General features: G+C 39.2%; 3 protein-coding genes and 1 pseudogene across 21 annotated transcripts in view; 1 reads left to right on the top strand and 3 right to left on the bottom strand.

Annotated features, from left to right (window-relative positions):
- Positions 1–901: 901 nt before the first annotated feature.
- Positions 902–22,231, bottom strand: IKBIP (IKBKB interacting protein). Of its 2 annotated transcripts, none has more exons than XM_032416657.1 (3): positions 21,712–22,231; positions 15,328–15,445; positions 902–2,198 (listed from the first exon to the last, which is right to left on the bottom strand). In XM_032416657.1, the coding sequence occupies exons 1-3, from the start codon at positions 21,885–21,887 to the stop codon at positions 1,443–1,445; spliced, it is 1,050 nt and encodes a 349-aa protein (XP_032272548.1). In that variant the 5' UTR covers positions 21,888–22,231; the 3' UTR covers positions 902–1,442. The 2 variants fall into 2 exon arrangements, with proteins under 2 accessions (XP_032272548.1, XP_032272547.1); XM_032416656.1 differs by lacking the exon at positions 902–2,198 and adding an exon at positions 8,878–11,425.
- Positions 22,232–22,334: 103 nt separating this feature from the next.
- APAF1 (apoptotic peptidase activating factor 1) lies at positions 22,335–114,155 on the top strand. 4 transcript variants are annotated; one of them, XM_032416326.1, is made up of 29 exons: positions 22,335–22,527; positions 25,089–25,223; positions 25,506–25,684; positions 25,879–26,071; positions 26,724–26,921; positions 40,037–40,220; positions 42,865–42,977; positions 43,079–43,210; positions 45,376–45,614; positions 46,042–46,209; positions 46,918–47,049; positions 50,676–50,789; positions 51,256–51,440; positions 55,301–55,427; positions 56,402–56,527; positions 59,180–59,311; positions 62,724–62,849; positions 72,951–73,112; positions 84,959–85,087; positions 87,558–87,683; positions 89,686–89,805; positions 91,726–91,842; positions 94,352–94,477; positions 101,781–101,900; positions 102,213–102,338; positions 104,240–104,365; positions 106,097–106,243; positions 111,548–111,711; positions 114,014–114,155. In XM_032416326.1, exons 3-28 carry the CDS (start codon positions 25,547–25,549, stop codon positions 111,692–111,694), a joined length of 3,753 nt encoding a protein of 1,250 aa, XP_032272217.1. In that variant the 5' UTR covers positions 22,335–22,527; positions 25,089–25,223; positions 25,506–25,546; the 3' UTR covers positions 111,695–111,711; positions 114,014–114,155. The 4 variants fall into 4 exon arrangements, with proteins under 4 accessions (XP_032272217.1, XP_032272216.1, XP_032272215.1 ...); XM_032416325.1 differs by lacking the exon at positions 114,014–114,155 and having other exon boundaries at positions 25,086–25,223; positions 111,548–113,760; XM_032416324.1 differs by lacking the exon at positions 114,014–114,155 and having other exon boundaries at positions 111,548–113,760.
- Positions 74,492–75,223, bottom strand: LOC116639753 (annotated as a pseudogene).
- Positions 114,156–125,579: 11,424 nt separating the features above from the next.
- Positions 125,580–144,179, bottom strand: part of ANKS1B (ankyrin repeat and sterile alpha motif domain containing 1B) — a 1,095,895-nt gene continuing 1,077,295 nt past the window's right edge. For 6 of the 15 annotated variants that reach the window (XM_032416343.1, XM_032416338.1, XM_032416334.1 and 3 more), the window contains 2 exons: positions 137,308–137,475; positions 125,580–126,728 (listed from right to left, as the gene is read on the bottom strand). In XM_032416343.1, the coding sequence (XP_032272234.1) occupies positions 126,618–126,728; positions 137,308–137,475 (279 nt within the window). In that variant the 3' untranslated portion in view covers positions 125,580–126,617. Of the gene's footprint in view, positions 126,745–127,480; positions 127,588–130,501; positions 130,506–137,307; positions 137,476–144,179 lie in introns of those variants that run through there. The other 9 variants (XM_032416344.1, XM_032416340.1, XM_032416336.1 and 6 more) reach the window with 6 other exon arrangements.

The raw sequence follows: 144,179 nt of genomic DNA on the forward strand, positions 1-144,179 counted from the left end.
ACCACTGATCTATTTTCTGCCTTTATAGTTTGCATTTTCTAGAATTTCATATACGTAGAATTATATAATGCTGTTTTAAATGTTAGAACTTCCGGGGTACCTGGGTGGCTCAGTCGTTAAGCGTCTGCCTTCGGCTCAGGTCATGATCCCAGAGTCCTGGGATTGAGCCCCACGTCGGGCTCTCTGCTCAGCGGAAAGCCTGCTTCTCCCTCTCCCACTCCCCCTGCTTGTGTTCCCTCTCTCGCTGTGTCTCTCTCTGTCAAATAAATAAATAAAATCTTAAAATAAATAAATAAATAAATAAATGTTAGAACTTCCTTCCCTGCTTAGGCTGCTCTGGTCACATCATCACCACACATGAGCTGTGTTGCTTTAGGGCAGTCTCCATCTGAGGCTTGGCAAGCCCCCTGCAATTTATGATGCCTCTCCCTCAAACCTTGCTCTGGCTACCACTTCCCTACTCTATTTTAGGTTATCTTTACCTGTTTCCTAAGGCCATGAAAGACCCAGGAAGTCTTATATTATTCTTTTCCTGCAGCTCCCTGGCTGTGACCTTTCTAGTTTCCCTTTCTCTAAATGAACGCTACAGCCCTGATCCTGATGGGCAGTTCTCTAATTTGGGCTCCAACCATATGTACTATGCTCCCTGGCAGTCCACAAGGGCAAGTGGGGTTCAGATCCTGCCCCATAGAGGTTTCCCAGTGGTAGACTGGCGGATCCTGCTTTTCCCCACTTGTCTGAATGTGTGCGTGTGTGTGTGTGTAAGAGAGTGTGTATCGGGAATGCATAGGGTTCTTGCTATATAAAATTGCAAGTATATGTTTGAGCATATTTTTTTGAAAAATCAACTGCTCAACCCTTTAAAATACTTTGTTTTTACTGTTCAGAGTAGAATCTGTTAACCTTAAAAATAAAACAGCCAGTTATTTCACCAGCAAAATGGGTTTATTCAGGAATAACAGAGAATCGCAATTCAGGACATGCAAGCTACAGCAAAACCGTAGGCAAGCCCAGAGAACAAAGGAGAGGAATGCTTTTTCGTAGAGGAAAGGGAGCAGTTGGGAGGGGCTGTTATAAACAAAAAGTCCATTGGAGTGAACTGGGAGTTTGCAGTGTGGTGGCTTCTCATTGATTGAGTTGTGACAGTGTCTCACTGGCTGGGCTGCTGTGTCTAGGAGAAAATCTTCCCCCTGCTCCGGTAGTAAAGCATAGGCTTCCTCCTATTTGGCCAAGGGCTGCAAAGAGTGGTATGGCATGAGAACTCCCCCTTCTGGCCTTGCAACTCCATTTAAATGAGGTTTCCTTAATTCAGTTTCACAAACCAAATACAAAATGATATTTGCTCCAAAATTTCATTATTTCTGAGTTGTCAGTCTTTTTATAACATGACAGGGGTCATGTTATTAAAAAAGTTATTTCAGTCTCATCTAAATAATTTCAAACTAATTCATATCTGAAATGTGTGTTATTTCATCTTTCATATCCTTAATCTCAGCTCGGACTATTGTTAAATTAGATATTTTTTCATTTAAGAAAGCAATTTCTTTCTCTCTTTGTAATAAGTCAGCAACCAATCTCCCAATGCGTAGTGTTAAATCATTTACCAATGGTTCCAAACGGGAGAAGTCCTTCTTTAGATTATACACCTTTGGTTTTAGATCATTTGCAAAAGTCACTGTCTTCATAACTTTAGCTCTGTCACTTTCTAAGCTTAAAAACCTATCTGTGTGCTTGTTGAAATCATTCTTTAGCTCTGAAAGTATCTTCTTAACAGAGTTAATTCTTTGTGAATTTTCAGACGCTGTCTTTCGGAGCACTGCTGTTCGGTCAATGCTACTTGAGAGAAGATCACCTATGTTTTTTACTGTATCTTTTTCTACTTTTTCTATTTTATTTTCTAATTCTTGCGCAGAATCTGTCAATGATGTTACATCAGTTACTAAACCTGAAATACGTCGTATATCTGTTTTTACAGTTGTAATCTTGAGACCAACATCTTTTGCCATAGAAGTTGTACTTTGATCTACTTTTGTCACATCTTGAGAAAGAGTTGTCAAATTGTTGTTCAATATATTCTGTTTTTCAATTATCCTGTTGGACCAAGTTTTCACCTCATAAATTTCCTCCTGTAGACGCTTTAGATGAGCAATTATTTGAAAAGACTTCCACTGTTCCATGATAGCTTCAGACTTCTGACACTATAAGAAAATATAACACCATAATAATTAAATTGATTAAGAGCTTAATATATAAAATTCAAGTTGAATTTTGAACTATAACTTTACCATTCTGGAAAACATGGTAGAAGATGTATCAAGTGACTAATGATTAAGAAGGAAAACATGAAGGACATTTCATAAAATGTCACTGGAAAGAGCATTTTTCAGCTATTTTTATATTATCAGTACTCTGTACAGGGGCAAAATGAGCTAAATGAGAGACAGTGAGGTATTTTTTCTTGCTGGAGAAGAGAGGAGGGAGCCTCCTCTAGATGAACTTTGGTAGATTTGTGGGGGTCAAACAAGGCAACATAATTTTTGAAACACAAGTTTGTTTGTAGCTATTTCTAGTGCTAGAATGAAGGGACCAATGTTCAAGACTCCATGTGTATATGCTTTATTGTCCTATTACTTTTAAAGATTTTATCTTTAAGTAACCTCCACACCTAATGTGGGATTTGAATTTATAACCCAGAGATCAAGAGTCGCATGCTCTACCGACTGAGCCAGCCAGGTGCCCCTGTGTATTTCTCCATGAGACCCTGAATAATTCAATTAACTGATTCTTAAGTTCCTACTATGTTAGGCATACCAAGTGTGAGGGATATAAAGAGGAGTACAGCTTGGGTTGTGACCTCAAATCAGTTTAGTAGTTTAGTAGAGAAGACAGATATGTAAAAAACAAAGCAATCAACAAAAACAACCTATCTTCAAAATTCTAAAATCTTATGATTCCAAATACAAGTGGTTCTCAACTTTTGTATATTTCCATGCCATCCTCCTTCCTTACCATCCACCTGTAAATTGTCATTTTGGTTTAACCTGGATACATTAGTTGATGAACATTTTTTTTCCTCTTCCCATCCAACCCCTAGTTGATGAACATTTTGAGCCACACAACTACCTGACAGTATTTCAAGTTATTTTCATTGTTTGTGGTAATGTTTGTGTGCACATGTGAGTGTGTGTGTGTGTTTAAATAGCAGTGTCAGAGAAGTTGAATATTTTGTTGTTTTTGAATATTTAAAATTTTTTGCAAGTTTTTATTTAAATTCTAGTTAGTTAACCTTTCACAACGTGGCCATTTTCCTCCCTCTAGATGTGCAGTTTGTTCTCTCAGCGTTCAGAATGATTTGATATTTATCTGGCTGTGTTCCAGGGATGAGGTAAGCATAGGGTCCCCCTACTACTCCGCTATCTTAATTCCTCCTCCCGAATATTTGAACTTTTATTGCATTGTGTCATCAGTTAATAAAATTAAGAGGGAAAGGAAAAAAATTAAAGTGTGGATTATAGTGATAATAGTATATATATATGAGATATAATCTCATAATACAAAACTGAAAATTATAACAGGAATTGTCAGGTAAAACTAGTAAACTTCAATCAGAAGATTAACTGAAGACTGTGGATTGTGTGCTCAGCTACGGAGAAAAAAAAATTAAAGGACATATGTAAAATATATTGTCAAAGCCTATGTCGAAAGACAGATATACATAGTGATGACACCGAAAGAGGGGGTCTGCTTCATAATGTGTAAGTCAGTCATATGACTTTCACACATTTAACTTTCAACTCATTTTTCAGGAAAGCATTGTTTTATTATTTATTTATTTATTTATTTTAAAGATTTTATTTATTTATTTTTTCCTTTAAGATTTTATTTATTCATTTGAGACACAGATACAGAGAGAGAGCATGAGCAGGGGGAGAGACAGAGAGAGAGGGAGAAGCAGGCTACCCGCTGAGCCAGAAGCCAGATGCGGGGCTCGATCCCAGGACCCTGGGATCAGGACCTGAGCCGAAGGCAGATGCTTAACCATCTGAGCCACCCAGGTGCCCCTATTTATTTATTTTAGAGGGGGGAGGAGGGCAGAGGGAGAGGAAGAAAAAGTCTTTTTTTAAAAATTTTTTTATTGTTATGTTAATCACCATACATTACATCATTAGTTTTTGATGTAGTGTTCCATGATTCATTGTTTGTGTATAACACCCAGTGCTCCATGCAGAATGTGCCCTCTTTAATACCCATCATCAGGCTAACCCGTCCTCCCACCCCCCTCCCCTCTAGAACCCTCAGTTTGTTTTTCAGAGTCCATGTCTCTCATGGTTCGTCTCCCCCTCCGATTTCCCCCCCTTCATAGAAAGAAAGAGTCTTAAGCAGACTCCACTGAGTGCAGAGCGGGAAGCAGGGCTTGATCCCACACCCCTGAGATCACGACCTGAGCTGAAAACCAAGAGTCAGATGCTTAACCAACTATGTCACCCAGGAACCCTGGAAAGCATTGTTTTAAAGTGGAGATTGTCTATAACTGTGTACTAATAATCAAAACTAGTTGGATCCTCCGTTTATAAGGATATATCAAGAGGATATAAAACTAAGTGAAATAAGTCAGAGAAAGACAAATACCATATGATTTCACTCATATGTGGAATTTAAGAAACAAGACAAAGAGAAAAAAAGAGAGACAAAGAACCAAACTCTTAAATATAGAGAACAAACTGGTGGTTGCCAGAGGGGAGGTGGGTGGGTGGGGATGGGTGAAACAGGTGAAGGGGATTAATCATGATGAGCACTGAGTAATGCATAGAACTGTTGAATCATTATATTGTACACCTGAAACTAATACAACACAGTGTGTTAATTATATATGAATTAAAACAACCAAAATTTTGTTTTTAGAAAACCCTAAGCAACTAATTGGATCCAACAATGTTTACTGGGCCTGTATGTGCTAGTATGATCAAGAACAGTCTCTGCTTTTAAGGAGTTTGTAGTTTAGTTTGGGAATAAATACATTATTTGAAATAAGAAAACAAATGGGCGCCTGGGTGGCTCAGTCAGTTAAGCGTCTGACTCTTGATTTTGGCTCAGGTCATGATCTCTGGGTCCTGGGATTGAGCCCCAGAGTTGGGCTCTGTGCTCAGTGGGGAGTCTGCTTGAGGATACTTTCTTCTTTTCCCTTTGCCCCTCCCCCCACTCATACCCTCTCTCAAATAAATAAATCTTAAAAAATAAATAAATAAAATCAGAAAACAAGGAATTAATATGCAGGCTGAAAACCAGTTTTACAAAATAAGATCTACAATTTCATCTAAAGACATCAAGTTTTATTTCCAAAATAATTGTGTATTTCAATGTTTTTTATGAATTACCATTATAAAATTGCATTTGCCTGGTTTATTGAGCTAATCTTTTGAGATTATTTTGATAACATTAACATGGTTTTATATAATGCAAATAAAAATTTAATGTGTTCAAAATATTATTTTAATGACAGCTTAAAAAAGGAGTAACAATATAGCTGCAAAAAAATGACAAGCTGAAATGAAGCAGAACAGTTATCTCGAAGTAGTAATTCCTTCTCTTTCCCCATTATGTATGTTTGATTCCAAAATATATTTTAGGATTTTTCTTCTCAGGTTTATGCTACATTAATTATTGGTGGGGGGAGGTGGCCCCAAATGTTTTTTGGTAGAGAAGTTAGACTGTTAAAATGTTATTATGGGTATGACATTAAAGAGTAACCACAGGGGTGCGTGGTGGCTCACTTGGTTAAGTTTCTGACTTTGGATCAGGTCAGGTCATGGGTCCTGGGATCAAGCCCTACAGTGGGGCTACCCGCTCAGCTGGAAGTCTGCTTATCCCTCTTTCTCTACCCCTCCCCCACTAGCGTGCATGCAATAATAAATAGAAAAAAAAGAGTAACCACAAACAGGAAGGAAATCAAGTAGTGATTTCAAAAGCATGTTTTATTTTTAAGGGAAAGGTTTTGCAAGTGTATTTGTTGAAACAGAGACTCCAAAGGGTGAAGGAAGTAGATGGCTTATTTCATCTAATTCACTATTAGGTTATTGTTTATTAATGTATCTACTCTGGTAGAGTAAATGTAGCCTAACAGTATTACACAGTTAAGACTCCTCAGAAAGAACTTACTTTATTCTTAGAAGGATCAGATCATTAAGAAACAGCTAGTAAGGCTCTCTGTTTCACTTGGTAGCTTAAAAGCAATTTATCATGAACTTGTATTGATATTTACTAAAATATTTATGAATATAGTGTAGGAATAGTCTTGAAATTGTTTCACGGAAATACTATTTTTTAAAAAAGATTTTATTTTATTTTTTAAAATTTTATTTATTTATTTGAGAGAGAGAGTGAGAGCAGGAACACAAGCAGGGGGAGTGGGAGAGGGAGAAGCAAGCTTCCCACCGAGCAGGGAGCCCGATGTGGGGTTCGCATGACACAACCCGAAGGCAGATGCTTAACGACTGAGCCACCCAGGCACCCCTAAAAAAGATTTTATTTATTTGACACAGAGAGAGCACAAGCAGGGGGAGCAGCAGAGGGAGAGGGAGAAGCAAGCAAGCTCCCTGCTGAGCAGGGAGCCCAAAGTGGGGCTCAATCTCAGGACCCTGGGATCATGACCTGAGCCGAAGGCAGATGTTTAACTGACTGAGCCACCCAGGCGCCCCTCACGGAATTATTTTTAAAAATTACTTAGGGCTTGTTTAAACTATTTGCCTAGAATGGACAGAAGTGTTGGTGAGTCCACCAATAGCTCAAAAGATTTTTACTAAATTCCTATCATATATACAAGGTACTAAGCTAGATGCTGTCCTATAATATTAAATATTGCTGGGTCTACAAGTAGAACAACATGGTTCAAGGGAATGATTTCTGGATCCAACTGGCTTTCCAAAAACTTTGCTAAAGGTTCTTTGATCTTTGTAACTAAAGGACCTGGAAATTTTATTAATCTCTGAAATTAAAAACCATATAAAGCCAGAAGGGGTCTTAGAGAGTTTTTGATACCATTTCCTCATTTTACAAATTAAAAAACTGAGCCCCAAGATAACATGCCCAAGAACACACAGTGGCAAAGCCTAGATTAGAAGATTCTGGTCTAAGGCTCTTTCTCCACCACTGCTTTCCTACCATTCCCTAAACATTTATTGGTTCCTTCTTATGCTCAAGCCCCAAATAATTTTAGGTCATAGTTAGAACTTTTGGGTGACTTACAGTCTCGTTTAATGGTAACATGGTAGTGGACACATTTGGCTGAATTACAGTTTTTTTAATTCTCAAGATGGTTCTATTGATGGTGGATTTCTTGTGATTTTCTCCCCCTAGTTGAATAGTAGCAGATTGCATTGTATAGGGGGAGGTCAGTGGCCTCTGGAGTTGGACAGACATAGCAGTGTGATTGCAAGTTTCCTAACCTTGCTAAGCCTCAATTTCCTCATTTTTTTTTAAGGGGGAGGGGCGGGGGTCAGGCTTTAAGTTCTTTTTTTTTTTTTTAATTTTATTTATTTATTTTGACAGAGGGAACACAAGCAGGGGGAGTGGGAGAGGGAGAAGCAGGCTTCCCGCTGAGCAGGGAGCCCGATGCGGGGCTCGATCCCAGGATCCTGGGATCATGACCTGAGCTGAAGGCAGATGCTTAACGACTGAGCCATCCAGGCGTCCCTCAATTTCCTCATTTTTAAAATGGGTGTCATGGCTAGCAAAGTTGTAGTGCGAAGCAGGGATACTACAGGTCATTGTAGGTACTCAGTACACAGAGCTGTTACTGTGATGATGATGAATGTAGACTTCCTAGCAATGTTTCACACATAATAGGCTCCAATGCTAATTCTCTCCTCCCTTGCTGTGAAAGCTGGGATGGAGCATTTCGATTTGTATTAAATTAATAGTTCATAGCTGAACTGAAAAAAACAGATGCTGGGTAAATTTGCAGAGCTTTTGCCAACTGTGCACATAAGTATATAGAGAAATGAATCTTTTTTCATGTGCTTGGTGAATTTGCAGCATCATTTTTTGAAATTTTTTTTATAATCATCATTAATGACATATTAAGCTTTGATCAAGATTATAGATTCATAGAAAGGTCTGTAATCAGGTTGAGATTAAAAATAATGCCATTAACTTTGTATCTTACTAGTTTTCTATGAAACCATAAGGCTAATAAATCAACATTTTTTATTATAAAATATAAAAATAAGTCAACAGCTTCTAATCATTAGGCAAAATTTAAGGAAATATTACTATAAATATGTTTTTAAACTTTGCATCCAAAAGTTAAAAAAATTAGGTGTTTATTTTGTAAAAGTGATTTATTTATACTAAATTTAAAATATGGAGCCAGTAGTACTCTATCAGAAAATAATTGATATATTATCAATTACAAAGATACAAAAATGTGTCTTAGAATACGGTAATCTTCCTTAAAGGAAAGACTAACAATGTAATTTAATATTTGATACACAGGGAAGTTTTTGAAATTTCAAGTATCTGTGTTATATAAATGAATGTAAGAAAGAGAGGAAGACAAATTAGGTACATCTAAATCTGTCTACTGACAATTTTTCATAGGAAAACCTCTGAGTAAAGGAAAATATACGCATGTACATAATATGTATATACATATACACAATAGTTTTCTCATGAAATACTTGTAGAAGGGTAGTTTTTGTTTCCCTTGTAACTGTCACTATAGAACACAGTGGTCACCTGGTTTCCATTTATTTTCTGTAGCGACTACTATGGTATATACAAGTTAATAATAATGTTGTATCAAATCTGGTGATAGGCCAAACAAACTACGAGATCACATCTGCCATGACGGGATGGAGGTTGAAACAACAAAGTTCTAGCGAACTTTAGAATCTATTTTATTAGCATTAAAACAAAGACAAACAAATACAATTTTGTCAGTGCACACAGACAAGAACTTAGACATTCAGACGTCAAGGAATTTAATGTTAAGATTCCAGAAATGAATGATATGCTCTTTAATAGTAGCATTCTTTCAGGCTTATTTTTATTACCCATGGCTGTCTACCAGAGGCCCTCCTAACCCAAAAGTAGAACTTGTTTGGGATTTTTCAAAAAATGTGCAAATTTACATAATAAAACTACCTGACTACAATTGACTGCTTTCAAGTTCTTTGTGTTTAATTCCACTGATATTACATTATAAAACTGGGACTACAGTTGGTTATTGGCAAGAAGACACAAGTAGGAACAGTACTTCCATATGCGGTTGACTCAGTTTTCAACACCAAGTTTGGACACTCTTGATACATCAGTTACCAATAAAAGTCTTATGTGTTTCCCGACCCTGCACATTTCCAATTATCATTATTGGAAAAATCTGACTAGATCTCCCCTTAATCACATCTCAGTATGTTCAAATCTTATTCCTTATGACTCCATTACATGATTTAGAGTAAAATCAAATCATCATGTAAAACAAATTTGGCTGGGTAATTAGTTTGGGAACTCTTTAAAACAATGACATACGTTTAATTACCACAGTTATCATAATTTTTCAATATGCTGCTTTTCCCTCTTTGAAATAGGCCACAGGTGTATTGGTATTTTTTTACTGTAGATAGAATAATTTATCTAGGGATCATGTATCTAGCAAACTCAAGAGTTTGTAACACAGTTAGAACCTTAAAAAAAAAGCCCAGGTATACAAAGATATTCCAAAAGTCCATACTTCATACACAATTCATAGGTAAAACTTTCAATAAGAACATATTTAATCCTTCTTTTTAATTAAAAAAATGTTTAAAGTAATCTCTATGCTCAACATGGGGCTCAAACTCATGACTGCGAAATCAAGAGTCAGGCACACCCATATTTACTCATATTTAAAAATTCTTACAAGTATCTGTAATACACTTTAGAACCTTAATAAAAAGTAAAAATGTTTCCCAGGCTCCAGAGTTTTCAAAAAGTACGTATTGATTCACAGCAAAGCACCTCATGCTTTCCTTTGGTAATGTTATTTTTCATTTTAGACAAAATTCCTGTGAACTTGGTGGTCTGGATCTTAGCCTGCAGTAAATTACAAAGGAAGTGCAGAACTGGTTAGGCAGGCACAGTACCTACCAACCAACCTGACAGTGACGGGCCAATAGGTCACATCTTTAGGTGACAGAAAACGTCTAAGAAATAGACATAAGGTTTGAAAAAATAGCAAACTAGGGTCGTTTTGTGAGAAGGGAAACCCTCCTCAATAGCTTCTAGAGGTGTTAACATATTTGGGTCCAATATAATAGGTGAAATTCATAATAATGTCCATTACTTATTAGAAAAAACATTTAAAATATTAAGTATATTGCTTTAAAAAGGTGGGGATATATTTTGGAGATATTTCTATTTAAAATGCCTAAAATGAAATAAATTTTATTGCTTAAACAGATAAGCTTTCATTATCTGGATAATCCACGTGTGTGGATATGTCACTTACTTGCCAGTAATGTAGGATAAAGTGAGGCATATCAAAATAACACAAAAACATGGAACTAATAAGTTTATATATAACAATATGGTCATCAGAATAAATGTGGTGCATTTAAAAGTCACTATCAATTCCTTTACTTTCTAGATTATATTCTTCTAAAGTGCCCTTTTCTCTTGTACTTGAATATACCATAAAATCATGAACTTTTCCTTTCAGAACATCCAGTTCATTTTGCATCTTTAATATGCTATTATCATACTGAATTCCTTCAAGGGTTTTCTGCATCTCCATTATTTCAGATACTGCTTTCAGCATATCATCTTCCATATTAAACATCTGAGTAGTTAAGTCTTCCATTTTTTTTTCTGTCCCTATCAGATCCTGAGAGACTCTGAGAACAGAGCGAATAGCACTCTCAATTGTTGGCAAATGTGTCTTGCATTCTTCAACTTTGGGTTCATAGTTGGAAAGTTTATTAGCCAGGTCTTCATCTCTGGCAAAGAGAGCATGCTGTTCTTCTTCCAGCTTTTCCACCGCTTTTGTATCAGCGCCAAGCTGCTCCTCTACTCGTAGAAGATCCTCTTCTTCTTGTCTTTTTACTGTTCTAATATTTCTTAGTGTGCTTTCTTCCAAATCTTTTAGCCTTTCAGTGAGCAATTTTATTTCTTGTTCAGCTGAGTTAATTTGGACAGTAACTTGAGAATGTATGTGTTTTGATTCTGATTTGAAAATGTCTGTATTAACATTCATTTCTTCTAGGCTTCTTTTCCAGAAATCTGAAACATTCTGGAATTTCTCATTAAGACTTTGCATCTTTTGGGTGAGCAACTCTTCACTATTTTGGATGTCACGCATGATACTTTGGAGGCTGGATACTTCTTGCTCAAACTGGGTCACCAAAGACATGGAGGATGTAGCTTCCTGCAGGATACTTTCAGTAGACTCAAGCTGCATTTGTAACACAAAACAATTCCCAAGGCTACTTAATAAGTTTTTTTTTTTTTAAGAGAGAGAGAGAGCATGAGCGAGCAAGGGGAGAGGGGCAAAGGGAGAGGGAGAGAGAGAGTCCATACTGGGCGTGGAGCCTGACATGGGGCTTGATCTCATGACCTGAGCCAAAATCAAGAGTCGGACACTTAACCAACTGAGCCACCCTTAATAACTTTTATATTAGGGAAATACACTTTAATAAGCACAGGCCCAGTTCAAATTCTGAAGATGTCTAAAATATCCAAGTATATCAGAACCACAACGACAAAAACATTCATGACTTTAGTAGTTGTTTTAACAGATTTTAAAACAAATATAATAGATTAGCACTATGGGAGAAAAACACACACCTGAATTTATAAACCTAAATATTTGTACATTTTCATGGAGGGACATTCAAGAGAGAAATGTTAAAGAAGTCTGAAGTATATCACATTTCCTTCTTTTCTTACTCCAATGGAAAGCAACTTAGTTGTCATTCTTATAGTTACTTGGCTTTTTTAGAAACTATAACTGAGTTAATAAAATTTGTTACGTTTCCTAAATTATCTGATTCTGGAAGAGTTTCTGCCTGAAAATTTCTTGACTGACCTTTTACAGATAAGGTACCAGAATCAGATCTTACAGATATAACAAAGGCAGAAATGAATAAAAGTCCAGTTTAGTGAGGCAACTCACATCAAATAGTAACATGTGCTAAGTATCTGTAAATTGTGGTAAGCTCCTGACATTTCCTCATATATGTCCAGAATACAGGAGGCTGTGGACCTCTTTTAGCTTATACTCACACACAGATAACAGCCTCAGAGACTACAGGAAGCCCTAGAATGATCGTTAACTTATTAAATGTTTGCAGCATTGTGTTGAAGGCATAATACTGTACAAGACATGGTTCTGCCCTTAAGCAGCTTAGTTTAACTGGGGAGAAAGCCAACTCTACATGTGTTATGATGGGGAAGAGCTATGGAAGCACTTACATGGGGCACCCAAACCAGACTTCAAGGATCAAGGAAAATATTCTAGAAGTATTATCTAATATCTGCTTCTAGTTAACTTCTTTTCTAAATCATCCTACCACACTACAGCCAGATGAAGCTTTTAAAAACTGCTATGCACATCATGGTACGACATTAAAAAACCCATGATGTTTCCTAATACTTCTAGGATAAAGTCCCAAATTTATCTCTTTATATGCTATTTTTTCCTTGTTGCTTAGCTCAGTTCTGTCTTTCCTTCAAGGCTCAGAGCAGATCTCAGCTCCTCAGTGCAGCATTCTTCCATAGCCCAAACTCCTGGAGCACCTATTGTGTTGTGTATTTGACACCTATTTGGCACTCAGCACACAAAATTAGAGAAGTTTTGACCTTGTGCTAGCCACTAGATATGAAAACAGAGACATAACATAGTTCCTGGCTTCATAATTTGACAAAGGAGACAGCATTTTGGATCTTTTACATTACATATTCTGGAGTCCCACTAAGATTTATTGATTATCCTCTGTTCCATTATTAGGCACTAAGGATATAGAGATAAAGACAGAATGTTTGCTTAAAGAGCAGAAAAGGAGGCAAATTAATAACAACAAAAACTCACAAATTTACTATTTGTGTCATGATAGAATTAGTATGCAGAGAATGGATGCTCTGAGGAGAGATCAGTAGTCTGGAGCAGAATGAGGAAAGGCTTAGAAGTGACTCTGAAATCTGACTCTTGAACAGACTGATGTTACTAGTCAGGTGAGGATATGACAGATTCTAAATTCCTTAGGGGAAGAGACCATGTCTTATGCCTTTTTGTAGCTCCCATATCTTAGGGTATAAAAAACATGTTTGTTGACATTTAGGAAGAAGAATGGCCTTAATCTTCTGGGCCCACCCCAACCAAGACCTGAAGCAATCCCAGGTGATAGAAACAATGTGTAACAGTACTGACTAATATAATAAGCCACTGTGAAACCTTATTTAAAAATTATTTTTAGGGGTGCCTGGCTGGCTCAGTCGATAGAGCATGCAACTCTTGATCTTTGGGGCTGTAAGTTTAAGCCCCATATTGGGTGTAGAGATTACTTAAAAATAAAATCTTTAAAAAAATTATCTTTAATGTACACATGTAGCTATTATACAAGATCCTTTAGAAATCAATTCTGAGAAATATTTGGACATCAGTAATACTGTTAAGTTTAATTGTCTTATTATCAGCTTTTTGAAGAGGTAAGCTTATCTTCGTCTAAGGTAATTTCCTGTTTAGGCTGTTCACCAGAGCATCACTGTAATCTGGAGGCAGTATACCCCAGGAGACCCCAAATATAAGATCAGATCAACTTTTCAAAATAGTAAAGGTCTCAAGATTGAATCTGAAAATATATAGTGACTAGTATGCTACAATAATTTGCATTTAAGGGCTGTCAATATATCCTAAGTTTTTTCATTTTTTTTAAAAAGAGCTTAATACCATAAATTTATTTCTGTTTAAAGTTTTCAAAAAGTTTGCATATATATTGTATCACATCTGAGCCTTATAAAAATCTTGTTATTCTCACTTAATAAATGATGAAATAGAAGCTAAGAGAAGTTAAAGTGATTTTTTCAAGTTCACACAGGTGTGATGAGAGCCCACATCTAGTTGTTTTCCCCTCCTACTGATTATGCTGGCCTTTAGGACCAGCTTTGCGAAAGGGCAGCTATTGTTGAATTAGTCCGAGGGAAGACTGGGAGAGAAAGAGCTTTGCAAAGACTAAATATTTCTTGGATAATGATGATATTTTAAAAATCTGCCTCAAAAAACATTTTAATTGCCACCAAATTTTTCATTTAAAAAGGACGTCTTTCTTCAAAATTTGTTTTCAATAGCTTTTAAGTACGTGGAGTTTCTATTTCCTGGGATTTATTTTTCTTCAACTCTGTTCCCTCTGATTAGAGGAGCCCCTAACAAGTATAACCAGATTCCAACTTGAGCCCTATGTCAAAATACCATTATGCAGCATTATGTAGCTTCTTCCCAAGGCCCCTGGGCTCACCCTCTGTGGAATTCCCTGGCACGTGTGAGGGATGCATAATTTTCATCTATGGTTTTTCTCTTCTGGGGGATTGATTATATACTAATTCTCTGCATGAGGCCACAGGAACTCAGACCCTCTATTTAATTTTCCTGTTTTTGAAAATCCCTGCTCACCTTGGTGCCGAGCACAAATCCTTGTCTACCTTATGACATGAGTAAATGTTTAGTGAATGAATAAATGAACAAAGGAGGCATGTTTCCCAATGATAGCTTGGTTCCTGGTAGCCAGACAATTCCTGCATGATGCCTTATTGATTGCAGAAGCATGGTAGTTAAAAATTTGTTATGTCTCACATTTCTAAGAATTCCAGTAATAATGCATCTGCATTTGCAGCTTGAAGAAACACAACATACACATGGATTTTAATTTTCATTTGGCTACAAAACCAATATTTATTTTTAGGTTAGTCATTCTTATATGCAGAAGTATACAAATTTACCAACTAGAAAGTAAAGAAAAAAAAAACCTGATAGTCTTTGCCCAGCAAGTGCTGTTCCTATTCTAATTTTATACGTAAAGACCAATCATATTTTCAGTGCTCTAGACATTTGATATTTAAATAGAAAATTGGGGTCATATCATTATAAACAGTAACACTTGCTATATTAAAACAACCCTGTCGTTTCAAAATAATCTGAGTCTAAATTGGATTGAAGGGAGAAATGTACAAAAACTAGTGAGAGTTAAAACAGTAATCGTCTAACAGGCAGGAAAAAGGAAGTTATAAACTGGGGTAGAAGGGTGGTAGAAGGGAAGAAAAATGGGAAAATCTACCCAAATAAGCCAATTAATAATTAATTACCTTTTCTGAAATTAAACTGATTTTACTTTGAAGTCCTTGGAACTTGTTCGTTTCTATTTTCAGTAACTGGTATTGGCTTTCCACCTTTGCAAACTTTTCCGACTGCTGAAATACAAACCTGGAAAGAAAAAAAAAATCACTACCTCCTAATTCATATCCATTTAAGTTTGAATTGTAAAGGAACATTTTATAATTTTGATAAGGACAACATAAATTCTGGTATGAGTAGTGACAGCTTTTAGTAGTTTATTTCAACAAATTAATAGAAAGTGAAACTCTATCCTGTTCAAGTCCCAGTCCAGTGAGTGAGATGGTATGATAGTTGTATGCACAAGAAATATTTTGGAGGAAGAAATGACGAGTTATCTAGAATAAGATATGGGATCTCTACTATTTTTCTCAAGGCCATATTTGGGCAATATCTAGAAAATAAGTGTTTTCATACTGAAATGTAGAAAGCAAGAGTTACCCATATAAAAAAGTATTTTTAAATTAAAATGTAGGAGAGAAATAAAGCAGTGGAATGGAAGAGAGAGATGAGGACTAGAAGTTGAAAAATAAGTCAAAACTACGAAAACAGGAGTCATTGTCAAAGTGGCAACAGAACACACATGCAATGCTGGCTGTATAATCTCTACAATTGGTTATACTCAATATACGAGTCATATGGGTGTACTTTATTTTTTTCATATAGGTGTACTTTAGATGCCACTCTAAAATTGGAGTATATTCTTCATCTGATAAGTAGTAAAGGTTGTAGAAGCATAAAAAAGTTATCCCAATCTTAAAAACAATAAATAGACTTTCGTTTGTATAGGACATGAGATAAGCAAATGCAAAAGAAATGCTTTGGATCTAATACCATTTTGGTTCATCTACTTTTTAAAAATATTTATTTATTTGGGAGAGAGACAGAGAGAGCATGAGCAGGGGAGAGAGGCAGAGGCAGAGGCAGAGGCAGAGGGAGAAGCAGAGGCAGAGGCAGAGGGAGAAGCAGACTCCCTGCTGAGCCAGGAGCCTGACATGGGGCTCCATCCCAGGACCCTGGGATCATGACCCGAGCTGAAGGCAGACGCTTAACTGACCCACCCAGGTGCCCCTTGGTTCATCTACTTTTTTTTTTTTTTAAGATTTTATTTATTTATTTGACACACAGAGAGAGAGCACAAGCAGGGGGAGCGGCAGGCAGAGGGAGAAGCAGACTCCCCGCCAAGCAGGAGCTCGATGTGGGGCTCGACCCCAGGACCCTGGGATCATGACCCGAGCTGAAGGCAGATGCCCAACTGTCTGAACCACCCAGGCGCCTCGGATAAAATAAGTTTTTTAAAAAAATATTTTATGTATTTATTTTAGAGATAGAGAGCCTGCGTGGGGGGAAGGATCAGAGAGACAGGGAGAAGCAGACTCCTAGCTGAGCGCGAAGCCCAACATGGGGCTTGATCCCATGACCCTAAGATCATGACCTGAGCCGAAATCAAGAATCAGACGCCTAAATGACTGAGCCACCCAGGCGCCCCATAAAATAAGTTTCTTTTGATGATGGTTAGTGTCTGTCCTATGAGATAACGGTGAATTAAGTAAGCCCAGGTTACATAACTAGCATAGATTGACTTTTCTCCTATGTGCTAATAAAACTTTTAAATAACATTTCTGGTTATTAGAAAATGCCATTATTCTAATTTTCAAAGATGAATGTGTAGACTTAATTCTTTTTTATACTGGCTGTTTCACTCTTGGATTTTAAGAGATTCTTTTCAGAGTATAGGCTTATCTGAGATCATCAGACAGAAACCAAGGATGTCGAACACCCTAAAGAAAGAAGTCTAATTTCAGAGATTAGTTTTATCACTCATTACTCCAGTGTTACCTCTGGGATTTATCCTGTAGATCAGAATGTTTATTCAGAACAAAACTGTTATTATAAGAGTCTTTTTGTAAAGGTTGATCCACTACTATAACACATTATAGCACTTTCCATTTTATTAAATATTTTAATGTCTATTTCTGGACTTCTCTTCAAAATTCAAATAGTAAGCAAAACCTTGACCTTGAAGAAAACTACGTCATGCTAGTGCAAATATCATCTCTGATGATAATTTGTAGGTTTTTTTCATGGTTAGCTTCTCAACAAATAAAAAAAAAGATTCACCATTACTACATATGAATAATAAGAAAAATATATAAGAAAAAACAAGCACAGAGGTGCCCGGGTGGCTTAGTTGGTTAAGCGTCTGCCTTCGGCTCAGGTCATGATCCCAGGGTCCTGAGATAGAGCCCTACGTGGTCAGGCTCTCTGCTCAGTGGGGAGCCTGCTTCTCCCCTTCCCTCTCCTTCTCTCTCTGCCTGCTTGTGCTCACTCTCTCTGTCAAATAAATAAATAAAATCTTAAAAAAAAAAAAGAAAAAACAAGCATAAAGTTGACTCTGTGCTAGTAATGAAAAAAATGAAAAGCAGTTTGTATGTGCTGAATTAAAACACATTCATTTTATTTTTCACATAGATGTGCCAGGCACCATTCTAAAATGATTTGTAAATATTAACTCTGTTAACATTAAGGAAGAGGATGATTTTCTAGAAGTCAATGTTGACAGAAGGTAACTTCATTCCTGAAAAACTAAATTTTTTGAAACTGGCATCCAGGTTAGTGTCCAAAGTGCTTTGTTCCCTTTTTATGAGTCAGAAGTATATATATATATATATATACACATTTTTTTTTAAGTAGGTTCCACACCCAGCATGGAGCCCAACATGGGGCCTAAACTCACAACTCTGAGATTGAGACCGGAGCTGAGATTAAAAGTCAGATGTGGGGTGCCCCGGTGGCTCAGTCGGTTAAGCATCTGCCTTCGGCTCAGGTCATGATCCCAGCGTCCTGGGATCAAGTCCCACATCGGGCTCCTTGCTCAGCGGGGAGCCTGCTTCTCTCTCTGCCTGCTGTTCCCCCTGCTTGTGTTCCCTCTGACAAATAAGTAAATAAAATCTAAAAATAAAAAAGTTAGATGTTTAACCAATCAGAGGCATATTCTAACAGAAGTTAAAGGCCCCCTTATTCCCTGTCTTCCTCAGTTTAGATGAGACAGGGTCTGCTAAGGGCTATAGCTTCTAGTTAGAAAAGGACTATATTGTTCTGGACTAGGGATTTTTATTTCTAGGGTTTTGGCCTCTTAGATTAGTATCAAATGGAGGTAGCATATCATACTGGGTAAGAGTACGGAACTGAGCAACTTTGGCTTTGCCATTTACTAGCTGTATAATCATCTTGGGCAAGTTATTTATCTTTGCTATAGTTTCCTCATCTGTAAAGTGGGAATAATAATACTTCATAGGGTTGTCGTAGAGATTAAATAGGTTCAAATTTATGCAGTTAGGGTACCACACATCAGTTACTCTTTTTAAGTACCTTGGCCATTTCTTTCAGGCTGCTTTGTGCAGCTGCTTTTCCATCCCTCTATAGTTAGTTCCAAACCTATAGTGGTATAAAGGATCAGGTTTTCCTCCTGCTTACACCTGATGGAAGCCCCAGGCCTGTCCACCTTTGAAACCAGTGTTGAGTTTATAGCAAATCAAGGATGGAATGGACAGATTAGACCACTTACAGGAAGAGAAGAACTCTCTTACATGTAGCCTTTGGCTAGGTCATGATCTCAGGGTCCTGGGATTTAGCCCCGCATCGGTCTCCCTGCTTCTCCCTCTCCCTCTTGTGTGCTCACGCTCTCTCTCTCTCTCGCTCATTCTCAAATAAATAACCTTTAAAAAAAGGTCAGGGCATTTAAAGCATAACCCTGTTTTTCAGATAAAGCTTCACTTACAAAAAAACAATAGCAAAAAAGGATTTAAAAAGAGGTTAGTGAAGATTTTCAATGTAACTTGTGTCTTTACTATTAGCACTAACAGTAAATTCCTGCACTAAAGTGTCTACTTTTCAGGTTTTCCTTTATAGATTTCTTTTTTTAGAGAGACAGAAGAGGGGAGAGGGGCAGAAGGAGGGAGACAGAAAGAATCTTAAGCAGACTCCATGCCCCGTTCAGAGCCCAACTTGGGGCTTGATCCCACAACCCTGAGATCATGACATAAGCTGAAATCAAGAGTTGGACGCTTAACTGACAACCACCCAGGCGCCCCTATAGATTTGTATTAGTGTTTTCCTAGAACAGTAACTAAATTATTGAAAAGCTGAACATTCTGTGATGTAATTTATCTCTTATGAATATGAATCTTTGGATAATTGAGAATTAGTAAATTTAATAACTAAAACCAGTTTACTAGGTTCCAGAGAGAAGCAACATATACAGACGATCTCCAACTTATAATGGTTTGACTTAGATTTTTGACTTTATGATGGTATGTACGTGATAGGAGCTCAGTAGAAACTGTACTTTGAATTTTGACCTTTTCCTAGAGTAGCAGTGAGATCCTGATCCTCTTCGTGGTCGGATCCTCTCCCCTGACACCGGGCAGTGCCTGCAGCAGCCGCTCCCTGTGATTAAGTGACCATGATTCACTTACAACCAATCTGTACCTATACAAGCATTCTGTTTTTTTACTTTCAGTACAGTATTCGGTAAATTACGTAAGATATTCAATACTTTCTTGTAAAATAGGCTTGTTAGATGACTTCGCTCAACTGTCTGCTAATGTTAAGTGTTCTGAACACATTTAAGATAGGTTAGGCTAAGCTATGATGTTTGGTAGATGAGGTGTATTAAATGCATTTTTGACTTATGATATTTTCAGCTTACAATGGGTTTACTGGGAAGTAACCCCATCCTAAGTCAAGGAAGATCTGTATCTTTTAGCCTACTAGTTCTATTACTGAGTAACTTTCTCAGTATAAAAGGGTTTTTATTTCCCTAACGAAGGTCATGCATTTTAAGACATAAGAGCAGTTTATTTACAAGAGTAAATTTATTAAAAAGGGTAAATTCATTCTTTTAAGATCAAAATCAAAATATTACATAAACAAAATGCCATATTACTAACATGAACATCCTTTTTTTGAATAGAACATTTATTTATTTTTTAAAGATTTTTATTTATTTGACAGAGAGAGAGCACAAGCAGGGGGAACAGCAGGCAGAGGGAGAAGGAGAAGCAGGCTCCCAGCTGAGCAGGAAGCCTGACGTGGGGCTCGATCCCAGAACCCTGGGATCATGACCTGAGCCGAAGGCAGATCCCTAACAACTGAGCCACCCAGGCATCCCTTGAAGAGAACATTTAATAACATTTACTTTATTGTAACAAATGTTTTATTAATTTCAACTCAGGATGAGTTACCAGTAGAGTATAATTCAAAATTTATTACAATCAAAAATGGTCTACACTAAAGGAAGTCCAGGGTCCCTCCTCTATTACTCTTGAAGATGAATAACTATCTTCTAAATACTTTAAAAATCGGTGAAAAGTGGAGGGAAATTCTAATTTAAAGCATGAGTCTAGTTATTAAGATGAAATACGTTATTCCTAAAGAAAATGATTGGGGAAAATAAAATTACTAAGTTGGTTTTAAGGTTTTCTCCTTCTTTCTTTTTTTAAAGATTTTATTTTTGAGAGAGAGAGAGCCCGCGAGCGAAAGCACAACCGGGGCGATGGACCAGGGAGCCCACGCAGGCCTCCATCCCAGGACCCCAGGATCATGACCTGAGCTGAAGGCAGACACGCTTGACTGACTGAGGCACCAGGCACCCCTTAAGGTTATTTCTAATACTAATTTTTTTTTCTATAACAACAATGTATTGCTATTTGCTTGGTTTAAAATTTGGTTTAAAAACTATGGATGTTCAGTTTTAGCTGAACACAAATGCTACAGTTTTGTCATTTTACAGTACTAAAATTCAATCTGTAACTTAGGAAGACACTTTAAATTCATAACGGATGAACGAGGATGGAAATATGAGAAATCCTCAAACTCTGATATTGTCATACTGAGATATGCCCTGAGATCATACCGAATTATTTAAAGACTGCCAACGTTGCCATTAGGCATTTATGGGGTGAGGGTGGGGCAACTGTGTCCATGGCAAATGTGCAGCGGACAGGAAATGGTGGGTTACGAAAACGGAAAAGCTTCGGACGTGTAGCAGGCGCTTAATAAAGTTTGGCCAAATCCGCATCTCTTAAGAAATGGCTGACTCGTTCCCAGACCTGAGTCTCAACTCCAGTTGAGTGATCGGGGCACACTACTAATACAAAAGAAAAATGAGTTGTAAGAAAGAGCGAAAAAAAAAAAAAAGGGCTATCCCTTTTTTGGGGTCAAGGCAGAGGAACAGAAGCCGCAGGTCTGGGGTTGGGAGGTTAGCGGGATGCCGAGCCGGGCGAGGCCCGGAGAAGAGCGGGGCGACCGCGGGAGGCCGGACACAGGGCCCGGGCGGCCTCGCGTCCACTTACCAGGCCAGGCCCAGGCACGTCCCCAGCGACAGCAGGCTCACGCCGGTCCGGGGGTCCGCCCAGCCCCCGCCTCCACCGCCCCGGGCCTCGGGGCTCTTCCCGCCGTCGCTCCGCTTCCCCGGCTCCGAGGGGGCTCCCTTGGGTCCCGACTTCTTCCGGCTCTTCACCTCCGACATGTCTGAGGACGCGACAAGCCCCGGGCGCCTTCTTCACCCCGGGGGGTTGGGACTAGGCCTCCTCAGCCTCCGCGGGACGCCTCAGCGGTGACCGCGCCCCCTCCTGGACTTGGCGCCGCCCACAAACTTGCCCCCTCTTCTCCCGGCCGTTCTCACTGCTTCAGAGCGTTCCCCAGCCACCCGCCCTCTAGTTCCTCCAGCAGAGGCACCTGGCGAACCTCCTTTCCCTTCCCATTAAAGCCGTAAACTTGAGGAAATCGTGGCTTCCCGGCGCGCGCGGATCGCCGGGCAGCGAGGGGGCGGGGAAGGGTAGCGCGTGCCACGTGGAGCGCGCCGCCGCCTGGGTCCTCTGTCCTCGGAAAGAGGCGCGCCCCCGTGGCTTAGCCCCGCCCCGCCGTGGGGTGGGGCGGAGGGCGCTTCTTTAGGCGCGCGCGGGCGCTAGCCGCTGCTGGGGCGCGCGGGGCAGCGGCCGCTGCTCGGGGGCTCCGGGTGTGTGTATTTGCGTGCGCGGGCGCGCGCTGTCCGGGCTGGGCGGGCCCAGCGGGTTTTGACTGCTTCGAGGTTCTGAGGCGGAAAGGAGGAGGTTTCAAGTGGACGCTGGTTCTTTTATTCCTGGGCTGAAGGGACGAGGGAGCCGAAGGTGAGGAGTCTGGGTCGTCAGCGACCCGCGAGGACTTGAAGTCGCGGCTGCATTCGGAGTGGTGTCGGACTCCGGCCGGGTGCAGCTGCTGCTGGAGAGAAAGAGCGACAGCTCGAGTGGGCCCTCCTCCCTTTGTGTCTGGGGTGGGGTACCCGAGAGGGCGGGCCTCAGACCCGGCCTCACCTCGGCGGTCCGGGACTGTGTGGTCTGCCTGCGGGGGTGACGTCTATCTCTCCGCGGGTCAGAGGTCTCCCGGGGTCCTGAGGCGCCCCGGACTGCGGAGGCTCTGGAGGTGCACCTGTGAGGCCCGGACTTGTCCTGGGGCCGCGCGCGGATCCCTACATTCCCTTTAGGAAGCCCCCATTGCTTACCTCCCCAGCTCCAGCCCCACCCCCACCCCCACCTGGACTTCCCAGTCTGTCCCTGCAGGGCTGCCTTTCCCAGTAAGACCTTTCGCACAGGTTTGGGTAAGTTTGCGCCCCGCTTTTCTGCCCGAGCTGGGTTCTCTGGAGGTTCAGTAGCCAATTTCAGGGACTCAGAATTCTGACACAAGGAATAATTGATAACCATCCTGCTCCTGTACCAGGAAGAGAAATTACCAAAGAGGAAGCAGCCAGCTATTACGGTTTTCCTGGATGAAATTGCTCTTTACTATTTCACATCTTTGAAGAGTTTGATTTTACATTTTGATGTGGTTACAGAAGGTGGGACGCTGAGAATTTGTTCATAATATTACGATTTGTGCAGAGTTTAAAAATGTATTTAAAATTTACGTATTTCGTTTTAATAGGGCCCGGGAAAGTTGGAAATTAGTTTCAGGTTGTCAGAGGTGTCTGTTTAGCAATTCGACATATCCTGAAAAATTAACTAAAAATTAAGGAATGTTTTGTTTCAATTGAGATCATAAAACGTTAGTAACGTTTAAAGGATACCATAGCCTTGATTCTGATCATAACTTTTTCTTTTATCCTTCAGTTTCATGCTAGTACTGGGCATTTGGTGAACCTTGACAAGTATAGGCAAGTGCTCTATTTCCCTATGTTTGCAAGTGCCACAAGTATGTAGTCATTGTTGAAAATGATTATCCGTCCTCTTTTGTGCACTCTATATTATTTGTGCTTATCTGTATTTTTGCACTTACGGCATCACATTCTAATTATCTCTTTAAAATTTTTCTCTCCCACTAGATTATGAATTCTTTCAGGGTTATGATTAATCTTTGTAGACTTCAGGGCCTGGCACATAGGAGGGGCTCAAATGTTTATTGAATGGATAAATTATTGAACACATTTAGATACTCACTGTACTACATTGGGTGGAGTTCTGTTAATGTTTTAAAAACATGCAAATATTCGGATCTGGGTTTTATACCCATGGAAAAATCTGCATTGTATTTGAAATAAAGCTGGTAGAAACTTAGAGTATTATGCTGTAAAGAATATTATTTTTATTTTTTTAATTTATTTTTTAGAGAGCGTCAGGGAGGTGGGAGGGAGGGGCAGAGGGAGAGGGAAAACTTTTTTAAGATTTATTTTTTTTTATTTGAGACAGAGAGAGAGAAAGAGAGATACCGTGTGGGGGGAGGAACAGAAGGAGAGAGAAACTTAAGCAAACTCCGCGAGTGTGGAGCCTGACCCGGGACTGGATCTCACAACCCTGCGATCAGGACCTGAGGCGGATGCTTAACCGACTGGGTCACCCAGGTGCCCCGAGGGGGAGAGAGAATCTTAAACAGGCTCCAGGCTCAGCACAGAGCCTGATGCAGGGCTCCATCCATCTAACAACCCTGAGATCATGACCTGAGCCAAAATCAAGAGTCAGATGCTCAACTGACTCAGTGCCCCCAGGCGTCCCTCTTTGTGTCCTCTTAATCTGAAGAATGACACCAGTGGGTATTTTCTGCTGCTTTGTCATACTTAGCAGCTCAGCCGGAACAGTGGGGTAAGCATGTGAGAAATGTGTTTACAGATGAAGACCTAGAGCTAACACCTTGAGTGAAAACAATGCTCTGTTTAATCTTATGTTGGATAAAAACAAGTTTCTAAACATTAGGATTTCAGTAAGATCGCTATTTATAAAAATCTTAAAGTTTTTTAAATTATAAAAATATGTATATTGAAAAAATTAAGACTATATAGAAAAGTACAAAAAAGAAAAGGGGGAACCCCCAAATCTTGCTACTTAGAAGTAACCCCAAGTATATTAGGTTGAATAGACTTCCTAACATCTCCCTATGTATTTATATGATACCAACACATATTTTGTGCTGTATATGGGATCATATTTCTAATTTTTTTAATTAGTGTGTAGTGAACATCTTTCCATGTCAGTACATGGAGAAGTGTCTTATTTTAAATGGCTGTATAATAATCTTATAATATAATATACATACTCTATACATCTTATAATTTTATATACATACTCTAATATTTTTAATCCATACTAAGAAAGGTGGGCATTTAGGTTGTTTTCATCTTTTTTTTTTTAATTTTTGTTTTCATCTTTTTTTTCCTCACCTAAACATTCTCTGTTAACTCTTTTTTTTGTTTTTGTTAAAGTAGGCTCCATGCCCAGTGTGGGGTTTGAACTCACGACCCTGAGATCAAGTCGCGTGCCCTACCGACTGAGCCGCCCAGGCACCCCTGTTAACTCTTTTTGTGGATATTTTTGCATACATAAGTGAATGTCTCCTTGAGGTAAATTTCTAGAAGTGGGATTTCTGGGTTGGAGAGAATACTCACTTTAAATGCTTTTATATCTTATCATATTGCCTTTCAGAAAAGTTGTAACCATTTTTGTAGTCTTCTCAAGTAGTGCATATGAATACTCATTTTCTCATACTTTTGAAAGCCTTCGGTTTTGTCTGTTTTTAAAAATCTTTGCAAAAAAATCTTACTTTATTTCTTGATTACCAGTGAGGTTACACATCTTTTTATATCTTTATTGCCCTGACAAATATTGTGATATTTTGCCCATAGCTCATGGTTGACAGCTCAGAGAACAAAAAATTTGAGGGAGAATGGACGCAAAAGCTCGAAACTGTTTGCTTCAACATAGAGAAGCCCTGGAAAAGGACATCAAAACGTCCTACATCATGGATCGTATGATTAATGATGGAGTTTTAACAGTACTGGAGGAGGAAAAAGTAAAAAATGAGGTAAAGCCCTCTGAGGAAGTCTGTGCTCTAAAATTTTTTTTCTTTCTAATTTTTATTTAAAAATGTTTGATATAATTATTTGAGTTTAAAAAATTTTCTTACATTTATTTCAGAACTTGCACTGGTCTCCACTAATTGATGTTGCAAACATATTCTTTGTAGTATACTAAACTACTTATTTATTTATTTTTTAGCCCACTCAACAGCAGCGAGCAGCTCTGTTAATTAAAATGATACTTAAAAAAGATAATTATTCCTACATATCATTCTACAATGCTTTAATACATGAAGGGTATAAAGATCTTGCTGCCCTTCTCCATAGTGGCATTCCTGTCATCTCTTCTTCCAATGGTGGCAAAGATTCAGTTGCTGGAATAACTTCATATGGTTTGTATCCGTGATATCTTCTATCACATTGCTATCACAATGGCTACATTGCTGCAGTTTTGTCTTATTGTAAATGGAGTCTGTTGAAGAGATTGATTATGATTAGTTCACTGAAAATGCAGTGAGAAAAATTATAGTTCTGTTTTCCAATTTAAGTTTTTATTTGCACCTATGTTAACTTGCACATTTTCTTCATGCCCAGTGAGCTGTCTACTGGGCATTTTTAGAGATTAAAAGACAGTGTTTAGGCCTTTAAGCTCTTCTCCAATTCTGTGTTTATTGAGTTCATGCATAGGAAAGAATAAGAGTCTTTAGAAATCTATATTCTTGAAAGGAATTCCATATTCTTTCCTTTACACCCTCCTTTCTAGTCTTCAATATGAGAAAAAGAGATTGGAGAGTCAGGGAGGAATAGGGTGTATAAGGGCAGATATAGATGGAGCTTTGCATTGTCAGTAGTTTATGAAAAGTATATGTTTTTGTTATGTTCTGAGAAATAAGAATGTTGAGGTTAGTATGCCAGCCACATTTTCTTCCTTTGGAAGTTCTGAGGGTAAAGCCTCAGCCTTGCTTACTTTTGGTTTTTATGGTATGACTTGAGTAACCATTTCAAAGTTCAATTCGTTCATGCTTGTTTTGTTTTGGATTTCAGTAAAGACAGTCCTTTGTGAAGGTGGAGTGCCACAGAGGCCAGTTGTTTTTGTTACCAGGAAGAAGCTGGTGAATGCAATTCGGCAGAACCTATTCACACTAAATGGTGAACCAGGATGGGTCGTCATATATGGAATGGCAGGTTGTGGGAAGTCTGTGTTAGCTGCAGAAGCTGTTCGAGATCATTTTTTCTTAGATGGTAAGTTTGATTACCATGTGTTGCTGCCTAAAGAGATATTCTTTAGGCATAATATTAGTTTCCTATTGCTGCTGTAGCAAATTACCAGAAATTTGGTGGCATAACAACACAAATTTATCATTGGACAATTCTGGAAGTCAGAAGTCCAAAGTAGTTCTTACTGTGCTAAAGTCGAGGTGTCAGCAGGACTGAGTTCTTTTGGAGGCTCTAGGGAAAATCCTTTTTCTTGCATTCTCCAGCTTCTAGAGGTGGCCTGCATTCCTGGACTCATGGTTCCTTCCATTTTCAAGCTGGCGGTGCATAATAGCATCTTCAGATCTTTTTCGCTCTTTCTGATCTATGCTTCTGTCATCACATCTCTTTCTCTGACTCTCACCTTTTTGCCTCTCTCTTCTAGGGGCCCTTGGATGATCCAGGATAATCTCATCCCCAAATCCTTTATTTAATTGTATCTGCAAAGTCTTTTTTGCTATGTAAGGTAACATAATTACAAGTTCTGTGGATTAGGATGTGAACATCTTCCAGGGGCTGTTATTCTCATTCTACCTACCACAGGCATGATTAAATTTGGAATTTATTTTGTACCTAGCTTGTCACAAGGAGGCTTGGCTATAACCAGGCTAATAAATTCATATATTATCAGATGGTACTTATTATCACTGGATTGAAGCTAGTCCCTTGTGTCTTAATAATTGGAGGGGATTGTAGAGTTGAAAAAGGATCTTCAAAGGTTGTCTAGCTTATATCCCTTCCTTTTAGGAAGTACTAGACTTAACACCCTCCTGTTAGGTGAGTGCTGTAGAGAAGGAGATTTTTGGAAACTCAGTTCCATTTTTCTTTTTTTTTTTTTTTTTTTAAGATTTTATTTATTTGACAGAGAGCCAGAGAGGGAACATAAAGCAGGGGGGTGGGAAAGGGAGAAGCAGGCCCCCTGCAGACCCTGGGATCATGACCTGAGCTGAAGGCAGACACTTAAGGACTGAGCCACCCAGGTGCCCCGGAAACTCAGTTCCATTAATGATTCTCCTAGTGAGTGATTCTCCCATGTATTTGGCATCTTGTATTAAACTATTAATTCCATTTCTGTAATTAGTTCTATCAGGTGCTTACCTTTAAAAATAAAAATCTTTAGTAACTTGTCTATCTTATGTGTAATCCCCAAGAAAAAGAAAAAAAAGTGGGAGGTGACTATAGCAACCAGTGGGTTTTTGAGGATAGGCATTTATTTAGTAATCTCTACGCTCAGTATGGGGCTCAAACTGACAACCCCGAGATCAAGAGTCCCATGCTCTACAGATTGAGCCAGCCAGGCACTCCTGCCGATAGGCTTTATAGATTCATTCGACATCTAATGACTATCTTTTCTTGCTTCAGGTATGCATGTATTCAGTAAATATTTGAGAGCCTACTATGGAGCTTGGCAAAAAAAGAAGGCCCGGTCTGTGCATCTAAGAAATTTGTTCACGGTCAAGTAGGGGAGACGGGACAGCTGGGTGGCTCAGTCGGTTAGGAATCTGCCTTCAGCTCAGGTCATAATCCTAGGGTCCCGGGATCGAGTCTCACAGTGGGCTCCTTGCTCAGCACAGAGCCTGCTTCTCCCTCTGCCCCTTTCCCCGCTCATGCTCGCTCGCTCCCTCTCTGACAAATAAATAAATAAAATTAAAAAAAAGAAGAAGAAATTCTCCCTGGAAAGGGCATGCTTCATTTAAAAAAAAAGAGGAGGGGAGACAGACATGTAAACAAGTTATATGTGATAAATTGAGCAGTAGAAACAAGTATGTGGTACAGTTACAGCAAAGGAAGGAAGTGTTATCTCTCTGGGGGAAGAAGATGGACAGGACAGGCTTCCTGAATGACGTGACATTTTAACTGGAGTTTGGAGGAATAATAGAAGTTTGCCAGGTGCACTAGGTAGGGATGGGAGAGTAGGGAAGGTGGGAAGGTATTGGATAGTTACTGCAATGGGGAAGGGCATACTGTGCAGAAGAGGATTTAGGACATCTGGCAGGTGTACTGCTGACCTTAGTGAATCTGGTGGGTTCCCAGGGTATTCACTGGGAATAGTTACACAATTCCAGCAGTCTTTGGTTGCCTCCATTCATTAGTGACTTGAAGGGGAATTAAAAATTGTTCCTGACTTCGAGTTGTTAATAACTTTTTTGTCATAATAGGCAGTTAAGAGAGTTTGTGATGAGATGACAAAATGTTGGAATAAGTCAGAAGTCTCTAAGAGGTTTAGAAAGATGGTGGTTAGGGCACATCTGTTGTACTCACCTCGGCTTTTTTTTTTTTTTAAAGATTTTTTTTTTTTTTTTTGAGAGAGAGAGAATGAGAGAGAGCACATGAGAGGGGGGAGGGTCAGAGGGAGAAGCAGACCCCCTGCCGAGCAGGGAGCCCGATGCGGGACTCGATCCAGGGACTCCAGGATCATGACCTGAGCCGAAGGCAGTCGCTTAACCAACTGAGCCACCCAGGCGCCCATCACCTCGGCTTTAGTTTGTACTTCACAGCCCTTATCAGCAGTGTTGATCCTACTTTTGTCAGAAATATGCCCAATTCCTTGTTTTTTCCCTTTTGTCATTAGGTTTTGTGGGATTCAGTTCCATGCAAGTCTTAGGGCTAAGGATTCATTTGAATGCTTATTTGTTCACTCACTCAGTTATTCTGCAAAGTTGATCACCAGGGGTGTTTCAGGATAAAAACTGGTTTAAGTTCTTTTAGTGTGAAGAAATGGATTTTCCTTTTTATATTATGATGAATTTCCTCTAAAAAATATACTTATAACATACTAATTTAAAGATTAAAAGTGTGCTCCTCAACTCAGTTTAAATCACTCTAGATTATTGGGGTGAGTTTTCAATTTTAGGGGTTAAAATGACCAACAACTTATGGAATAATTACCCAGGGATCATATTGTATAAATTGTGGTCTCAGAATAGACTTTTAACCACTTTGTTTTGAGAAGATATCAGAGATACTAGCAACTGTCCAGTACATAGTGAGCTTAATATCTCTCATATACTTCTGTGAGATCTCATGTATAGAGGACTGAGTTAATCATTCCTTAGTTCACACCCACTATCGTATTGGGTCTGTATAAGCTTTAGCTTCTTCCTGTGTTTGTTTCCTTTTAAAAATTTCCCATCCTCATTTTCCTTTCCTTCCTCTAAGGAAAAACACACTTTTCCATTGTGTCTCCTCTGCACAACTACAGCACTGCTTCATTTCTGACAGTAGATGTGTGCATTTTCCATACATCCAGTAATTCTTCAAGACCAGCTGGGTGTCCTACAATTTAATTCAATTCTGACACTATGTACATGGAGCTAGTGACAGAGCCCACAGGTTAAGGGTTCAGTCTTGCAAGACTACCCTTCTGCCCCGCTTTCCACCTTTCAGATAACCAATCACAAGTCCAGGTTACCTGTGCATCTGACCAAATGGCTATAGATTGGAGGTTCCGTGTTCTTGGATTTGATTAATTTGCTAGAGCAGCTTTCTCAGGAAAACATTATGACATTACTGGTTTATTATAAAAGGATATAACTCAGGAACAGCCAGATGGAAGAGATGCATAAAACAAAGTAAATGGGGCGCCTGGGTGGCTCAGTTGTTTAGCGTCTGCCTTTGGCTCAGGTCATGGTCCCAGGGTCCTGGGATCGAGCCCCGCATCGGGCTCCCTGCTCAGCGGGAAGCCTGCTTCTCCCTCTCCCACTCACCCTGCTTGTGTTCCCTCTCTAGCTATGTCTCTATCTGTCAAATAAATAAATAAAATCTTAAAAGAAAAAAAAAAAGCAAAGTAAATGGGAAGGGGTGCAGAGCTTCCATGCCCTCTCTGGTATACCATTCTCTCCACACCTTCAACCCAGAAGCTCTCTGTACCCCGGTTTTGGGAGGCTTCATTACAGAGACACAGTTGATCATTGGCCATTGGTGATTGAGTTCAATCTCTAGCTTCTCTTCCCGCCCCAGAGGTCTGAGAGATCTGGGGTGTGGGGCTGAAAGTTCCAACCATTTATATGGTTGGTTCCTCGGGCAACAGTCCCCATCCTTAGCTTATATGGAGGCTTTCCAAAAATAACTTCATTAACAAGCTCAGGTGTGGTTAAAAGGGGCTTGTTACATGAATAATTTCACTTTTATAGCTCCGGAACTATTTCAGGAACTAGGTACAAAACTAAATATTATAAAAGGTACCCCTATGGCTCTTATTTAAGAAATTACAAAGGGTTTATAGCTGTGTGCCAGAAACAGGGATGAAGACCAAATATATTGATCACAATATTACACCTCCCCATAGGTGATCCTTCCAAGTTATTTATTTATTTATAAAGATTTTATTTGAGAGAGAGAGAGCACAAATAGGGGGAGTAACAGAGGGAGAGGGAGAAGCACGCTCTCAGCTGAGCAGGGAGCCCCGTGCGGGACTCGATCCCAGGACCCTGGGATCATGACCCAAGCTGAAGGCAGGCGCTTAACCAGCTGAGCCACCCAGGCACCCCCTTTCAATATGTTTAATGTGTGTTCTTTGTAAGTGTATGTGTAATGTATGTTTTCTTGTAAAACGTTTGTTGTTTGTAGGCAGATATTGTAAATTTGCATGAATGTTATAGTGTTAATTATTTTATTCTATTTCCTATCTCTCTTGACTTTTTTTTTTTTTGTAGTTTTTGATGTAGTGTTCCATGATTCATTGTTTGCGTATAACACCCAGTGCTCCATTCAATACGTGCCCTCCTTAATACCCATCCCCCCATCACCGGGCTAACCCATCCCCCCACTCCCCTCCCCTCTAAAACCCTCAGTTTGTTTCTCAGAGTCCATATCTTGATGTTATTTTTAAGATTTATCCTTGCTGGCTGTATATCTTATTTGTGATACCTGATTGCTGCCCTACATGGGGTGCATCCAGCACATTTTATTGTTCATTCCCCTAGCTAATAGATCTACAGATTGTCTCCAGCTCTTTGCTGCCCCAGCAAAGCTGGTTTGAACTTTTACAGAAGTGAGAATTTTTTGAGTTTATGTATCTAGGAGCAGAATCACTAAATTATAGGAAATGCTAATATCAAATTTGCTCTCCAGTCTGTATATTTCCACCAGTAGTGTATGAGGGCTCCTATGTCCTCACTTCCTTATTGACACCAGGTATCATCTAGCTTTATAATTTTTGCCAGGCCAGCAAGTGTAAAGTGGTATCTTTTAATTTGCATTTCTCTGATAACTTGAGTTTGACTATTCATAAGCTTTTTAGCTTTTTGGGTTTCCTTTTTTAATAAAATTTGTTTGTATCATTTGTCTGTTTTTCCATTGAGATTTCCATTGTTTTCTCATTGCTTTTTAGGAGTTTCTTTTATATTCTAGATACTAGGTCTTGTTGGTTTTAGTCTATATAAATATCTTCTTTTTATTTATCTGTATTAACTTTATGCTGGATGTCTTTAATAAATCTTTAATTCCAATATAGTTAAATTAACACAGTTTTGTATCTTCTGATTTGTGCTTCTTGAATTTTGCTTAAGTAGCCCTATTATAGTCTTACCATTCATATTCATTAATGTTTTTGGAGTCTGCTTTAATATATCTACTAGTTCAAGAGTAGATACTTTTTTTTCTAAAGATTGATTTTATTTATTTGTCAGAGCACATAAGCAGGGGGGGCTGCAGGCAGAGGGGGAGGGAGAAGTAGCCTCCCCGCTGAGCAGAGAGCCCTATGTGGGGCCCGATTCCAGAACCCTGGGATCATGACCTGAGCTGAAGGTAGACGCTTAACTGACTAAGCCACCCAGGTGCTCCAAGTAGATACTTTATTCTAAAGATAAATTTTAACCTCTGGAGTTTACTTCCATTTTAAAATATAGGATTTTTGCAATTTAATTTTAGTATAAAACCTTTTTCTTTTGAAAGTGTAGATAACTATAAAGTTTACAAACTTCATTAAAACTGTAGTTCCTATAGAATTTTTGTTATCTTGGGGTGGTGTTTGGTAAAAATTAACGAATATTAAGTTCTTAATTATTTATGCCTATACATTTTTAAGTTAGCCAATTTCCTTTTGAATGTTCAAACCTTTATTTATTTTTTGGGGGGTAGGGAAATTGTGAAGAGTTCACATATTTTAAACCATTGACACTGTTGTCTTTATATGCTGTTTTTAAAGCTTGGAAGCTTTCTTCAGAGGCTGTCTACCTGTTCTGTCCTTCCCAAGGTTTCTTTTTCTTTCTTTTCTTTTCTTTTTTTTTTAATATTTATTTGAGAAAGAGAGAGAAAGAAAGAGCATAAGCACAAGCTGGGGGAGGCAGAGGGAGAAGCAGACTCCACACTGAGCAGGGAGGCTGATGTGGGACTTGATCCTAGGACTCTGGGATCATGACCTGAGCCAGTCCCAGGACCCTGGGATCATGACCTGAGCTGAAGTCAGACGGTTAACCAACTAAGCCACCCAGCTGCCCCAGATTCTATTAGATTTTTAATTGCTACCAGGATAAGTCACATGTGAAAGTAGAATGGGGTTAATTTTCTTTTGATTAAAGGTAGTTTTTCTGTGAATAAGTTTCTCTGAATGAATTACAGATATAAGCCTCATTCAAGGCTAACTTGCTCCCTCTTGTGCCCATAGTCAAGATGTTTACATTCTTTCTGAAATGTGGAATTAATACTTCAGTATTTAACTATCATACTTGACAGTAGGAGATTTGCAGATCAGTTGGTCATTTGGTCTCTATCTTTCATGGTAAAGCTAGCAGTGTTTTATTTTTTCTTGCATAGGTTTTTTTTTTTTTCCTTAAAGTAAACTCTACACCCAGTGTGGGGCTTGAACTCATGACCCTGAGATCAAGAGTTGCATGCTCTAATGACTGAGCAAGCCAGGTGCCCCTTGCATGTTTCTAATGCCCTAATTTTTTAGTTTTAAATTTAGGAGAGACTTTTTTTTTTTTTGCTTTTGAACATATTATTGTGCTTTTATTTTTTTTTAATTTTGTTTTTAATTTAAGTATAGTTGGCACACAATGTTACATTAGTTTCAGGTATACAACATAGTGATTTGAGAACTCTACATGTTATGCAGTGCTCACCACAAGTATAGCTATCATCTGTTACCATACAGTACCATTATAATACCATTTGATATATTCCCTATGCTGTACCTTTCATCCCCTTGACTTATTCATTCCATAACTGGAAGTCTGTACCTCCCACTCCCCTTCACCCATTATGCCCATTCCCCCTCATTCCCCCCATTCTAGCAACCATCAGTTTGTTCTTCGTATTTATGGGTTTGTTTCTCCCTTTCTTTTTTTTTTTTTTGCCTATTTGTGTTTTAGATTCTACATTTAAGTGAAATCATATGGTATTTGTTTTTAGGAGAGAGAGACCTTTGGTCTAGGTAATAGGTACATAAATTTAAATCTGAAGAATTCACTAGCTTGGTACATCAGGTACTTTCTTTCCCTTGTCTTTAACTCTGGGATGATTTGCAAGATAGATTTTTTTTAAGTAGGCTCCATGCCTAGCATGGAGCCCGACGTGGGGCTTGAACTCATGACTCTGAGATCAAGACCTGAGCTGAGGTCAAGATTCGGACACTTAACTGACTGAGCCACCCATGTGCCCTGATTTTTAAGAAATTTTATTTTATTTTATTTTTTTAAAGATTTTATTTATTTATTTGACAGAGAGACAGCAAGAGCAGGAACAACAAGCAGGGGGAGTGGGAGAGGAAGGAGCAGGCTTCCCGCCGAGCAGGGAGCCCGATGCGGGGCTCAATCCCAGGACCCTGGGATCATGACCTGAGCTGAAGGCAGACACTTAATGACTGAGCCACCCAGGCGCCCCAGATTTTTTAAGAAATTTTAAATAGAATGGACATACTAAAAAAACCCCCATAAAACCTTAGGAGCAACAGGAAGTTTAAAATTTGTTTTAAATATCACAAAAGTAGGGGTGCCTTGCCTGCTCAGTCTGTAGAGCATGCAGCTCTTGAACTTGGGGTTGTAAATTCGAGCCCCATATTGGGTGTAGAGATTACTTAAAAATAAAATCTTAAAAAAAATTACAAATGTAGTATTTTCATTTAGAAAGAAGTAAAAATTCTTTTCACCTGCCTTTCTTCCTTTTCTCCTAAATTCTAAATCCAAGTAATCATGGTTAACAGTTTAGAGTGAATTTTTCCAAGCTTTTTTCCTTTGCATTTACAAACCTGTGCACACAAAGAACACAGGTATAACACTAAGGGAAACCTAAGGGATTTACTGTTTCATAAATGTTGACTTACACTGAAGGAAGTCTGAGGGAACTTCCAGAAGCTTTCAGTGATAATCAAACCGTGCTTCACAGCACTATCTTTACCTTAGTTCCTGCAGAGTTCTTTGTTTGCTGGTCATTTGTTATTTTTTAGATTGTTATGCAGTTAGTACTTAGTACATTGTCAGTTCTGATCTAGGTTTCCTCCTCTCATTCCCAAGCTTTTCTGTCTTACCCTCTAGATTTCCTTCTCTGTGATCAAGGTACTCCTCTATCTTATCAACCTGTTCTTGGAATGTTTATCTCCTTCCTTATCTGAAATTGGACAATTCTCAGAGGATACCACATTATCCGTAGCTGTCCTCCGTGGTATGGCAACTTTTTTTCCTTTACATCCCACATATTTCAGCTCAAGGAAATGGGTGGATGTTGTCCATGCTTTTCTGTTGCCTCATCCAGACCATTAATACTCCCTTCTCCAGCTAAAGTCTGTCCTTTGAGGTTTGAGTTCTCTGATCTTTCCCAGTTATGGTATTGCTCTCATTCATTGTTGATTGAAGTTCTTAGTTATAAATTTAAGTTCTTCTGTTGACACTCTTAGTAAGATATCCATATTTCTGTGGATGAGTCATCCAAAACCTTGGCCTCTCAGTTTCTTGATGTCTTTATCTGCAGTAACCATTTTCTTTACTTCCCTTTATCCATATACTTCCTGATCACAGACTGGACCCTTGTCCTTCTCAATACCAGAAATGATACCACTTTTGAAATCTCAATGTTAAACGGACTGTTCTACTCTTTGCCCATCTCCACCTATTCTATTCAAGTTCACTACTACAGTTTTCTCACCTATCAAGACTTACCCGTTGATTCCATAATATCCTCACTGTTTTTCTCATCAGCCTCCTCTTAGGCTCAGGCCTAGGTTTTTATCACCCATTGTTTGGTTGCTTCTTTGCACATGCTCTTGGTTCTTCAGTTTCTCCTTACTTGGGTGAATACTGCTTCCTTCTCTATGCTAGGAGATGGAATCTAATTGCTTACTCCCCATTGCTTTATCCAGACAGTTACTCACTTACTCCCCATTGCTTTATCCAGACAGTTACTCACTTACTCCCCATTGCTTTATCCAGACAGTTACTCACTTACTCCCCATTGCTTCATCTGGACAGTTACTTGCTTCCTCTTTGCTGGAGAAAATCACCCAGCTGAATTCCAATTTAAATTCATAATCATAAACCTTGACAATTTTACTAGGTTTAGTTACTGGATGTATAACCATTGCATTGAGGTTTGTAGGGTGTAATCGGAAAAAACTTTTTTCCCTTGTTGCCTGTTTAAAACTTCCCTGGCACTGATTCTTTTCCCGGCCTTGTACAGGTTCAGAGTCCCCAGGTCATTTCAAGTTTTAAAAACAATCTAATTTTTGGGGGGGAAAGATTTATTTATTTCAGAGAGAGAGAGAGCGTGCGCATATGTGCGAGTGGAGGAAGGGGCAGGGAGAGAATCTCAGGCAGACTCTGCACTGAGTGCAGAACCTGACGTGGGGGCTTGATCCCGGGACCCTGAGATCATGACCTGAGCCTAAATCAAGAGTCGGACACTAAATTGCCTGAGCCACCCAGGCGCCCCTAATTTCTTTTTTTCCCCTAAGGTTTTCATTTTAATTCGAGTTAGGTAACGTACAATGTTATATTAGTTTCATATGTATGATACAGTTATTCAACAATTCTGTACATCACCTGGTACTCATTACAAGTGCACTTAACTTTTTTTAAGACTTTATTTATTTATTCCCCTTTTCTTTTTAAAGATTTTATTTATTTATTTGATGGAGAGAGAGACAGTGAGAGAGGGAACACAAACGGGGGAGTGGGAGAGGGAAAAGTAGGCTTCCTGCTGAGCAGGGAGCCCGATGTGGGGCTCAATCCCAGGACCCTGGTATCATGACCTGAGCCGAAAGCAGATGCTTAGCTTACTGAGCCACCCAGGCACCCCCACACTTATCTTTTTATTTACTTTTTTTTGTTGTGTGACTTTATTTTTTACAGGGTTATGTTAGTTTCAGGTGTACAATAGAGTGATTCAATAAGTCCATACATCGTCCAGGACAAGTGCACTCCTTAATCCCCATTACCTATTTAACTCATCCCCCTCTCCTCCTCCCCTCTGGTAATCATCAGTTTGTTTTCTGTAGTTAAGAGTCAGTTTCTTTGTTTGTCTTGCTCTTTTTTTTTCCCTTTGCTTATTTGTTTTGTTTCTTAAATTCCACATATGAATGAAATCCTATGGTATTTTTCTTTCTCAGATTTATTTTGCTTAGTGTTATATTCTCTAGCTCCATCTATGTCATTGCAAATGATAACATTTCTTTTTGATGGCTGAATAATATTCCATTGTGTATATATACCACATCTTTATCCATTCGTTAATCAGTAGACACTTGGGCTGCTTCCATATCTTGGCTATTGTAAATAATGCTGCTATAAACATAGGTGTGCATGTATCCCTTTGAATTACTGTTTTTGTATTCTTTGGGTTAATACCCAGTAGTGCCATGCTGGATCATAGGGTCGTTCTATTTCTTTTCTTTTTTTTTTTTTTTAAATATTTTATTTATTTATTCATTTGACAGAGAGAGACACAGTGAGAGAGGGAATGCAAGCAGGGTGAGTGGGAGAGGGAGAAGCAGGCCTCCCGCGGAGCAGGAAGCCCAATGCAGGGCCCGATCCCAGGACCCCGGGACCATGACCTGAGCCGAAGGCAGATGCTCAACGACTGAGTCACCCAGGCGCCCCTCGTTCTATGTCTTTTTTTAAAGATTTTATTTATTTATTTGAGAGAGAGGGAGGGAGAGAGCGAGCATGGGGCGGGCAAAGGGAGAGGGAGAAGCAGACTCCCCACTGAGCAGGGAGCCCGATGTGGGGCTCAATCCCAGGACCCCAGGATCATGACCCAAGCTGAAGGCAGACGATTAACCTACTGACCCACCCAGGCGCCACAGGGTAGTTCTATTTTTAACTTTTTGAGGAATCTCCATACTGTATTCCACAGTGACTGTACCAGTTTGCATTCCAACAATCTTAATTTCAGTAATTAAAATGTCAAGTCCTATTTAATACTCCAAACCTCATTTATGTATAAGGTTTTCTCCTTCCTCAGTTGGGCCTGCCTCAGGCTTGGGAAGAAGTGGTTAAGATGGACATTATAGGTTGTTCCCAGCTTTTTCCTGTTGCAAACAATGCTGCAGTGAATATCCTTGAGGAGGCAGAATAGTTTAGAAGTTGAGCATTGGTGCTGGAGTTTGAATCCCAGCTCTGCTTTATTATCTTTGTAACTTTGGACAAATTACTCAACCTTCCTATACCTCAGTTTCCTCTGTAGAATGGGGATAATAATAGTGTCTGCTTGTGGGGCACTTCAGTGGCTCAGTCGGTTAAGTGTCTGTCTCTTGATCTCGGCTCAGGTCTTGATCTCAGGGTTGTGAGTTTGAGCCCCGCATTGGGCTCCCTGCTGGGCGTGGAGCCTACTTAAAAAAAAATAATAGTGTCTGCTTGATAGTTTAATATGTGGATTAAATAAAGATTAATATGTAGAACTCTTAGAATAGTGCTCAATAAATATGTCATAAGTCTTTGCATATACACAAATCTTTCTTTTGGATGATTAAACTTTTAAAATAGTGATTTTTGTAGTTAATTATTTGTGAATACCAGTAAATAAATTGCCCTTTGGTATATTATAACTCATTTATCTTTTATTTAGTTTTTGCTTTTTCTTATACTATTTACAATCACATGATATAAATCTTTATGGTTAATGACACTGGTATGTTCTAATAATGCTACTGCTCACTGAATTTTACACGTAGGGACCCCTCTAGCATTTTTTTGTATTTACGTGGGGAACTGATGAAGTAGTTTTTGAAGGCCTAAGATTTTTGGCTTTTGATACCTATGTAAGTAAAAATATGTATTTTACAATATACTATGGCTTAATTAACAATGATAATGATGATAACAGTTGATAGTAATAATGTCCATCCTTATATGGTGCCTACTCATTCAGAGCTTAATATTTGCAAGGTGCTGTCAGATCCATATCACTAATAATCCTGTCTATTATAAACCCTTACAGTTGACGTAGCAAATTCACGTGTGTTGTATCATTAATTTCTCACAGTAACTCTGAAATAGGTAAGGTAAACAATCGTATTCTGGTATAATAAGGGTAAGTGAGGGTAAGTGATTTGCTAAAGATTGCATAGCTAGTAAGCAGTAGAGCCAGACTTGAACCCAACTTCTTACTTTAAGTTTCTGTATGAGAACCATAATGAATGAGTTATGTGTTCCTGGATATCAGTGGTTCTCAGTCAGGAGTGATTTTGCCCCAAAAGGGACATTTTGACAATGTTTGGAGATATCTTTGGTTGTCATAACCAGGGTGGGGGAGTGCTACTAGCATCTGGTGGGTAGAAGCCAGGGAGACTACTGTTAAACATCCTGCGGTGCATAGGGAAGTTCCTTACCACAAAGAATTATCTGGCCCAAAATGTCAAGAGTACTAAGGCTGAGAAACTATGTTGTACAGTGATCATTGTTGGCATAGGACTAAGACTAAATTTTTGTTTGGTAAGATTTTACTGATAAATAGCAGATTTATTTCATACTTCAGTTTCTTCACATCTTCAGCTTTTCTTAGATTCAGGTTATAAAGTTCAACAATACTCCGTAAGCAAAATGTATACCCTGAATCAAGAGAAATTGAAGATAAGATTGAAAATTGAAACAAATCTGCTACTTATCACTAAAATCTTTCAAAGGAGGACTCTTGTTCAAAGGCCTTAAGTTTATTATTATTTTCTTCACTAGGTTGTTTCCCAGGGGGTGTGCACTGGGTTTCAGTTGGGAAACAAGACAAATCTGGACTTCTGATGAAATTGCAGAATCTTTGCACACGGTTGGATCAAGATGAGAGTTTCTCTCAGAGGCTTCCACTCAATATTGAAGAGGCTAAAGACCGTCTTCGCATTCTGATGCTGCGCAAACACCCAAGGTACAGATAATCAAATTTAGTTGGTGCATGAAGTCCCAATGAGATTTAACTACTGACATTTAAAGAACATCGTATCTTTTCTTGCTCTTCAGTAGAGATCTAGGAGTGAAGCATTGCTTTTCTGCTCTTCTTTGTCTTATATTAAAAAATGGCTGCCACTGGCCTGAAATTGCTCCTTTTCTTTGCACCTACCATGTTGTCTCTTATATACCACTGAAGTGCTCAAGAAGTATTTCTTAAGTAGGTGAGTTTGTGAGGGGTCTTTGCTAGAAAATGCAGGCTTCTTACCTTGAATCTGTTATTTCTAATGGATAACATTGAACAAGAGACAGAATAAATGTAGGCACCTGGTAAAAGGATTATTTATTTAATGGAACCGTTCTGTTGTGTTGTCTTAGTTTTGGGGGGTGTGTGTGTGAGTGTGTGTGTGAGTGTGTGTGTGTATATATATATGTATATGTATATAAAAAACTCTTCTGTGAACTTCAAGAGTTTTTTTTGTTTATTTTAATTCATTCAATAAATATTATAATTATGTGCCAGGCACTGTTATCAACTGTTTCACAGTTTTCATTAGCCAGAAGGGAGACCGTAGATTAGTTGCTGCTTCTGTTAACAGTGTAACCATCAGTAGTTAATCACCTGGGATTCAATCAACATTTTGATCTCCCTGATCTAACAGCCCTTCTTTCATTGGTTCATTTAACCAACATTGAGTGTTGTGCCCGGTTCTGGGTCAAGTGCTGCAAGTACAAAGATGAATAAAGCCTTCCTTGGGAGTTCAACAGTAAATTGGGTAAGAATTAGGCAATGGCTCTAAATGTTTTTTTTAATTCCTTGGTGCAGCTGATAATGCACTACACTTTCATATGTAGCAGTGGTTGAGTGATTCTTAAATTGGTAAGGGGATTAATACCAGAATATTCGGTGAGAGTAGTAATTTGGGAAAAGCCTCTTAGGTGATTCTACAGAGGACAAGCTCTTTTCTCTCTGGCTTCTTTCTCTTCCAAATCCTTCTGTTATTGCTCCCTCCCCTTGGTAGGCACTGGTACTGATTTTCCTGGAGGAAATGGGATTTAGACCACTATGTTTTGTTTTGTTTTGCTTTGTTAGATAGGGCTGGGGAAGGAGCAGAGGGAGAGAGAAAGAGAGAAAGAAAGCATCTCAAGCAGGCTCCACACCCAGCATGGAGCCTGACTCGGTGCTCGATCTCACGACCCTGAGATCATGACCTGAGCTGAAATCAAGAGTCAGGCGCTTAACTGACTGAACCCCCCAGGGGCCTCAAGACCACTAAAGATTACCTCTTTTCTAGTGCAGTAACTTTTCCCTAGTCCTGCTTCCCTTCTCTACGAAAATAAAAGTGATTACTATTTAGGAAAATATTGTAAATGCTATCAGATGTATCAGACCATGGCTAATGAAGTCATCCTTTTTGTTTCTCTCACAGCAGCATTTTGGTTTATACTTTTGCAATTTTCCAGTCTGTATGTGTACCCAGAATCTTTTTTTTTATAGTGCACAGAAGTAGTGTGCCACTAGGATAAAAATGCTAGTGTATAATTATGCTATTAGCTTTTAGTTGTATTTTTTCTCCATCTGTTCTGCTGAGTTCAAAAAAGTTTTTGGAGAAACCAATCAAGAATTGGCACAGAGGTTCTTTGTCATTAGGAATAAATAAACTGATTTATGGATGGGAAAAACCCCGCTGTGTACCAAATGAAGGGTAATATTCTTGCTAGTGCATTATATCAGGTTGGGACATATGAAATTGCTAGTTTTGTAGGTAAAAAATGGTCAGATATCGTTTTTATTTTTAAATTTTTTTTAAAGATTTTATTTATTTATCTGACAGAGAGAGAGAGCATAAGCAGGGGGAACAGCAGGCAGAGGGAGAAGCAGGCTCCCCACTGAGCAGGGAGCCCGATGCGGGACTCGATCCCAGGACCCTGGGATCATGACCTGAGCTGAAGGCAGACACTTAACCTACTGAGCCACCCAGGAATCCCTCAAATATCGTTATTTTTATATGATTGATTTTAGCTAACCTGAGCCCAGTTCTCATTTAGTTTTGGTGCTTTAAAACTGAATTAGAAAAATCTCATTACTTGGATACTTTTTTTAAGTATCGGCAACCAATTTTTAACACCTGCATGGTACACACAGTTTACTTTTTATAGGTTCACTAACTTTAAAATGCATTCATTGTTTTGGGGTGGGAAGAGAGGAAAGTCTCTAATTTTTTTTTTTTCTTTATTTGATTCAGTATATTGTGAAAGGAATATAGCAAAGAGGAAGGGCCATGAATAGACATCTTTATTTTGTAAATTTTAAGACATTGGTGACATCATCCTTTTTTATTTTTATTTTTTTAAAGATTTTATTTATTTATTTGACAGAGAGAGACACAGCGAGAGAGGGAACACAAGCAGGGGGAGTGGGAGAGGGAGAAGCAGGCTTCCCGCCGAGCAGGGAGCCCGATGTGGGACTCGATCCCAGGACTCTGGGATCATGACCTGAGCTGAAGGCAGATGCTTAACAACTGAGCCACCCAGGTGCCCACATTATCCTTCTTTAAAAGAGGCTTAAAATAATAAATGTCATTAGTGATTCAATACAGTTTTGTTTTGTTTTTTTAAATCAGGTCTCTGTTGATCTTGGATGATGTTTGGGATCCTTGGGTATTAAAAGCTTTTGACAATCAGTGTCAAATTCTCCTTACAACCAGAGACAAGAGTGTTACAGATTCAGTAATGGGTAAGGATTAATTTACTTTTTACTTCCCTTATGTTTTAATTCAATTAGATTTAAGTATACTTAAACCAAATTACTGATTATATCTTGTGATTTTGTTGCAGGTCCTAAATACGTAGTCTCTGTGGAGAGTGGCTTAGGAAAAGAAAAAGGACTTGAAATTTTATCCCTTTTTGTTAATATGAAGAAAGCAGATTTGCCAGAGCAAGCTCACAGTATTATAAAAGAATGTAAAGGTGTGGTTATTTTGTGTATGAAGGAATTATAGAGATATTAATTTTGCCCTTTTGTAAATTAAGCTACTGAATATGATAATTTAGCACATGAACATCCAGAAACTTTACTAGAATATTTAGTATTTTAGGTTCTTCTCTGACACCCTAAGTAGATAATAATATTTTGGTATTCATTTATTCATTAAAATAGTATTTAATAAACACCCATAATATGTTAGTGGGAAGGGTTAGATGAAGACATGACTTCTGCCAAAGGATAAAAAATATAGTGAGAATCAGAGTTTTACATTTTTTGGTTGGAATTTTATAAAAATAGTATTCTAATTTGATAGGTAAAAACTGGTGTTATCCTCTTTTTTTTTTTTTTTTAAAGATTTTATTTATTTATTTGACAGAGAGAGAGACAGCGAGAGAGGGAACACAAGCAGGGGGAGTGGGGAAGGGAGAAGCAGGCTTCCCGCCGAGCAGGGAGCCCGATGTGGGGCTCCATCCCAGGACCCTGAGATCATGACCTGAGCCGATGGCAGTCACTTAACCAACTGAGCCACCCAGGCGCCCCTGGTGTTATCCTCTTAATTTGCATTTTTTATTAGTGAAGTTAAACTTTTTACTGGCTTATTGAATATTTGCATTTTAAGAAATTATCCTTGACTCAGTTTTTCTTTGTGATATTAGTATTTTTAATTGATTTTTAGGCATTCTAACTACTGAAGGTATTAGCTCTTTGCCATATTTTTGCAAATACTTTCCCCTAGTTTTTTGTCTGCTTTTTAATTTCATTTGTAGTATTTATTTGACATACAGAAATTTAAAATTTTATATAGTCACATCTATCAGCTCTTAATATTACTTCTTCCATTATTGTTAATACTTCAATAGACCTTGTTGTTTCTTTTTGCCATCAAATAGGTACTTGGTTTTGAGTTAATTGACTTTTTTTTTTTTAAAGATTTTTATTTACTTGACACAGAGAGAGATAGTGAAAGCAGGAACACAAGCAGGGGGAGTGGGAGAGGGAGAAGCAGGCTTCCCGCCTGAGCAGGGAGCCCGATGTGGGGCTCGATCCCAGGATCCTGGATCATGACCTGAGCCGAAGGCAGACACTTAACGACTGAGCCACCCAGGTGCCCCGAGTTAACTGACTTTTCTTAAAAAAAGATTATTTGAGAGAGAGAGAGTGCGTGCACATGTGCACAAGGGGGTAGGGGCAAAGGGAGAGGGAGGGGGGAAGGCGACTTCCCACTCAGTGGGGAGCCACACCAAGGGCTTGATCTCAAGATCCTGAGATCATGACCTCAGCAGAAATCAAGAGTTGGATGCTTAACCGACTGAGCCACCCAGGCACTCCAAATGAGTTAACTGACTTAAGAAATATGTTAGAAAAGAATACTTCGTTTGTATTCATTATAAAGGTGATGCATGTCCATTTTTGAAACATTTAAAAAATGTGTAAAATGATAAAAAAAAAGAAATTACCCATAATTTGGTAATTACTAGCACCATAAGAGTATTTCTTTCAGTCTTTTAAGACATATAAAACTTTGAAAAAAATATTAAGATTACAGTGGTATACACAATTTGAATCTTCCCTTTTCATATAGCAAATCTTGAACATTTGCTCATGTCATTAAGTATCTTTTGAAAAAAATTACCAATGGCATAATATTGTGGTAACTTCAATTTATTCAGTCATTTGTTATTATTTAAGATTTTTCACTATTTTAAATAATGCTGTGATGAATATCCTTAGAGGAAGTATTTCTTATTTCTAATGGCTTCCTTAGAATAAATATCTAAAGAGAATCCAAGAGTGATAGATATTTTAAGGCTTTAGATAACATGCAGCAGAATTTTTTTTTTTTTTAAGAATAAAGTGACTCTAGGGGCGCCTGGGTGGCTCAGTCGTTAAGCGTCTGCCTTCGGCTCAGGTCATGATCCCAGGGTCCTGAGATCGAGCCCCGCATCGGGCTCCCTGCTCGGCGGGAAGCCTGCTTCTCCCTCTCCCGCTCCCCCTGCTTGTGTTCCCTCTCTCGCTGTGTCTCTCTCTGTCAAATAAATAAAATCTTTAAAAAAAAAAATAAATAAATAAAGTGACTCTTAGTGGTAATTTTGAAATGAGACAGTATTAATACAGTGACTTTTGTTTCGTTTTGTTCTGTTTTTAGGTTCTCCTCTTGTAGTGTCTTTAATTGGTGCACTTTTACGTGATTTTCCCAACCGTTGGGATTACTACCTCAGGCAACTTCAGAATAAGCAATTTAAGAGAATAAGGAAATCTTCATCTTATGATTATGAGGCTCTGGATGAAGCCATGTCTATAAGTGTTGAAATGCTCAGAGAGGACATCAAAGATTATTACTCAGATCTTTCTATCCTTCAGAAGGATGTTAAGGTGCCTACAAAGGTAATAGAAGGACCAACAATCCTTGTCCTTGGATATTTATGGCATGTAACTTTTGATACAGTACCAAGGATGTTGTTAGAGAGGATATTGGAAGGTTAAGACCCATGTCACTGAGGTGTATGTGGGGGGCTGTAAAAATCCCACTGCTCTTAGTCTCCATCATGGGCTTGGTGTTGAACTCAGATTATTTCCTATTCTTAGTTCTAGTGAGGCTGGAGAAGCATCTGACTTCTTCTCTTTTCTATCTTGACGAATAGTTGAGTTTTTTCATATGAAATGGAAGAGAAACTGTTATTCAGGGCTTTAAGATATGATTTGTGTGTGTGTGTGTGTGTGTGTGTGTGTGTGTGTGTGTGTGTTAACACCTTATCTACAATCCTGGTAATTGTAGTTTTGTGGTATATTAAATGCTTAAAATGATTTCTAGGTGTTATGTATTCTCTGGGACATGGAAACTGAAGAAGTTGAAGACATACTGCAGGAGTTTGTTAATAAGTCTCTCTTATTCTGTGATCGGAATGGAAAATCATTTTGTTATTATTTACATGATCTTCAAGTAGATTTCCTTATAGAGAAGAATCGCAACCAACTTCAGGTACTGCATCTCTGTACATTTTAAAAATTTTTTTATTTTGAAATAATTTTAGGCTTATAGAAAAGTTGCAAAACAGCATAGAGAGTTTTATGCATGTACCTTCATCTAGCTTCCCCCAATGTTAACATCTTATATAACTATAATACAGTTATCAAATCTAGAAAATTAACAATGATAGAATACTGTTAACTAACCCACAGATTTTATTTAGATTTTGCTAGCTTTCCCCCAATGCCTTTTTTGTGGTTCAGATCAAGATCCCATATTGCATATAATTGTCATGTTTCCTTAGTTTCCTCAAATCTATGAAAATTCTTTGCTTTCTTTATCTTTCATGGTCACTTTTGAAGAGTACTAGCCAGTTATTTTGTATAACGTCCCTTAGTTTGGGTTTGTCTGATGGTTTCTCATGACTAGATTAAGGTTATATATTTTTGGCAAGAATACTACAGAAGTCATGTTGTGTCCTCAGTGCATCATATCAGGGTGTTGATATGTCTTGTTGTCAGTGATGTTAAGTTGATCACTTGGTTAAAGTGGTACCTGCTAGTTTCTCCACTGTAAAGCTACTAATTTTTTCCTTTTGTAGTAAGTATTTTGTGGGTAGATTCTCTGTACATTTTTAAATAGCTTTGTAAGCTGTAGTTACTGTGATGCTTAGGTTATGAAATTATTTCTGTCTTCTAAAATGTTTCATTTGGGTTTCAGGATTTACATAAGAAGATAATCACTCAGTTCCAGAAACGTTACCAGCCACATACTCTTTCACCAGATCAGGAGGACTGCATGTATTGGTACAATTTTCTGGCCTACCACATGGCTAGTGCCAATATGCACAAAGTAAGGTGACCCATTTAAAAATTATTATTATTTTTTAAGATCTATTTATTTATTTCTTAGAGAGAGAGAGAGAGAGAAAATGAGTCGGGGAGGGGCAGAGGGAGAAGCAGACTCCCTGCAGAGCAGGGAACCTGATGTGGGACTCGATCTCAGGATCCTGGGATCATGACCTGAGGTGAAGGCGGACGCTTAACTGACTGAGCCACCTAGGTGCCCTAAAAATTATTTTTATCTCACTTCTATTTCCTCCTATGTTTAGAATTTTCTTTTATTAGTAAAAATAGGATTATAGCCTATGTAAGTATTTTTGTTTTTGTTACACTTTTTACCTACAGTGATTTAGAAAGGTACCTTAGTAACTGTAGTAAATGAACCACCTAAAAATTCACTCTCTTCTTACTAGTAGCTTTCCTTTTTGGGCAGTATGGATTTGTGTTTTTAGGCTTTGAGAGGAAATGGAGAATGGGAAACTACATTCATTCATTCAGCAAATATTTATTGAGTGCCTGTTCGGTACTGGTATATTCTTCTTCATTGTGAGGATCTACCACAGGCACAAAGTCCCTGCTCTCATTGAATTTACATTCTGTGGGGAGACAAGTAAATTTATACTATGTTGGGAGTAGTAAGTGCTCAGCATGGAAGGAGAAAGTGATGATATAGCATCATCATGATTTATGATGGATTTGGTGTGCATTATAGGATGACTCCAAGCTTGCACAACAGAAAGAATGGAGTTGCCCTGAACTGAGATTGGGAAGTCTGTGGGCAGACCGGGTATTTTTCAGAGGTAAAGGGAGAGTTAGGAAATCATTTTGAATATACTGTCTCATACGTATTAAGACATCTGACTGTAAATAAAGGGTATATAGTTGGATATATGAATCTGGATTTCTGGGGGAACATTATGGACTGAAAATAAAATTTGGGAATCATCACCACATAGATGATATTTGAAATCATGAGTACCAACTATTCAAAATGTTAACATTTTGGAAAACCATATGTACTTTGAGTAATTTATCTATGCTTAGGTATGTTATTTCTTGGTTAAAAAAAATGGTGTATTGTTGTATCCTGTTTTTTTCACCTAGCAAAATATAGTTTACATTTAATAATATACACTTTGGAATGAAGGTATTCCAATAAATACTTGTGCCAAATTTACTTAAACTGTAATTGTTGCACATTTAGGTTTTCAGTTTTTTGCCTTTATGATGCTGTAATGAACAATGTTGTCTTTGCACCTACATTATTTCCTTTGAAAATTTTTTGAAGTGGGATTATTGGGTCAGTGCATCTTTTTAAAACTTGGTATGTATGGTAGTGTGACAGGATTCAGTTTATTCTTACCTTTTTAGCCTTTTTTTCTGATTTTTAAAGATAATTTCTAATTTTTAAAGATTTTTCATTGGAAAAATATAGGCAAAAAACTAAAAAGAAAGTGAAAATGACATTATTGCTAATGCTTTTGTGTATAGTTTTCCAAGTTGTTTTGCTGCTCAGATACACATACTTATCCTTTTTTTTTCTTAATTTTAATTTTTTTAGGGAGAGAGAGTGCGTGTGTGAGCAGGGGGAGGCTCAGAGGGAGAGAGAGAATCCCAAGCAGGCTCCATGCCCAGTGCAGAGCCCGATGTAGGGCTCGATCCCACAACCCCGAAATCATGACCTCAGCCGAAATCAGGAGTCAGAGACTTAACTGACTGAGCCACCCAGGCACCCCCACATACTTGTTCTTTAAACCCAAAATAGGATCATAATAGAAATAGTCTTATATCCCTTTTTCTCCCCCAGTTAACTGTATTTCATGGTCCTCTTTTTATGTCAGTTTATATAGAGTGAAAAAATTTTTGAAGCTGCATACTATTTCATTGTATATTGAGGCTTATGGACAGTTAGATTGCTTAAGCACACTTGTCTGATTATTTTCTTAGGACACATTTTTTAAGTGTAATTTCTGGGTCAAATGGTATGTACAGTTAGAATTTTAATACAGATTACCAGACTGTCCTCCAGAAAGGTGCTCTTGAGTTACATCACTATCAACAGTATGTGAGAGTGTTCATTTCCTCTGACTCCAGCTAATATTATTACTGCTTTTAGTCTTTAAAAATCTGATTTTTTTTTTTTTTTTAAAGATTTTATTTATTTATTTGACAGAGAGAGACACAGTGAGAGAGGGAACACAATCAGGGGGAGTGGGAGAGGAGAAGCAGGCTTCCCACGGAGCAGGGAGCCCGATGCGGGGCTCGATCCCAGGACCCTGAGATCACGACCTGAGCCGAAGGCAGACGCTTAACGACTGAGCCACCCAGGCGCCCCATCTGATTTTTTTTTTTTAAGATTTTATTTACTTTGTCAGAGAGAGAGAGAGAGAGTGTGCGCACAAGCAGGGGGAGTGGCAGGCAGAGGGAGAAGCAGGTTTCCTGCTGATTAAGGAGCCCGACGTGGGACTTGATCCTAGGACTCTGGGATCATGACCTGAGTCGAAGGCAGATGCTTAACTGACTGAGCCAGCCAGGTGTCCCTAGAAATCTGATATTAAAACATGCTGAATCTTTGTTGTTTCATTTAGATTACTGGTGAGGTTTTTGGCCATTTGTGCCTTTTATTCTGTGCATTGAGTCGCCTACATTGCTTTTACCTATTTTTTTTTGTTGAGGTGTTTCTCTTATTTTATTAGAATTTTCTTTTCTTTTTTTTGTTTTTGAAAACATGGCTTCCTCTGCAGTACTCTTTTTTTTTTTTTTTTTAAAGATTTTATTTATTTATTTGACAGAGAAAACACAAGCAGGGGGAGCAGCAGAGGTAGAGGGAGAAGCAGGGAGCCTGATGTGGGACTAAATCCCAGGGCCCTGAGATCATGACTTGAACTGAAGGCAGCCGCTCAACCGACTGAGCCACCCAGGCGCCCCTTATTAGAATTTTCTATAAAAAAAAGAATATTAAGCCCTCATCTATCATATGTGTTGTAAATAAGTATTTTTATTTTTTGTCAAATTTTATTTATATTGTTTTCAACTATATTGAAGGTTTTTGAGTTTTTAGGTAGTTAAGTTCACATTTCTCTCTCTTTTTTTTTTTGTACTTTTGGTGTCATGTTTACAAACATTTCCTTCATCCTAGGGTTACAAAAATATTTGCCTGTATCCTATAGAATTTTTTGAGGTTTTCTATTTTATATTTAAGTGTTTAATCCAGCTAAAATTTATTTTGATTTAAGTTGTGTGGTCCATTTTATGTTTATTTGGTTCCTTTTAAAATAGCTTCCTTTCTGTCCTTAAATTCTAAGTTATCTGCTACGTTTCTTTCAGTGGTGTTAGGATAAGGATGGTAGGGGCTCCTGGGTGGCTCAGTCGGTTAAGTGTCTGCCTTTGGCTCAGGTCATGATCCCAGGGTTCTGGGATTGAGCCCCATGTCAGGCTCCCTGCTCAGGTGGGAGTCTGCTTCTCCCTCTGCCCCCCTCCCTGGCTTGTGCTCTTTCTCTCTCTCTCTCTCTCGATCACTCTCTCTTTCAAATAAATAAAATCTTTATTTAAAAAAAAAAAGGATAAGGATGGTAGAGTTAAAATTCTTTGATGTCTTTAACAGTATCCTCATCTTACTTTTTTTTTTTTTTAAAGGAACTTTGTACTTTAATGTTTTCCCTGGATTGGATTAAAGCAAAAACTGAACTCGTAGGCCCTGCTCATCTGATTCATGAATTTGTGGAATACAGGCATATATTGGATGAAAAGGTACGCTTAGTATGAAAAATAAGTTCTTAAAGGGCATCTCATTGTCATTTAATTCTAGGTTTAATAGTGGGGATGAGCAGAATAAAAGGGACAAAAGAGAGATAATTTCCTCATTTTGACCCTTGATTATTCTAATTATTTTGCTTCCTAGCCTACTGGGAATGTAGATGGGATTGAGGTTTGAAAGTTGAGGAAGTAAAGTGTCCACTGGGTTTTTTTGTTTTGTTTTTTGTTTTTTACACAAATATGTATTAAGAAAGTAATACTTGGATAATGAGATTTTTACACTATGTTTAAAAATCTGGAGAGGGTCACCATATATTTGTTACCTAATGGTTGGCTGTTTAATTTTAGCTCATATAGAGAATATCTCATTTAAGCCTTTAAAGTGACAAGATCACAGAAACAGAAAAATGCCAGATCTTGAGTCTAGTTATATTTCTAAGAGATTTCAGTTTGTTCATAGGATTGTGCAGTCTGTGAAAATTTCCAGGAATTTTTATCTTTAAATGGACATCTTCTTGGACGACAGCCATTTCCTAATATTGTACAGCTGGGTCTCTGTGAACCAGAAACTTCAGAAGTTTATCAGCAAGCTAAGCTGCAGGCCAAGCAGGAGGTCGATCATGGAGTTCTTTACCTGGAGTGGATGTAAGTAGATTAGGAAAGAAACCAAAGGGAGTGGAGTGCTAACTGTGTCATTATTTTTCAGGTAGTGAATAAGTTCACTCCAGGAAGATTTAACTACTTTGTAAAGGGCTGGAACTTTTAATAAGCGTTCTTACTTATTGAAAAGTTCTGGAGAAGTGAGCATAGGAGAAATACATATTTTCAAAGAGTCTATAGAAATAGATGCTTGCCTGTAGGCATTTTGACCAGTCATACTAAATAATACCAAATGGTTTACTTATTGTAGCATAGTTTACTAGCAAAGAACATGGGCTTTGAAGCCACAAACATTGATTTAAGTCTCAGTTCTGAAACCTGATAGTTCTGTGATTTTGAACAAATTACAGGTTGCTCTTTTTTTCATATATAAAATAGAGATAGCAATTCTTTGAGGTGTATTATTTTTATGAAGATTGAAATGAGATATTGGATATAAAGTGATTAGCCCTTCACCTTTCACATAGCCCTCATTAAACTTCCACTGAATTTTGATTGTTCTAACTCCTAAAAGAGTCTATTCAGTTTTGCTCTTGTCTTAATCTTATCAATTAGAAAAAGAGGGTTAACTCATCTTTTTAATGTCTGTTATATACGATATGCGCACAATTCTCATTTTACCTTCAAACCTTAGAAGGTAAATATTATTTGCTCTATTTTACAAATGAAAAAATTGAGGCACAGAGATGTTGAGACTTGACTAAGCTTGTGTAGCTTGTTGAATGGAATTTAAGTCCTGGGTCTGTTGAGCTTGATGTTCCGTGTGCCTTCTATATGCAATGCTTCTCTTACAGCTGGAAATAATGAACATGAGTGGCTGTCTTTTCACATGTGTAATTTATATCTGAATTGAACTCTAGGTTGATATCTGCAATATTTATTAGCCTCGGGCCCTCTTTCCAAATAGGTTGCCGTAGGCGATTTCCCTAATTCATTGAAGCTAAGGTAAACCTGTCTGTATTCTAGAACACTTGCTCACTTTATATCATAACATTTGTTTCACTTTATGGTGATGGCCTGTTTTTCTGTTACTAGTCTATACATTCTGTAGTTTAGAATAGTTTGGAGGTTAAAATTAAGACTTTGGCTCTAGACTGCCTGGACTTGAAACCCAGCTCTGCTTTATTGGTTGTTTATAACCAGAGAAAGTTATTCAACTTCTCTCACCTAATAGTGCTCTTTCATAGCATTATTGAGAAGATTAAATGAGTATGTGTGTATACAAACATATTGTGTGTATACAAACATATACACACACAGAGTGCTTAGAACAGTACCTAGTTCATATAAGGTCCTCAATAAATATTAGTTATTAAGAATAGCATTTAGCATTTTTCCTGGTCCATATAGTTGGTATGCAAAAGAAATTTGTGGAAGATCTAACTGAATTGATGTTTTGGTTAGTGGTTGAAATAGAATTAATACATGGTCTGATAATCAGATGGGTATAGGTTTAGTTCTTGTTCTCTTATGACTTGTTGAGTTTGATTTTTCACTTTTTCTTGCTTTTTTTTTTTCTTCCCATTCCATCAGCTGCGTTTCAGCCTGTGATGTTCTCTCACAGAATGCTTAGTCATTCTGTGAGCTGAATCTTAACTGGGTTTGACCAGGTCATATTCAAAGAATGCTTTACTTTAGTACTAGAAAGATTTTTTTTTCTATAGAAATGTTTAGATTGGTATAAGCTTAAATTTAACTGAATTTTAGCTTTCAAAGAAATTATGTGTTCATACATTCATTTGTTATTTCTTTACTACTTTTTGGCCGTCTGTTATATGCCCATCTTTGCAACAGTCACTTTCTGACCTTTGGGGAATTGAGTCGTTAGAACAAGGGGAAAGAGAGAGTATTTTTTTAGCCTAAGCTTCTGATCTTTGCTAGTAATTTACCTGGTTTTCTTCTAGGTTCTCATCACCTTAGTTCATATAGTGTTTGTTTCTTTGCTTCTAATAAATTATAATACTTTCTAGGCAAGATCTAAGTCTGATTTACCTTTTGTGTTCCCTTTTTTCATTTGGTCCATCTTGTGTGTGGTTAATTTTTTTAAAGTTTTTATTTAAATTCTAGTTAGTTAGGGGCACCTGGGTGGCTCAGTCGTTAGGTGTCTGTCTTCGGCTCGTGATCCCAAGGTCCTGGGATCGAGCCCCGCATGGGGCTCCCTGCTCAGCGGGAGGGCTGCTTCTCCCTCTCCCACTCCCCTGCTTGTGTACCCTCTTTCGCTGTGTCTCTCTCTGTCAAATAAATAAATAAAATCTTTAAAAAAAAATTCTAGTTAGTTAACATATAGTGTAATATTGGTTTCAGGAGTAGATGTGTGGTTAATTTTTTTAAAGAATAGTAACAGTGGCATCCTTATGTGCCAGGCAGTGTTTAGAGCAGGTATCATTACTCCTGTTGTACATATGAGGAAATGGAAACTTATTAGGTTCAATAATTTGCCTAAGTTTACACACTTAATAAGTAGTAGAAGTAGGTTTGCTCTTTATCTGACTCCTAAAATAAGTACAATGCCATTTAACATATTTATTTGTACTCAAAGTGACAGGGGTGTCTGTATATGAAATTCTGACACTGTTCTAATACTTTACCCCTTTAACCCATAAGAAATAATATATTAACTGCACTAGTGGAATAGTTACAAAGAAAATGATGTTGCTTTATCTTTTTCTCCTCTATGAATAATTGTGGTTAGAGAAGAGCAAATTTAAAGTACATCATCGTGGGGCACCTAGGTGGTTCAGTTGGTTAAGCGTCTGCTTTCAGCTCGGGTCATGATCCCAGGGTCCTGGGATCGAGCCTAGAATTGCCTCGGGCTCCCTGCTCAGTGGGGAGCCTACTTCTCCCTCTCCATCTGCCCCCTCCCTGCTCGTTCGCTCTCTCCTTCTCTTTCTCTTTCTCTTTCTCTCAAATAAATAATATCTTTTTTTTTTTTAAATGCAGAAGACTGGTACTTCTCTTGTTTTTTTTTTTTTTTTTTAAAGATTTTATTTATTTTATTTGACAGAGAGAGACACAGTGAGAGAGGGAACACAAGCAGGGGGAGTGGGAGAGGGAGAAGCAGGCCTCCCGCTGAGCAGGGAGCCCGATGTGGGACTCGATCCCAGGACTCTGGGACCATGACCTGAGCTGAAGGCAGACGCTTAACGACTGTGCCACCCAGGCGCTCCTCAAATAAATAATATCTTAAAAAAAAATAAAGTACATCATTGTTAATGGTGGGTGTAGTGTCATACTTTAGTTAGGAAATGAGCTTCATTTTGCTATGGCTTCTTTCCTTTTATTTATTTTTTAAAATTTTTAATTTTTTTAGAGAGAGAGAGGAGGGGCAGAAGGAGAGAGAGAATCTCAAGCAGACTCCATGGCCAGTGTGGAGCCCTATGCTGGGTTCAGTCTCACAACCCTGAGATCATGACCTGAGCTGAAATCAAGGGTCGGGTTGCTTAACTGATTGAGCCACCCAGGTGCCCTGGCTTCTTTCCCTTTAAAAACAATGGAGATTTTTTTGAGGGTATCCTTACATAATGATTTCTCTGCATATGTTATCATTAATATATCAAAGGAAAATAGAAAACAACATGTGTTTGATTAGTTAGATTTCTCCCAACTCTGACATTTGCAGCACCTGACAGGTTGCTTTATATAGGGTAGCATTTCTCTTAAAAAGCCACTTTCGTAATACTTTTTTCCTTCAGGAGATCTATGCTGTCATTTACATGCTGGTAACTTAATTTTAAGAATTTTGTATTTTTGGCAACACAACAATGTTAACAGACAGTTTACTTTATTACTGAAAAAAATATTACTTTTACTTATTGGGTTTCTGTTCATTTTCTCCTTGTACGTAGAAACAAAAAAAACATCAAGAATCTTTCCCGCTTAGTTGTCCGCCCCCATACAGATGCTGTTTACCATGCTTGCTTTTCTGAGGATGGTCAAAGAATAGCTTCTTGTGGAGTTGATAAAACCCTACAGGTAAAACATATCTCTTGAGAAAAATTGAAAGAGGCATGTACCGAATACTGTACATATTAGAATATATTTAAATCCTAGAATTGAAGAAAATTGCACATTAGAATTAGAGAAATCCAAATCTCTTGAACATTTTATAAAAGCTGTCTCTGGAAATTTAGAAGATATGGTTGTGTGTTTTCATAATTTTAAAGTTGCCAAGTGACATAAAAGTACCTTTTACCCTAGCAAATCCGTTACTGTCATCCATGAGCCCTCTAAGAGTAATGAGGAAGTGCAAATTGTTAAAAGACATAAGGACTCCATATCACAGTGCACAGGGCTCTGATTAAAAAACAGTGATTAGGTAAAATACCTACCTTATCACAGGTTCAGACACAGATTCTGACTATGAACAGGAATCAGACTAGATTATTTCCTAAGGTGCTTGAAGGAATTTAAGTTCTCATTTGTTTTTGGAATACATGAATGAGTGCTTTTCTTTAAATTTGTGCTCTGCTTTTTGATTTTGAAGGAAACGGGATCAGATTAGTTAAAACTGATATTTAGATTAGGTTTAGTCTTTGCAAAATTATGACTGTAAACCTTATTTTTATATGTGTGCTTTATTACTAATTTTATTAATTTTGGCTTTAGAGCCCCAGAAAGAAAACATATTGAATGAAATGTTTTCTGTTTAAGAATTTGCCAAACTAAAAAAAAAAAAAAGAAGAAGAAAAAAAGAATTTGCCAAACTAATCTCAAGAACTGAAGCTATACTCTGCCGGCTCTTTTTATTGATATTACAGTCATTTAATAAGGGATAGTTCTCTATGTTAAGACATATAAACTCTGACAGATATTCTGCTTTTTAGAGTGGTTTTGCCAAGGTTCATTACTATTGCAAAATACTATGGATTAAGGTCTTTTAAAGAAAGATTTTTATTGAATGGTGGCCATTGGTTTATGGTAAAAAGATTTTATTGTTGCTTGTGCAGGTGTTCAAAGCTGAAACAGGAGAGAAACTGCTAGAAATCAAGGCTCATGAGGATGAAGTGCTTTGTTGTGCATTCTCTGCAGATGACAGATTAATAGCAACCTGCTCAGTGGATAAAAAAGTGAAGGTAGGGAAATATTTTTCTCTTGAGTTGTAATTACCATAGAATTCATTTTCTTTTTCCATAGTGGAGGGACTAGGATAAGTAGGGGTAAAGGACTCTTGCCTGTTAATCTACAGACTTGAAGCAAACCAGTTTTTATCCACTGCAAATTAACACTGTCTATTTTTAAGCACCAGCAAAAATGCCTAGGTTTCTCAGCCTGAGATATTTACCAGACAGCTGGGAGAAACAATTACAAATTAATGAATTTGCCTTGTTTATTATTGATAGGTCTGTGTGATAAAATATCAGTTGGAATCTTTGAGGGCATTGTGATTGAAAGTGTTGCTGCACAAAATTACTGAGATTGGATTCCTGTTGTAAAATACATAATTTGTGAAGTGTGCAACCCAGATTTTTTTCTTTTAGAGAGGGAGTGTGGAGTGGGGAGGGTTGGGCGGGGGAGGGGCAGAGGGAGAGAGAGAATCTTAAGCAGGCTTCACACAGTGTGGAGCCTGATGCCCCCGTGTTCATCTCACGATCCTGAGCTGAAATCAAGAGTTGGACGCTTAACCAACTGAGCCACTCAGGCACCCCAAACACCTCACTTCAGGCTTTTTTTTTTTTTTTAAGAGTGTGTGCACATGTGAGAGCGGGGTGGCGGGGAGAAAGGAAAGGGAGACAGAGAATCCCAAGCAGGCTCCACACCCAGCATGGAGCCTGACACAGGCCTCGATCTCATGACCCTGGGACCATAACTTGAGCCGAAATCAAAGAGTTGGATGCCCAACCGACTGAACCACCCAGGTGCCTCTTGCTTCAGGCTTTTTAAAAAGAGATGGATCCTGGGGCGCCTGGGTGGCTCAGTCGTTAAGCGTCTGCCTTCAGCTCAGGTCATGATCCCAGGATCCTGGGATCGAGCCCCACATCGGGCTCTCTGCTCGGCGGGAAGCCTGCTTCTCCCTCTCCCACTTGCCCTGCTTGTGTTCCTGTTCTCGCTGTGTCTCTCTTTGTCAAATAAATAAATAAAATCTTAAAAAAAAAAAAAAAAAGAGATGGATCCTGACTTGGTGGGAGTACTGCAAATAAATAGGTAGATAGGTAGATAGGTAGGTAGGTGGGTAGATAGATAAATAGAGAGGAGAGGGAGAGGGAAAGAAAGAGAGGGAGAGGGAAAGAAAGAGAGGGAGAGGGAAAGAAAGGGAGGGGAAGAAAGAAAGGGAGAGGGGAAGAAAGGGAGAAAGGAAAGAGGGAGGGAGGAAGAAAGGAAGGAAGGACGGACGGACGGACTGTTGAAACTGGCTAGATGGGGTGGGTCTTAGTGGACCTGGGAGCAAGAAAATTGGCTTGGAAGTTTTCCTGGGGTCTGCACTCACTTGAAGAAGACTTTGGGGTGTCCAGACAAATTAAGACCTTGGAAAAGTCTACTTCTTGATAGATTGGACTGTCTAGGTAGGTGGCTTTACAACCAACCAGTTAATTAACTCCATAGCCACTACTGAGTCAGGCTTGGAGTTCGCCAGTCTTGCACAGTTCCAAAGTCAAGAGCTATGTGGAATAAAAGGAGATAACTCTGAGTTTCTGTTTTCTAAGTACTCAAAATATAGAACAAGAGGCGCAAATGTCTATTAAAGAACTTAAACTCTTTGGACCTCTGGTGAGTGCTTTGATAAGACAAAAAATGCGGGGCACCTGGCTGGCTCAGATGGTAGAGCATATGACGCTTCATCTTGGGGTCATGAGTTTGAGCCCCATAATGGGAATAGAGCTTACTTAAAAATTAAAAAAAAAAAAAGAAAATGCTATGAGAGGGACATTAATACCTCTAAAAAGTTCAGAGCCCAGTGAAGACTAGGTAATTTATTTCTTTTGTTTATTGTTAGAACACACTGCTTTGTTGTCTTACATAGTAACTAGAATGATGATTACTTTTGCTTGGGAATTTAACACTGTGAGGCTTTATACTACACACTTTGTTATATTACATTATCAATTTCTCACTACAACTTGCAGAGTAAGTATTGATCCCATTTTGCAGATGAGAAAATAGGTTCAGAGATGAAGTCATTTGCCCAAGCTCACATTAACGGATAACTAATGGAGCCAGGGTTCAAAGCTAGGTTTCCCTCAGAATCTAAAGCCTTAATTTTTTTCACTGATCCATCTGCCTTTACTTTTTATTGATACCTTGAAGTCAGCAGCACACTTAGCATGTCCTTTATCTCATTTGAATTGTGTACACAAGGGCAGGAATAAGTATCCTCATTTTACAGAGGAGGGAACTATGATGCAGATAAATTAAAGACTTGACGATGGACACACAAATTATAAATGGTAGAGCCAGGTCTTGGAGTTAATCCTTCTGATCTAAAGTCCATTATTCCATTCCTTTTATAGCACTTCTCTGCCTACTGTCATTCATGTGAACATGTGCAGTCTTGCCCTTGAAGAATGTAATGTTTTCATGGGATTCTAATTGTGCTATAGAAAGGCACACGTGTAGGCTTGTAATTTTTAAAAAGACATCCTGGAAAAATACAGACATGTTTTAGAGAAGGGGGGTATTATGTCTGACTGGGAAGATCTGCCACAAAACAGCTCACATTGGTTTGCTCTTCTGTTCTCCCTTTGAAAGTAAGGGGTAGTTGTAAATTTTATTTTCTCTATTCTCTTTAGATTTGGAATTCTGTGACGGGGGAACTAGTACATATCTATGATGAGCACTCAGAGCAAGTCAACTGCTGCCACTTTACCAACAACAGTCATTACCTTCTCTTAGCCACTGCGTCAAGTGACTGCTTCCTCAAAGTAAGTGTGGATAATGAGAATTACGTGCACAAATTTGATAGGTGCATCAGAACATCTTTTTTGATTTTCTCTTGTATTGTTCAGGGCTCTTTTGGTTGCAGTGATAGGAACTTCCATACTAGCTAAGCCAAAAAAAGCAAAAAAAAAGAAATTACTGGTTCATGTAACTGAAAAGTCTAAAGGGAGCATGGCTTTAGGCATAACTGATTCCAGATGCTTAAATTACATTCTTGGAGTCTAATCCCCCCTCCATTTTTAGATTTTGTTTCTCTCTTTGTTGGTTCAGGCGTGTTCTTTCTGTGTGGCAGGAAATATGGCTGTTCTCAGTTACAGGCTTACGTGGGTCTTACAGCTTATAGTCACAGAGGAAGAGAAACTTACTCTTTCCCAGGTCCCATAGATTTAATTTTAAAGAAGACTATTTGACCTGGTTTGGCTTATATGCTCATTGTTAAATAACCCTAGTGGTCCAATAGGATATGGAATCCTTGAATTGGTTAAAGATTACAAGTTCAGCCATGTAGAAATGGGACAAATGAAGTGAGGTCAGCTCTATTTGAATTATAAGTGGGGCTTGATTCAGAAGAGAGGTTGTTATTAGAAGGAGGAACGAAAAAAGGTGCTGATAGAAAAAAAAAGAAACTAAAACTAAAAGCAGATATGCATTTTATATATATTTGATAATGCTTTATAGTTACAAATTATAAAAGATTTTATCTTTTTTTCCTCTTAAATGGCATATTGAAGATAGCTAGATTAAATTTTCTGGGGGTCCAGAAAGATTCACTAACTTCCTTTGGATTGTTTTTTGGTTTGGTTTCTACCCTTTTTTAATGTCACACCATCTTTGCAAAGGGACATTATATTTTTGGGAGGTTTGGGCAAACCATTTCAGTTTGGAAAACCTCATAGACTCTGTGTTTGACATTTAAATACAGTATTTTTTTTTTTTTAAATACAGTATTTTTAAAAATTTCAGAAAATATTGAAAATTGTCTCCCCTCTCCCCTTCAGTTCAGGAAGCTGAAACTTTATCTTTTTTTTTTTTTTTCCTCCAAAAGAAAACTTACATAGAAGCTCAGTGTGTAACAGACAAAGCCCATTGCTCTGGTTGAAGTGGGGTGTGGTCTTGCATTTTTTTCTTTTTAAAGACGTTATTTATTTATTTGAAAGAGAGAGTGTGTGTGGGTGCGCGCGCTTGAGCGGGGATGGGAGGGAGGACAGAGGAAGAGGGAGAAGCTCAGCTGCTGAGCGAGGAGCCCGATGTGGGGTTCTGTCCCAGGACCCTGAGATCATGACCTTAGCGGATGTCAGACACTTAACTGACTAAGCCACCCAGGCGCCCTTGAGCTTGCTTTTCTTCTCTTGTTCCCTCTCTTATTTCCCCCAGTAGTCCCTTTCAGACATGTTTTGGAATCCTTAGGGGCCTGCATAGCACAATTTGAAAACACTGGATTGGATTAAAATAACAGACTAATGTAGTCTTATAATCATAGCTCATTTTTACTCAGATATGCTTTATCTTATTGAATAAATCCACCTCTAAAAAACTAAGACTTCTGTATTATTTTATGATTAATTTTTGATGTTTCTTTTTTAACATTTTGTAGGGTGAAGAAGTTTATGTTTCCTCATTTTAATTATAGACAAAAAGCTCTAGGATATAAGACCAAAGAGAGATCTATGGGTTCTATTGTTTAGTCAACAGTTTTAATTGAGGACAAGTTTTACTTTAAAATCTGCCATACCACACCTGTATTACCATGTGGACAATTAGAATTCACTTCTTGTGACTCTTGAACTGAGAGAAGGCAATGAAAATACGAAAATCTGAAGTTGCCCCCATGTGACTTGCCTTATCTGAAAAACTGAATTTACCTAGGGCTAGGATAAAGAAGTCGAAGATGGAGATGGACATGAAGAATAGGACTTACCTCACTGGTCATTTCCAAAGGATTTTTGTCAATATTAATTTTGGGGATGGATGATTTCTCCTTCCGTGTTTAATATAGTTAGCATAAATCCCCAGAGAGGACTATAGCCCTTTTTATTTATATTTTATTCACTTTTCAAACATACCCAAAAGGAGAGAGTACAGTAATAAACCCTTGTGGTATCCATTGTCTAGCTCTCACTATTATTAATATTTTGCCAATCTTATTTTATTCTCCCCCTCCCTTTTTTTTTTTTTTTTTGGCTGGAGCATGTTGGGACAAATCGCAGATATCATGTCGTTGCGCCCAAAATACTTCAGCTTGCATATTTGAGGTCTTAAACCTAAGTACCATGCCATTATCACACCTAACATAATAAATAATAGTTTTGTGATCTATCTGGTCCATGTTCACTTTTCCCCATTGTTCTTTTAAGTTTATTTATTTTTAGTAATCTCTATACCTAACATGGGGCTTGAACTTGCGACCCCAAGATCAAGAGTCACACACTCCTCTGACTGATCTAGCCAGGCTCCCCTTCCCCATCATTCTTAAAAAAATGTATCTTTTTTTTCTTTAAGATTTTTTATTTTATTTATTTGAGAGAGCATGCGAGAGAGCACAAGCAGGGGGCAGGGCAGAGTGCGAGGGAGAAGCAGTCTCCCCACTGATCAGGGAGCATGATGGTGGGGCTCAATCCCAGGACCCTGGGATCATGACATGAGCCAAAGGCAGACGGTTAAACAACTGAGCCCCTAGGTGCCCCCCAAAAAACCATATCTTTCTACCATAGATTTGTTGGAAACAGAATACAAATTTCAGGTGACATTTGGTTGTTACGTCTCTTAAATGTCTTTTATTCTGGAGAAGTTCTCCTTCCCCTCTGCCTCTTTTGATCCTTAGAGAAATTGAGTCATTTGTCGTGTGGATTCTGGATTTGGATAGTTGCTTCCTAGAGGTGTTAACTTGCTCTTCAAGCCTCTTATATTTCCTGTCAAATGTATTTATATCTATCTTTGCTATCTTTGTATTTTTCAAGTCACTTTTTAGAGCATTAATAAGATTTTTAGCTTAGTAAGTAGACTCAAGATTTGCATTGGGAAATCTTAGAAATGACTGGGTAACCTAGCATCTAAAAAAATTTGGGAGCATTTACTTATTGGAGAGCTGAATAAAATGATAATGATTCCAAACTACTTTGTTAAAATAAGCAGTAATTATTTGGTTACTTAGTGCTCAGACTAAAAGCTTAGGTAAGCTTTTTGTCCCTTAATAGATTAGGTGTTGATCTAAGGGCTGCCCCATTACTTGGTAATCACAAGTTCCCCTTTGTGTTTGACACCTTTTCATTAATATGATTGAACATTTTTCTGTAATTGAAAAAGCTTAAATGGAGTGAAGGAAGAATGTTATGAGATTTCTAACTTTTCCGTATTCAGTACTAGTTTTTTAGTTATCTTTTTATCTTTCTCAAATAGCTCTGGGATTTGAATCAAAGAGAATGTCGAAATACCATGTTTGGCCACACAAATTCAGTCAATCACTGCAGATTTTCACCAGATGATAAGCTTTTGGCTAGTTGTTCAGCTGATGGAACATTAAAGGTACACTTTTGTTTATTTAAATTGGTTGTAATTTTGTGTTTTATGATGCGGTTATAGAAATAGGTTTCTCTTCTCATTTCTACAGGAAGAGCTTTTTCTTTCAACTTCCAGGAGCATATTTAATATAACTGTAATTGCTTGTTATAATGATTATTTATGAATGGTTTACTGCCTTATGCTTTAAAGTTCATATAGTTTGAATTCTTAATTTTTAAGCATGTATTTATGGCTCCATAAAATTTTGAGATTTGTGGAGTCAAATTTTAAAGGCCCTGCTTTTATTTATTCTTTATTCTTCCATTTATTTTATATTTTCCTGTTTCTCCTGATGTCCTATGCAGGAAAAACTCAGAACTAGGGAATAAAGTATATTCAGGCTCCTGAAATTTATAGTCCTAAAAAAACTAAATTCTTTAAATTTTCACCTTCTCAAATAAAATCCTAATCCTACTTTCTTTATTATTCCTTTCTCTACCATCATTCTAGTCTCCTCTTCATTGATTCTCCTTTCTTTCTTTGGTCTTAAGTCTAATCCATCTTTGACCTAGTCTTTCGGTCTACCTTTTCCCCTCCCATTCCATAGTATTTACTGTGGTTCATGCTGTCATATCCTTAGGTTTGATAGCAGCTTTCTAAGATGTGTTCTTCCTCTCTCCTAATCCTGGTACAGAACTGCTAGAATAACTCTCTACCTCTATTTTCATCTTGCCACTTTCAGCTGGGACGCAAAAGTACCACATTATAAATTGTGATAAACCCAGGCTCATCAGGTACACCTGTAAGGCTCTTTACCTTCAGTCATTCTGCTACCCCTCAGTTCCTGGCCGGTTTGTTTCTTCTAGCCCCCTTAATACTGTTTATTCTAGGCAAGATAATTTGTCAGCTACTGTTCCTGTATATATTTCATTAGTCTTTATTGGGATTTTTGGCGTCCAATTCGCTTGCCCATATTTTTTAATGACCCTCAAACCTTTATGCAAAGCCTTCTTCAGAAAGTGTTCTCTTACCACATCCATCTATCTGGTTCTGAATACATCCCTCCTTCTATCTATATCTCTATATATTGATAGAAACTGTTCAGTTTATCTTCTCATTTCCACTTGTAAATGTGCTGTTCAGTTCAGTCATTTTCATGTCTTCTTTTCTTTGATAAGATTGAATATAGATTTATGATCTGCAGAGACCTTGCATCTTCTTGTACTCTCAAGTTCATACTACAGAATTCTTCTCAAAACATGCACTCAATAAATTTTCTTTTTTTTTTTTTTTAATATTTTATTTATTTATTTGACAGAGAGATAGGGAGAGCAGGGACACAAACAGGGGGAGTGGGAGAGGGAGAAGCAGGCTTCCTGTGAAGCAGGGAACCCGATGCGGAGCTCGATCCCAGGATCCTGGGATCATGACCTGAGCCGAAGGCAGACACTTAATGACTGAGCCACCCAGGCGCCCCTCAATAAATTTTCTTGACATATATTTTTTCCAGGGAAATACTTGAACCCTCCCAGGCACTATTTTGTTTGTTAGAATCACTAGAGAAGGTGATTTGTTAACGTTGATAGGTAACTCCTCAGTTACAGGAAGGTGAAATCTCTGATGCTGATCCTCTGGTTGAATCTTTGATTTCTCTTTGCTGACTGAAGATAACTTGTTTTTGTATAAATTACTTCAGGGCATCTAGTAATCCTTTCTGGGTAGAATTCTACTTTAAAGAATTTTCTAGCTGTTAGTAGATGTTGGGAGCATTCTTAGGTAGAATATTCAGGTAAACAGATTTTGACTTCTATGACATGTTACCTGCAAACACTAAATAACCTTCTCTTCCTTTAGGACAATCCATATCAGAGGAGGCTTTTCAGAATACCCTTGGACGGGTTAAGACAACCCTTTTATGAGGCAGTCTTTCAGTTATATGAACCTATTATTTCTTCTTTTCTATTGAGTGAATGACTTCAGAAGAAGGCACTTTATATCTCAAGTCAAGTTTTTCCATCTTACAACTGTTGCTAATTCCAAGTTCTGGCACAATTCCATTTTCCTTAGCATTATTCCATTATTATTAGGTTGCTTAATGTTCAAGACATTTGTGAAACCAGACTGTTTATCCATTTTATAAATTTAAGGTGTGCAGCTCAACTGGCTTTCCTTGCTGCCAAGTTATGGTCCGTTCATTCCTAATTGATTTGCTGTATTCATCATAGTTCCAATTCCAGACTTATGCTGTTGTTCTTAAGCCGCCAATCTTGTCACTGAATCCGTTTCATTCTCTGGAGATTACCTTACCTCATACCTACTTATTCAGAGGGTTGACACCACCCATTAAGAGTTCTCTTCCGTAAGTCTCCTCAAAAATTGCCATAAAAATCCCAATTTCCTTTCTTTTTTCTCATCTCAGTTCCCAGAAAGTTCTCTACTTATGCCCACTGTTCCTTTTTTTCTTTTTCCCCTGCACACTTTGCTTCATTAATTATTTTTTCTTTCTTTTTGTATCTTTCGCTTTTCTTCTCTTTGGGATCCTTTCCCACAGCCTACACATGTTCTTGGGCCTTTCTAAAACCAAAAAGTGAAAAACCTTTGATTCTCCATGGATTATGTTATCCTCTGAAATAGTAATTCTGTTTTTCCCTTTATTGCTAGACTTCTTAAGCCACCTGTACTTGCCTCCATTTCCTGACTATTCACTCAATATTTAAAACTTGTTAAGCCTGGTCCCATCTTTCTTGTAGTCCTTTGAAGCATGTAAAATCTAGTTTTATTTTCAGTCTCTGTTCTTTTTGTTGTAAAGGTTAATGCTCTTTGGATTAGTGTGAAATCTGATATTTTTCTTTTCCAAGACTTACTCTTTTTGTTGTATTACCAGTATTCAGCTCTTCTTCCCTCATCAACCACCTATATTTCCTTTTTGAAACTCCTCTTCTGACATCAGTGTTTTCTACTTTTTCCTTTTATCTCTCTAACCCCTTCTTTATCTTTTCTACCTGGCCACCTAAATAGAGCTGTTCCTCAAGCATCTAACCTTGAATACCAGTTTCGTTACCTTTCTTCCATCCCAGTTCATCAGTCTCATGGCTTGAACTCTCATCTTTTCAGTGAGTGGCTTTCAGCAGTGTTACCTCCAGCCCTCATTTCTCTTGTGTGCTTGGGTCCTGCATCTCTAATCACCTGCTAGTTGTCATCACTTAGATAATACACTGTGCCTCAAACTTACCGTGCTCCACACTGAACTATATTTTCCTCCCAAACTTGACCCCCTTTTGTGCTTCCTGTATGTTTTATGATTTTGATTAGATCAGTGTCCAGGATTTATGTCATTGTAACTGGTCACAGTTGAGTCATGTAGTATGTTTTTTCCTTTCTCATACAGCTTCTTGTTTTCCTTGGGATTAAATGTGTTGTACATTTACCATTGTAATTTTGTTTTTTAACACATTATGCTTATTTTTTTTAATGTGCTCATCACTAATTCATCTTCAAACTATCCCTTGTCTAAATTGCTTCTTACATTATTCAAACTTATCAGAATGTTTGATAAATTTTCTTTTCTTGGAAATAACTTTCTTGGAGGGTTCTGTCTTGCTCCATTCTGACTGGTGAAACTACTTCCGGTGTCCAACTGGGGATCTCTCTTTATTATTCTGGGGATTCCTTTTGCTTTTCTCTTGACTTGAAACCCTGTTTCTTAGATTTCTTGTTCTTTCTTGGTTTTTTCTCCCATTGGTGGAGAATCTCCTCTAGCTTCCTAAGAAAGAAACTTTGGGAGGTAAATTTTTGAGACCTTGTCTGTCTAAAAAGTGTCTAACTTCATATTTAATTGGTATTTTTGACTGCATACAGAATTCTGGGTTGTAAATAATGTTTCCTGGGACTTTTGGGGACATTGTGCCCTTATCTTCTATCTTCTAAAGTTCCTCTTGAAAAGTTTGAAGCCATTCTGATTCATATGTGATCTATTTTTTTGACTGAAACTTTTGGGATCTTCTCTTTTTTTAATTACTATTTTTTATTATTATGTTAATCACCATACATTACATCATTAGTTTTTGATGTAGTGTTCTATGATTCATTGTTTGCGTATAACACCCAGTGCTCCATGCAGAATGTGCCCTCTTTAATACTCATCACCAGGCTAACCCATCCCCCCACCCCCCTCCCCTCTAGAACTTTCAGTTTGTTTCTCAGAGTCCATAGTCTCTCATGGTTCGTCTCCCCCTCTGATTTCCCCCCCTTCATTCTTCCCCTCCTGCTATCTTCTTTTTTTTTAACATATAATGTATTATTTGTTTCTTTTTTCAACCAACTTCTTAGCAATTCCTTTTATAAAATCTTTTATAATATTCATCTTTACAGTCGTATTCCATCCCTTCATCGTATTAACCCTTATTTTTGTACATATATAAGTTTTTCTTTCTTTAAAATTTTGGGAGGCACTTTCTTCTAGCAGATCAAAATATGCCCAAAATCTAGTGTGTGGCACTGATCTATGCACCAGCTTGATGATATTAGATCATATTCTGTTTTGTTTTATTTTGTTTTTGTTTGTTTGTTTCTCTTTTTCTTTTCTTCTTCTTTTTTCTTCCTTACCCTTTCTTTTCCCCAGGTTTCAGGTCTTTTCTGATTTGTTTAGTGTATATTTTCTGGGGCCATTGTTACCCTGTTAGCATTTTGTTCTCTCATTCATCTATTCCTCTGGACAAAATGACAAGATGGAAAAAATCACCTCAACAAAAAGAACAAGAGGTAGTACCGACTGCCAGGGACCTAATCAATACGGACATTAGTAAGATGTCGGAACTAGAGTTCAGAATGATGATTTTAAAGATACTAGCTGGGCTTGAAAAATACATGGAAGTTATCAGAGAAAGCCTTTCTGGAGAAATAAAAGAACTAAAATCTAACCAAGTCAAAATCAAAAAGGCTATTAATGAGGTGCAATCAAAAATGGAGGCTCTAACTGCTAGGATGAATGAGGCAGAAGAGAGAATCAGCGATATAGAAGACCAAATGATGGAATATAAAGAAGCTGAGGAAAAGAGATAAACAACTACTGGATCACGAGGGCAGAATTCGAGAGATAAGCGATACTGTAAGACGAAACAACATTAGAATAATTGGGATCCCAGAAGACAAAGAAAGAGAGAGAGGGGCAGAAGGTATATTGGAGCAAATTATAGCAGAGAACTTCCTTAATTTGGGGAAGGAAACAGGCATCAAAATCCAGGAGGCACAGAGAACCCCTCTCAAAATCAATAAAAATAGGTCAACACCCTGACATCTAATAGTAAAACTTACGAGTCTCAGAGACAAAGAGAAAATCCTGAAAGCAGCTCAGGTTAAGATCTTCTCTTTATCTCCAGTATTTTTTCTTTTTAAAAATTTCATGATAATGTGCCTTGGTGTGGGTTTGTCTTCATTTACTGTGCTTGGCACTTGGTGCCTGCTTGCTTGCCTTCCTGCTTCCTTCCTTCCCTCTCTCTTTTTCTCTTCTCTTCTCTTTTCTTTCTTTTCTTCCTTTTCTTTCTTTATTTGAGACAGAGTGAGTGAGAGGGAGAGAGAATCTGAAGCCGACTCTGCACTGAGTGCAGAGTCCTACTTGGGGCTCGATCCCACAACCGCAAGATCATGAACTGAGCTAAAACCAAGAGTTGGACGTTCAACTGACTGAGCCACCCAGTTGCCCCTCGGTGGCTTCTTTCAATTTGGAAATTCAAATACTTCAGTTCTATAGGCTTCCTTTAATTTTTTTATTTATTCTTCTCTACCTTTTCTTTCTCGAATTTCTGTTTCTTTTTTTGGTTATTATTTTCCCTCCTTGTCTTTGTTCATTTGCCCTCTTTTCTGGAAGATTTCTTTAGCTTTATTTTCTAGCTTTACTTTCTAATCCTTCTGTTGGATTTTTAATTTCTGTTCTCATGTTTTTAAGTACCCATTCTTATCAGTTTCCTTTTTTCTTTTTTCCTGTTTTTGTTTCATGGATTTAATATCTTTTATCTTTTTGTGAATGTTAATAGTTTCTTTTAAAAAAATTCATATTCATGTATAATTGCTGTTTTCTCTGTTGGTTTTGGTTTCTGTCTGCATTTTAAAGATAGAGCTTAGCTATCTGATCTTGGATATATCTACAGATGGTTTCTGACTTATAATGGTTTGACTTAGGAGTTTTCAACTTTATGATGGTGCAAAAGTGATACACATTCAGTAGAAACTGTACTTCAAATTTTGAATTTTAATCTTTCCCCTGGATAGTGATACATAGTATGATCCTCACTTGTGATATTGGGCAGTGGCAGTGAGCTGTAGCCCCCAGTCAGCTATGCAGTCAGGAGGGTGAACAACCGATACACTTGCAACCTGTTTGTATCTATAGTACCATTCTGTTTTTCACTTTTTGTACAGTATTTAATAAATTACATGAGATATTCAACATTTTATTATAAAATAGGCTTTGTTAGATGTTGCCCAGCTATAGGCTAATGTAAGTGTTCCGAGCATGTTTAAGGTAGCTAAGGCTAAGCTATGATGTTCTGTAGGTAACGTTATTAAATACATTTTCAACTTATGATGGGGTTATTGGGGCCCTATGGTAAGTTGAGGAAGATCTGTATATGTATTAGATATATATCCTGCTCATATTTAAGAGTGCAGCACCAAAAAGCTGATAGGGAATTGTGAGCTTGCTTATTGTGAGTTTCTCTGTAGGGTTATCTGCTTGCCATTTTTGATAGTAAACTCCTAATGCCAGACTCCTTAGATCTTTTGTCTTGATCTTGTTGGATATTCAGAGAAAAATCTTCAGTTTCCTACCTGTAGGGTATAAGTCTGGTTGGCAAGATGATGTTTAGGTAGAGATCTCAACATTTGGGATATAGACTCTCTCTTAATTTCCCTATTTTCAGAATGGTGACTCTGCTCTCAACTGTGCCAGATGTAGAAAAACCCTCTACTCTTCAGCTAGAGTAGGGATACAGCAACCTGGATTACATAGTTGGGAAGGGGATTTCAATGGATTTCCCCACCCGTATCAGAGGGTACCTGGTGCAACACTTCCTTAGCCTTTTAGGAGTTTTATTATGAATTGGGCTGCTTCTTGGCTTTCCCCCTGGTGGACTCAGGATGCAGTTTTTAGGAGTCTCCTTATTGCTTATCTTTCTGCTTTTTTTAGCCTTTACAGTTTTGTTGTTGTTATCTCTTCCTCCTTTCTCCTTTGCCTTGTGAACTACGCGTACGGAGAATTCTCTTTACTCTTGCTTTTTACATGGATTTTGGGAGGGTGTGAAGATGAATGTTTGTGCATTCTATCTGCATCTTGAACCTGAACCCTATTTCCTTCAGTAACACTGTTGTTTCTACTCACCTGTGCTTGAAACATGAGAAGAGTCTGACATTAGGAGTTTGCCATCATAAATGTCTTTTCACTTAAAATGTAATTTAATACATTTAAATTTTAATACATTTAATAAATGTATTATAAATGTGTTTTTTGATTATTTATTAAATACTTACTTTGTGCCAGACACTGGCATTTGGGTTTTAAATACTAAAACAAAACAGAACACCAAACAATTAATTCCTGGCCTGAAGTTGTTCAGAATCCAGTTGGAGAGAGAGGCTATGGACATGGTAAAAGGGTGCTCTTAGAACAGGTGAGGGCTGTGTCCAGGATATGTTCAGGCAGGCACCTGATGCTGCACCCAAACTGCAGCCTCTTCTCCCTTTTTATTGTCTTTGCTTTCCCCTTTTGTACTTTAGCTTATGCCGACCTTTTAGCCTGGAATCTAGGCCATAGGGTGTTCCCTTTGTCTTTCTAGTGTTGAAATTCTGTCGTCCTAAGTTGGTGTACAGTAGGCTCTTATCCAACCTCATTTTGCTGTGGGCTTGAGAGAACAGTTTTTGCAGAGGTGGACACCATGAAGATCAGCCCACTGTACTCTATGTTTTCCTCTCATGACACATCTGATGTACCTTGTCTGAGAGTCACTTATGGCTTGTCTTATCTCCTTTATTGACCTGTAAACTCTTTGAGAGAGCTATCTATACCTGATTTATTTATATAGTCTCAAAGTGACTAGTATAGTTGTTAATGTGTTCAAGATGATAAACCTTTGCTGTGCCCCTTCAAATCAGATTAAGACTTCTCCAAACTCAAAAGAAAAAAATGTTAAAAAGTCTTCAGGGACAGGATTTTGACTTCATATGTGAGTAGCAAAATGTGGTTGTAGAGCACAGAGCACTGGCAGCAGGGGGGAGACAGTAGTGCACTCTTGGTGAGAACTGCCATTTTTGTGGCGGCTTTCCCACAGTGCTGTTAAGCCAGTATCATTAGTTGGTTCGTGCTGATACACTGAAAGGTAGTAAGCAGAGGTCCTGCAAAATGAGGTTGGATAACAGCATTTCAAGGTCAAAGTCTTCTAAAGCTTTTGCCTTCTGAGAGGATGAAGAACTGTAAAATTATTTCCTGCCCCAAATGGCTCTGTAATCTTCTAAGCATTTTGCAGGGTATCATGTTGATCAGCATGTTTTTCAGGCCCTGTTGATAAACCATTTCAAAATGTGAGTTTTATTTAAAAATTGCCATTTAAACACACAAGGGCCAGGGTGCCCATGGGCCTTGATACAGTGTAGTGACTTACTCAAAATCAAATGCTGTGTTTACTTGGTCCCTTGATACATGGAATTTCATCACTCATTGGATAGGAGCTGAAGTCAGGTCCAGATGCAGAAATGTAGTTTAGACAGATGTAATGGAATTGGGTTGTGTTAGTTTTTTGTTTTTTTTTCTTTCTTAAATCTAGACAGTGGTTTCTTTGTTTTTTATATTAAGAGAGAAACAGTATGATTTCTCATGTTTAGTTGATGTGTCTGAAGCTTCTGGCATTTATATGTAGGGTTTTTTCCCTCTCTCTTTAAGTATCAAGAAAGGCTATTTTAGTATCTGATATCTCTTGCTTCATCCAGTTTTGTTGCAAGGGGAAAGGTTTTGGTATTGGCTGTATTCCTTAGTGTATATAATATGTCTCTAAACTTGAGAGAGATTTAAAAATGTGCCTGGTCGGGCGCCTGGGTGGCTCAGTTGTTAAGCGTCTGCCTTCGGCTCAGGTCATGATCCCAGGATCCTGGGATCGAGTCCCACATCGGGCTTCCTGCTCTGCGGGAAGCCTGCTTCTTCCTCTCCCATTCCCCCTGCTTGTGTTCCTGCTCTCGCTGTCTCTCTCTGTCAAATAAATAAATAAAATCTTAAAAAAAAAAAAAAATGTGCCTGGTCAGAAATCTGGTTTTATGTTGGAACTGTGCTTTGGAAGCTGAGTTAAAACCTAAGAAGCAGCTTTTTTTTTTCGTTTCCTTTTCTTTCTTTCTTTCTTTTTCTTTTTCTTTTTGTCCATGTCGTTGGCCAACCCTTGGTCTGGGCATGGCAGCCATTATCACTCTTTGAAGCTGGGATGCTGCTCAAGGCCCAGGGGAATGAAGGTGGATCTTCTTGAAGGCCTGTTTCTTTTGTGCTGTTCGGGTCGCTCTGCTAGTAAGTGAGGTTTAGAGTCTTTTGTATCCCATTCCTCAGGATCCAGTTGTTTTAGAGCTCTGTCTGGCCCCACCAAACACACAAGGTGTCTTGCTTCCTTTCAGTATATTCTTTGTTTTCTATTTTCAGAGACTTCCTTATGTCCCTGGATGCTCTGCTGTGTTTAACTTGGCTTAGCCTGGGCCCTGTGTGTTGTCCGGGCTGTGTGTGTAGTAGATGGGAACTTCATGCCTGGCACGGCAGAGGGCAGCAGATGCAAGTTGTGAGCCTTCTCACCTTTCTTCTAGTCTCATCTTACTGTCAACACCTAATCTTTAGCATACTCCACACCATGCAAGGAGTTTTTAACATTTTATTTAGTTTCACATTCTGCATTTTGCATTTCAGGCAGTGCTTCTAGTTTTTTTGTTTTTTTGTTTTTCTTTTTAGGAAGGTGCTGAATGAAGCTGGAGTACTTAATTTTTAAAGTCATGCATAAGTGAAAACAGTTCATTAGAAAAAGTGAATATTTGCATTTAATCCAGGTGGAATTCTAGAGGTGTGATTTGAGATTAAAACAAACATTTTTTTAATTTTTCAATCTGAAGCTTTGGGATGTGAAATCAGCAAATGAGAGTAAAAGCATTAATGTGAAGCAGTTCTTCCTAAATTCAGAGGAGCCTCAAGAGGATATGGAAGTGATCGTGAAATGCTGTTCATGGTCTGCTGATGGTGCTAGGATAATGGTGGCAGCAAAAAATAAAATCTTTGTAAGTATCAGTATTTTAACAAGCCAAAATCAGCCTGATTTAAAGAAAATGAAAATGTCAACTGATTTTTGCATTGTACACTGTTTATTGATATAATGAAGGTATAGCTGTATGATTTTGGGCAGGCTCCCTAACTTCATAGTTCTCAGAACTGTGTTCCAGGGATGTCAATAGGCTTTGTGAAGAAAAGTCTCTGTGGTCACCAGGTTTGGGAAATGTTATGTATTGCTTTCCCCCATTAGAGTTACTCAGTGTATACTAAAATACTTAAGGCCTCCAGAAGTTCTGTAATACAGAAATAATTTATGTTGGTTAATCCGGTGTTTCTCAGATTTATTGAAAACATGGACTATTTTCTACATCACTTTTTTTTTTTTTTTTTTTTTTTTTACAATTTTGAATACATTGGTTTAGATGATTTTCAAAGTGCTTTCTTACCCCTGAAATTTATTAGGATTTCGTGACTGTGATAGAAATATTTGTCAACAACTGGAGACTATTGTAAGAATTCTGTAATGTAAAGGAGAACAATATGTAAAAATAGTGAATGACAAAAAAATGCTTTCCTTTTTTTTTCAAATCTAATAATAGCTTACATTTGTAGTATTCAGAGTGCTCTCACATATTATTTCTTCTAATATAACTATCCAAGGGACACAGCAGATTGCAATAGCCCTCTGCTAATAATGAGGCAACTGAGGTTCAGAGCAGCCAAATAATTTGTCCCACATTATAACATTGATTTGGAAAGGTAGGTATTCTATGACTCAGTGACATTCCATTCAAATAGTAATTTTAAAAGACTTGAATAAGAGATATTACAGTTTTATTTTATTTTCAGCTTTATTGAGGTACAGTTGACAAAATTGTTTAAGATGTTTAAAGTATACAACGTGATGAATTAATATTTGTATGCATTGTGAAAGCATTCCCCCCATATGGAGTTAAATAACACATTTGTCACCTCACGTACTTATCTTTTTTTTTTTGTGAGAATATTTAATTTGTACTCTCTTAATTTCACTTATACAATACAGTATCATCAACTATAGTCACCATGTTATATGTTAGATCCTCAGACCTCATTCACCTTCTAACTGAAAGTTCGTATCTTTTTACCAACCTCTTCCTATTCTCCACACCCAAAATAGTACAATTTTATTTATTTTATTTATTTATTTTTTACTGTGAATGTTTATTTATTTATTTATTTATTTAAGATTTTATTTATTTGACAGAGAGAGAGAGACAGCCAGAGAGGGGACACAAGCAGGGGGAGTGGGAGAGGGAGAAGCAGTCTTCCCCCAGAGCAGGGAGCCTGACCTGGGGCTCGATCCCGGGATCCTGGGATCATGACCTGAGCTGAAGGCAGACGCTTAATGACTGAGCCACCCAGGCACGCCATGAATGTTTTATTTAATCATTTTTGTTTACAGCTGAAACTCTGGGAACTCAAAGTTAGCATCCTTGTCCGTGAGCTTCTTATGGACACCAGAGAAGTTTCATCCTTATGCTCCATGTTGTTCTGCTATGCTTTACCCAAGTGAACTTTTATGAGTCAGCTGCCATCCAGTTTCACATGGATTCTCTTGCCCACAATTTTGCTTGGGAAAACCAAGTCCTCCAGGATTGCGTCATGCAACGGGTTGTCAAAGTGTGGCTCCTGGGGCACTTTTACTTATTTTTTGTATGGCTTTTTCGAGTTGGCTTAGGTAGAATTCTCCTCTGAGCTGTAAAGGCAATGGGCTTCCCACTCAACTTTTTCTCCAATTCTTGGACTAGCCAGACTTGGATTTCCTGGAAATATTTCAGATGAGAAATAGGAACAAAGATGATAATAGCTCTCTGACCACCACCCACTTCAGTTTCCTTGGTTGCTGTTATATTCAGCACCCATAGCTGGGCTTTGAGGTCTGAGTTCATCTCCAGCTCAAGGAGAGCCTGGGAGATGCCAGATTCAAACTCATCCGGCTTCTTGCCATTGGGCTTCACTATCTTTGTGCTTGAACTGAACATGGCCTTCTCCTAGGTGACAGCACTGGCCTAGGAAGAGGCCTGAGTCTCTTGAGAGCTCTTTAAATCCCCTGAGATCGTGTGTGTGTGTGTGTGTGTGTGTGTGTGTGTGTGTGTGTGTGTGTATTTTTTTTCTTTTAAAGTAGGTTCCATGCCTAGCATAGAGCATGGTGCCCAATGCACGGCTTGAACTCACGACCCTGAGTTTACGACTCGAGCTGAGATGAAGTTGTCCACTTAACCGACTGGGCCACCCGATAGTACAATTTTAAAGACTGAATTACACCATATAGTTATATAAAACTCACTGAGGAGCCGTTTATATTGTTATTGATCTAGTTGCTGTGACCCTTCGATCTTGGGTGCTCATGTGTTTATACCTTTAGCAAGAAATTAAAAATATCTCCTTTTGTCTTAAATTTGTTAAAATTTGTAGGAACAGAAAAGGAATCATTGAATTTGTAAGATTTGAAGAATAAATTTTTTCTGTTGTAAAATATATCTATGTAAAATTTGCCATTTTAACTATTTTTTTTAAAGATAAGGACTCTTTTATTTTAAGATATTATTTATTTATTTGTCAGAGAGAGAGCTCAAGCAGGGGGAGCAGCACGTAGAGCAGGCAGAGGGAGAAGCAGGCTCCCCGCTGAGCAAGGAGCCCGATATGGGACTCAATCCCAGGACCCTGGGATCATGACCTGAGCCGAAGGCAGACGCTTAACTGACTAAGCCACCCAGGAGTCCCCATCATTTTAACTGTTTTGAAATGTATAATTCAGTGATATTAATGATATTCGTAATGCTGTGCAGCTATCACCACTATTTCCAAAACTTTTCATCACCCCACAGAGAAACTCGGTAACCAGAAACTAATAACTACCCATTCCTCTCTGCCTCTAGCCCCTGGTAATCTTTATTTTTTAATTATTTCTTTATTTATTAAACAAAAAAAGATTATTTGAGAGAGAGAGCGTGAGCAGGGTTGGGAAGGGGCAGAGGGAGAGGGAGAAGCAGACTCTCTGCTGAGCAGGGAGCCAGAGGTGGGACTCGATCCCAAGACCCTGAGATCATGACCTGAGCCACCAGGCGCTGCTCCCCCCCAATAACCTTTAATCTATGAATTTGTCTATTCTAGTTATTTCATATAAGTGGAATCATATAATATTGGTCCTTTTGTATCTGGCTCATTTCATTTAGCCTAATATTTTCAAGGTTCATCCATGTTGTAGCATGTACAAAACTTCATTCCTTTTTATGGCTGAATAATATTCCATTATATGGATATACCACATTTTTTTATGCATTCATCTGTTGATGGACACTTGGGTGTTTTCACCTTTTGGCTGCTGTGAATAATGATATAGTGATCATGGTGTATAGGAATCTGTTTGAGTTCCTGCTTTCAGATCTTCTGTGTACACACCAAGTGGTAGAATTGTTGGGTCGTATGGTTCTAAATCTAGCTTTTTTGAGGAACCACCAGACCATCTGTACCATTTTATTTTATTTTATTTTTTAAATTATGTTATGTTAATCACCATACATTACATCATTAGTTTTTGATGTAGTGTTCCATGATTCATTGTTTGTGTATAACACACAGTGCTCCATGCAGAATGTGCCCTCTTTAATACCCATCACCAGGCTAACCCATCCTCCCACCCCCTCCCCTCCAGAACCCTCAGTTTGTTTTTCAGAGTCCGTCGTCTCTCATGGTTCATCTCCCCCTCCGATTTCCCCCTCTTCATTCTTCCCCATCTGCTATCTTCTTCTTCTTTTTTTTTTTAACATGTAATGTATTATTTGTTTCAGAGGTACAGATCTGTGATTCAACAGTCTTGCACAATTCACAGCGCTCACCATAGCACAAACCCTCCCCAATGTCTATCACCCAGCCACCTCATCCCTCCCACCCCCCACCACTCCAGCAACCCTCAGTTTGTTTCCTGAGATTAAGAGTCCTCATATCAGTGAGGTCATATGATACATGTCTTTCTCTGATTGACTTATTTCACTCAGCGTAACACCTTCCAGTTCTGTCCACGTTGTTGCAAATGGCAAGATCTCATTCCTTTTGATGGCTGCATAATATTCCATTGTATATATATACCACCTCTTCTTTATCCATTCATCTGTCGATGGACATCTTGGCTCTTTCCACAGTTTGGCTATTGTGGACATTGCTGCTATAAACATTGGGGTGCACGTACCCCTTCGGATCCCTACATTTATATCTTTGGGGTAAATACCCAGTAGTGCAATTGTGGGATCGTATGGTAGCTCTATTTTCAACTTTTTGAGGAACCTCCATACTGTTTTCCAGAGTGGCTGCACCAGCTTGCATTCCCACCAACAGTGTAGGAGGGTTCCGCTTTCTCCGCATCCCCACCAACATCTGTCATTTCCTGACTTGTTAATTTTAGCCATTCTGACTGGTGTGAGGTGATATCTCATTGAGGTTTTGATTTGGATTTCCCTGATACCGAGCGATGTTGAGCACTTTTTCATGTGTCTGTTGGCCATTTGGATGTCTTCTTTGGAAAAATGTCTGTTCATGCCTTCTGCCCATTTCTTGATTGGATCATTTGTTCTTTGGGTGTTGAGTTTAAGAAGTTCTTTATAGATTTTGGATACTAGCCCTTTATCTGAGATGTCATTTGCAAATATCTTCTCCCATTCTGTCGGTTGTCTTTTGGTTTTGTTGACTGTTTCTTTTGCTGTGCAAAAGCTTTTTATCTTGATAAGGTCCCAAGAGTTCATTTTTGCCCTTGCTTCCCTTGCCTTTGGCGACTTTTCTAGGAAGAAGTTGCTGTGGCTGAGGTTGAAGAGGTTGCTGCCTGTGTTCTCCTCTAGGATTTTGATGGACTCCTGTCTCACATTTAGGTCTTTCAACCATTTGGAGTCTATTTTTGTGTGTGGTGTAAGGAAATGGTCCAGTTTCATTCTTCTGCATGTGGCTGTCCAATTTTCCCAACACCATTTGTTGAAGAGACTGTCTTTTTTCCATTGGACAATCTTTCCTGCTTTGTTGAAGATGAATTGACCATAGAGTTGAGGGTGCATTTCTGGGCTCTCTATTCTGTTCCCTTGATTTATGTGTCTGTTTTTGTGCCAGTACCATACTGTCTTGATGATGACAGCTTTGTAATAGAGCTGGAAGTCCGGAATTGTGATGCCACTAGCTTTGCTTTTCTTTTTCAACATTCCTCTGGCTATTTGGGGTCTTTTCTGGTTCCATACAAATTTTAGGATTATTTGTTCCATTTCTTTGAAAAAAGTGGATGGTATTTTGATGGGGATTGCATTGAATGTGTAGATTGCTCTAGGTAGCATTGACATCTTCACAATATTTGTTCTTCCAATCCATGAGAATGGAATGTTTTTCCATTTCTTTGTGTCTTCCTCAGTTTCTTTCATGAGTATTTTATAGTTTTCTGAGTACAGATCCTTTGCCTCTTTGGTTAGATTTATTCCTAGGTATCTTATAGTTTTGGGTGCAATTGTAAATGGGATTGACTCCTTAATTTCTCTTTCTTCTGTCTTGTTGTTGGTGTATAGAAATGCCGCTGATTTCTGTGCATTGATTTTATATCCTGCCACTTTACTGAATTCCTGTATGAGTTCTAGCAGTTTTGGGGTGGAGTCTTTTGGGTTTTCCACATAAAGTATCATATCATCTGCAAAGAGTGAGAGTTTGACTTCTTTGCTGATTTGGATGCCTTTTATTTCTTTTTGTTTTCTGATTGCTGTGGCTAGGACTTCTAGTACTATGTTGAATAGCAGTGGTGATAGTGGACATCCCTGCTGTGTTCCTGACCTTAGGGGCAAAGCTCTCAGTTTTTCCCCATTGAGAATGATATTCACTGTGGGTTTTTCATAGATGGCTTTTATGATATTGAGGTATGTACCCTCTATCCCTATACTCTGAAGAGTTTTGACCAAGAAAGGATACTGTACTTTGTCAAATGCTTTTCCTGCATCTATTGAGAGGATCATATGGTTCTTGTTCTTTCTTTTATTAATGTATTGTATCACATTGATTGATTTGTGGATGTTGAACCAACCTTGCAGCCCAGGGATAAATCCCACTTGGTCGTGGTGAATAATCCTTTCAATGTACTGTTGGATCCTATTGGCTAGTATTTTGGTGAGAATTTTTGCATCCATGTTCATCAGGGATATTGGTCTGTAATTCCCCTTTTTGATGGGGTCTTTGTCTGGTTTGGGGATCAAGGTAATGGTGGCCTCATAAAACGAGTTTGGAAGTTTTCCTTCCATTTATATTTTTTCAACAGTTTCAGAAGAATAGGTATTAATTCTTCTTGAAATGTTTAGTAGAATTCCCCTGGGAAGCCATCTGGCCCTGGGCTTCTGTTTTTTTGGGAGATTTTTGATGACTGCTTCAATTTCCTTAGTGGTTATAGGTCTGTTCAGGTTTTCTATTTCTTCCTGGTTCAGTTTTGGTAGTTGATACATCTCTAGGAATGCATCCATTTCTTCCAGATTATCTAATTTGCTGGTATAGAGCTGCTCATAATATGTTCTTATAATTGTTTGTATTTCTTTGGTGTTGTTTGCGATCTCTCCTCTTTCATTCATGATTTTATTTATTTGGGTCCTTTCTCTTTTCTTTTTGATAAGTCTGGCCAGGGGTTTATCAATCTTGTTAATTCTTTCAAAGAACCAGCTCCTAGTTTTGTTGATCTGTTCCACTGTTCTTTTGGTTTCGATTTCATTGATTTCTGCTCTGATCTTTATTATTTCTCTTCTCCTGCTGGGTTTAGGCTTTATTTGCTGTTCTTTCTCCTGCTCCTTTAGGTGTAGGGTTATGTTGTGTATTTGAGACCTCTCTTGTTTCTTGAGAAAGGCTTGTATTGCTATATACTTTCCTCTTAGGACTGCCTTTGCTGCATCCCAAAGATTCTGAACAGTTGTATTTTCATTTTCCTTTGTTTCCATGAATTTTTTAAATTCTTCTTTAATTTCCTGGTTGACCCATTCATTCTTTAGTAGGATGTGTGCTTGAGTTCTTTCCGACTTCCCTCTTGTGATTGAGTTCTAGTTTCAAAGCATTGTGATCTGAAAATTTGCAGGAAATGATCCCAATCTTTTGGTACTGGTTGAGACCTGATTTGTGACCTAGGATGTGATCGATTCTGGAGAATGTTCCATGGGCACTAGAGAAGAATGTGTATTCTCTTGCTTTGGGATGGAATTTTCTGAATATATCTGTGAAGTCCATTTGGTCCAGTGTGTCATTTAAAGTCTTTATTTCCTTGTTGATCTTTTGCTTAGACGATCTGTCCATTTCAGTGAGTGGGGTGTTAAAGCCCCCCACTATTATTGTATTGTTGTCAATGTGTTTCTTTGCTTTTGTTATTAACTGGCTTATATAAGTGGCTGCTCCCATGTTAGGGGCATAGATATTTACAATTGTTAGATCTTCTTGTTGGATAGACCCTTTAAGTAGGATATAGTGTCTTTCCTCATCATCTTATTACAGTCTTTGGTTTAAAATCTAATTTGTCTGATATAAGGATTGCCACCCCAGCTTTCTTTTGGTGTCCATTAGCATGGTAAATGGTTTTCCACCCCCTCACTTTCAATCTGGGGGTGTCTTTGGGTCTAAAATGAGTCTCTTGCAGACAGGATATTGATGGGTCTTGTTTTTTTATCCAACCTGATAGCCTGTGTCTTTTGATTGGGGCATGTAGCCCATTTACATTCAGGGTAACTATTGAAAGATATGAATTTAGTGCCATTGTATTGCCTGTAAGGTGACTGTTGCTGAATTTTGTCTGTGTTCCTTTCTGGTCTATGTTACTTTTAGGCTCTCTCTTTGCTGAGAGGACCTCTTTCAATATTTCTTGTAGGGCTGTTTTCATGTTTGCAGATTCCTTTATTTTTTGTTTGTCCTGGAAGCTTTTTATCTCTCCTATTTTCAGTGACAGCCTAGCTGGATATAGTATTCTTGGCTGCATATTTTTCTCGTTTAGTGCTCTGAAGATATCATGCCAGTCCTTTCTGGCCTGCCAGGTCTCTGTGGATAGGTCTGTTGCCAATCTAATGTTTCTACCATTGTAGTTTACAGATCTCTTGTCCCGAGCTGCTTTCAGGATTTTCTCTTTGTCTCTGAGACTCGTAAGTTTTACTATTAGATGTCGGGGTTGACCTATTTTTACTGATTTTGAGAGGGGTTCTCTGTGCCTCCTGGATTTTGATGCCTGTTTCCTTCCCCAAATTAAGGAAGTTCTCTGCTATAATTTGCTCCAATATACCTTCTGCCCCTCTCTCTCCTTCTTCTGGGATCCCAATTATTCTAATGTTGTTTCGTCTTACGGTATCGCTTATCTCTTGAATTCTGCCCTCGTGATCCAGTAGTTGTTTATCTCTTTTCCTCAGCTTCTTTATTTTCCATCATTTGGTCTTCTATATCACTGATTCTCTCTTCTGCCTCATTTATCCTAGCAGTTAGAGCCTCCATTTTTGATTGCACCTCATTAATAGCCTTTTTGATTTTGACTTGGTTAGATTTTAGTTCTTTTATTTCTCCAGAAAGGGTTTCTCTGATAACTTCCATGTATTTTTCAAGCCGCTAGTATCTTTAAAATCATCATTCTGAACTCTAGTTCCGATATCTTATTAATGTCCGTATTGATTAGGTCCCTGGCTGTCGGTACTACCTCTTGTTCTTTTTGTTGAGGTGATTTTTTCCGTCGTGTCATTTTGTCCAGAGGAGAATAGATGAATGAGAGAACAAAATGCTAACAGGGTAACAATGGCCCCAGAAAATATACACTAAACAAATCAGAAAAGACCTGAAACCTGGGGAAAAGAAAGGGTAAGGAAGAAAAAAGAAGAAGAAAAGAAAAAAAGAAAAAGAAAAGGTAGAAACAAACAAACAAACAAAACAAAACAGAATATGATCTAATATCATCAAGCTGGTGCATAGATCAGTGCCACACACTAGATTTTGGGCATATTTTGGTCTGTTAGAAGAAAGTGCCTCCCAATATAAAAAAAAAAAGACAAAAATAAGGGTTAATATGATGAAGGGATGGAATATGACTGTAAGGATGAAAATTATAAAATATTTTATAAAAGGAATTGATAAGAAGTTGGTTGGGGCGCCTGGGTGGTTCAGTCGTTAAGTGTCTGCCTTCGGCTCAGGTCATGGTTCCAGGGTCCTGGCATCGAGCCCCGCATCAGGCTCCCTGCTCGGTGGGAAGCCTGCTTCTCCCTCTCCCATTCCCCCTGCTTGTGTTCCCTCTCTCACTGTGTCATTGTCAAATAAATAAAGAAAATCTTAGGGAAAAAAAAAAAGTTGGTTGAAAAAAGAAAGAAGAGGATTTAAAAAAAAAAAAAAAGGGAGAGAATATGATCAGGCAGGAGATTACGACAAAGCCATACACTAGAGATTTAGGGTATATTTTGATCTGTTAGAAGAAACTGTATCCCAAAATTTTAAAGAGATAACAACTTATATATTTATACCAAAAATAAGGGTAACTACTATGAAGGGGTAGAATATGACTCTAAAAATGAAAAATAAAAAAGATTTTTTTAAAAAAGGGATTGATAAGATGTTGGTTGAAAAAGGGAAAAAGAAAAATTCAAAAAAGAAAAAGACAGTTAAAAAAAAATAACTTTCAAAGACTATAAAGAATCATGGGAAAAAAGTCATGAATTCTATGTGCAGTATTCCCCTAGTGCTGGAGTTCTGCCGTTCTCATTGGTCGGTAAACTTGGTCTTGGCTGGCTGTTCTTGCTGATCTTCTGGGGCAGGGGCCTGTTGCTGTGGTTCCCAAATGTCTTTGCCAGAGGCGGAATTGCCCTGCATTTGCCGGTCTGGGCTAAGTAATCTGCTCTGGTTTGCTCTCCGGAGCTTTTGTTCCCTGCAAGCTTTCAGTACAGCTTTGGAGGACTAGAGTGAAAATGGCGGCCTCCCAATCTCTGTCCTGGAGGAGCTGAGAACTCGGGGTCCCGCTCCTCAGTGAGCCTCCAGAGAAAAGCAGTCAGTCACTCCCATCTCCCCTGTCTCCGGCCGCACTCTGTGCTCACCCGGCCTGTGACCCAGCGTTTCTATCTCTGGCACCAGACCCCATGTGGAGTCTCCAGACCCAGCCGATTCCTGCGGTGAGCTCCTGCACCGCTCCTCCCGGGGGGAGGAAGGGGAGTCTCCCCAGATCTGCCGCTTGTTGGGTCCCTGCTGGAAGAGCAGTGGCCTGACTGTGCTGTGGATCACAGTTCATGGCAACCCCGAGCTGAGAGCCCACATCTCGGCTCTGTCTCTGCAGCCGGCTTTCTCGCTCAGATGCCTGAGAGCTCTGCCGCACTCAGGCACCCCAGGTCTTCCTGTTACCCCGAGGGTCCTGAGACCACACTGTCCCAGCGAGGGTTTCACCCCCCAGCTTAGCCACTGGAGCGATGTCCCTCAGCGGAGCAGACTTCTAAAAGTTCTGATTTTGTGCTCTGTTGCTCTATCACTTGCCAGAAACGGTGGACAAAGGCCCCCTTCCCTGCTGTCTATCTTCCTGAATATCGCCTCGGATTCACTTCTCCGCACGCATGTCCTACCTTCCAGAAAGTGGTCGCTTTTCTGTCTGTACCATTTTATATTCCCACTAGTAGTGTACAGGAGTTCCACTTTCTCCTTGCTAACACTTGTTATTTTCCATTTTTCAAAAAATTACAACCATCTGATTAGGTGTGAAGTGGCATCTCATTGTGGTTTGATTTACATTTGAATTTGAACATTTTAAAAGATCTTTTCCAGTGAGAGAGGAAGACAGCTTAATATTACGTGAAATGCCTCTTTGTTTGAAAAATCTAGACTAGGTCTTTATTTTACCTGCTAAAATAAAGCTACCCTAAAATCACCCTTCACTACACATAGATCCCAATTTTTTATTCTTTGGTCTCTGCATTCTCCTCCTCTTTATTTCTTTTGAACTCTTTTCTGTTAGCCTACTCTAATTGTTAGGTCTTTACTTTTTACCACCCAATAATTAAGACAGCTGCCTATTCCGTACTTGGCTAAGTTTCCTCTGTCACTCTCCACCATTGATTTTTAAGAATGACCTGTCCTGGGAGGCATTGTAACTATGGTTTCCTGTCTTTTGTTCTTGGCCCCTGATGCTGTGCTGCTTACCATCTGTGTGCTTGAAGGGCTCTGCATTCACAATACATGTTCATGGCTCCCACTGGAAGCTTTGTTTTTTTTTCTTGTATGATGCCTTGGTCTTAAATCACAATGCTACATATATGTTTTTATCATTTGGCAAAAACTTCAGAAGAATATATTCAACATTTAAAAATCTTTCAAAAGTTGAAATGAAGCTTGCATTATTCAAAAATAGCTTTTTTTGGTTCAAAAATGGGAAAATGATCATAATGGAGTAATTTGATAGCTCTGAAGAGAAATAGAAATAGTTGAGCTAATTTCATTTTAGCAAGCCTCTGCTCTGTATTATTTTGATTATCTTCATTTATGAATATCCATTTTCCTCTTTTGAATAAACAAGCATTCAGGAGAACTGCTCTGTATGTTAATTTGGCTAGTCCATTCATTTATTCACAAAGGTTTTATTTCTTCCTAGGCCAGCTTGAGAGATCATCTGTGATAAATTTTTCTTTATAGGAAACATGTTTCAAGATGAGCAATATTTTAGAAGTATGTGTATATTGATTTATATCTTATTTATGACTGTCAATAGTTATGCCAGTTATCAGTAATTGTATTTTTTCAGGACTTAAAAAATTTAGATTCATTTTGAGTATAGCTTATTTTTAAAAGTATTTTACTTTCATAGATACCTATTTTATGTTGACAGCTTTTTGACATTCATACCAGTGACTTATTGGCAGAAATCCCTACAGGCCATCACAGCACCATCCAGTATTGTGACTTCTCCCCGCAAAATCATTTGGCAGTGGTGGCTTTGTCCCAGTGCTGTGTGGAGGTGAGTAGTTCACTTACTCTGTGAGGTTGTACCTCTGCCAAGAATGGGCTACTTAAACCATTAACTACTGAGAATGTTTGAGAAATAGAGCATTTTCTTCACAGCATAATGACCTATGGCTTTAGGATATTAAACTATATAGCCAGCCTTATTACTTTAGCAGTGAAGATTTGATTTGATAGTATGAGAGGGAATGACAGTATCATTCAGCACATATTTGTTGAATGCCTAGCATGTGCCAAGGTCTGGGGAAACAGTGGAATGAACACTGGTTTCCTAGGTAGAAACATGGCATCTCTTAAACAATATGAAAGAAAGGATCTTCTATAAAAGAAAGGGTGAGAGATGAGTCCAGTTCAGATTTCTTAGATCACTGAGAAGAAGACAAAAGTTAATTTAGAATTGGTTAACCTAGGATGTTCATTGGTGAGCACTAATGAGTAAAATGACTCTTAAAAATTGCCTGTTAATATTTATAATTTTGTACTTACCAGATAGATTTTATATTCAGAATCTATACCTGACTGGTCCTGGAAGAATTTCACCCAGTGAATGGCTATATTAAGTTTTTTCAAAAAGCAGTGAACTGATGGTTTTTTTTTTTTTCCAAAGATGGATTAGTTTTTCCAAGCTTTATTACTACTTATTCCTTGAGTGGGTCTTACCATCAGGTAATTTGAAGTTCCTTGTGATGACAGTCCCAGAAGGTGGGTATGGGCCTTTATCTGGAAAATAGAGAAATCGACTTGGTTCACAGGCTCTCCTCAAAGGAAGCTTGACTACCGCAAGCACTTCTTTAGTGTTCCGTGCTTATTTCAGCAATTTTTAGCGAGTTTGACAACCTTGTTCCTTACTGCAGAGCTGTTGGGGGAGAGTTTCTGAGCTATAGTCCGTCAGCATGGAGATAAGATAAGATGAGAGTGGGTGTGCTCTGTAATCTCTACTTAATTCCAAGTACAGAAGCAAGTACAGTGCAACTAACACTGAAGAACTTCCCTGCTAAGAATCTACCCGTTGGAAGCATAGGCATTAAGTGTGAACAAGCTCCAGTCCTGTTTGAAATGGTGGGAAGAAGTAGGGTGCTGTGGGCAGTGTTCTCTTCAGGGGAGTTCTTGATTTGAAAGTTTCAGATGTGGTAGGAGATCTTACCTATAGATCCTCAAGGCAGATGTGGTTGGAAATTTCCTCTTTCTGGGTTTTTGTCAGGATTTTAAGGAGTGTTGCTTCTCCACTAGTGCTCCTCCTAGTGGAGGAAGAACTCTTCTTTCAGCCTTTCCTGTCACTTCTACAATCCCGACCCTCTGCTATTAGAAAGCTCCAGGAAACATTGTCTTTTTTCTTAAAATAGGGACCTGGTTTTGGGGGCTCTGAGAAATGATGGGGAAGAACAAGAAGGAAAAAGGGAAGGATTTTCAAGGGAGATTTTTTAGTTATGGAACCACTTTCATTTCTGGCGTTTAGCTTTATATGTCCACAGGAACTTGGACTCTAGTGATAAGGCAAAGAAAATGTCATACAATTAATTTATAACCATAGAACTCACTGATTGAAAACCACTGGGCATGTGATGAAGTACTTGTTTTCTCCATGCTTGTTCTGAAATCATAAAGTAGGTCTGTCATTCAGAGTGTAATGAGAGGAACTCAGGCACATATGGTACTTCATTAGACTGGAATATATTTGAGTAATTTACAGCAGGGACAAAATATAGCCAGGGTGGCAGACATTGACAATTCGTAATAAGCATGAATAACAGAAATGTGTACCTGTACAATTAGCATATTCATTTATTGTAGGGTTTTGCCATTAGTTGAAACAAGGATTAGATGACAGTGGAAAATAGTCTATTTTTTTTATTTAAAAAAAGTTAAATGTTTGCATGATTCTAAATCAAAGCTTTTTTTAAAAAATATATTTTTATTTTTTTAAGATTTTTTTTTTTATTTGTCAGAGAGAGAGAGAGACAGAGACAGCACAAGCAGGGGGAGCGGTAGGCAGAAGGAGAAGCAGGCTGTCTGCTGAGCAGGAAGCCTGATGCGGGACTCGATCCCAGGACCCTGGGATCATGACCTTAGCCAAGGTAGATGCTTAACCGGCTGAGCCACCCAGGCGCCCTTATATATACTCTTCTGTAGAAATATATATGCTCTTTGCTTATTTTCTATAAACAATGTATCCCAGTGACTAGTCATTATCTGGGTGTTTTTACAGTTACATAATATTCCATTATGTAGTTTATTCAGTCAGTTCCCTGTTGATGGTCATTTGGGTTGTTTCTAGTTCTTTTGTTATTAAAGATAAGATGCAATGAGTAATCTTTTGCACAAGTCATTCTGTATTTTTGCTAGCTTGTTTTTGGCCTATATTCATAGAAGTGAAATTACTGGTTTACTTTTGCTATTTTTAATATTCTTGATATGTTCAAAATGCTTAAGAATGTGATTTTCTGTATGCTATGTTTATTCTGTAGTTGTGGAATATGGATTCGTATTTAAAAGTGGCTGATTGCAGAGGACATTTAAGTTGGGTTCATTGTGTGATGTTTTCTCCTGATGGATCATCATTTTTGACATCTTCTGATGACCAGACAATCAGGGTGAGAAATACTAAGATTTTCATTTAGACATTTGTTGATGTCTACGTCTAACAAACTAAGAAATTGATGAGCAGTATTGGGGGAATTAAAACAAGAAACTACTAGATTAATATTTATCCTTGAAAAGTGCTGTTATATGGACTATAACAGTCTCATTCATCCCATACATGTTCATTGAGTATTACCACGAGCCAGGTGCTAGAGAAGTCCAATGATTAAACTGTATTTTGGTTAGTTTAAATATTTACTAGGTAATATATTGACTTAATTTTTGACTCTTTTCTCCACTTTAAATTTCCATATCTAATTACTTGCCAATTCTAATGGATTCTGCCTTTCCATTTTCTGTCATTTATTTCTACTATTTATTTATTTATTTATTTAAGAGGGGGAGAGAGAGAGAGAGGTGGGGGGTGGGGAAGAAAAGAGGGAGAGGAAGAGAGAGACTCTTAAGCAGCCTCCACGCCCAGTGCAAGTCCATTGCAAGCCCATCTCACAACCCTGAGATCATGACCTGAGCTGAAATCAAGAGTCAGACACTTAACCAACTGAGCCACCAGGTGCCCGTATTTCTACTTTTTCATTTCAAGTTTAGGTGCTCATTACATGTTGCCTCTCTCTTTTTTTTTAAGATTTTATTATTTTTAAGTAATCTCTGCGCCCAACATGGGGCTCGAACTCACAGTCCAGAGATCCAGAGCCACACACTGTACTGACTGAGCCAGCGGATGCCTCAGCATGTTCCCTCTCTTAATGTATTAGTCTTTGCCACAGTCTTTTGTTTTTTGGTTTTCTACATGCTGCTTCTAAGATATTGTCTTCGTGTACAATATAGTCATGTCATTTTTGCTCAAAAACAGATAGGGTTCCCTTGTCTACTAAAAATAAGTAGGTACTCCTAAATTTACACTGAACTTCTCCACAGTATGGCCTCATTCTGGCTTCAGTCTTTCTTTTGGTTTATTCCTACAGGTAGCCTACAATGGACTGCTCACATTTTCCCAATACCCTGTAGTTCCCTGCTTCTTTTGCGTATGTGGTCTCTTATGTTTGGAATACCCTGTTTCCCTGTCTCTCTTCTTGTTGAAATGTTAACAATCCTACAGGTTCCCCCAAGTCTTCTGCAAAGCTCTTCCTAGTACTCCATTTGGGGGAATGTCTCTCTTCTTTAATGTCATATAACTCTGTGTCCTTTTCTTATGGTACTTACCAAATTCTACTTTGAATTTAAGTACAGATTTGCTTTACTTCTCACCTTCAGTACTCCACTGCTCTTCCAGCTTGTTCACACGTCTTCAATTGTAAGGTCTGTGAGGCCAGGGACCCGGGTTTATCCCTGTGGCATCTAATATAGTGTTTTATACACAATGTAACTACAGTTTTTTTAGTATTTACTGTATGCTAGACATTGTGCGAAGTACTGTACTTATGTTTTCTAATTCTCACAGCAGTCCTTTTTGCAGCTGAGGAAACAGTCACAGGAAGGTTATGTCACTTCTGCTTAAAGTGCCAGTCTCAATAAATGAACCAGAATGTAATTCATCTCACTGCTTCCTTCATCAAGAAAGTCTTGTTAAAAAAAAGATGAATCATATCACTAAGCATACGGCTTATAGTTTGTTAGTGATATAGTTGATTTACATTCTGGTACAGACTCCTTATCTTGGCATCAGACAGTTTGAGAACTAGTAGGAGTTCTTACTTTGAATAACACTGGGTTAAGTAACCTGCCCAAAGTCACAACTTTAGGTGGAACTAGAGTTCATACTTGGGCATTTTGGCTCTAGCACCCATTACTCTTAATACTAACTACTACTCATTATAGCATGTAATTAACAAATATTTGTTGTTGAATTATAATCTAATAATTGAAAATTTTCTAGCATCATAGGTATTTTGAGTATGAAGCATGTTTTGTATCTTGCTTTAAGACTCTAAGCCTTCTCTTTACATATTTCAGGATATGGTTATCTTATTTTAGTTTTTTTAATCTCTTAATTAGCTCTGGGAGACAAAAAAAGTATGTAAGAATTCTGCTATTGTGTTAAAGCAAGAAATAGATGTTGTGTTTCAAGAAAATGAAGTGACGGTTCTTGCAGTTGACAATATAAAACGTCTGCAGGTGAGTATTTTTTAGAAAACAATTGGAAAAATTGTTTTGATTGAACTCACAATTCACATTTTTCTTGTTTGGTTTTGAACTTGGGATCAGGCATAATTGTGTAGTATCTAACAGGTGCTCAGTAGGCATCAGTTGAATAAATATGTGGGTTTTGAGCTGAGGTCCAAATATGCTTGTATTTAGAAGTAAAAAAAAGTGATACCTTGTCTCACTTCATTCTTCTCCTGTTGGTATCTATGATCACATTCCTTGATTTGCATGGAGTCCAGGAGGAGAACTTGAGACAGACTGAGGGCAGGACAAAGCTTAACAGCTCTAAAGCTGTAAAGCTCAGCTTGATGTGGTGGAAAGAACAGTGTCTCTTCACTCAGGAGGTACAGGTACAGCTTAAGCTTTACTGTCAGCTGGTTTTATATGATGTTTGAGTAAATTGTACACTTCTCTGAGCCTCACTTTCTTCACCTGTAAGGTCCTTTCTATGTTCAGAAGTCTGAGCTGGTTATAGGGTGAAGGTGGAATCCAAATTCTGGAGACAGATATGTGGAAGTAAACGGTCTATGGCGTGTGGTTATTTCTTCTTGTCTACTGTCAGGGGTCAGAGTCAAGGTGTGAGACACCCCTTGTTCTGTATTTTACACGTTGTACTATCGTCCTTAGTATGTTGATGTCGAGCTCCTAATGCCCTGTGTTTCTGGGATGAATTGGGATATGGAATTGAATGTTAATGCCTTGTTACTGATTTTTAGCAGACTTGGGATATTTTTCATTGCAGCTTTCTTGTCAAGTTCAGTGTCCTCATGCTTGTATTACCTTTATTAAATTTGTGCAACCTTTCTTTAATAGTTGTCATAACTGTGAGACTTCAAAAAGAAGTCTTCTGACTATGAAAGTGTCATTCTATATCAATGATTGTGGGAGAGTTTAGGGGATAGTTATAAACTTGACAATAGTTCCATTTAAGTGAACAAAACATTTTTTAGTCACTACTTAGGAAAATATGGAAATTGATTTTTGAGAGAAAGAAGATAAATTCAGCTTTTAGCAGTTCAGTCTTCATTTTGAATGTCTAATAGATCAGAATCTGCTGGGTAAGATATTGTAAAATAAAGCGTACCTTGATTGATACCCTATCGTCTTTGTACCTGAAACAGATATGACTTCTTATTTCATGTTGAAAAATGATTTAAGACTTTTAGATTGTAACAGAGAGAGGTAGCTGACAATTGATTTAAGCTTGAGATGTAGTTTCCTGGGTCACATGTTTTAATCGAGTGATGAGACAACTTTACTAATTAAACGTAAAAAAATAATTATTAGCATTGGTACATATTATGAAATTAAGTAATCTTAGTTTAAGCATTATAAGTCCAGTCACCCAAATTATGCTTATGGGTTCTTCTCCAGAGCTCCCTTCTCCCCCACTCAAAAAGATAAAGAATTTTAATTTATACTGTTTTGTGAGCGATTTAGAGGATATAAAACCCATTTTTATTTGAATATGGCTTTTTATGTATCCTCAGTCCTGTTTCACTAGCCCGCTTGAAAAATATCCGAAAAGTGTACTTTAACAAACGATAGCCCTATTAAAATGGGCTTTGTGAAGAAATGGAAAACTGGGTGCGGAGCTAGCTGTGGGATTATAAATCAGACAGATGTGTCTCAGGTGGTGGGCACAGTAGCTGCTTTTTAAACCTTTTAAAGCTCATTTTATTTTATGAAAATGTATTTGAACCACAAAAGTGAAATGAAATGAAGGCGTGAAGTGCTAAATGCAGCTGTTGAGACTAAGATAGGGCTTTGTTGTTCCCCGGGGAGCTCTTGTTGGTTATTTTCTGTTTCATTTTATTTTTTCAATTGAAGTCTAAAGAACAGAAATTGCTCTTGTAGCCTAATAACTGATTGTGCCTTATTTTTCATTAGCTCATTAATGGAAAAACAGGTCAGATTGATTATCTGACTGAAGCTCAAGTTAGTTGCTGTTGCCTAAGTCCACATTTTCAGTACATTGCATTTGGAGGTGAAGATGGAGCCATTGAGGTATTCCATTCTAGTCTTCAGAGTCCTTCTGTGCAGAAGAGTTATTTATTTAAAATTAATTATGTTGTCTGGTATTTTAGCTTATACTAAAGAAATCTTTCTGTGGTATATTAGTCATTCTTCTGTTAGACTAAAATTAATCTTACAATCCTGTTGGTGGTATATTTTTCAAATTGCCTTTACTACTGTTTCTCAGACTTTTTGTCTTTTTGTGTTCTTATTCTCTACCTAGTTGTTTTGCTGTTCTCCAAGTGTATCAAACACTCTCAGAGATTTAGCTATCTGTGCAAAGAGCACTATTTTCTCTCCTTAGCCTTTGGTGTAAGTTTCCATTTTGGTACTGATAAGGTTCATTGGGAATGTCTGTGCAGGATTACCTTATGCTTACCTGTTTCACCAACCCTTTCTGTTCTACTTTTGGTATTAGAAGTATACCTTTTTACCACTTGAAATCCTTAACTTATTAAAGAAGACCAAATAAATGTTAACAAATGCAAAAAAAGTATAATAAAAATGATTTTATCACAAAAGCACTTTGTTTTTAGCTGTACAATAGTTTTTCAAAGAACATTGGTTCCTTCTCTCACTTTTTCTCACCCAAACTTTTTGGAATTATTTCTTAATTTATTAATTGTGGCACTAGCCACATTTATTTTACTTTGGATTTATTTCATAAGGAAATACACAAATATTCTCTAGTCTATATTGCTCCACAAAGAGGAGACTATATGTTTATACACAAAGTGAAGAAGGAAGCGTTTAGAAGGTGATGTCAATGTTATTATATATTTGGGCATTGTGGCATGGGTTCAGAGTTAAGGTTTTGTGTTTTGTTTTGTTTTGTTTTTTTCATTGTGAAAAATTTTGAAGATGGGTGCTGTTCTGAAGAAAAGTATATTGTGGATTGTTTTAAGCAAGGGATGGTTATACATTTACGAGTGAACCTTAGTCTTCCCTCTCAATCTCATCTCTCAAACTGGTGTATATTATTATTGATTTTTAAAGGATCTTTGCTTCCCCCTTTTCTTTTTACCTTGTTGCCAAAACAGGTCTACATTCTTTTTGTTTTTACTAAGTGTCTTGAAATGGGCCATACAGATAGTTTAAGGAAATAATTCACAAAACACACATGTGCCTCATCCATATCCCTGTCCTCCTCAAAGTCATCAAATAATATAAATACTATATAAATGAATCGTATGAGATTACCAATATTTGACTCTGTATGATCTGTAAAATGGCATTTTCATGTGGTTGGGCCTAGTATCAAATAATGACAGCTACCATTTTTGGGTGTTTATCAGTTTCTCTCATGGAATTATTTTAACACCCTGGATGTTAGGTGTTGTTACTCCCGTTTTACAGATGTCTAAACTCCTAGTTTCCACAACTTTCATTAAGTCAGTAAGTGGCAGAGCTACAAATCAAACCCTGGGTCTCTGAGCCACTGTGCTCAACTAGGATGCTAGCCTGCCTTTGCCCTGTAGCAGTTGTAAGATTGTCCTGCTCAATGGGGAAGGCTCTCACTCACAGTTTCCCTTTGCTTTCTAAAGGGCCTTTTATTAGACGTGCAGGTTAGGTTTGAATTTCTACAATGTCCTATTTTAGCATCATTTGTATTTTCCTTAGGCTTCCTTGAGTACATTTAATTTGGGCAAAAGAACTTTTTTTGTTTTGTTTTGGTGAGTTCACTTGAAAGCCTTTTTGACATAGTCATTAGTTTTTGAGTTCTGTTACCACTTTCTTAATCTCTGCATTTGGCATATTAGTCTTTATTTAATTAAATTAATTAATTAATTTATTTATGTATGTACGTATTTGACAGAGAGAGACACAGCGAGAGAGGGAACACAAGCAGGGGGAGGGGGGAGAGGGAGAAACAGGCTTCCTGCGGAGCAGGGAGCCCGATGTGGGGCTTGATCCCAGGACCCTGGGATCATGATCTGAGCTGAAGGCAGACGCTTAACGCCTGAGCCACCCAGGCGCCCCGCCCCCCTGGCATATTAGTCTTTAGCCCTTATAAGTATTCTCAGTGTACCTCCCCAGCCTATTCATATCCTCTTTTCTGTTACCTGTTTCCCTCATTACCCCCTATCTTTCCTTGTCTGTGTTGTTTTATAAAGAGCTTGCCTTGTCTCTCATCCAGAATTTTTTTCTTTCTTCTCTCTCATCCATCTTAAATGTCATTTCCTTTTTGGAGGCTGAGTCCAGGCTGCCACTTGTTTGATGAATTGGGTAGTTGAGTTCTCAGAAGGACCACTGGTTCCTACTGCTATCTGGTCATTCCAGTGAGTGTTTTATTTTAGCGTGTGTATGTGTGTGTGTGTGCATACACTTGTGTGTATGTATGTACCATTCATTTGTGTGTCTTTAATTAAAATGAAAGCACTATGAGATGAAAATTTTATACCCTTCTGTAGTCTAATTTTAATTTAATGTCTTTGGGGTGTAATGCCTGGGTGTTGCTGAATTTCTTGGTACTAATTTTCTGTGCTTTTCTATTTTGAAGATTTTAGAGCTCCTAAACAACAGAATCTTCCAATCCAGGATTGGGCACAAGAAAACTGTGCGGCACATCCAGTTCACAGATGATGGGAAGACTCTTATTTCAAGCTCTGATGATTCTTCAATTCAGGTGAGGGGAAGGATTAACTTCCAACATCTGTAATGCTGACTCTAGCAAGGAACACTTTGGTTGTGGCTCAAATCTGGTGTGCATTTTAAACATTTCTTTAGGATCGTATTACTTTGGCCATACATTCAGATTATGCACATAGATTTAGATGAAACCCATACATGTTTCATATTTTTCTGTGGATGAGGCAGACAATTTGACTTGTGAACGAACCCTCTACTGGAAGGTTGTTTATTTTGAAGATCAAGGAATCATTTGAGTTCCCCTGCCTGCCTTGGTATTTGGATTTGTATCAGTAAATATACTTTTTTGCCAAATTTATATGATTTCTCTTTACTTTTCTTGATAGTAGTAAAATCTGATTGAAATACTTTTTTTTTTTTTTTTTAGGAGAGAGCGAGAGTGCATGCATGCTAGCAGGGGAGGGGCAAAACGGGTGGGAGAGAGAGAATCCCAAGCAGGCTCCACACTGAGCACAGAGCTCATCTCGGCGCTTGATCTCGTGATCCTGAGATCATGACCTGAGCCAAAATCAAGAGTCGGACACTTAACCGACTGAGACACCCAGGGGCCCCGCTGATTGAAATAATTTTATTCTTTTAAGGATAAGATGTTAATTATAGGGATGAAATCTGTGAAAAAAGAATAGTTTGTCATAATGAAGGATTATGGGTATAGAGGCATTAAGCCTACTGTATGTTCTTTAAAAATTAACTTTGTTTTTATCAAAGTTCCAATGCACATACTTTTAAAACTTAGGTAGTATTACAAAGCTCATTGTGGAAAATAGACCCCCCCCCATTACTCATTCTCCAGAAGCACCTCTTTTAGCTTCTAGATATTTCTTTTGATATTTACCTTCATGCCCCCATATCCCATGCTTATCATGTTACCCATTTCTATGTTTGAGAATTTACTAAAAATTAAGATGAACATATTAAGATGAAAATTTAGCTTTTTTTCTTTTCCCACCTGTGTTACCTTTGACATATGCACACACCCTTTTATCAATCCCATTATCCTAATACAATTATAATAAAATTTTGTTTAGGTCATTAGTGTCATTATAACTAAGTAGACTAAGTATACTATGAATGTGTTTTCTGCCTTAATGCAGTTTAGGACAGTTCTACCCTTGACTGGATGTGGTTTGCAATTATTTTACCCTAAAACTTTGAAGACTTTGTTCCATTTTCTCCCAAGGTTCCAAAGCTCATATTGAGAAGTCTGAAGCCATTCTGATTCCTAATCTTTTTCTCTGGAAGATTTTAGGATCTTCTCTTTATTCCTAGAATTTTGAAATTTCATGATGTTGTGTCTTGGTGTGTATTTGTTTTATCCATTGTTTTAGACATTCATGATCCCTTCTCAGTTTGGAAACATAACATTTTTCAATTCAAATAAACTTGAATTTTTTTCTTTGCTCCCTCTCCATCCCAATATGCTTTCTTTTTCTGTAAAAACCATTATTCAGATATTGGATCTCCTGGACTTTTCGTGTAATTTCCTTTTTCTACATTTCATAATTTTATTTTTATTTATTTATTTATATATTTTTAAAGATTTTATTTATTTATTTGACAGAGAGAGAGACAGCGAGAGAGGGAACACAAGCAGGGGGAGTGGAAGAGGGAGAAGCAGGCTTCCCGCCGAGCAGGGAGCCCGATGTGGGGCTTGATCCCAGGACCCTGGAACCATGACCTGAGCCAAAGGCAAACACTTAACAGCTGAGCCACCCAGGCGCTCCAACATTTCATCATTTTAAGCTGTGCTCTATTTTCTGGGAGTTTTCTTCAGCTTTCTCTTCCAGCCCTTTCATGGAGCTTTTCATTCTACCATTTATTTATGTATATATGTATGTATGTATTTACTGAGAGAGTGCGCAAACTGCAGAAGGAGAGGGAGAGAGAGAATTTTAAGCAGGCTCCACACTCAGTGCAGAGCCTGACACGGGGCTTGATCCCACAATCCTGAGATCATGACCTGAGTCAAAATCAAGAGTTGGACGCTTAACCAACTGAGACCCCCGGGCGGCCCTCATTTCTACTATTTTTAATGCTGAAGAGTCCATTCATATTCCTTTTTTTTTTTTTTAAGATTTTTATTTATTCATTTGACAGAGAGATAGCGAGAGCAGGAACACAAGCGGGGGAGTGGGAGAGAGAGAAGCAGGCTTCCCGCTGAGCAGAGAACCAGATGCGGGGATCATGACCTGAGCCAAAGGCAGACGCTTAACGACTGAGCCACCCAGGTGCCCCCCCATTCTTATTCCTTTTAAAGAACATTGTGTTCTTGTTTCATGGATGTAATATCTTCTCTGAGAATGGATGGATATATAAATAATATATAAATTATATATAAATAATTTTTTCCTCAAAATTTAATTTTCATGCATAGTTGCTATTTCTTCCAAGGTGTTTTTTTCTGTGTGGTTGTTTTGGCCTCTTGTTTTAAAGGTCTTCCTCAGCTGTGTGGTGATCACTTTTAGTGTGGACACTAGAAGGCTGATTGAAAGCTCTGTGTGTTGACTGAGACCTTTTCTGAAAAACGATCTGGACGGGGAATCTTTGCTGTCAGTATCTTTAGGTCTTTTGTCCTGGTCTTGTCAGATTCCTAGAGAGGAATCTTCTGGTCTTTCTGCCAGGAGGTTATAAATCTGACTGACAGGTTCTTAGAGCTAAGTGGGGAAGAGAACTAAGGGTAGGTGTAGTGTCTCCTTATTTATTTATTTTATTTTTTAATTTTATTTTTTATTTTTTTAAAGATTTTATTTATTTGACAGAGAGAGACACAGCGAGAGAGGGAACACAAGCGGGGGGAGTGGGAGAGGGAGAAGCTGGCTTCCCGCTGAGCAAGGAACCCGATGCGGGGCTCGATCCCAGGACCCTGGGGTCATGACCTGAGCCGAAGGCAGACACTTAACGACTGAGCCACCCAGGCGCCCCAGTGTCTCCTTTTTTAGTGTGTAAACCTTCATTTGATCCCCCTATTCTCAAAACTGTAATTCTGTCCTCAATTGTGTTGGTGCCCTTTAATTCAGAGTCTTCTTTCTGGTTTGCTCTCATTGTTTGGAGGAACATTTTCTGCACTTTACTCTTTTCTCATAGTAACTTTGTATTCAATGACTGTTCTTTCCTTTTTCACACAAAATTAGTTTTCCTGAACTCCTTGGAGTGGGGAAGGCCAACATTTCTAGCTTTGTAGCTCTCCAGCTCCTCCTTCTGTTTTCAGAAAGCATTAAAATACGGCCTTGTTCTTAAGATATTGCTTTGCCCTGTTTCCTTCTTTTATTTTTATTTAGACCTTCTCTTTCCTTTGCTGCCATTATCCTGTTCTACTCAATTTGGATTTTATTCCCAGCAGTTTCTGCTCATTATTACAGGATTGTTGTGGTTAATTTTGAGAGTTCATAGGTCCCAGACTGGTCTAGCCCTTCCAGACTGTACTGTGGTTGCTTTGACTCAGTGTCTGTTGCTGCTCTCCCGTTGGTCCACTGCACTTCCCAGTGAATGTCACTTGGCTGTTTTGGAATTCTCTTGTTTTTAGTTCTGTCAGACTCTCCATGCTGTTCTCTGCTTCTTCCCATATAGATGCTGGGATGCAAGTCTTGCCGCTCTCAGTTTGTCCCTACTCAGTTGTATCTTGGGGTTTGTGGGGATACTTCATCAGTATCAACAACATGGTCTTGTTGTCTGTGCATTTTTGGTTTTGCTATTTTAATTTCTTTGTCTGCTTTTAATAGAGGCTTCAGGGAGATTAAAAAAAACTATGCATGGTTGCCATCTTCCCATAATTCCTAATAGTTCCGGTCCTCACCCCACCCTCACTCCCACCTCTGATGTCCTCAGTGACCTCAGTTTCTGAGCATTTGGTGAGTTCTCTAGTGTCAGTTTTGTTGCTTTTGTCTTTCTCTAATGCTTTTAGGATTCTATTTTCTTGGTTCTGTTAAGTCATTTACCATTCTGCTTTTTGGACTCCAGCATTTTTTTGTTTTTAAAGATTTTATTTATTTACTTGTCAGAGAACACACAGGTGCACACAAACACAAGCAGGAGGCATGGCTGGCAGAGGGGGAGAAGCAGGCTCCCCGCTGAGCAGGGAGCCCGATGCGGGACTCGATCCCAGGACCCTGGGATCATGACCTGAGCTGAAGGCAGATGCTTAACTGACTGAGCCAGCCAGGTGTCTCAGGCTTCAACATTTTGTTGTCTTCATTCCCATTCTCTTGACTTTGTCATTGTAGTAGGGTTTTAGAAGTGAAGGAGATATAAATGCATATGTTCAACAGAAGTTACTGTGTGTTCTTTTATTTAATATATCTGTGTGTGTGTGTATTTCCTATCGTAGCAATATTTATAGTATTAAAAACTGTTTAGACAGGGCACCTGGCTGACTCAGAAGAGCATGAAACTCTTGATCTTGGGGTTATGAATTCAGGCCCCACATTGAGGGGAGAGATTACTTAAATAAATGTTAAAAAAAAACTATTTTGAAAAAATCTTTTTATGTTATATCTTTGTGAGTTCTGTATGATTGGAATGAAATTTGGTTTCAGTGCAGGCTCCCATGATACTGGTGTATTAGCTATGAAACTCAGCTTGATTTTCACCTTTCTTCCTCTCCAGATGGCTTTGAAATGGGTAAAACTAAACTACATCTGATGGAATTCTGCTGAGACATTGTATACTATATAGTTTTTCTGTCAGAAGCTAAATTCGTAGGTTTAATGACCTGCTTGAACATCAGATATTCTCAGCCAGGGAGAGAATAATTTCTAGGAATATTTTTAGGATCAGAATTAGATTATTTTTAGAAATATGAGTTAAGTGGTGTTTCATTCTCTTTTTCTGCTCTACCCAGAATACTTCTTACATTTAAAATGTTTTAATGACTATACATTCATGTAATAAAACTCTTGGTGGGTATTTCCAAGAATTGACTGGTTGGGTTTTTGTTTTAATTTTTTAGTAAATAATTAATTGGAAATTTGTCTCCCCCCTGCCCCCCCACAGCTTTGAGGTGTGACAAAAATGTATATATGTTTTAGATGTACATGATGATTTGATATAATAGGTACACATTGTGAAATAATTACAGTGATTAAGTTAATTAACAAATCTACACATATGTCACATAGTTACCATTTTGGAGGTTTATTTTATTCATCTTTGTATCTCCAGCATGCCTGGCTGGAATTTAGTAGGAGTTCAGTAAATCTGTTGAGCTGAACTAAAGTTAATGCCAAGATTTGTAAAATCAACTCACCTGCTTATAGCACCTAGAGTTGTGAAAATTGAGGTCTACTTTTGGTAGTTTTTGATCCTTTCTCTTGAGATAAATAAAGCCCAAGTAGTAGCCGCGTTCACCTGAGCCAATGTATGAGAATATATTGACTCTCGCAGGTATAAGAAGATTCTTCAGGATTTTAAAAATTTAAATTTTACTGTTTATACCGCTGAAAAAATTCCATAGTGTATATATATTGCAAAAATTATAGCTAATGGTAGAGACATCCCAAACTCAACCTTAATACATTTGGCTAATGGTGGTGAAAGTTCAGCTGTTATGTAAGGTGATCCCACTAGTACAGTGTGTTTGAGTCCAACAAAAAAGGTGTCCATGTCATCACTGCCTTATCAGAAAGCTTCTGCAACAAAAACTGCTAAGGCTATTCTTAATCTTCCCTTAGTGATTGTCAAATTTTGTATTCCATCGACTCAGGAACGCTCCCTGGCTTCTTGATGTGGAGGGCAGCAGTAAGAACCTAAGTCAGGATTGAACACTGAATCAGACACAGCTGGGAATGACAGTGCTGGTCACTCAGGAAGAGCTGTAGCCACTGATTCTCTAGTCCAGTAAAGCCAGAAAGTAGGAGAGAGCCAGGAAGTTCCTAGAGGAAATGGTGTAGGGTATTTTATGTTTAGTCACACTGAGTGCCTTTCCTTTCTGATATGATATGGGGAGGCAGAAAGCCTCTGTTTCTTCCCCTTCCCCCAGCATGTCTCTTTGAGTTCTTAAAATGCTGAAATTCCTAATTCATTCTCTTTAAAGCTCCTCTCACTTCTAGCTCCTTTTCTAGGATCCCCTTGTCCTCATACAGATACCCTGCTCCTAATATCCCACTTCTGTGAATGAGCACTTGGAGACGAGAGAGAGATCTGAGAGCCAGGGCTCAGTGGGGAGGGTGGCTGCTAAGTGTGGAGCATAAAGGAGTAAAGAAAGGGGATAAGAGAAGTGTCATTTCTTTTACAGTTTGCTTAAAAACATTTCTGATGTTGAACCTTCACCAGTCAAAAACTTGACCCAGAATATCACTAATGTGCATACCTGTGGTGGTTGCTGATTTTTCTTCATCTTTTTATTCCTGATGTTAGAAAGTAGAAGAAAATTCTGTTCCAGTCTGCCTGATTTCCCACAGCTCAGAAACCCAGCTTCATCAGGCCCACTGGGCTTTTTTTTTTTAATATCTTCCCACACTTTTTTCCCTGGGTTTCTTTTACATATCCTGTATTTCAGCCAGATTGAACTATGAACCAGTTCCCATAATCTTGACATGTTTTCCTGTTGCTGTGCTTTAACTCAAGCATTCATTTCCTTTATTTGAAATGCCCTTCTCAGGTTGTGAATCATACTTCCAGCCCATACCTCAAGTCTACTTTGAATGTACTGTCTCCATCGTTTCAATTTCTTCTCCTCCCCTGTGCCTGAGGAATTCTTCCTGGAGCTTCATGTGAAAAATAATGTACTATATCACTTCTTTTGTCAATTTGAGGATTGCATTAGGGAATAGCTAATAGCTAAGATCTCTGAAACTTAGAAATTCCATGACTTGGTTTGAAGCTGCTCTGGTCACCCTGACCTTCCCTGGCAGGAGGGCCAGTAGGATTCAATAGTTTCAGTGGAACTAGAATCTTCAGTCTTGGCCTAGCTTGTGGGGCTTAGGAAATTGAATGTGTAATAGGGATAATTTTCTCTGGAAAATTTAATCAGATGGTGAGCTCACTAGCATATTGTGGCTTTTCTCTATCTTCTGTTATCATTAACTGCTCTCCAAGCAAGTGAAGAAAATGAATTTTATTTAGGACGAAAAGTATTTTATTTTACTCCTGGTCAAGGTAATTAATCCCAGCTTTTCTTCTCTTTATAAAATGGGAATACCGTATTCTTTCTTGGTGCTCTTCTTTGTTTTACCGAAATGCCATGAGGGCAAAAGATGTTAGGCAGTTGAGCACATACTACCACACTCCTCCAATGGGATATCATGAGGAGAGGGTTATAACAGACTTATTTCTTTGATATTCAGGTATGGAATTGGCAGTCAGAAGAATATGTCTTTCTACAAGCCCACCAGGAAACAGTGAAAGACTTTAAGCTCTTGAAAAATTCAAAACTACTTTCCTGGTCATTTGATGGAACAGTGAAGGTAATCTGAAGCACAGGTTGCCTTTTTAAATAAGTATTCTAATATTGTAATGATTATATTTTGAAAGCTGAAAGAAGATGGATGGTAAGTGACTACTCAGATTTTTAGATTTGTTTTCTCATGCCTGTTTTCTGTTTACTGCTGTCACCTACATCTCCTGTGTATTTATGAGCATCTGTACTAAAGGGCACTTAAAGAGGTCAGAACAACCAGTGTGCTAAAGCTCTTGTTTTATAGATATGTATTCTAGATGATTATGCTCAGTAATACAAAATGTTCTTAAAAGTGTCAACTTCTGAATTTTTTTTGAAGGTATGGAGTATTATTACTGGAAGAATAGAAAAAGACTTTGTCTGTCACCAGGATACAGTACTTTCTTGTGATATTTCTCCTGATGCTACCAAGTTTTCATCTACATCTGCTGATAAGACTGCAAAGGTAGTTCAGTTAGTTGAAATGTGCATGCATATAAAAGTTTGGTATTGGTTATGTATTATGAGTCCAAATGATGTATAAAATAGTAAGTTTCTGTCTACATGTCTGTCTCATATTTTGTGAGTTTTTGGAGGATGGCATTGGCATTTAGTTTGTGTCAAATAGATAAATGAATAACGCGAGGGCTTTTGTTCTGCCTTACGACTTTTTTTTTTTTTTAAAGATTTTATTTATTTATTTGACAGAGAGAGACACAGCGAGAGAGGGAACACAAGCAGGGGGAGTGGGAGAGGGAGAAGCAGGCTTCCCGCGGAGCAGAGAGCCCGATGTGGGGCTCGATCCCAGCACCCCGGGATCATGACCAGAGCCGAAGGCAGCCGCTTAACCAACTGAGCCACCCAGGCGCCCCTGCCTTACGACTTTTTGTCTATTACTAATAAAATGTAGTTTCTATTACATATTACTTATTATAGGCGATAAAAAGCACTGAAAAGGATTTACATTTAATTGTACATCCACAGTAAATGTTTATGTAATTGGTATAAGTTGATACTTCTGAAAATCACATTCCAGTGAAATGATGCTGCCTGGTTAGGGACATTGACTACTCCATTCTCTTCTTTTTTCTCTTTGTTAATGACCTCATTATCTACCCATCTTTCCAAACTATAAACCTTGGAATTGTGTGGGACTCTATCCTGTCTTTCATGCTCTCTTGATTACTCCTCAGTGTTTTTTGGCTCATTCTTCTCCTCCTTGTCTCCACCCAGAAGATTAGGCTCTCCCCCTTCATTGGTGGACCTACCTCTGGTCTGTGCCTCCTCAGTTTTATCTTTCCTACCGTGGTCTTGAGTCTCCAGTTGAAACACCTCTGTGACCTGGCGGTTTATAAGCCAGACTCCTTTGCCCATGACCATCTCTTTCTGCTGCATTGCTCCCTCTGTGCCAGGCTACTTTTACCTCCACCTTCTGTGCATGTGGTTTGGCTTGACACAAGCTTCTCCTTTTTTACCTCGAAGCATTATGACTCATTCTTCCAGACCTAGATTTGATGTCAGCTCTTCAGTGAACCCTTTCCTAGCCCTCAGGCAGGGTGAGCTGCTCTACCTTTAGTGTTCCATTACATATTACTCATGTTTCTTAGACATTTACTTCATATAACTATTCACCTAACAATTCATAAGTCTGTATTCCTGATTAAACTATAAAGTTTTCAAGGACAGGGACTGTATCCAGTTCATCTTTGTACTACCGGTTCCTAGTTCACGATGTCTGGAACACGGTAATTTCAGTAAATTCTTGTTAGATGGTGATGACAGAACCACAAGGGAGAATATTGGAAAGAAAAAAAACTGCATTCCAAACATATTGGAAACAAAAAAACGGCTGCTGAGATAGTAGGATAGTATAGTGACTAACCTTTAAAAACACTGGCCGTGTATTAGGCCCTGTGCTAGGAATTTCACTATTACCTCATTTAATCTTCACACCTCAGGTACTGTTGTCCCATTGTACAGGTGCAGAAACTGAAGCTAGAGAAGCTTATGTGGGTTGTGCTAGGCCACAAGGAACTAGGCAGTGTAGGGGAGCCAGGACTCACACTCAAGTTGGCTTCACTCTGTAGACTGCTCTTAACTGATTTGCTATTCTTTCTTGTAAGTCTAAAGTTAAAGAAGCTGTGATTTTGGTCCTTGAGCTGAAGTTAACTTGAGTAATTAAAGGGAAACTCAGAAAAAAACAATGTTGCAAGTTGGAACTTGGGCCTCTAATGAAAATTTATGAACTGTTGAATGTTAGAATTTCCATGTGATTGAATTTATGGCTAACTAGCCCTCAGGGCGGGGTTTGCAGGTGCTTATTTTCAGTGTATTTCCTATTCCTAAACAATCCTAATTGCCTTCCAGATTTGGAGTTTTGACCTTCTTTCCCCTCTTTGTGAATTGAGGGGCCACAAAGGCTGCGTGCGCTGCTCTGTCTTCTCTGTGGACAGTACCCTGTTGGCGACTGGAGATGACAATGGAGAAATCCGGGTAGGAGGTTTGCTGACATGAAAGCACTGCTCTTTCTGTAGCTTTGGCTAATGCTTTGTTTCACGTTGGGGACCTTTGTTAATGTGACTGGGAAGCACAGGCCCTGGGGTTCTGGTTAGATGAGGCATCATTTGCTTTGTTTCCTGTGCACATTTTATTCACAGCTGCACTCCTTTGCAGAAAAGAATTCATTTTAGTTAGAGTGAAGTGTATGAGTTAGAGTCTGTGCATGCGAGGAGGCAAATGCCCAAGCTATTTGCAGTTGGTTGTCTGCTCTTAGCTTGAGAATGATTCATCGGAATTCTTGGACCTGAACCAAAGGTTGTTTATAGGGGCAGAATTTGAGGAAAATAATTTTACAAATTGTCAACTAGGTTATAAATGAATAAACAGCAAATTCTGCTGTTTTCAGCACTGAAAGAAAAGATCTCTTAATGAAACCATATTCATTAGATAGTCCACATTTACAGTGTGGCCTATTGCTGTCCTCATGGGACTGCCTGCCTCTGGTTGCGTTAGAAGGATTCTGCAGTTGATGGGAAAAATTTGGGCATTGGGATGGCTGCGTTAGTAATCAGCATATTTGAGGAGCATCTTGTTTTTTTGTTCTTTTTTACAAAGGAAGATTTAAAATTCATGAGAGAGTATGCAGTTTGCAGGAATGGAGGCATTATCAGATAGGCTTTCCAGGACAATTAAGATTCTCATGCTTGAGGACTAAGTTACCAAACTTCTCTGTACTAAAAAATGCATGTTAACTGAAGTGGCAGGACTGCTTTGGGAACATTGGTTTTGCTCTGAGTTCTCATCTTGGATGAGAATGCTCCTTTACTGGTTATGAAGGAGTATTTCATTTTTCAGAAACCCCTGGGGAAATAAATTCTCTTTCTTTAAATGCATGTTATTTAAAATTTTTTTTAACACATTAAACAAAAATTTTGTTTTTCTACCTGATCAAAATGTAGGAAAGCTGTATATATGTGTGTGTATATATGTATCTAGCTTATATCTAGCTATCTTACTTAATTCTTTCTAATGAGTTTCTCCATTTGATTCTCTTGGATTTTCTAGGGAAACATTTATAAGTGATGATTTTGGTTATTTTCCCTTGCCTTTATGCCTCTGTATTTCTTTTTCCTATTCTGATGGGCATTTATTTGAGAAATTAGAGTACTATTCATATATTAATTATCACTGGAAATAAATGGAAGCATTAGCATCTGTAAGTAATTGGGTATATATTATATATATAAAACCCTGTAGGGACTTATTGTTTAAAATATGTTTGAATGACTTTAGGTATTTGAATGATCTCTGTCAGAATTCTTAGTGGTAGATACTGGACTAGAATTCTATGGTTTTTGTTTTGTTTTGTTTTGTTTTTTTTAGGTAGTTTGTTAGGCCTTTTTTTGTTTGTTTATTCCTTGCTTTTCCCATTATTTTCTTTTTATTAAGTGAAAAAAGTCACAATATTCTGACCAGTTCTAAGTTCTCTTGTTTTATTTTTTGGAGTATGGTTAATGATAAATATTTTTTAGTAATGCATTTTTATTATAATTAGTGTTTTTTAAAAAATTTGGACAGGAGAGAATGCAGTCTAAATTCCTAAGGTATCACTGAATTGTAATTATATTTTTAAGAAAGATTTCCAAATATGTTCCAGAAGAGTTGGATAGATATATAAAACTTCTGGGTGATCCTGTTAATGCATTGTATATCCTGTTTGTATAGATATGGAATGTCTCAAATGGTGAGCTGCTTCATTTGTGTGCTCCGATTTCAGTAGAAGAAGGAGCTGCTACCCACGGAGGCTGGGTGACTGACCTTTGCTTTTCTCCAGATAGCAAAATGCTTGTCTCTGCTGGAGGATATCTTAAGGTAAGAGTTCCTCAAAGACTGTGAAAGAAAAGAGCAGCCTATATCCTACTTCCCAGGCTATTTTCGCTTCCTGTTTCTCAGTTGGGCCTCCTACAACCCAGCAGAGTGGAAGGGCAGTTACTGTTCTCCTCATTTGGCAGCGATGAGACTGAGATCTTGAAGGCTGCTTTCCTCAGCTCTCTTGGAAGTTTTGATGGCAGTGTTAGGAATGTTCTCTGTCCAGAGTTCTCATACTGCCCCATACTTAGATGATCAGAATGACTAGGAAGTTGGGTGTTTAACTTAATTTTCCACATCACTAATTGTTAACTCTTGGTTGAAAGTCTTTAAAAAATGTATTTGTGGAAAAAAATTTATTCGTGAAATTTCCTTTCTTAAGTAGTAGTAGCAGTAGTGGTAGTAGTAGTGGTAGTGTTAATAATAGCAGCAGCAACATATTGCTTTATTTTATAGCCTACAAAATGCTTTCCTTACGTCGTCTCATTAGCCAGCTTTGTGAAGCTTAAATTTCATTATCCTTGGTTTATAGATGAGGAAACTGATGTTCATGGAGGTTGTGAGTTTCCTAAAGTTACATAGTAAGATAGTAAGGTGGCTTGTATAAACTTATTGTTAGAGAATACAGAGGTTAAGGATTGAATGTGTTGTGGTGCCTCAGGGTCATTTTTCGGTGCTTGCATCTATTTATCCATCCACTCAATCAGAATGTGTTAAGTGCCCACTGTGTGCTAAGACACTGCTGTATGGCAGTGTTTAAGACTTGGTTTTTGCCTTCCAGTGGCTTATAGTCTGGGGGAAGCAGACAGTAAATAGTCTTTAAAGTATAGGAGGGTTCTGGGACATGTCTGCATAAAGATAATGGAGTTAGCAGAGGCTTCTTAGGGATGGGGATGCTTGAGGTAGAGTGTTTTGAATGGTGGTAAAAGGGGTTGAAGATACTATATATATATATATATATATATATATATATATTTTTTATGGAGCAATACACCAAATTTATTAATAAAGTGTTAAGTGACAAAAACTCCAGCTGAAAGAAGGAGTGCTATTGGTGGTCAGGAAATTAGTCCTACATGCTTAAGACTCTGCCAGTTATAAAGACTGCAAGGCAAAATACTAAAAGCTATGGATATGAAGAATAAATGAGAAAGCCAGAAAACAAAAGAGAAATTAAGTCAATATACCTAAAAGTGAGTACAGATAAATAGCATTAGGTATAGGGACAAGATTAGTCTATGAAAGACTGTGCATCTAGCTAAATAAATTTTATTTATTTATTTATTTATTTATTTATTTGGTGTAGTGTTCCATGATTCATTGTTTGCATATAACACCCAGTGCTCCATTCAATACATGCCCTCTTTAATACCTATTACCAGGCTAACCCATCCCCCCAGCCCCGAAGATACTATATATTGTACTGACCACTTAAAATAGATCCCTAATAAATTAGATCTTATAGTACTTTTATTTCTTTTTTTTTTTTAAAGATTTTATTTATTTGATAGAGACACAGTGAGAGAAGGAACACAAGCAGGGGGAGTGAGAGAGGGAGAAGCAGGCTTCCCGCTGAGCAGGGAGCCCAATGCGGGGCTCGATCCCAGGACTCCGGGATCATGACCTGAGCCGAAGGCAGACGCTTAACGACTGAGCCACTCAGGCGCCCCAGTACTTTTATTTCTTCCTGAAAACATTCAAGTGTAGGAAATGATTCTGAATAATTATCTAACACAGGATAGATATTCAAAAATATTTGAATGAATGAAGTTTCTGGTTATATGAGACCCACATAATTGCAGTTTTACTCAGTATAAAAATCTAGCTTATAAAAAAGAGGACAGGGCGCCTGGGTGGCTCAGTCGTTAAGCGTCTGCCTTCGGCTCAGGTCATGATCCCAGGGTCCTGGGATCGAGTCCCACATCGGGCTCCCTGCTCAGCAAGAAGCCTGCTTCTCCCTCTCCCATTCCCCCTGCTTGTGTTCCTGCTATCGCTCTCTCTCTCTCTGTCAAATAAATAAAATAAAATCTTTAAAAAAAAAAAAAAGGACAATTTTTAGCTCTATGAGGGGATGTTTGTTATGAACCCTTTCCAAAGAGTTTGCATTGAGAATACAATGCTTTTTATAAAATGTTGCATTGAGCTATACCTTTTTGGGCACACTTTTATTTAATTATGGGTGGGGAGGTCGTGAAACTATCACCATTTGTTTTCCTTTAGTGTAAAGATAAACCATGACTCTTAGACTGCTCTGAGGATGATGCTTAGAGGAGCAGGATTGCGGTCTTTTGGTTGAAAGCAGGGAGTCTTGAGCTTCATTAACTGCTGAAAAACTTAACTGCTCAGCTTTGACACTGAGCTTCTAGAGACCATGTTATTTGATGCCCTGGGCCCCATAGAAGTCTATCACATAATTATGAATCTGGCTTACAAGATGTGATAACAATCAGTGACCAGATTTCCAGAGTTCTTGGAGAACCTTGAAATAAGCAGCAGAATAGGTATCTGTATTGTATGGGTTTATGTCTTAAAGGTGTAAGAACCTATAGCCTATACTTCAGTCTGTATGTTTAAGTGACAGGCTTTCTTCCCTCTGGTTTGATTACTAGCATGGTTAAACTGATTATGATATAGCCCAGCCTGCATCTACCCAGCATGTTAATGAGACTATCAAAAGCACAGAACAAATTAAAAGTAATAAGGAACAGCTGCTGTAGTGTCCAAAGAAATGGGCCTTTTGAGTCTGTTTACTAAGGAATCTAAGCTGTATAAATTGAATATCAGTAAGGTAAAGTAGATATCCAGTAGCTAAAAAGCTCTTAACTTTCAAAGTTATTTCTATCTATAAAGTTAAAAAGTAATATAATTTAGCTGTTTACTTGTGTTATGCTATGGAGTACATACTGTTAGAATGACAAACACATTAAACCATACTTATGAGAAGAAAGTCTGATTTGAAATATGGAATACATGGTGATAAATGCAGGTGTGCCATTACTTAGAGGCAACAGAATGTAATGGTCAGGAGAGTGAGTCTTGGGCAGATTGCCTAAGGTCAAAGCCTGGCTCTGCCCCTCATTAGCTTTGTGATTTTACACAAGATTATTTAATCTCTCTATGCCTTGATTTTCTCATCTGTAAAATGGGTATAATAATAACATCTATCTCAGAGTTGGGAGGGTTAAAGGAGTTAATACATGTTAATATACATAGTGTTAAAGGAGTTAATACAGCACCCATAAATAGTGTCACATAGGAGTAAATGTTAACTATTTTAATTCACTTTATTTCTTAGAGCAGTTTTAGGTTCACAGCAAAATTGAGCAAATAGTATAGAGTTCCTATATATCTCCTGCCCTGACACACGCACAGCCTCCCCCATTGTCAGCAGAGTATCAATAGAGTGGTACATTTGTTAGAATTGATGAACTTCAGTTGGCGCATCATTAGCACCTTAAATTCATAGTTTACATTAGGGTTCACTCTTGGTATTGTTCCTTCTGTGAATTTTTCTTCTTAAGATTTATTTATTTATTTGAAAGAGAGAGCACGCGTGCATGAGTGGGGTAGGAGGGGCAGAGGGAGAGTGAGAGAGAGAATCTCAAGCGACTCCCTGATGACTGGAGCTTGACATGGGGCTCAATCCCATGACTCTGAGATCATGACCTGAGCCGAAATCAAGAGTTGGACGTGTAATGGACTGAGCCGTCCAGGCACCCCCACTCTGTGATTTTTGACAAATGTATAATGATATGTGTCAACCATTGTAGTATCATACAGAATAGTTTCATTGCCCTAAAAATTCCCTGTATTAGCTGCTATTTTTAATGTCATTGTTTTTTAGTCCATATTCAAGTTAGTGGCTGGTATAGTGTTTCCGAGTGGTTTGTTTGAATAGAGGGAAAGGTAGTGGGAGCACTAGATTAGGTACCAGAAACTGTTCCACCTCTGTCACCTGCTAGCAGTATCATCTTGGGTGACGAGGCCTTTCTTCTCTCAGAACCCTGGTTTCCTTATTTGTAAAATGAGGCAGTTGAACTAGATGATCTCTAAAGGCCTTACTATCTCTATGATATGCTCTTAGTGACTAAAAACTAATGAGTCTTCTCTTAAGTAGGTGGAATGTGTCCTCTGCAGTCTTGTTTACATTGCTATTTTATAAAGCAAAATTGTCGGTTCTGAAAAATTTCAAGTTAGTACAAGTTGCTTCAGTGAGGTTTACTGAAGTCCATGGGGTATACTTTTATCAGTTACTATTACTGAGTGAACACAAATAGCTGACCCAGTCACCTGCTAGAACGCTAGGCACTGCCCCAGATACAAAAGTGAGTGACACCATTATTTTGTTCATAATACTCTGAATCTCGATGTGCGTTTTCAAAAGGTCGTCATGTACATTGTCTCTTTTGCCCTTATTTTAGCTGTGAGATACATGGGTAAGCTTTATGATCTCCATTTCATAAATGACTATGAACACTGTTGTAATCTTAGCTAATTCAGTTATCGGGAGGAGAAAGGAAAGGATTTGGCCAGAGCACCTGCCTAATTTGAGATGTTCAATATTTATTTAGCAAATAAATCTATAGACTGTTTTGTAGAGAAACTTGGTCAACGGCTCTTGAATCATTCCTGGTGAAAAGGAAGATTCAGTAGAGAGAACATTCTATCTGGTAGCCTATAATAGAAAATAGTCTCAGTGTCTATCAGAATACCAGTCTGTGGGCACCTCAGTGGCTCAGTCGGTAAAGTGACTGCCTTCAGCTCACGTCATGATCCCAGGGTCCTGGGATTGATCCCCACGTCGGGCTCCTTGCTCAGTGGGGAGCCTGCTTCTCCCTCTCACTCTGCTGCTCCCCCTGCTTGTGCTCTCTCTCTGTCAAATAAATAAAAACAACAACAACAAAAATACTAGTTTGTGTCTGCAAAGGGACGTTTTTAAAGAAAAGAGGGGCATTATTCTGTCCATCCCAATGAGAAAGACATGCAGGCAGCAGAGTTCAGTGCAGTCATGGCCAGAGTGGACTTGTGCAGCCTTGTGTCTGTAGCTTTCAATAGGCTGCACAGTTTCTCAGCATGCCTTGTGGTGGGGCTAGGTGTTCGGTAGCTATGAGGCAGTCACCAGGATTAATCAGGAAGGGCTGACCAGGTTGATTATACTATATTCAGCATTAAACCTTAGACTTTTTTCCTTGCTTTTGCTGAAGTTTGGGAGTGGGGAGGTGATAGGGTGAAGGATTCGGCTGGCACATACAGTTGTCACACAGAGTAATTACTAGTCTAATGAGAATTTTATTTTTCTCTGAACAGTGGTGGAATGTTGTCACTGGGGAGTCCTCACAGACCTTCTACACAAATGGAACCTATCTTAAGAAAATACACGTGTCCCCTGACTTCAAAACATATGTGACTGTTGATAATCTTGGTATTTTATATATTTTACAGATGTTAGAATAAAGTAGTTAAGGATTAATGTAAGTTGAACTTTTTAATTTTGAATTGGAAAAAATTATAGTGAAACTCTCTGTATTTCGACTTTTTGTAAAGCTGTGAATTGTTTTGCAGTTATTGCATTCATTACAAAAGTGTGGTTGGATGAACAATGTTAAATGTAGCTTTTTCCTAAATGAATGCACCTTTAATCTTGTTTTTCATAATCATCATCATTATTGTTAACAGTTTGTCCTTAAGGTGCAAATGAAAATGTAAATACGTACCTTGTTATACTGTTGGTAAAATTCTCTCTTGATGCATTCAAATTGGTTGACATAATTAATGAGAATAATTCGGAGGAAATATGTATTTTAATGCTATTATTATGCAGGCTGTGCCTCAGGATAGGAGACCTGCTTTCTGAACCACATTTACCCCAAAGGGCATAGTTCTCCCAATTACAATCTTGGCGCTTATTTGTACCCCTTAAATTTGCTTTAAAAATATTATGTCTGCCTGCAACGTTTCTTTTAATTCACTCAGTAAGTGAGTGTTGGATTTCAAAAGTTGTTTGAAGCAAAAGTTCTTGTGAAGCAAAAATTATACGTGTTGAAGAGAGTAGATTTTATTGGTTTACCTTTTCCTCATGAGCTGATGGCAGCTCTGTGCTGCAGTGGGACTCTAGTAGTCAGTCTCTGAGTTGGGTGCTGTCCTGCTCGCTCTGGTTTTTTATGTACCAGACTTGTTACTTGACTGAACTTGACCTTTTTAAATCCTCATTTTCTTCTTCTTCTTTTTTTTTTTTCCTTAAGCAATTGTCCTGCAGTTGAATTTTTGTAAATTAGAGTAATTGGGGAGGAGCCAGTTTTCATTAAAGTTTGAACAGGACTTTTCTAAGAAATATAGTAAAAAAATCCATTTTCTTCTAAGTCTATTTACTTAGATGAATGGCATTGTCAGTGCTGTTCTCAGTGAATTTCAAGAGAATTCTCTATGGTTTTCTATGCAGTAACAGAAGAGTTATCGTGACTCTGGAAGATGTCACTTTTAACCTACCAACTGTTCTATTTTCCTTCTCCTTTTCCCTCCTTCTCTCCTTCCTATCCCTCCCTCCCTTCTTCCCTCCAAGGTTAATCAGGAAAGATAGCTCTTGACAGGGAAAAAGTACATCAGCATCAGTAACTAGCTTTTTTTTTAACCTCCTGATTAGGAACTTTAATTGCAGTTTAAATCTCCATTTCCCCTGACAATATATTGTTAAGGGAAATGGCAATAATTTAATAATAGATGTGGTTCATATAAGAAAATAACCAAAATTCAAAAATTTTGCTGCTGCAATAGGAACTAAATCAAATGAGTATTAGTGTTAATAGTAGGTAAGTAGTGAGCCAGTTTCTGTTGTTGGTGTGTATTAGATGTGGTGTAGGTAGGGGGGCCTAGACCACTCCAGATGTATTTTAGATTAAATATACTATTTAGCATTTAAGGGAGCCATAAATAAAATTATTAAGGAGGTTTGGCTTTTGTTTTTTTTATGATGGGTTGAGGAACTAGTTTATAGGCTTACTGTGATTTAAGCAAATGTGATGTGAAAATCTTAATTTTATGAAAAAATTTCTGTAAATGATATATTGTGCTTAGAGTATCCAGATCATAATTTTGATTTGCATACAGTGTTTAGGAACTCATTTATAACTCAGAGTATAAAGTATTAACTTTTGGAATTAAAAGCCACTTGACTGTTAAAGTGTAGAACAAACATCGGCTTTTAAAAAACCTTGATTGGCCCTTGTCTTTAAAATAAAAAGAAAAATGGGAAGAAAAAGTAACATGACAAAAAGGCAAGGTAAAAAACAAGGTAACTTGAAGTAAGAAGAGAAGCCTAGCATAATGGCGCTGCATGTTTCAAGGCAGCTCAAGTGGTCAGTCAAGGGGGAGGGTTTTGTTTTTTACTTGCAGATGAGCATTTTTTAAGCATTTTCCCTTGCTTTATTTTTTGTAATGGAAATTACATTGCATTTTATATATGTAAAGGTTTTTTTTACATTGTGTGTGTCTTGTATGTTTTGAAAACTGTTTTGTATTTATGATACAGGTCACATGTTTTTGTTTTTTGTTTTTTGCTTTGGTATACATTTTAACACATGAAGTAAAAAATTTATAAAAAATAAAATTTCTAAAATATTTTTGAAAAACATTTTCGATTGTTTCAGACTCCTTGCTTGTCCTTTGTTGATTAGAAAACAAATGTGAAAGATTCTTCAAACTAAAAGCTGTCATCCTTTCTATTAATGCTTTATCAACCATGTCTAATTCAATTTTATCAAAATTTTTTCTCCTCAGTTTCTCTCTGATGATTGCTACCTGGTGTGACTGGCATGGTGAAGAACCTGTAAAGAAGAGAATTCATTTATTTATTCTTTCATTCAGTAAATATTTATTGAGATCTACCATGTGCCTGGCATTTTTGTAGGAATTGGGGATAGAAAAGTGAGCCAAACAGTCTTTTTCCTACTGCAGTTTAGGGCCAAGGAGAGGCAGAAAAAAAGTAAATAAGTAGAATCTATAGCATATTAGTTGGTATGTTTAAGTGGTGAGGTGAGGGGAGAAGCGTTTACAGTTTTAGATGGAGTTGCTCACTGAGAAGGTGACACTTGAGTACAGACCTGAAAGGTGAGGGAGTGAGTCGTCCAGGTATCTGGAGAGATTCCCAAGGGAGAGCGCAGTGAGCGCCAAGACGGGACAGTGGGTGGGTTGCTCTGTTACAGAGCTGGCAAGGAGGCTGGGGTGTCGCTGGAGGGGGGTGGGGGTGGGGGGGAATGTTAACAAGAGGTGCATCACCATGCAGGGCCTCCTAGGCTACTGTGTGGACTTTTACTCTGAGATAGGAGATACTGGAGGAGTTTGGGCAGTGGAGTGATCTGACGTAAGCTTTAATTGGTTCCTCTGGCAGTGGGAAATTGAAAATCAGTTGAAAAGGGGGACAGGCAAGGGGGGAAGCAGGGGTACCAGTAAGAAGCTTTTGTAATAATCTGGGCAAAATGAAGGCAGCCAGATTAGGATGGCAGCAGTAGGGGTTGTGACAGTTGGATTCTGGAGATATATATATATATATATATATATATATATATTTTTTTTTTTTTTTTTTAGATTTTATTTATTTATTTGAGAGAGACAGATAGTGACAGAGCTAGCGAGAGAGAGCACAAGCTGGGAGGAGAGGGAGAAGCAGCCTCCCACCGAGCAGGGAGCCTGATGTGGGGCTCGATCCCAGGACCCTGGGATCATGACCTGAGCCGAAGGCAGACGCTTAACTGACTGAGTCACCCAGGCGCCCCGGATTCTGGGTATATTTTAATGATAAGAGTTAGTAGGATTTGCAGGTGGATTAGATAAAGGTTGTGAGAGTGACAAGAATGATACCAAGGTTTTGGCCTCTTTGGCTTGAGCTCCTGGAAGATTAGAGTTGCCATTAACTGAGATGAAGATGGTTATGAAAGGAGCAGGGTTTTGGACATAGTAAGTTTGAGATGGCCACTAGACATCCAAGTGGGGATGTTGAGTAGGTGGTTGGTTAAAAGGGTCTGGAGTTCATGGGAAAAATCTGCGATGGAGATAAGTATCTGAGAATTTCAAATGGAAGGAGAAGGAGAAAAGGATATGAAATCAGGTGGCAGAAGAAGGCACGTGGATCCATTAACCCCAGGGCTGCCGCCAATCTCAAATGAACCCCCTAAGAGTTTCGAAAGAGAAATAAGCATCTCCAGGGGGCAGGCCATAAGGCTGCCACCTTCCCTGCTCAATGCTTGAATCATCTGAGACTTGAGACCAGGCTGGGTAGTAGATGTTTTGGGTAGTAGCCAAGTGCTGGCAAACCCAAAACATCCCCCAACCTCTGCCATCCATTTGGCTATCAGAATGGACCGTGCTTCTTTTTTCAAAGAGCAATCCCTATAGGCACAGAGATGGGCTAACCAGAATACCAAAAGTAGAAGCTCTTCAAGAGCAGGGACCACCTCTGACAGCTCAGGACTTAGGATCAGTCGTGACACATGATGTGAATGAATGAAATGAATAATGAATTAAAGTGCGTAACTGAAATGATGCTCTTGGATCCTCTCACCCAGGGCCTTTAGTGAGGCAGCCAACTGCATGGACCAAAACCCCAGCTCCAGCACTTTGCTGTGGGGCTCTGGTGACTTACCCTCTCTGCACCAGTTTCCACATCTAGACAACAGAGATAATACCTTGCAGCCTTGTTGTGAGGATTCAATTAAATAACATGTGGAATGCGCCCAGCATAGGGCCTGGCATAGAAAACACTGGTAAAAAATAATAGCTCCTCCTTCCTTCCTCCTAAAAAGGATTTGTTACGTCTCAGAAAGTTATTTGATAGAGTGGGGCAAATAAACACAAGGTGAGGGGTTTAGAATCACTGCTAACTGAAGATGAATCAGAGATGAGAAACATAGATCTCCAAAATCTTCCCCAGCTGCTAAAACCCAAGCCTTGACCTCTACACTGGTGTTCATCTGCCATAAACCCAGGAGGATTCCACTTCCAATGGAATCTGACATTCAGCTTGTAGCCCAATGGGTCTGGATCTCTCTATAAAGAAAAGAAAATCAGATTTGGACTGTGGCACTGGCTTTCTCACCGATTAACTGCCTGGGGTGTAGTCCTTCCTCTCTAAGCTAGGACTGCAAAGTCTGCAAATCCACCCAAGTATTTAAAACCACAGGATCAGAGGAGATCAGCAGTGAAACAGGTGTTGATAGACAAGGTTGGAGTCCTAAGCCAGAGTCCAGGGCAGTCTCAGCTTGGTGAGATGAGGAAGCAGCACAGGAGACTAAGGACCACAAAGAATAAGAAGTGCAGCGTGGTGTGGTAAGTTATAGTGAATGCAGTGGGCGTGGGTCTCTTAATTCGATGTGATTTTGGGCAAAATTTCTTTATTGGTTTGTTTGTTCAGCCACCTGCCTGTCTTTCCCATATGGCTTGCATATCTGCATAGTGCCAAGCACTATTTTAAGTAGCAGCCAGGGCAATACATAAATACATTTTAGTTGTTGGGAGAGAACAGTAGATAGTAAGAGAACAAGAAAATATCAGCAATTGTTATCTGTAAAATGGGTATCCGTTCTTCCTTCTCATGGTTGTTGTAAAGATTTAATAAGATAATGCTCATGAAGTACTTACCTCAGTGCTTGGGCCAAGAAAGTGCTCAGTGAACATTCTTTGGTGTAATTTGGGTCCCGTCATCTTTGGCCTGGCAACAGTTCCCTGACTCCTGTCTCTGCCACCAGTTGTGTCCGTCTGCTTCATCTTTCCAAAGTGCTCATCTTAATCTTGTCATTTCTCTTTAAAACCCTGGACCTGCTGTGTGCTCTCTTGCTTCTGTGTCTTTGTATATGCTGTTCTGTCTTCTATACTGCCCATCTCCTGCCTAATTTTTTCCCCTGATTCCTTTTTATCCTTCATATATTCTTTGAGATAACCCTTCTGCTGAAGGTCTGCCCAGCCCTCTCATAGTGCCCTCTTTTCTCTGCCATGACTTTCAGCGCCCTGTATTGTTTACTTATTGGAGTCCCTCATTAGATCGGAAGCTCCCTGAAGCCAGGTCTATGTCTTTTACACCACAGTCTAACATAAGGCTGGCTCCAGTTGGAGTCTCAATAAATATTTGTTGAATGACTGAAATTCTTGTATGTATGCTTGCATGCCCATAGCGCATTCTCTGTTCTCCCTCTGCACTAGGATATCAATAGGCTAATTAAGAAGTAGCACGTCACCAGCATTTTCTTTATCTTTCTGTTTTAGTTTGGCATTTTACTGTGAAGCATCATTAGAGGAAGGTAAAACTTCACTTGAATAAAAAGATTTGCTTCTAGATTATATGAAATGAATAAACATGTCCCTGAAGTGTTTAAGTTGGCAAGTACGGCAATCTATTATTCAACATTATGTTATTATAATTTACTTACCGACCTTTAGAGGAGGAAATGATTTTCGAATAATTCTTGGTCTCTGAAGATTGTCCCTTGAATAGATTTGCTCATAACCCCTCCCCTTAAAACTATGGAGATACTATACAGTTATTAAATGCCTGAATTAGAATATCAGCTGCTGTGAGTTTAACCATAGAATTATTGTGTAGTTGTGTATATTCACAGGGAAGGGGCAGAAAAATGTGCATCAAACGTGGGACTCATCAGAGACCATGTCTTTGAAGTTATTTGGCATCAACAGCGTATTATTTCTAAGTCAGATGATGTAAGAAGACCAAAACTTGGGAAATTTTCATTTAAATTATAATTCAGGGAAATGAACTGCTGGTGTTCATTGTAAATTCATTTATGAGGTCAGGCCTTCAGAACTGGGAATACTGCTTATCACAGAGAAGCGAACAGAAAATGTGCCTCTGTAATTTCCCATCACCCAGGGCTAGAGCAAGTAACTAGAGAGAGCATGCCAGGCCCAAGTTTGGGTGGGGTGGTTCTGAGCAACTGATCAAACTGGAAAACACCCAGTAGCTGAATGAAGCCTCCTGCTTAGTACAAGGTGGCTCTTGTGAGGAGCAGGAGCTCACCTTCTCACCATCCATTCAAATCTTCATTGCCTCCCCACTCGGGACTGCCCAGTCCTTATTCTGTCTTCACAGTACTTGGGTGGATTTGCAGACTTTGCAGTCCTAGCTTAGAGAGGAAGGACTACACCCCAGGCAGTTAATCGGTGAGAAAGCCAGTGCCACAGTCCAAATCTGATTTTCTTTTCTTTATAGAGAGACCCAGACCCATTGGGCTACAAGCTGAATGTCAGATTCCATTGGAAGTGGAATCCTCCTGGGTTTATGGCAGATGAACACCAGTGTAGAGGTCAAGGCTTGGGTTTTAGCAGCTGGGGAAGATTTTGGAGATCTATGTTTCTCATCTCTGATTCATCTTCAGTTAGCAGTGATTCTAAACCCCTCACCTTGTGTTTATTTGCCCCACTCTGTCAAATAACTTTCTGAGACGTAACAGATCCTTTTTAGGAGGAAGGAAGGAGGAGCTATTATTTTTTACCAGTGTTTTCTATGCCAGGCCCTATGCTGGGCGCATTCCACATGTTATTTAATTGAATCCTCACAACAAGGCTGCAAGGTATTATCTCTGTTGTCTAGATGTGGAAACTGGTGCAGAGAGGGTAAGTCACCAGAGCCCCACAGCAAAGTGCTGGAGCTGGGGTTTTGGTCCATGCAGTTGGCTGCCTCACTAAAGGCCCTGGGTGAGAGGATCCAAGAGCATCATTTCAGTTACGCACTTTAATTCATTATTCATTTCATTCATTCACATCATGTGTCACGACTGATCCTAAGTCCTGAGCTGTCAGAGGTGGTCCCTGCTCTTGAAGAGCTTCTACTTTTGGTATTCTGGTTAGCCCATCTCTGTGCCTATAGGGATTGCTCTTTGAAAAAAGAAGCACGGTCCATTCTGATAGCCAAATGGATGGCAGAGGTTGGGGGATGTTTTGGGTTTGCCAGCACTTGGCTACTACCCAAAACATCTACTACCCAGCCTGGTCTCAAGTCTCAGATGATTCAAGCATTGAGCAGGGAAGGTGGCAGCCTTATGGCCTGCCCCCTGGAGATGCTTATTTCTCTTTCGAAACTCTTAGGGGGTTCATTTGAGATTGGCGGCAGCCCTGGGGTTAATGGATCCACGTGCCTTCTTCTGCCACCTGATTTCATATCCTTTTCTCCTTCTCCTTCCATTTGAAATGGTGTAACCTCACAGAGCCTCAGTTTCCTTGTTTGTCAAATAGGGACCACAACACTTGATTACAGTTTTTTATGAGGCTTGAAAGATGTCAAGCATCCGATACAGGCTCAATAGCATTATTATCTTTTGTTTCAGTTATAAACTTCCATTCCTTTGCTGCCCATGTTTCCATGGTTTACAAAGTGGGAACCTGTGACTTTTGCTTTCTCCGGGCATCCTTTTCTACCTTATGGTAGATCTATCTTCTTGGCTATTAGCTCCCAGGAGTCAGACTTTGTTCAGCAGGAAAGCTGTCATCTGCTTTCTTTTGAGCCGTCTGAAACTTTCCTCTCTTTGGGATATGCATGCACCCATGAGTAATGGAGGATTGGGATTGAGAATGGAGAAAAGACCTTGGGCTTACTGCTTGGGCTGGCACTTGGGAGTATGGTAGAACTCTGGCTTTGGCTGTCAAGTGCATCCAAGTTCAAATCCTGGCTGCACTAACGTCCTAGCTGTGTGACCTTCAGCAAATGTTTTAATCTCAAGGACCTGCTTCCCAGGGAGCCCCTGGTATGGAGACTTATATGTGCTGCCCAACTTCTCAGAGAATCAGGAGGGGTCCTCACCCATCCAGGGGTGAAGCTTCTTACACTTTGTTGCCCCAAAATTATCTGGGAAACTTAAAAACCTCCCTAAATCCGGACCTCCTCCCGGGCCAATTAATTCAGAATCTCTGGAGATGGGACCCGGGCATCTGTATTATTTTAAAGTTCCCCAGGTGATTCCAGAGTGCAGTGGAGGTTGTTCTGTCGCCCTTGATGGCCAGGCCGTTGCCAGTTCTTCTGTCCAGCTGCCAGCTACACTTTGATGACTGCTTCTACAGTGTGCTCCAGTACCTGCTCCGTCATGACAGCCTCAGGAGTGTTGCTGGGTAGCACAGACGTTTGGTATGCCTGTTGTATTAACACAGATGTGGGGATCTTTCCTGCTTGGATTTGATGGCTAATTTATAGAGCAACGCTTTTAGGGTTATTACCATCAATTCCTCCTCTGGTCGTGGCTTTCTCTATCCAGGTGTCTCACTGGTGTGTACTTGCTTTCACTTTTTACCTAGTGCCATGATTATTCCCATCATGGCAGACTCCCTTTTCCTCACTGACAACTCCTAAATTTTTAGGGGGCTGCATTGTGCTCAGCTAAAATCAACAGCTACATTGTCCAGCTGCCTGTGTAGGGGTGGCAAAGAGTTGTGGCTTGAAGCTTCCAGGAAAGCTCCTAAAAGATTGCCTTACTCAGTTGGGAGGCAGGAGACCTTAGGTCATTATCATTCTTTTTATTGTCTGGAATGTGGATGCGCTGGATAATGCTCCAGCAGCCATTTTTTGATCATGAGGTGACCTTACAGATGCCATATGCTAAGGATGACAGAATAGGAATGTAGAAGGAGCTTGTAGACCTCTCATTCCAGCCCTGTAATATTTCTGCAGTTCATGTTACATGAGAAAAAATTCAACCCTTCCCTGTTTAAGACTGTTATTTCTGGTCTTTGCTACTAGTCCCTAAATTCAGTTTCTGATACTGAATAAACCAACCTGGTGTCTAAGAGCAGTCCAACATATGTCAGTGACTCTGCATCTCTGCTTCCTCCACCCCCTCACTCTAGCCACAAACACACTGTTCCTCCTCTGATAAGTAACTGGACATCTAGCTAGCTGTGAGGCTGCTGAAGCTTGGTGGAATCTCAGAAAGTCACAAAGAAGTGATGCATGGATCACGCCCAGCCCACAGATGAGTTTTATTTGGCCCACGCTTAAATGCTGAATTTGTTGCCAGCATTTGAAAACTGGTGATTTTGCATAAATACTGATTTCTTAGAAAATCTGTTGACCCAGGGTCTTCATTTCTGCCTGGCAACAGTCAGCTGAAAGTAAGTAGCATGTGCCCCCTGAGATGAGGCAGGTGCTCTGTGGATCATCACCGCCCCCCTCACTCATGTCACCTGTGTGGCTCTGAAGCCATATGAGTTTGCAACTTTCCACCTCCCTACCCAGACACACACCCCAGAAATGGCCTGCTCAAATGGTATTCCTCAATTTCCTGTGCCTTTCTTCCCAGTCTCCCTTGACTCAACACTTAGCACATTGGGGTTTTTGTTTTTGTTTTTGTTTTTCTCTCAGAAAACTGAGCCTGCACTTTTGATAAGTGGAGAGAAATCAGCCTCTCAAATGTCAGAAAACAGCTGATGTTGCTTCTTACTTGGAGGCGTCTTGACTTCCCTTCTCACATGTCTTATTGAGGAGAGGCAGTAAGAGGGCGAGCTGCAGGCTCCTCAGGGACCAGCTGTTGGGATGCTTGACTGAGGCACTGAGACATCCAGAGGACAATTGAGTATTGAATATGGATTGCTCTGAACAGCTTTTATTACCATGTCGTGAGTAAGAACAACTCCATCTCAGCTTGCTCGTACTGTCCTCTGACACATAACTTAGATGTTTCCTAAATGGCAGGACTTGGAAGATGCGCATTAGCTCTGCTGTGCTTGTCAAGTCTGTTCTGTGACATGCATGTTCCTCAGCTGTCTGAACCCCTGAGAAAACCTCAGCTGTTGGGGTGACCCTAATGGAGCTGTTCAGTGCAGAGTCTCTGTTTCAGTCTGACGTAAGTCTACATCCTTGGTCATTAACTACTCTTGGAAAGTTAAATGCCTATGCAGCTTTTACAAACCTAGGTCTCTGGGGTTTTAGAGAGTAAAACAAAAACTATTTCGATGATAAATAATTTGTAGCTGTAATTCTTTATGAGTTATACACAGTGTGCAGTGTGTTGGGTCAGGAGTGATCATCTTTGCATTAGCAATTCTAAATAGAATGGTGCCACGATGAACACAGAGCAAGTTTTCAGTGAGTAGACTGGCCTGGGATGGAGAGAGGAAACAGTTAAGTGGAATTGGTATTCCTAGGTCTGTACCAAGTTCTTCGGGTTAATTCCCCCACAAAAATAAGACCTGGCTCATGGGTACTAATGGAATTCCACAGTATGCAGGATGGTGATTGGGCAACGAACCTAAGGTAATTCTCTGCCTGCTTTGGAGCTGGTTTCTGTGGGAAGCAGGACTCTGTTGCTGGGGCACCAGATGCTGGGTTCATTTGTACATTTGCACAGACAGCAGTAAATGGGCGTGGGGTGGGCTAGGTGTAGGAGGGACAGGAATGGAGTAGGGGGCAGGTTGCTGCAGCCTCAGTGCAGGTAGGCTCTGCTGGCCTGTGTTGGCTGGTTCCCCAATTATATTTTAAGAAAATGTGTTTATTACTGTCAGATTGCTTGATTTTGCTAAGAAACATAGTGAATACCTTATATAAAAAGAGAACTGAAAAACTTAATGTCTTAAAAAAAGGCTTTATTCCATATGGACTTCTGAACATGGTCATTATATTCCAGTTCTGTGGGAGAAGAATGAACTCTGGAGGCTAGCCCACTTATCACATTTTCCTTTCTTTTCAGAAGTAGCTTAGGAGCAATGTTACTTGGGGTCCAAGTGTGAATTTTTATTTTTGAGAATTTATCCATGTGTTCATTATCTAAGCCTGTTTTCTAGCCCATCATATCCAAATATTATATACCCCAATAATATTCCTAACTATTCTAACAGAAAATCTGGTATGTCCTGAGAAAAACCACTGCCATGACTTATTAATGAATTAACTAGGCATAATTTTCATAGGGTTCATTCACCCAAACTTATCATAGAATATAATGTAAGAAAAAAATAGAGTAATTGAATTAAAGTTCTTTTTTGGAATAATATTAGCATTCAAGGATCCCCATCCCCCATGGATACTGCAGTTACTAATGTGTCAGACTTCCCCTTCAAGAAATCAGCTGCATATCCCTTCTTCATTATGTGGGCTGGCTCTCTTCTATTTGCCCCTCAGACCTCTCCTACCTCTTCCCTGCCCTGTGTAGACCATATCAGTGGGCTCCTTGTCCTCTGGCTTTCATTGGGTTCAGGTAATGTGGGGTGGAGAGTGAGATCAGGGTATTTTAATCCCTGGCTCCCTCCCTGAGGGCCACTTCAGCTGGCCATGTCCCTCAGCCTGTCTGGCAGCCCCCTCCACACAGCCTTCTCCTTTCCCATTCTCCCTCAGGCAATTACCATCCCAGGGACACTGTTCCACCCGTCTGTTTCCCTACATGCTGCCAACACCTATGTAAGTATTCTATTTATTAAACTCTTAAAATATCCCAATTGGAATGTGCCATCTGCTTCATGCTGGGACCATAACTGATACAAATAAGCATTTGATCCACAGAGAGAAGAGGACTGCTGACCTCTTGGTGGTTACCAAAGATAGAAAGGGGCCTAATTAGCCCAGTTGAAGCATTACCATCTAAAATCCCAGCCCAAATCTTTCTTCAGGAAGCCTGCCCTTTCTGCCTCTGTGGATGTGGTCCCCTCTCAGGTTGGTTTTATGTTTTCAAAGCTATGTGTCTGCGCATGTCAGGCTGGTAGCACCCTGTTTGTTTTGGTGTGTGTTTCAAAGAGTAACAGACTTAGATCCAGCAGTGCAGGGGAGATCTCCTGAAAGTCACAGGATATGGAATGTGAAACGTTGATCTTTCCAGTATCTCTAACATGGCCCTATATCACTTGACTTGCAGCTGGCACATGTATTTTAGAAAAATGGAAGGATTGATGTTGTTATGTAATGTTTTAACCCCTACCAAAATTCATATGTTGAAGCTTAATCCTCCAATGTGATGGTATTTGGAGATAGGCCTTTGGGAGATAATTAGGTTAGATGGGGTCATGATGGTGGGGCCCTCAGAATGGGATTAGTGCCCTTATAAGAAGAGACACCAGAAAGCTTGCGGCTCCCCCACTCTCTGTGCATGCATGCTCGTGCACACACACACACACACACAAAGAGGTCATATGACCACACAGCAAGATGGTAGATGCCTACAAACCAAGAGAAGAGCTCTCAGAGAGAAACCTTGATCTGCCAGCATCTTGATCTTGGACTTTCCAGCCCTCAGAACTGTGAGAAATAGATTTGTTGTTTAAGCCACACAGTCTGATATTTCGTTTAGCAGCCCAACCTGACACAAACGTGTAGATGTTTTTCCAAACAAGCTATTTGTATTGTCCCAGACAAATGATCTATTTGGGTGGTCCTTGCTCTTTTAGAAATTTGTTTGGCAATTTCTCCTTGTAGCCTACTGTAATATTTAAAGACATTGGAAATTTTTTGGCTGAAACTTAAGCTTTAATAAAAGGCCCATGTATCTTTCTCAGACTGGTTGAACTTAGAAATGAGTAAATTTTCTCAATTTGCCAATTAAAAAAGCCCTTTAGCTATAGATGTTGAGGAGGCTGGGCCTTTGGTTTTTTCCTAAATGGAAGTGGGAAGGTGCTCACAGAATGATGCCAAGCACCGGTAGCTGTACAATTTCCATTTTATTTTGTGTGCTTTTTTTAATAGGATATAAATAATGACAAAAATTACAAAATTTATAACTGGAAGCCCAAGCATATTTACACATATGTTTCTGTTTCAGCAAAGCTACTATTTACTTTGCTCCTATACAATTACCTTTTGGTACCATATTTCAGTGTTATTTTTACTCTCCATTTACTACATACATATCAACAGTGAATAGGCAAAATATATACAAGGAACTGTTCAGGTCAAGTAATTTAATATTGTATTAAAATTCTTCAACACTGAACTAAATCCATATACATTTGTCAGTTTGAAATAAAATTTAATTATCTTTCTTTAAAACTCACCAACTGATGAATAACTAATAATCCTCAGGTTTGAAATAATATTGGTTAATAAAAAAACATTAAGACAATCCCACAATTTATCAGTATCGCTATAATGAACTTCAAAATGATTCACAATATGATCAGTTAGAACAATATAGGTTAAAATGTTATTTTTTCTATAATGATATCGGTACTGTTTATATAATTTGATTCTACATAAATATACATTATGGAATCATACAAATACTCCACAGAGACATTAAAAAAATTAAAATACCTTAAAGAAATGTAAGTAAATTTTATTTAATCAAATAGTAAGCAAACATTTATTTGTTTCAAGAAAAGAGTTTTATTACTTTGGAATCTCTCTCTCTCTTTTTTTTTTTTTTTTGTATTTTTTTCTAGAAAAAAATTTTTGCAATAGAATTTTACTAACACCTTTCTCAAACAAGGTTTCCATGACAGAAATCTTGACAGCAGGAGCCCTATTTTTTTTTTTTTTTTAACGTTTTCTTTAAAACACTGTGAAGGTTAAAAAAAAAAAACAATCTTTGCAGCTTATGGCTGCGTCAGCACTTTCGGTTGGATGCCAGTCTGCTTGCCCTAATCTCCTGCTCTGGGGAGTGTCATCAGCACTTTGCCACACCCAAGCCAGTCCTCTTGGTGGTAGCAGTAAAAATTTAGTTACTTGAAATGAAACCAGAAACATCCCTCACAACTAACCTAGTTTTCTTATCAGTGCATTAATGAAACATTCTTTTAATAAAAATATTTAATACAAGACACATTTTTCTGTGCATAATAAATTCCTCTGTTTTGAATTATTCTTAAATTTTTAATCAATCCATAGATGTAAATGTTTTCTTTATCTGACATGGTTGATTACATATAAAATCCACAAGTATAGAAATTGGGAAACAGGATTTCCTGGCAATCATAGGGGTGGTTTTTGTCCTTATGCATGAAATGATGCTCAGTGATACGATTTTACAGATGTTTTATGGGGGTAGTTCTGTTCTGATTCTACCTTTAAAACTGCTGACTGTGAAAAATCCAAGATTTTTTATACTTTTAGGCAGTATTAGAGATCCCCTGTACCTTTTTTTTTAAAGGTATTATCCCCAAATTCAGCAAAGCAGTGTTGGGGGCAGAGTCATTAGAAATACCTTGGGTGGTGGCAGGGAGGGGAGTCAGGAGAGTCAGCGAAAAATCTCAACTCATGCCTCTCAGGGGTTACGGCTGGAAAGTCTTGGTTGCATACTGGTGCAGAAAGAACGTCCCCAGGAATGGCCAGCGGCCTTTCGCCTGTGACAAGGCCACACAAACAGAGCAGTCTTCCTCCTGGGCTGGGTGGAAACTGAGGCGCGAAGGGAAGCCTGCTCCGGGACTGCTCAGCGTGCAAGGCACCGCGAGGACAGGAGGATGGTGAGTATCAGAAAATTGTGGTTTCATACTTGGTATTAATTCCTCTCTTGGCTTCTTGTCCCGGCTCCACAATCCACGGCAGATTGGCCAGAGTCTTTTGCTCAGATGGGTCGATCTGCTTTAAAACAGAAAGGCTGATGCCTGTTATACGATACCTGTACCAGGGTGTAAACATGCTTCCTAACACTTCTTGGAAACCAACACTAGGCCTTTACAGGACTGCAGTCCTGTCACAGACCAACAGGTATGTGAGAATTGTGTGTGTGTCCTTTTCATACATGTTTATTGCATAAGGACTGTATGCAAGGCATTCAAAGGGTGGGTGGTGAATGAGTCCTGGCCCTTGCTCTTGAAGGCACACAGATGGGGAGCAAACACAGAAGCACTTTGATACTGAGAAGGGGGATGGATGGAGGGAGGCTGCTCTGCGGTTAGGGAGCCAGGGGACTTCCTAGAAGAGGTGAACCAGGTTATGTCACTCTCCAGCTCTCAAGCCTACAGTAGTTTCTGTTACAGAATAAACCTGAATTCCTCAAGGTGAAGTCTAGCCACACTGACTTCGCTTCTACCTGCATGCCAAGACCACACCCAGGGCCTCTGCTCACATCATTTGCTCTGCGGGAATGCCTTTCCCCAGACACCTGCATGCCTACATCATCTCCTCACCTATTCACCCAATACAAAATAGCATCTTAACTTTTCTGCTCTCCTCTTCAGCTCTATTCTTTATAATCCTATGCCACATACATCATATTTATTCCTTCATCCTCCACTGCAGTGTACAGTTTTGTTCTCTTCACTGTTTCCCCCAAACTTAGAAAACCTCCTGGCAACCCAGTAAATAATAGTAGGTACACAATAAATACTTACTGAATAGATATTATAAGAGAATGAGGTAATGTCTAAACAGCTGGAGGACGAGCTAGAGTTTGCCTGGTGAGGGGGCAAGGAGAGAGGGAACAGCATGTGCAAAGCTCCTGTGGTAAAGAGAAGTGGCAGGTTGAGAACTTGCAGTTAGTTAGTTCACAGAGTGGAGATGGGAGGGTGAAAAGGTGAGCAGGGCCAGGTCAAGCTGAGCCTTGAACCAGACTGAGCTGAGCTATAAAATGGATAAAACCACATTTTAGCCCCAGTGCACACAAAGTCAAACAGGCCATTCCTGGGTAATGCTTGAGCTGTGAGCTCTCAGGAGGGGCCTTGGAGGGAGTTTTCACCACACTGCTGCCTCATCTTTTAGTGTTTCCACATCTGCCCTGGCCCTGGCCACCTGCTCTGCTCAGGAATGCTGGGGCAAGGAAGCCTGGGAAGGTCTCTCTTATTTCTCTTGTGCTGTGAGCTTTGGAGCCTGATGAAAGGCTATGGGATCCATGCCCTATGGCTACCTTCCAACATGAATTGATTGTATCTCCACAAGGCTGTGGGAAGGACTTCACATATTCTTAGGATCATGGAATATTTCTCAACAATAAACAACTGGACCTGAGGGAAATGGAACACGGACACCAGTTGAGAGGGATGGGATGTTGAGGCAGTTAAAGGACATCAATATTATTCACTATATATTTTCATATTTCTCAGTGAAGGCTTTTCAATGAATATTTAACGAGCCCTCATGGCACCCAACCTAGTTGTGCTCTTCTGGAAGTTTATGGAGACCAGAGTAAAGTCAGATGGAGGCACCTGCCATGAACAGATTTATCCAGGCCATATGAGAAAGAATATAATAGTCTAAGAGGTAATCCAAAAATATTCTGAAAATTCCTATACATTTAACTTCTAGTTTTTTTTGGGGGGGACGAGATAAATAATGAACAACTCTCCATCAATAAATGCTATACAGAATTAAAACTGGGTATACACTTGAGTGTGACTAGGTATCTATCTCAGAATGGATGGCCCAGGAAAAGCCTCTTCATGTAGCTGAGACTTGAATGACAAGTGGGAGTCAGCTGTGCAGAAATATGGGGGATATCATGATAGGTGGAAGGAACAGGTGACACAAAGGCCTCAGGTAGGAGTGAGTTTGGTCTGTTCCAGGAATAGGAAGTCCTGAGCATCAGAGAGAAGCATTGTGGGAAATTAGGTTTAGGTACTTGGGGCAGTGGTGCCATGAACTGGTTTGTGTTTTAGGATCACTTTGGTTGCATAAGGAAGAAGAAAGACTATTAGGACATGTACTGCAATAGTTCTGGAGTAGTGGTGGTAGCCTGGACGAGAAGAGTGAGGAAATAGAGAGGAATGGGTGGATCGGAGACATGTTTTAGGGGTTGAGTAGATGGAATCTGCTCATGTGTTGTACACAGTGGTTAGAGGAAGACGGAGTAACGACGACCTCTGGATTTGTGGCTTGAGCAACATGGTGAATGGTTATGCCATTTACTGAGCTAGGAAAGACAGAGAATATAAATAGTTTTGAGGGAAAAATCAAGAATTCTGTTCTGGGAACTTCCAGGGAAGATGGCAGAGGAAGAGAATCCTAGGCTCACCTCATCCCATGGATACACCTAGATAACACCCACATCAGTGAAAATAACCCAGAAAATGACCTATAAATTGGCAGAAAAGACCTTTCACAGCTAAATGTAGAAAAGCGGCCACATTGAAGAGGGTAGAAAGAGCAGAGATGTAGTTGGGAGCCAAACACCTGCAGGACCTAAGGGAGGACTGCTGTGGGTGCAGAGGGGAGAGGAGCAGACCCTACACCAGGCACCTCAGGCACAGAGGACCTGCACTGGGAAGGTGAATTCCCTTATCATTTGGCTTTGAAAACCAGAGGGACTTAACATCGTGAGTTTTTACAATCAGTGGGGCTTGACACCTGGAACTTTGAAAAATCAGTGAGCCAGAGAGTGATAGGAAACTGAGTCCCTGCCCTTAAAGGGATAGCATAACAAACAGCCCCACCAAGATACAGCAGAGAAGCAGCAGTTTGAAAAACACCTGGGGTATACAGGAGGGAGGGAGATTTGTTTACTAATCTGAGAGCATGTGCTGGAGGGGCAGAGATCTTTGGGAGACTTCTTCAAGAACAAAAGAACTGGCAGGCACCATTTCCCTCTCCCACTCCCCAGCCTAGATACAGGTACACCTGTGTGAACCACTGCAGCAAGAACACTCTCCACCTACCTTGCTAGCAGCATGCCCTGCCCTCACACTCTCCTGTGGTCCCACCCCCCAACCTGGCCTTGGAGATTCGATCCAAAGCAACGCCACAAGCATAGCAGTATACAAGCAGCCCTGACAGGGGTCAGCACCACCGCAGAGGGACTCCTGCCCTGGGGAAAGGGGAATAAAACCACACAAGCAATCTTATGGCCCGAGGAGTGGGCTGGGGGCAGATATCTGGTCTGACTACAGGCCCCACTCACCAACAAAAACTCCTCATGGGACAACACAGGGAGAGTGCCCTGCAGTGCGGTGCTTCTGCAGTTCTGGAAAATACCTGGCCTAACCCAACTCAAGCCAAAGGCTGCCCCAGACTGGCTCACTAACAACACAGGGAACCAAACCCTGCCCGCAACAGGTAAAGAGAGCCATAGAAGACAACTGGACTGAAGGCAAAAGCAGCTCAGCCACAACAGTAAGGTGCACACAATTCCCATAGGTGATACCCCATAAGAGCCAGGTTCTGATAGAGGGACATTGCACTGCAGGGCACTATAGGACCTCTTCTTTATAAGGCCTCTACTTTCAAGAGCAAGAGACATAGCTAACTTTCCTAACACATAGAAACAGACACAGGGGGTTAGACAAAATGAGGAAACAGAGGGATATGTCCCAAATGAAAAAACAGGACAAAATCACAGCAAGACAACTAAACTCTTGGGAGATAAGTAACGGAGATAATATGCCTGATATATAATTTAAAGTAAAGGTCATAAAGGTACTTACTGGGCTTGAGAAAAGAGAACAGGACCTCAGTGAGACCCTCAACAAAGAGATAGAAAACATAAAAAAGAACCAATCAGAGATGAAGAACCCAATAACAAATTAAAAAATATACTAGAGGGAATAAACAGACTAAAGGAAGTAGAAGAATGGATCAGTGATGTGGGGGACAGAGTAATGGAAAGAAATCAAGCTGAACAGGAGAAAGAAAAAAGATTAACAAAAAATGAGACTAGATTAAGGGAACTGAGTGACACCATTCAGTATAATAACACTGCATTACAGGGATCCTAGAAGGAGAAGAGAGAGAAAAGGGGGGCAGAAAATTTATTTGAAGAAATAATAGCTTAAAACTTACCTAATTTTGGGAAGGAAATGGAAGTCCAGATCCAGGAGGCATAGAGAACCCCCAACGAAATCAACCCAAGGAGGTCCACACCAAAACACATTGTAATTAAAATGGCAAAAAGTAGTGATAGGGAGAGAATTTTTAAAGCAGCAAGAAAAAAGAAAACAGTTACATCCAAAGGCAGCCCCATAAGGCTATCAGCTGATTTTTCAGCAGAAATTTTGCAGACCAGAAGAAAGCGGCATGATATATTCAAAGTGCCATAAGAAAAAACTTCTAACCAGCAAGGCTATCATTCAGAATAGGAGAGAGAAAGAGTTTCCCAGACAAAAGTTAAAGGAATTCATGACCACTAAACCCGCTCTACAAGAAATGCTGAAGGGGACTCTTTGAGTGGAAAGGAAAGACCATAAGCAAGGAGTAAGAAAAGTAGGAAGCACAAAAGCAGTATATCTATAAAAATCAGTTAAGGGATTCACAAAATAAAAGGATGTAAAATATGACACCTAAAATGTGGGGGAGGGCGCTGGGTGGCTCAGTTGGTTAAGCGTCTGCCTTCGGCTCAGGTCATGATCCTGGAGTCCCAGGATCGAGTCCCTCATCGGGCTCCCTGCTTAGCAGGGAGTCTGCTTCTCCCTCTGGCCCTCCCCCTCTCATGCTCTCTCTCTCAAATAAATAAATAAAATCTTAAAAAAAAAAAATGTGGGGGAGAGAGGAGTAAAAATTTAGTGCTTTTAGAATGGGTTCAAACTTAAGTGACCATACTTAATACTCACTGCCATATGCATAAGATGTCATATACAAAACTTATGGTAACCACACAACAAAAACAGTAATAGATACACAAAATAAAGAGAAAGGAATCCAACTTTATTACTGAAGAAAGCCAGCAAACCATGAAGGAAGAGAGCAGGAGAAGAACAGAGAACTATAAAACAAGTAAAATAGCAATACCTACATACCTGTCAATAATTACTATGAATGTAAATCAAATGACCTAGGGTGATGGAATGAATAAAAAAGCAAGACTCATGTATATGCTGCCTACAAGAGACTCAGACCTAAAGACACATACAGATTGAAATGAAAATGAAAGGACAGAAAAGCATTTATCATGCAAATGGAAGTGAAAAGAAAGCCAGGATAGCAGTATTTATTTCAGGCAAAACAGACTTCAAAACAGACTGTACCAAGAGACAAAGAAGGACACTAATCATAAAGAGAACAATCCAACAAGAAGATACAACAATTGTAAATATTTATGCAGCCAACATGGGAGCACCCAAATACATAAAGCAGCTCATAACAAATATAAAGGAAGTAATCAATAGTAATACAATAGTAGTAGGGGACTTTAATACCCCACTTACATCAATGGATCATCCAAACAGAAAATCAATAAAGAAACAGTTGCTTTGAATGACACACTGGACCAGATGATTTAACAGATATAATCAGAATATTCCATCTTAAAACAAAATACACATTCTTTTCAAGTGCACATGGACCATTCTCCAAAACAGATCATGTGAGGCCACAAAATAAGTCTCAACAAATTCAAAAATACTGAAGTCATACCATGCATCTTTTCTGACCACAACACTATGAAACTAGAAACCAACCACAAGAAAAAAGTCTGGAAAGAACACAAATACATGGAGGTTAAGTAACATACTAAACAATGAATGGGTCAACCAAGAAATCAAAGAGGAAAGAAAAAAAAATACATGGAGACAAATGAAAATGAAAACCCAATGGTCCTAAATCTTTGGGATGTACCAAAAGCTATTCTAAGAGGAAGTTTATAATACAGGCCTGCCTCAAGAAGCAAGAAAAATTGCAAACAATGTAACTTTACACCTAGGGGAGCTAGAAAAAAAAACCAAACAAAACCAAAACCAGCAGAAAGAAGGAAATAATAAAGATTAGAGCAGAAATAAATGAAATAGAAAATTAAAAAACCAACAGATCAGGAGATGGTTCTTTGAAAAGATCAACCCAATTGATAAACCTCTAGCCAGACACAGCAAAAATAAAAAAGAGAGGACTCAAACTCAAAAATGGAAGAGGAGAAATAACAACTGACACCACAAAAATAAAAAAGTATAAGAGAATATTATGAAAAATTATATGCCAACATGCGGGACAACCTAGAAGAAATTAGATAAATTCCTAGAAACATATAACCTCCCAAAACTGAATGAGGAAGAAATAGAAAATTTGAACTGACCAATTACCAGCAACAAAATTGAATCCGTAATCAAAAAAATTCCCAACAAACAAAAGTCCAGGACCAGACTGCTTCACAGGTGAATTCTACTGAACATTTAAAGAAGAGCTAATACCTATTCTCAAACTTTCCCAAAGAATAGAGGAGGAATGAAAGCTTCCAAATTCATTCTCTAAAGCCCTCATTACCCTGATATCAAAATCAGATAAAGACACTACAAAAAAAGAGAACTACAGGCCAATATCCCTGATGAACATTCATACAAAAATCCACAACAAAACACTGGCAAACCAAATTCAACAATACATTAAAAAAAATCACTCACCACGATCAAATGGGATTTATTCCCGGAATACAAGGGTGGTTCGTATTTGCAAATCAATATGCTACATCACATCAATAAGAGAAAGGATAAAAATCATATGATCATTTCAAAAGAAGCAGAAAAAGCATTTGACAAAGTGCAATATCCATTCATGACAAAAACCCTCAACAATGTAGGTTTAGAGGGAACATACCTTAAAGGCCACATATGAAAAACCCACAGCTAACATCATACTCAACAGTGAAAAACAGAGTTGTTCCCCTGAGATCAGAAACAAGACAAGGATGTCCACTCTCACTTTTATTCAACACAGTACTGGAAATCCTAGCCTGGGCAATCAGACAAGAAAAAGAAGTGAAAAGCATCCAAATTGGTAAGGAAGAAGTAAAACTTTCATTATTTGCAGATGACGTAATACTATGTATAGAGAACCCTAAAGACTCCAACAAAAAACTATTAGAACTGATAAATGAATTCAGTAAGGTCGCATGATACAAAATCAATATACAGAAAACCACTGCATTCCTATACACTAATAATGAGGTAGCAGAAAGAGAAATTAACAAAACAATCCCACTTACAATTGCACCAAAAATAATAAAATACCTAGGAATAAACTTAAACCAAGTAGGTGAAAGATCTAAACTCTGAAAACTATAAAACACTCATGAAAGAAATTGAAGATGACACAAACAAATGGCAAGATTATTCCATGCTCATAGATTGGGAGAACAAATATTGTTAAAATGTCCATACTACCCAAAGCAATCTACAAATTTAATGCAATCCCTATCAAAATATCAACAACATTTTTCACAGAACTAGAACAAACAATCCTAAAATTTATATAGAACCACAAAAGACCCTGAATAGCCAAAGCAATCTTGAAAAAGAACAAAACTGGAGGTATCACAATCCCAGATTTCAAGTTACACTACAAAGCTGTAGTAATCAAATCAGTATGGTACTGGCACAAAAACAGGCACATAGATCAATGGAACAGAAGAGAGAGAGACCAGAAATCAACCCATGGTATGATCTATTAATCTTCAGTAAAGGAGGCAAGAATATGCAGTGGGAAAGAGTCTCCTCAACAAATGTTGCTGGGAAAATGGGACAGCTACATGCAAAAGAATGAAAGTGGCCCACTTTCTTACCCATACACAAAAATAAACGCAAAATGGATTAAGGACCTAAATGTGAGACCTGAAACCATAAAAATCCTAGAAGAGAGCACAGGCAATAATGTCTCTGACATCAGCCATAGCAACATTCTTCTAGATACGTCTCCTGAGGCAATGGAAACAAAAGCAAAAAAATAAACTACTGGGACTACATCAACGTAAAAAGCTTCTGCACAGCAAGGGAAACAATCAACAAAATTAAAAGACAACCTACTGAATGGGAAAAGATATTTGCAAATGACATATCTGATAAAAGGTTAGTATCCAAAATATATAAAGAACTTTTACAACTCAACACCAAAAAACCCCAATAATCCAATTAAAAATGGGTAGAAGAATGAAAGACATTTCTCCAGAAAAGATACACAAAATGGCCAACAGACACATGAAAAGATGCTCAACATCCTCATCATCAGGGAAATGCAAATCGAAACCACAGTGAGATATCACCTCACACCTGTCAGAATGGCTAAAATCAAAACCAAAGAAACAAGTGTTGGTGAGGATATGGAGAAGAAGGAACACTCATGCACTGTAGGTGGGATTACAAACTGGTATAGCCACTGTGGAAAACAGTATGGAAGTTCCTCAAAAAATTAAAAATAGAACTAACAATATGACCCAGAAATCACGCTACTGGGTATTTACCCAAAGAATCTGAAAACATTAACTTGGAAAGATATATGCACCCCTATGTTTTTGCAACATTATTTGTAATAGCCAAATTATGGAAGCAATCCCAAGTGTCCACTGATAGATGAATGGATAAAGAAAAAGTGTGTAGTAGGAAGGGAAAAATGAAGGGGGTGAAATCAGAGGGGGAGACAAACCATGAGAGACTATGGACTCTGAGAAAAAAACTGAGGGTTTTAGAGGGGAGGGGGGTGGGGGGTTGGGTTAGCCTGGTGATGGGTATTAAAGAGGGCACGTTCTACACGGAGCACTGGGTGTTACAATGAATCATGGAACACTACATCAAAAAGTAATGATGTAATGAATGGTGACTAACACAATAAAATAAAATTAAAAAAAAAGAAAAAGTGGTGTGTGTGTACACACACACACACACACACACACACGCACACAATGGAATATTACTCAGCCATAAAAAATGAAATCTTGCCATTTGCAATAATGCAGATAGATCTACAGGGTATAAAGCTAAGTGAAGTAAGTCCGAGAAAGACAAATACCATACATTTCACTCCTATGTGAAATTTAAGAAATGAACAAAGAAAAAAAAACCAGACTCTTAACTATAGAGAGCTGATAGCAGAGGGGCAGTGGAAGGGGGGATGGGGGAAATAGGTGAAGGGGATTAAGATTACTTGTCTAGATGAGCACTGAGTAGTGTATAGAACTGTTGAATCACTCTATTATACACCTGACACTGATATAACACTGTATATCAATTATACTGGAATTAAAATGAATAGAATTCTGTTCTGTTCTACATCTCAGATGTCTGTTAGATATTAAAGAAGCAATTGAACATACAAGTCTGGATTTGTGGGAGTGCATCAGGATTGGGAACCAGTGGGGCTGGGTAGGTGCAGAGGTGAAGGGACCATGGTGTCTGAAGGAAGATTTTCAGAGGACATGCAGTTAATGGTGATGCTCAGAGATGAGGGACGAGCGTGGGAGCAAATGGCTAAAGTGGGGCGGAAGTGAGTAGTCAAGGAGCAGAGGCCAGATGCTGGAGGGACTGTCCCCAGGGAGCGAAGTTGCCAAGAATGGTGGCAGGAGTAGAGGCCCAAAAGAAGACTATAGACAAGAAGCCACATGCTCACAAACAGAGGTGCTTCCTGACAAACAGTAAAGATCCTACACTTCCCCCATGACCCCACAAGCCGGGGATGGTGGAGAGGAGAGCGCTAGAGATAGAAAGATATGTGGGTGTGAGAGCAAGGCATCTGGGGGTGCCTGTCTGTCCCGAGCCCCAGAGTTCCTAGGATGCCATACGGCAGCCGGAGCAGAAGCCAGATGGGAGGCTGGTTGGGAACGCTCCAGCTTTTGGGTATTGCTACTACCAGAGGAGGCCGCTTTGAAGTCATGAAAGTCTGTTAGGACAGGACGTCTACAGAGCTCGTGGGAGGGAAGGGGAGGAAATTCCTGGAGGAAGGCAGATGACGAGGAGGAAGGAGGGGCTGCAGCATCTGAAGAGTCCCCGCTCTGCAGGAAGCCTCAGCTGCTGGGAGAAAGCCTGCCGAAAGCTGGCATCTAAGCCTCTGGCCAAGGGGGAGAGGACCGCTCTGCTCGGACCCAAGATGTGCACAGAGCCTGTGCACCTAGCTAGCTTCCTCTAGCAGAGTACCTGGGATGCCTTGCTGTGAACCTCTGCCAACATCTCCAACGGCCTGTGGCTTGCAAGAGGTTTTGGCCCCTGGTGGGATGGCAGTGAAGCCTTAGGGAACATTGTTCCCAAGCTTGCCTGAACCTTCAGGAAAGATTCATCAAGGAAGCGGTGGCACCCAGTCCCCCTCTCACAGAGCTGCCACAGGTGACAGAGAAAGTGGAATTTTCTTGGGATCCTGTAGGTTCAGACAGATGGTCCCCCGAGACTTTGCAGGAATCGGGCTGGGAGGGTGAAGGATGCATGCCAGGAGGAGGAGGCCAAAGGAGACATAGAAAGGCAGGCCCCCACATCACTTGGGACCTGCTTAACAGCTTCCTCTCCCTCCAGCTCAAGATTTTCAGAACATCTGTATTCTTTCTACTTACCACCGACTTGCGAATGCTGACACGAGGCTTGGGGATGGGTTTGGAGGGTTTGTTTTCAAAGCTTTCTGGAAGTGTAGAGGAATGCCCCCCTTTTCTTGCTTGTAGTGCAAGTTGGTAAGCAACTTCAAATGCCTGACCCAGTGTTAGGATGATTTCGTAGGCTAAATTCTGCAAGAGAAAAGAGAAAAGCATTTACTATGGCATACTGCAGGTTGGCCGAGTTGAGTAGCTGAGGAACACTGTGGGAGGTGAACTAGCAAGGACCTTGAACTAGTCCACCTGGTGTGGCAGTGAGTCAGTGGAAATCTGTGAAGAACAGGAAACCCCAGGTCCAATTTAGAGTCTACATGAGGCATTAGTCAGCAATGCGATGCACTGGCTTACAACCACGCTAAGGAGCTGACCCCCAGCTTCACCCTACAGGGAGCAGGCCCACACCCCCTGGCCCCAGGAGCCTATTCCATTCAGAGCCTCCCTCGTGGGCAGCTGGTCGGCTCCCAGGCCTTGGAAGATAAGGGGTTACTATGGTCCTTCATCTGAGTTCTGGGAGCGCCTCAGCTGTGCTTTTGAGGACGAGCCCACACACTCCACAGGAGGTGTTCCTGAGAAGTTTGGGTCTTTTTACCTCAAACATCTGTGATTCAGTGAACATCTCTAAAGCACAATCAAAATCTAATTTAGGCAGAGGGGAGAGGCATTAGTCATGCTGGTGTGGTGTCTCACAGTTCCAGCAGCCAGCATGCAAACAGAGCCAATTATCCATCTATTTCTTGAGGCGCTTGCTTTCCCTGTGGGTCCACTTCCATATTTTATCATCAAATCAGCAAGAGACAGGAGAGTCTGTCAGGCCCAAATGCCATGCCAAGCAGTGACTGGGAGAAAGGTTCTTTTCTTCGGACCTTCAATCACTCCCTTCAAGATGACTTCTAGCTTTCTTTTCCCTTCTCTAGATATGAATCCTTGATTTCTGCCTTCTCTTCCCAGCACAGCTCCACCTGGTCTTCTCTCACTGAGAAAACATGATGTTGTCTGACCCGAGAGAGGCAGGGTCTTGACAATGCCCCTGAGGTCACAGCACACCAAAGAGGTAGATGCCTTATCTATCAGTCACAACAGAGAGCTTTCTTAAAATCACTGCACCAGCAGAGAGCAGGCATGGTCTGTCTCGAGTTTTCATTCTGATCAGTGTCCCTAGAATGTCTATTCATGGTTTTTCAGAACAGAAATGGCATTCTGCTTATGCTGCTTTTGCAACTATGGCCCCTCACTCCGGCCCCTCCTCCCCAATCAAGCACACAGAATAGCTCAATTCCCATGATGCTGGGGAGAACTGTTTGGCATTGTTCCTACTTGATGAAGACAGTGAAGGAGATACAGGATGGCCTTTGGAGGCCCAAGTGGAAGAAGTCCATGGGTTTCTGGACCGACCAGACTTCAGATCAATGCCAGACGACTGTGGTCTTAGACCCAAGGAGGGAAAATGCCTCTGAGCTTGAAATCTGTTTTGACAGAGGAGGTGTCTTCTTTGAGTGACATGTTAAGAAATGATGGCCCCACAAGACAGACGTGTGCTTGCTGGAGACACTGAACCTTGCACAGCCAGCTGAGCACTTCCTGCAATGAGCACTGATCCCGTGTTTGCCTCTAAGGATGAGTCAGACTAGTAAATTAGCAGTGCACAGACAAATGATAGTGGAGGAGGGCTGGCAGATAGCTCCGGCCATCACTGCACAAAGAGGGCTGAACCCTTCGACTGCCTACACTTGGCATCACGTCATCGTCAGCTTTGCCTCCTAGTGTGCATAGGGGACCCCTCTGAAAGGCGGACTGGGGCTTTTGACTTCTGTAGTCTCCATGTGAAGTCATGGGCTCTTGGTCTTGTTCAGCATGACTCTGGAGATGGTTGATGTCCATCCGTAGCAGATATTCATGCTCTAGGTGGGCAAATGGACGAAGGGAAAGATGGCAGATTCAGCAATTGTATAATGTTCAGCTTTTAGATACTAGAACAGTGGAGCTTAATGAGTGTGAATTCTTTATCATTAACCTAAAAACAAATTCCTGAAAGTGAGATTTACTTAAAGCTCCAGTGTCTTCAAATGAAAGTCGAAGATGCTCATTTGAGCAAGTGAGATTTTTCACATGACTATTATGGGAAGCCTAAAGGTTTTGAAGGGTACTGGTTTAAAAGCCCTGCTTTTTCATTTTTAATTAGTTCTTGGTGTTAGGAAACTGCTCAAATAAGACACTGAGACCAGACTGTGCCAAATGCCCTCTCCTGGTTTGGCTTGTGTTCTTGATGTCTTGCTTCTCGCTTTATTTTAGAATGTTTTACAGAGTTTTTTTTTCTTATGATTATGTAAAGAGTTGGACACGGTTACCTTTCCTATCTCTTATGTTGCCTTAATGTTTGAGGTATTGATTCTGGAAGCCAGGGAGGGCCCATGGGCATGAGGAGCAGCTGATTCTGATGGGGCTTCTAAATGCTGAGTGCTGTGTTACTGACATACCAGGGCCCCTGAGGGGAACACTCATCAGGTGGGACCTGCTGACACATGTCTAGATGGGGAGGAAGATTCGTTTCTCTTGCCTCTCCTTAGTAACAGTCCCACTATTTAAATGGGAGGACAGTTACTGTGAGGGTAGCAGTCTCTACTAGGACGAGACCAAAAATTAATACCGCAGTATCAGAGAGGCTTAGGTGACAAGCCTTGCTACCTCCTTTGAGCCAGGCTTGCTGACCCCAGTGATGCTGGCTGGCATTGAAGAGCTAGAGATGCTGCTCAAAAACCTGAAGGCCTAATTACTGTTTTCAGTGTATTATTATCTTTGCAACTGTGGGGAGGTCAGTGCCTGAGACTGTGCCCGACACACCGTAGGCACTCAGTAAATGCATGCTGAATGAATGAATGAATAGGCAAAGGACAAACGAGAGAAATAGCACTACTACAGTTATACTATATAGAGCTATTACTGTAGGTAGCATAGCTACCTTTAAGTAAGGACTTCACAGGTGTTAGGAATTGAGTATGCCAAGCACTAGATTTATCTCATTTAAGTATTACCACAGTTATCTGCAAAATCTCTTTATCCTTATTTTATAGATGAGGACATTGAGGCTCAGAGAGACTAAGTAACTTACCTGACATCACAGAGCTAGAAAGTTACAGAGCTGTGATGTGAACCAGTATTTGTGACTCAAAGCCCATGTTCCTACCCCTACCCACATGTGGTAACTTGTCTCCAAGACGGCTGCCATCCATTCCACTGCCCTGTGTCCACGCCATGACCTTCTACGAAGAGGGTGAGTCTGTTTCTCCACCTCCTTGAATCTGGATTGGCTTTCCTGACTTTCCCAATTAGCAGAGTATTGCAGAAATGACATGCTGGGACCTCTGAGATTTGGTTGTGAGGAGTCTTGTAGCTTCCATCCAGGCCTCTTGAAACACTCTGAGGGAAGCCAGCCATGTGTAAACTTTTGACCACCCCAAGGTTACCATGCTACGCAAATGTCCAAGCTAGCCAAATGGCAGAGGCTGCCTGGAAAGAAACAGCAGTTGCAGTCATCCCAGGTACATAGCGAAGGAGTCATCCTGGACATTCAGTCTCTAGGAGACACCACACGGGGAGGACACAAGACCCCAGAGAGATGGCCCTAGTAGAGCTGTCCCAACATCAGCAGCCATCTGAGCCACCTCAGCGGACGCCCCAGGTATTGCTGAGCAGAAAAGAGCAGAGCTGCCATATTCTGCCCAAATCCCTCACTCACAGAATCATAATGAAATGGATGTTCTTCTGTGTCACTAAGTTTTGGAATGGCTTGTTAAGCAGCAACAGATAACTGGAACACCATTCAGTGCTGAAGAAGGCTGGCTGGCTCCTCGTTCAGGTAGCAGGAAGAGAACTGCCAGCCTCTGAACTGGGATGAACAGTATGTAGTCGTGGGGAGTCACTCCTGGAACCACCCCACCCTCAGCCCTGGCTGTGGGGAAGCTAGATGCCTCCTGTGACCCATCCTGGTCACAGCATCACAGTAAGCACTAGGGTGTCCCTTCACACATATTAGCCCAAACCACGGAGCTGGAATGTCCTTCTAAGTTGGCACAACCATGTTCTCATCTCTAGTCACTACCTCCCTTAAGCATAAATTCAAACCCCTTTAGCTTTACGTTCACTACGTTAACCTGGCCTGTCTCTGACCGTGGCTCTTTCTGCCTCTCCTGGCTTATTGGAAAATACCTGCCTTGGCTTTTCCAGCATGAGTCTCTTTCTAGAATCACATTTATTATGGCAATTGGTCTTGAGCATTTTCTACCTTACAAAGACCACCAATGAAAGCGGGTAGCCTGTGTGTGTATGCATGTTTGGTACAGGCGTGGGGGATGATGACTGGGGACAGCATGCTCTGAGCCTCATTTTTCTTAATTTAAAAATGGGGATGATAACATGCAGTAGTGACTTCACTGGATTGTTTCGAGAATCACTCATGATTACACTTAACCAATGACAATTTCAGCCAACATTATTTTCTGTGTGCCATGTACCATAGGACATGCTTTCACATAGACTCTCTCATTGAATCCTAACAACAACAACCCTGTAGGGGTTATAACAGTGGGGCTATTATTCCTATTTCACATGTGAGAGAATTCAGCTCAGAATGGTTAAATAACTTGGTCATGAAGCCAGCACAGCAGAGCTAGGATTTGAATCCAGGTGTTGGTAGGCCCTGCTCTTGAACTTAGAACTATAGTTAAGATAAATGACTTCTGCAAACTGTTAAAAAAAAAGCTTAAAAACATTAAATACAGAAGCTACTGGGTGGTAAGTGCATCTTGGCTGGGGTGAGGATACCTAAAGGTACACAATTTGCTTGGGTCTCAGCCTCCAGGCAAAGGGTGTCCTTCGTGATTTAACATGATCCATCATTACAAGGATTCTCAATCATTGGATGTGCCCCTTACATGATGAGGGATGCCAGGCAACACTCCCTTTCCAGCAGAGGCTCTTTAGGATGAAGGCAGGGAATCCCAAGTCAATGGGGACAACCGCCCCAGGGGGACCATCACCATCTCTAAAGCCCTTCCCTTCTCCCCTAGGGATTCTGTTCTGCGAATTAAGAATTGCTACATTAGAGGAATTTGCAGAGCCATCATATTTTAAGGAGAGATCTTAATAGTAATCAAGGGACACAAACTTGTTTTTCTTATGCAAACTGGAGATGTGTAGGCAAGCTTGCATTTACTATGAGCTCAAGGCAGTCAGGACTGCAGTTGACCACGTTGGCTACTTACTGAGCTACTTCCATGTGTCAGGCTGAGTCCCTAATGCCTGGCCGGTGCCTGGCCTATGGCAAGTGTCCAGGAAGTGCTCACTGAATGATGTGGGGGAGGGGAAGCTCTTGGAGAGACAAAGAAATGTCCCTCCTTGTCCTTCTGCCTCCTAGTCACTGAGGCTGTACCCAGCACATTCATCAGTTTGGTGTTAGAAAAACCGCAGCATAGATGTGGGCAATCTGTCCTCTAGGAAAAATTCTGGTCACTCAGGTATTAACTGATGTATCACTAGGATTCTTTTATGATTTTTTTTCCTGCTTTATACTTTCGTGTTTTATTTGAAAAATTAATACTTAGCATTTCCAAAACCTGGTAATGATCATTTTAATAAAGGAAGAAGTGAATATGTTGAATCGTCAGCTTATAAAGGAAGAACCAGCTCATGAAACTTAGAAATGTTGAAGCACACTGTAGAGTAAATAAGCTCTTACCACAGGTACAGAACATAGGCAGGTGGAATCCACAATGACTATCCCAGTGACAGTAGCCCCAGGCTGCATCCCATCCCTCCTGTGAGGAGTTCGGAAACTCCTTCCAAACTTGTTGGAAACCTCCAAACAAATTTGGGGAGAGCACAGTTCTTGACTTTGCTTGCCCCTGGGAGTCCACTGTGTCCTCCTGTGTCCATCCAGTCTGGGATTCTTTTTGGGGTGCCCTGTTCTGGGGGTGCCTTTTGATTCTGTCCTAGCAATCAGCTCTATCTGCATCCTGAAGACGCAGGCCACTGCTGGGCCTGGAGGGACAACTATGGAGGTGGCCCAGGATGGGACTGGAAACAAAAGCATTCTTTCATTTTTAGAATTAAAAAAAAACAAAACCAAGCATTTTTGATAAAATAGGGGCTTTAACATTTTTTAGGCTGAAGGGTTCAGTGGCATATTTGCAAGAATATTCATTATCATGTTTAAAATTTTTCATAAATAGAGGACTAATTAAGTATACTATATAGATTCACACAGTGCAGCCAATTAAAATGAAAACAGTCATTTTAAAAAACTGGTTAAAAGACTAAGTAAAAATATATGGATAAATACAAACATAGATGGTATCTGTCTATGTGCATAGAAAACAGGGATATATATTAAAATGTTACTAATGGTCATCACTGAGTGTTGAGATTGTGGATAATTTTTCTCTTTATCTTTCTTTGTATGTTTTGAACTTTATTCAAATGAAGATGAATAATTTTACAGTCATAAAAAATAAGCTTCTCCATTTTGATAATTAAAAACAAGAGAAAATATTCTAGCTCAAAAACAGCTTACTCTTTACCCATCACCTTGGGGTTCTAGGTGCCTTTTCATTCTTTGGCAGAGAGGGCTGGAAACGGTTCCAAGCAAAACCCAGGCCCTATTTGCAGGTGTCACTCTGGCTCGCCTCCATGTACCAGAGGGGCTGGCCATCCATTTGGCCAAGAATCTCTTTTAGGCTCTTCAGTTTTCACACTGGATGTCAATTCTAACATCTGCTCAGTTGAATTTTAGAATGCTTAGCTCCTTCTTTAACCTGGAGCCCCAAGACCTCTACCCTCAGTAC

This window comes from Phoca vitulina, unplaced genomic scaffold (genome assembly GCF_004348235.1).
Source record: "Phoca vitulina isolate PV1807 unplaced genomic scaffold, GSC_HSeal_1.0 scaffold19, whole genome shotgun sequence".
Taxonomy (NCBI): domain Eukaryota; kingdom Metazoa; phylum Chordata; class Mammalia; order Carnivora; family Phocidae; genus Phoca; species Phoca vitulina.

Coding starts and splice junctions, on each gene's coding strand:
- IKBIP (XM_032416656.1), bottom strand. CDS start 21,887: ATGTCGGAGGTGAAGAGCCGGAAGAAGTCGGGACCCAAGGGAGCCCCC. Junction 15,446..21,711: donor ACGTGCCTGGGCCTGGCCTG/GTAAGTGGACGC, acceptor TTTTCTTTCCAG/GTTTGTATTTCAGCAGTCGG. Junction 11,426..15,327: donor TCAGTTTAATTTCAGAAAAG/GTAATTAATTAT, acceptor TTACAAATGCAG/CTTGAGTCTACTGAAAGTAT.
- APAF1 (XM_032416326.1), top strand. CDS start 25,547: ATGGACGCAAAAGCTCGAAACTGTTTGCTTCAACATAGAGAAGCCCTG. Junction 43,211..45,375: donor TATTATAAAAGAATGTAAAG/GTGTGGTTATTT, acceptor TTCTGTTTTTAG/GTTCTCCTCTTGTAGTGTCT. Junction 89,806..91,725: donor ACAATATAAAACGTCTGCAG/GTGAGTATTTTT, acceptor ATTTTTCATTAG/CTCATTAATGGAAAAACAGG.